Source organism: Haliotis cracherodii, unplaced genomic scaffold, assembly GCF_022045235.1.
Source record: "Haliotis cracherodii isolate W230 unplaced genomic scaffold, xgHalCrac1.p SCAF_18, whole genome shotgun sequence".
Taxonomy (NCBI): Eukaryota; Metazoa; Mollusca; class Gastropoda; order Lepetellida; family Haliotidae; genus Haliotis; species Haliotis cracherodii.
In genome coordinates this window covers 5837422-5981600 of record NW_027266273.1, presented here as the reverse complement: position 1 = coordinate 5981600, position 144179 = coordinate 5837422, and the positions used below count along the sequence as shown (strand labels likewise).

Sequence of the window (144179 nt, the reverse complement as noted above, 5' to 3'; positions counted from 1 at the left end):
CTCTTATTTGCCATGTGTCAGGAACGGCACGAGTGTTGTTATGAGGGGATGGATCATACGAAGATCACATAGACTACACAAAAAAACTGTCAGAAGAGTTTCATATGGATTATGGAACTTCATGAGACAAAACATTTATCTGAGTCAAGTATGTGATACAGTCATGTGTGTGAGACACGGCCTGTGCATGGCTGGGACATCTGATCATGTAAGAAGCTGACTAGCTGATCATCAGATTTCATATACAAGGAAAAGGGTTCCTAAGGATCTGTCTCAATATGCAAGGTCTTTTCCGTGTGTGATACTGGCAATACACTGCTCTCAGCTATATTCCAAAAACTTCATGGCAGGGGACACAAGAAATGGACTTCACAAATTGTACCCATGTGGTGATTCAAATTCTGGCCTTTTACTACCTAGCTATGCCAAAGCCTCTTCAGACCATTCCAAGCCATTTTCCTGAGCTGCATGGCTAAAGTCATGTCACACTTGAAACAAGAAGGCGCCCTGCTGACAATGAACTTGCTAATGCTGACAAGAATCTTGTGTCAATTTCCAGGATCACAACTCAAGGTCACTGTATGTTCTCCAAGATGAAGTACCACACAGTTCGTAGTCCCGGCATGCCCAACATTGTATCAGCATCAGATGGTAACCATGGTTACAGGTACATGTCCGGTGTGGGCGTTCCCGTGACGTCGCACATGTTGACATAAACAATGACGGAGTAGCAATAGAGACTGACACTTTTGTGTCTCATCTCGGAGATGACATCCTGTAGATCCATGAGGCAATCAGTCATCACGTGGTGACCCTTCCGCCTGGGGCAGTAGATTCCCTCTGAAACACAAGGAGATGGATTACAGCTATGAGGGTCAGTGCTTGAGTGAGCTGGGTTTAACGTCGCTTTCAACAGCTTTCAAGTTTTATCATGGCATGTCAGCTTAATGTGGGAGAAAGGCCAGGGTGATGCGGGTATGGTGCTTACAAACCTAGAAACATAATCGGGTCAAAGCCACAATCATAGGTTTCTGGCGTGCCTAAGGGAAGCAACTCTGCACAGCACCCTTGATAACCGGGTCACTGGTGCCCCTCCAGATAAAAGCAGCATTTTATGTAGTACATATTTCGTTTCATGTAAATATTGTCCGGTAGGAAATGTTTCCCAGTGTTTCTGCAGTCGAGAGGTTTTCCACTGTACACATCAAGCATACTCATCATCATTAATTTGTAACAAATAACATGTCTTTAATCATGTGAATTAAGGTACATGCTAAAGGAATATCATTTTGGAGTGAGTGAGTGAGTTGGGTTTAACGCCGCTTTTAACAGTATTCCAGTTATAACACGTCGTGTCGGTTTAATGTGGGATGAAAGCCCGAAGTGATGCAGGTCTTAGATGTTTACCACTTCGGTGAAGCCCACGAGCACGGGTATGGTGCTGACAAACCTAGAAACATAATCGGGGCGAACTGGAATTCGAACCCACAATCATAGGTTTCTGGCGTGCCCAAGGGACGCAACTCTGCACAGCGATTCACGGCGCCTTAGACGACTGGGCCATTTTGGAAATGTTATTCAGATGTGTGATATCTGGAAAATACACAAGCTATTTCTAACTGCATAAAATTGTTGACTGATGATGCAATCCATAATTGTCATCTTACAGGATCCTAGCGTTGAATGCAACATTAAGAGACACCTACCTTTATAATCGTCAGGATGTAGGTCGGGGCTGTCTATGTCCGGACACTGACTGAGGTGGTCAAGCCAGGGGATGTCTGTCGACAGCGTCCACTTGCTGCCATTGTCATTGTAGCCTGAAACAGGGTTGTGTGTGTTAGTGTCTGTCTGCAGACATCACAGCTAGTGGCATGTAAGTCTGGGCCGCGTAAACCAGTGATTGATACTATGAGCAACGACCAACTCCTTCAGGGCACGATCCTACATAGCAGGCCACCAGTGTAACCACTGGATCTTCATTTTAGTCAGCTTGAGTGAGTGAGTGAGTGAGTTTGGTTTTACGCCGCTTTTAGCATTATTCCAGCCAATATCACGAGGATGAGGACACCAGAAATGGGCTTTACACATTGTACCCTTGTGGGCAGTCAAACCTGGGTCTTCAGCGTGACTATTTACATCAGAAATACTTCTACTATATATTGTTGGGATCCAGGATCATCATGCTCATATTTCACCTGATGAAGGAGTAAGCATATACTATGGAACATTGTGTTCCTCGTAATAAAGAAGTTGACATGCATAAATTCTCTTGCTTATAATATTTACACATTTTCCAGCAATAGTTACACATTTTCCAGCTGGGTAATGCTTTCAGATCACATCAACATGTTTTGTTCACCTGATCTTTATTGAAACACATAAACTTCTGTGGTCTGTCCTTCAGATAATGACAGTAAATATCTATCTCTACATAAAGAATGAATATGAATGGTTTATGGTTTTCAGAAAATAAAAATAATCCTTAAATATTCCGCATCTCAAACACATGACCCCAGCAGTGAAATGCTACAATACTTAAAAACAATGTGATCCAATATAGCACACAGTTACTTCCCTTTACATGCGCACTGCTTTACTGGCATCTCATGTGTTATGGTCATGGTGACAATAGGAGTTGGTGTGCTTGTTTTGCCGTTTGCAAATTTGGTCAATGAAAACATGACATTTACTATAAAATATCACTAGACATGATGATTTACAAACTCAATGGTATTTGTGTACAGTATTTTTTATGCCGGTAAGTGTTTCGGACGCAGAGATTAAGATTACCTGTGAACATGTATTAGTCTTGTAAAAGAAATTTCATAGGAATTGATAGGAAGACGTTAGAATTTGTATCTCCAATAACTAATTTTTTAAGTTCATCGTGAGTTCATGTGATTTGCTGATCAGATCATACTCAATTTTGCCAAAATAAATATAAACAAAATTGAATGAAATCTTGGAGAAAAGTAATATAACTGATTACCAATGTAACTCCAGACACACAATGAACACTTTTTTAGCCAGATAGTGTAATAATAAAACTAACTTGCGTACTTCAGTATGGATTTGTTACTTCTGCCGGCGTTGTATGCTCAGGACAACATCCTCGCATTGTGAAACAACTCCTCAAGGAATACATTAGGAAAGTAGGCCCTTTCCAAGGTTGATTGTACATAACTGCATATTTGGTTTGAACACACACACCCCACCCCCGCAAAAAACAACAACTACCAGCCCACACTTTATTTTCAAAAGCCATTGCCTGAGAAACAGTTCTTTTATCTTTTTAAGCCCATGGGACCCACCATGCAAGATGTACGCATTTCTGTAGCATTTCTTCTCTTCATCATCGTCCTCATCCACTGGGAAGTTCTTGGCTTGTTCAAAATCCATGAACCGCAACAGCTCCCTGAAGAAACAATTAAATATGCTAAGTCTAAAAAATTGAAACTTCTAAAACAATGTGCTTTAAAAGGTATTATCAGCAATTACTATTCATAAGGTCAAACTAAATTACTCCTTGTTTCATGGAAAGGATATTATTAAATTTGCAAAAAATGAAAAATAAAAACTGCTGAAAAACACATTGAAAATACACTTTCATATCTTCACATTATATGTTTGTTGAACAAATTTCTAGAGATGTTCTTGTGAAATTGACCTCAAATGAATGTTTTCTATTTATTTGATTTTACCCACTGCAGCGATGTAACTTAACCTCAACCAGTTACTAGCCTGACTAGTGACAACATATTAGGACACCGTGGGAACAGAATTTGCACTAGCCAGTTGTCTAAGGCGCCGCGATTCGCTGTGCAGAGTTGCGTCCCTTTGGCCCGCCAGAAACCTATGATTGTGGGTTTGAATGAGACCTGCATCACTTTGGGCTTTCCTCCCACATTAAGCTGACACGCCATGATATAACTGGAATACTGTTAAAAGCGGCGATAAACCCAACTCACTCACTGATAGAAATCACTATTCAGGCTAGGAGACTTGGAAGGTTAATTTCTATCCCTGTACCTAACAAAAACTCTGCACTTCTACTAGCCCTTAGGACATTAGACAAGCTGATATGGGTTAGTGCCAAGTTGCATCCCTACCCTATTGGCCAAGAAAATTGTTAAAAAACAATGAATGTTATTCGTCTGCCATTTTAACTAAATAATGAACATATATAAACATAATCCATTATTTTCAAGAGTCCACCCTGGAGTTTTAACTGGTAGCATCTCTCCTGTTCAACATTACTCACTGAAAGTGTCTGTTGATCCTGGATGTTACCATGGTTACCTACTCACTGATTGAAGGTGACCTTCATATGTCAACTTACATATTGGTGCCACTAAACAGGTCAAGCCATGTGGCCACGCGGGCGCGGTTGTACATGGTGTGGGTGGGGTCGGGGCTGTAGTCGTAGATGACACACAGATGGTAGTCGATGTCAGGTTGGCAGAATAACATGTTCTCAAAGGCAAACATGTCGAACTGCAATGACAAATAAAAAGGTAATTGATCATTTTAGGACAGCTAATGTTACCATGGTTACGCTGGCAAGAACAAAATTTAAGTATTTTCATATAAGCATAATATGATGAAACTCTTAATGTCCACCTCATCTGTGAGACGTGTACATTCTTGTTTATCTCATCTGTGTGGATGCCAGTTCTTGCCATGAGATCATGTTGAAAACTAATACTTTGATCTATAAAAAGTATTTTTCATCTACCATAGTGGATCCCCTGTTCAATGGAAATGGTTTCTTCCATTGCACGTGGAATGCCAACCATCCCAAAAGGCAGTATTGACACCAACTTTTGATAGTGAGAGTGAGTTTGGTTTTATGCCGCTTTTAGCAATATTCCAGCAATATCCCGGCGAGGAAAACCAGAAATGGGCTTCACACATTGTACTCATGTCGGAAATCAAATCCAGGTCTTCGGCTAAACTTTTGTTAAGCTTGATTATCGGTAGTATGTTCCTACCTGTCTCAGAGGACAAAGGTAGATAACTCTGTTTATCAGTAGCATCTTCCTACCTGTCTCATGGGACAAAGGCCGGCAAAAAGCTGGAATAATACAGTGTTAAACAAGAAACAAACAAACATGGGGGACAAAGGTAGATAACTCTGTTTATCAGTAGCATATTCATACCTGTCTCATGGGCCGAAGGTAGATAACTCTGTTGGTCATGCTGATCTGATCACAGACTTCATTGACGAGGTGCATCTCATCGATCTTCCGACACTGTGCAAATGACACCTTAGATAACTTAGGAGCACCGCCTACTGTCACTTTCTTCAGCACGCGACAAGCACTTCCTGCAGATGATGGAATCAAGTTAATAAAAACTAACAATGAAGTATTGTGACAATGAAACATTGAGTGAGTGAGTTGGGTTTAACGCCTCTTTTAACAGTATTCCAGTTATATCACGGCGTGTCAGCGTAATGTTGGAGGAAAGCCTGAAGTGATGCAGGTCTCCGACGTTTATCACTTCGGTGAAACCCACGAGCATGGGTATGGTGCTGACAGACCTAGAAACATAATTGGGGTGAACCGGGTTTCGAACCCACAATCATATGTTTCTGGCGTGCCCAAGGGACGCAACTCTGCACAGCGAATCGCGACAATGAAACAGTGAATGGGTGAGAGGATATGGTAACAGCAGCTACACCTGTGTTTGCTCATGGCGATTGTTTTTGCAGTTATGTAGATACTGATAGTTCATGTTTGGAGTATGTATGATGCAGGGCAATGGACAATACATTCATACTGGTGAAACAAGAAACACAGTGTAAATGAAGGTGTGATTCAAGGTTCACTGAGTGAGTGAGAGAATGAGTGAGTGAGTGAGTGAGTGAGTGAGTGAGGTGAGGTGAGGTGAGGTGAGGTGAGGTGAGGTGAAATGGGGTTTAACATCGCGTCCAAGATTATTGCACTTATATAGCGACGTGCATGTACATGTGTGTGTGCCTGCTTGTACAAGTCCGGAATGATGCCGATTTATAGTGCTAGCTCACTGAGATACCATGCCATGTGAGTGAGTGAGTGAGTGAGTGAGTGAGTGGGGTTTAACATTGCTTTGAACAGTATTCCAGTTATATCAGCTTGATGTGGGAGGAAAGCGTGAGTGATGCATGTGTCAGATGTTTACCACTTTGGTGTATAGTGTATACCCACGACCATGGGTATAGCGGTGAGACAAATCAAGAAACATAATCGGGCTAATCGGTATTCTAACCCACAATGATAGGGACACAACCATTAGACGACTAGGTACCTGTTCCCTTTTGTACCCAGGTGTAACTGGTGACATTAATATGCTCTGTGTGTGTGTGTGTGTGTGTGTGTGTGTGTGTGTGTGTGTGTGTGTGTGTGTGTGTGTGTGTGTGTGTGTGTGTGTGTGTGTGTGCACACACTTCTTTCAGCAATATTACAGCCATATCAGGGAAGGAGACACCAGAAATAAGACATTGCACTCATGTGAGGAATCTAGCCTGTGCTGAAAGCTTTTGAGTCTACTCGCCTGAACAGGGCTCTCAACACCAGTTTCATTAGATTTTCGTGTTGTCATATGGACATATGGAGCTCACAAGACCAAACACAATTTTACTAGACACAGGCTTTGGACAAGTGGCTAAAGTTGCAGTCTTGGAATCAAACCCTGGTAACAAACAAGAGCAATGCAAATTCAATAACTCACCTCGGAGTAGCTTGAGGTTTGGACACTCATCAACGATGACGTCTGTCACCCCGACCATGTGCAGCGTGACACACAGCAGACTCTTGGACCTCAGAGACAGCACCTGAGTGAAAGTGATACATGTTTAAGTATAAAATAGAGGTATACAGCATGTACCAAATGCACTTCTATCACAAACTTACTGCACATTAATGTAACTTGATGTGGTTTATTTTTTAATGAAGAAGATTACACAATTAGAAGAAAGTTTATGGCGATGTGAAAAATCTGCAATATGCACTGCATAGCAACAGCAGGGATAACTCTAGGGTGAGGCCTTGTGCTTGTAGCCCCTAAATTTGGAAAAAAAGGCCCATATTTTTGTGCTGTATGGGCAAGTGTGGGTGTACCTCTGGAATATTTGAATTTGAAGGGCCCCTGTCATAACATTCCTAGAGTGAACCCTGATACAGCAACACCACCAATGTATAAATACAAAACACTGTGTCCAATACCATGTATATGGGTTGGTATTTTTAATATGCTGAAATAATGCTGATGCAATGGTAAATTTTAACTCACTCACTCACTCAAGACAAATGTAGGATAAAATGGTTATCATATGAGAGAGCCCTAGAACTGTAATTTGGGTCATTTGGTTCTATATTTCCGATGCCAGGCCCATGATTTCTTGGGTAATTGGGAACTTGCCCCACAAGCATGATAAGTATCGTTATCAAGTAGTGTCAATCTCTGTTGTAAATCAGTCCATCTGTTACTAGTATCTACAGCTCTGCCATAAGATACATATAAATGCAATAGTTTCCCATAGAGGCATAGTTATGTTTATCTATATATATATATATGACCCCCTCAGGAGCCCTCAGGGGATGTTTAAGCTGGTTGTTCGATGAAACTAAATGAAACAAGTGGTTGGTTTTAAAGACTTGGTTGATTGTGTGTCATTGTACTCTGACAGTGAGGGACATTGCTCATAATATCAACCATTGGTTTGTCTGGTCCATACACGATTATTTACAGGCGGTCATTATATAGTTAGAAAACTGCTGAGTGTGGCGTAAAAAAAAAATAAACATAAAAACATGATAAATGAAGAATTGCTGAAGCTCACCTGAATATGGTCATCCTCTATGACTGGGTCACTTGTGCTAGTAGCTTTATCACACATGTTGGCTTTCCTCCGCGGTCCCAGTTTCAACCTCAGCACCTCTACCCTGGAACCAGATCCACCCTCGTGCACAACAGATGACTGAGACCTCATTTTTGTTGTCCTTTTCCCACAGCAGTTGCCTCCCTTTGACTTAGGAGGAGCTGCAGCAGCTCCTTGTCGTGCCTCTTCCTGCTCCTTTGCACGCTTTGTCGTCTCACGTATTTCATCGCTGACTGCCTGACAGCACTTGTCATGCATGTTTGGATTTGTCTTCACAACATTGTCAAGCTTCCTTCTCTTTTTCACAAGACCTTTCTTTTTGCCAGTCAGACTCTTCCCACGTTTCCTTGGCCTCATGTTGTAACCCTTTGTGTCTTCATCCTTGTCCTCTTCACCAGCGTTCTCCTTCCCAAAGCCCATCGCCTCCACCTCCTCAGGAGTAAACAAATACATGTTGTCATCACCTGCTATTCTGGAGGCAGACAAGTCATTGTGATAGTCTTTAGCAATGTCATCTAGAAATTCATCTACTGTACGATTGTCGGGTTCACTTTCAACAGAAGCTTTATCCCCGGAGTTTTTGGATGTACTGGGTTCCGGGGAACTAGTTTGTGAGTTTGTCTTCCTGTTATCAGATGGCTGTTTTTTCTTTCGAACTATTTTAGCATTGTCCACATTTCCTTTGACTGAACCTTCATCACTGGAACTCTCTGTTGTATCCCCCGTAGGTTCACGCTGACTGGAGGGACTTGATTTAACGAGATCTTTACGTGTCAAATGTGGCACTGAACACTTTTTCCTACTTGTTGCAGGGTCAGATACTGCACAAGAGGTAGTCCTCGGATTCACTGATTTTGGTACGTTTGAAACAGGTTTCTTTCTAATGAGATCAACATTTGAATTTGCTGACGATGATTTCACTGTGCCAGACGAAGAAGCTACGGTTGAAGGTTGAGATGATTCAAGATGTCTACAAGTGCTCCCATGCTGACTGCCAGCAGTTCCTGAGGGTGAAGCACGAGGTGGAGCAATAGGTGACTCTCCATGGAGGTCCTTTGAACAGTGCTGGTCAGTTGTTTTATCACTATCTCCCTGTGCAGGGCTCACCAACTCTGAGCCACGAGAAGCACGATCTGCACATTCACGTTTTTCCCTGCAGTTTGAATGTGACTTGGCACTACTTTTATCAATATGTTCATCCTTGTTCCTTGAACAAGTTTTCTTCTTCTTTTTAGCTGGGCTACAGATGTGTTCTTCAGTTTCTTTTTCTTCAGCTGTCTGTCGGTCACTAACATGAACTCTCCCTGCAGAGTTGCAGGGAAGACTACTACACTGCTGTTCATTTTTCACACATGGAATTTGTTTTTCCTTCTTGTCCTTGACGACTTGAACACTAGCAGAAGAGGTACTGGAGGTTGCCTTGACGACTTGCACACTAGCAGATGAGGCGCTGGTGGTTGCATTGACGTCCTGACCAGTAACAGATGAGTTTCTTGAAGTTGCCTTGATTCCTTGCACACATGCAGAATTGGTACTGGAACATGGTTTGATTCCCTGTGAAGAAGCAGACATGGTGCCTGACGCTCGTGATGTACTGGGACATGCCTCATCTAGTTCTCTCTGGGCTACAGACAATGAAGATGAGGACACAAACTTTGGTTCAGTAACCACAGCCTCATCCTTGGGTCGAAGTTCAATGGCACTGTTACATTCAACCTTCACCTTGATCTTGCCGTCTGCTGGGCTTTCTGTATCTGTATCACTGCCATTACCAATGTCAATATCAACGAGCTGACAGGTGGACCTCGAATCAACAGATGGGACAATATTAACTTCTCTTTTCATACAGCTTCCTGAAGGCATTCCCCCACAATAGACTCGACTTGTGCTTGGCTGTGGGTTGTTCAAATCGTCTTTGCTTGATCCTGGCTTGCTGTCATCCTTTTCAGGCTGCTTGGATTTGGGCTGACTAACTTTCTTACTGACTTCTGCGTGCTCCTCTTCCTCATGGGATTTGTTACCTGCTCCCTCATTGGCTACCACTGCCAACATTCGAATGTCATCTCCAATGTGATTGGCCATATCAATGTTTTCTTCATCCCCACTCAATCCATCAAAATCTAAGTCATCTCCATTATCGGAAAAATCATCAAATTCATCATCCTCATCCAATGGATCATCGTCGGGTTCAATGTGGGGATCAATGTTATCTGGATTTTGATTGGGTGGTTCATTGTTGTTAATGTCCCCTCCGTTAGCAGCCCTGGCCCCTGCATCTGGATTGTTATTGTTATCATCCTGATTCAGATCCCCGTCGTCGTTGTTGTGATTCCCACCATCAAGGTTACCGGCGTCGTTGCCGTTGTTCTGGACAAGAGCTGAGGATACACCCAACCCGGTGCCAGCACTCAGGCCAACTCTGCAACAAGGATTCAATGTGGATAAATGTAATATTTATACTGAATAATACTGCCTACAGACAAAATGATCAATACATGTGCTCACCACTGTTTCTGCATCTTCTCATGGGTCTTAATACTGGAATATTCATAACCATGATTACTTTCATTTGCAACAAATTCTGGTTCATGTTTCAGTTGCATGGGACCCATCCTATTCATGCCATGTAAGTAATATCGGGACAAAATAAAAGTAATTTTTAGTGATTGTACTCATTTTTCAGTAATGACTCCAGCAACCTGGCAAAGTTTGTTGATTTGTTTTTCATTCAAATTTCTATCGCTGTCTGCTATTGTGAGCGCCAGCACTGCTGTTATTAGTAGTGCCCAGTGCACATGTCATTTACATCTTGAGAGAGTGAGTGAGTGAGTAAGTATGGTTTTACGCAGCTTTTAGCAATATTCCAGCAATATCACGGCGGGGGACACTAGAAATGGGCTTCACACATGGTACCCATGTCGGGAATCGAACCCGGGTCTTCGGCGTGACGAGGTAACGCTTTAACCACTAGGCTACCCGACCGCCCCCATTTACATCTTGAATACTGTTCATGTATTTTCACATATTCGCTCAGCCATACTGAACATTTTATGATATAAATTACGAGCTCCCTACAGTGTACTTCCAGACAGGATGTCATGTGAATCTTCAAGCAAGTTACATGCAATGGGATGAGTAACTCAAAAAGATATACTGTATTTTTAACAAATTGATATACAATTATTTTTAAAAGTTAACTTTATCATCATAATACCTTTAATTTTAGATGAAAACTGTAATGATTACAGAGAAATCGTAATGGTAGGCATCTGTTGTAACCATCTGTCAACACAGATCTGTCAAGAGAAAGGTAAGTGCACTGACTATAGAAAGAACTTTATATTACAATGTGCCCCAGTGTGAGTGAGTGAGGACAGGGTAAGCCCAAGAACTGTCCCTGTGTCCTGCAGAAATATGCAACACCACTTGCCTTCTAACCTTCTAATTTTTATCATGTCAATTGATAACTCGTATAATGATCAATAACTGTACTTAATTTCGTTTTATTATTTTCACAAATAACACTTGTAGAGACATTTTAGTGCAACATGAAGAAATCCGTGGTCCACTGACAGACCGTCACGCATACGAGTGACCCCTCTCAGGTGGTCACTTGTACGCGAGACGGGAGAGCCGTCTTGCGTACACGTTACGTCCTCTAGTCTCGCGTACACGTTACGTCCTCTACTACTAACCATGGTAATCATTATATGACCCCCATCTGATCACAGGATTATGTGCCAAGTGTTCTAACTGAACCCATACGAAGCCAACCAATGGCCAGTTGTATGAGCACCTACTTACTTATATCTTGCACTGAACAGCTTGAATGCTTTTCTTATTGTACAATATCACAACAAAAGTTTACCCCCAAACGGAGTCCTTCAACAATTACCTGAACTCATGATAGTTATATAGGTTTGTTTTCATGCAGAATTGCACTCTGTACTTAATACTTTCATATGATTATCACTTTTCCATTAGCATGATTACACTGGTGTCTCGTAAGTGTTGTAGTACTAGATATTATAACAGTTTCATACATTGTTGTATGTTTTGTCTCTTCTGTAGCATTCAAATGGAAACTGCACGACAGTTTTGTTTGTAGGTTGTTTCATGCTGCACTCAGCAGTATTCCAGCTAAATGACTGAGATCATAAACAATCAATCAAGGACCACACAATCGAGTGATTGACATCATGGGCATCGATCTACGCAATTGAGATACAATTACATGCATCAACCAGGTCAGTGGGCCTGACCCATCTAGCGTTCATGTTACGTCCTCTACTGCTTACGAAAAGCATAGGTACACAAGACCAAATCTAACCCAGATCTTCGTGGGCGACATATGATAGGTACCTGACTGGATTTCAAAATCTAAACTGTAAAAATGGTAAATTTGATTTCTGACAACAGAAATGATTCCCCACCTAGCACATCCTTTTGGTGGCTCCCTGAACATGTATTCTAAGTGCAGCAGCTCAAGCTGGGGTAGGTGTTCAACGAAGCGGCAGAAGTCTTGGAGTCGTAGAGCGTGACAGCGACGGAGATGAAGGTGTCGCAGGTGACTCAGCGTCTCCACACCTGCAGAACAGTTACCATGGTTACAGATCTCAATACACAGTTGAAAGTAAATTGTCCTTAGCCTGTTCAGCTATCAGAGAAAGTCAGAGAAAGTTTCAGTCTTCAATATTCCAGTCGCTGATTGGGTACATGGCTGACAAATCTAGAATTACAGCGTGGACAAATTTGGACAATAACATGCGTTCAATGTTACAGCATATTGTTTCTCTGGAGGCTGTTTTCTCTGAATCAACTCACCTGATGTGAACCATGACATGGGGAAATGGAGGTGCGGACAGTTGTAGATCTCCAGGTTGCGGAGGAAGGAGAAGCACTGACCAATGGCCTTCATCCCGATGTCGGTGATCATTGCAGGGTTCTCAGACACCTCTGCCAGGCCGTGGATCATCACCAGGTCCTCCTGGTTCCACTTGCCTGCAAAACACAGTAGCATCAAACAGACACGATAAGACACAGACTGACAAAACACAGTAACATCAAACAGACATGATTAGACACAGACTGACAAAACACAGTAACATCAAACAGACACGATAAGACACAGACTGACAAAACACAGTAACATCAAACAGACACGATTAGACACAGACTGACAAAACACAGTAGCATCAAACAGACACGATGAGACACAGACTGACAAAACACAGTAGCATCAAACAGACACGATAAGACAGACTGCCAAAACACAGTAGCATCAAACAGACACGATTAGACAGACTGACAAAATACAGTAGCATCAAACAGACATAAGACACAGACTGCCAAAACACAGTAACATCAAACAGACACGATAAGACACAGACTGCCAAAACACAGTAGCATCAAACAGACACGATTAGACACAGACTGCCAAAACACAGTAGCATCAAACAGACACGATAAGATACAGACTGCCAAAACACAGTAACATCAAACAGACACGATAAGACACAGACTGCCAAAACACAGTAGCATCAAACAGACATGATAAGACACAGACTGACAAAACACAGTAGCATCAAACAGACACGATTAGACACAGACTGACAAAACACAGTAGCATCAAACAGACACGATAAGACACAGACTGACAAAACACAGTAGCATCAAACAGACACGATTAGACACAGACTGACAAAACACAGTAGCATCAAACAGACATGATAAGACACAGACTGACAAAACACAGTAGCATCAAACAGACACGATAAGACACAGACTGACAAAACACAGTAACATCAAACAGACACGATAAGACACAGACTGACAAAATACAGTAGCATCAAACAGACACGATAAGACACAGACTGACAAAATACAGTAACATCAAACAGACATGATAAGACACAGACTGACAAAATACAGTAGCATCAAACAGACACGATAAGACACAGACTGACAAAACACAGTAGCATCAAACAGACACGATAAGACACAGACTGACAAAACACAGTAACATCAAACAGACACGATAAGACACAGACTGACAAAATACAGTAGCATCAAACAGACACGATAAGACACAGACTGACAAAACACAGTAGCATCAAACAGACATGATAAGACACAGACTGACAAAATACAGTAGCATCAAACAGACACGATAAGACACAGACTGACAAAACACAGTAGCATCAAACAGACACGATAAGACACAGACTGACAAAACACAGTATCATCATACAGACACGATAAGACACAGACTGACAAAACACAGTAACATCAAACAGACACGATAAGACACAGACTGACAAAACACAGTAGCATCAAACAGACACGATTAGACACAGACTGACAAAACACAGTAGCATCAAACAGACATGATAAGACACAGACTGACAAAACACAGTAGCATCAAACAGACACGATAAGACACAGACTGACAAAACACAGTAACATCAAACAGACATGATAAGACACAGACTGCCAAAACACAGTAGCATCAAACAGACACGATAAGACACAGACTGACAAAACACAGTAGCATCAAACAGACACGATAAGACACAGACTGACAAAACACAGTAACATCAAACAGACATGATAAGACACAGACTGACAAAACACAGTAACATCAAACAGACACGATAAGACACAGACTGACAAAACACAGTAGCATCAAACAGACACGATAAGACACAGACTGACAAAACACAGTAGCATCAAACAGACACGATAAGACACAGACTGACAAAACACAGTAGCATCAAACAGACACGATAAGACACACACTGACAAAACACAGTAACATCAAACAGACACGATAAGACACACACTGACAAAACACAGTAGCATCAAACAGACACGATAAGACACACACTGACAAAACACAGTAACATCAAACAGACACGATAAGACACAGACTGACAAAACACAGTAGCATCAAACAGACACGATAAGACACAGACTGACAAAACACAGTAACATCAAACAGACACGATAAGACACAGACTGCCAAAACACAGTAGCATCAAACAGACACGATAAGACACAGACTGACAAAAGACAGTAGCATCAAACAGACACGATTAGACACAGACTGACAAAACACAGTAACATCAAACAGACATGATAAGACACAGACTGACAAAACACAGTAGCATCAAACAGACACGATAAGACACAGACTGACAAAACACAGTAGCATCAAACAGACACGATAAGACACAGACTGACAAAACACAGTAGCATCAAACAGACACGATAAGACAGACTGCCAAAACACAGTAGCATCAAACAGACACGATAAGACACAGACTGACAAAACACAGTAGCATCAAACAGACACGATAAGACAGACTGCCAAAACACAGTAGCATCAAACAGACACGATAAGACACAGACTGACAAAACACAGTAGCATCAAACAGACACGATAAGACAGACTGCCAAAACACAGTAGCATCAAACAGACACGATAAGACACAGACTGACAAAACACAGTAACATCAAACAGACACGATAAGACAGACTGCCAAAACACAGTAGCATCAAACAGACACGATAAGACAGACTGCCAAAACACAGTAGCATCAAACAGACACGATAAGACACAGACTGACAAAACACAGTAGCATCAAACAGACACGATAAGACAGACTGACAAAACACAGTAGCATCAAACAGACACGATAAGACACAGACTGCCAAAACACAGTATCATCATACAGACACGATTAGACACAGACCGACAAAACACAGTAGCATCAAACAGACAAGATAAGACACAGACTGACAAAACACAGTAACATCAAACAGACATGATAAGACACAGACTGACAAAACACAGTAGCATCAAACAGACACGATAAGACACAGACTGACAAAACACAGTAGCATCAAACAGACACGATAAGACACAGACTGACAAAACACAGTAGCATCAAACAGACACGATAAGACACAGACTGACAAAACACAGTAGCATCAAACAGACACGATAAGACACAGACTGACAAAACACAGTAGCATCAAACAGACACGATAAGACAGACTGCCAAAACACAGTAGCATCAAACAGACACGATAAGACACAGACTGACAAAACACAGTAGCATCAAACAGACACGATAAGACAGACTGCCAAAACACAGTAGCATCAAACAGACACGATAAGACACAGACTGACAAAACACAGTAGCATCAAACAGACACGATAAGACAGACTGCCAAAACACAGTAGCATCAAACAGACACGATAAGACACAGACTGACAAAACACAGTAACATCAAACAGACACGATAAGACAGACTGCCAAAACACAGTAGCATCAAACAGACACGATAAGACAGACTGCCAAAACACAGTAGCATCAAACAGACACGATAAGACACAGACTGACAAAACACAGTAGCATCAAACAGACACGATAAGACAGACTGCCAAAACACAGTAGCATCAAACAGACATGATAAGACAGACTGCCAAAACACAGTAACATCAAACAGACACGATAAGACAGACTGCCAAAACACAGTAGCATCAAACAGACACGATAAGACAGACTGACAAAACACAGTAGCATCAAACAGACATGATAAGACACAGACTGACAAAATACAGTAACATCAAACAGACACGATAAGACACAGACTGACAAAACACAGTAGCATCAAACAGACATGATAAGACAGACTGACAAAACACAGTAGCATCAAACAGACATGATAAGACAGACTGCCAAAACACAGTAACATCAAACAGACACGATAAGACAGACTGCCAAAACACAGTAGCATCAAACAGACATGATAAGACAGACTGCCAAAACACAGTAGCATCAAACAGACACGATAAGACACAGACTGCCAAAACACAGTAGCATCAAACAGACATGATAAGACACAGACTGACAAAACACAGTAGCATCAAACAGACATGATAAGACACAGACTGACAAAACACAGCAGCATCAAACAGACATGATAAGACACAGACTGACAAAACACAGTAACATCAAACAGACATGATTAGACACAGACTGACAAAATACAGTAGCATCAAACAGACACGATAAGACACAGACTGACAAAACACAGTAGCATCAAACAGACATGATAAGACACAGACTGACAAAACACAGTAGCATCAAACAGACACGATAAGACACAGACTGACAAAACACAGTAGCATCAAACAGACATGATAAGACAGACTGCCAAAACACAGTAACATCAAACAGACACGATAAGACAGACTGCCAAAACACAGTAGCATCAAACAGACATGATAAGACAGACTGCCAAAACACAGTAGCATCAAACAGACACGATAAGACACAGACTGCCAAAACACAGTAGCATCAAACAGACATGATAAGACAGACTGCCAAAACACAGTAACATCAAACAGACACGATAAGACAGACTGCCAAAACACAGTAGCATCAAACAGACATGATAAGACAGACTGCCAAAACACAGTAACATCAAACAGACACGATAAGACAGACTGCCAAAACACAGTAGCATCAAACAGACATGATAAGACAGACTGCCAAAACACAGTAGCATCAAACAGACACGATAAGACACAGACTGCCAAAACACAGTAGCATCAAACAGACATGATAAGACACAGACTGACAAAACACAGTAGCATCAAACAGACATGATAAGACACAGACTGACAAAACACAGCAGCATCAAACAGACATGATAAGACACAGACTGACAAAACACAGTAACATCAAACAGACATGATTAGACACAGACTGACAAAATACAGTAGCATCAAACAGACACGATAAGACACAGACTGACAAAACACAGTAGCATCAAACAGACATGATAAGACACAGACTGACAAAACACAGTAACATCAAACAGACACGATGAGACACAGACTGACAAAATACAGTAACATCAAACAGACACGATTAGACACAGACTGACAAAACACAGCAACATCAAACAGACATGATAAGACACAGACTGACAAAACACAGTAGCATCAAACAGACACGATAAGACACAGACTGACAAAATACAGTAGCATCAAACAGACACGATAAGACACAGACTGACAAAACACAGTAACATCAAACAGACACGATAAGACACAGACTGACAAAACACAGTAACATCAAACAGACACGATAAGACACAGACTGACAAAACACAGTAACATCAAACAGACACGATGAAACACAGACTGACAAAATACAGTAACATCAAACAGACACGATAAGACACAGACTGACAAAACACAGTAGCATCAAACAGACACGATAAGACACAGACTGACAAAATACAGTAGCATCAAACAGACACGATAAGACACAGACTGACAAAACACAGTAGCATCAAACAGACACGATAAGCAGTGATAAGACACAGACTGACAAAACACAGTAACATCAAACAGACACGATAAGACACAGACTGACAAAATACAGTAACATCAAACAGACATGATTAGACACAGACTGACAAAACACAGTAGCATCAAACAGACACGATAAGACACAGACTGACAAAACACAGCAGCATCAAACAGACATGATTAGACACAGACTGACAAAACACAGTAGCATCAAACAGACACGATAAGACACAGACTGACAAAACACAGTAACATCAAACAGACATGATAAGACACAGACTGACAAAATACAGTAACATCAAACAGACATGATTAGACACAGACTGACAAAACACAGTAGCATCAAACAGACACGATAAGACACAGACTGACAAAACACAGCAGCATCAAACAGACATGATTAGACACAGACTGACAAAACACAGTAGCATCAAACAGACACGATAAGACACAGACTGACAAAACACAGTAACATCAAACAGACATGATAAGACACAGACTGACAAAACACAGTAACATCAAACAGACACGATAAGACACAGACTGACAAAATACAGTAACATCAAACAGACATGATTAGACACAGACTGACAAAACACAGTAGCATCAAACAGACACGATAAGACACAGACTGACAAAACACAGTAGCATCAAACAGACACGATAAGACACAGACTGACAAAACACAGTAACATCAAACAGACACGATAAGACACAGACTGACAAAATACAGTAACATCAAACAGACATGATTAGACACAGACTGACAAAACACAGTAGCATCAAACAGACACGATAAGACACAGACTGACAAAACACAGCAGCATCAAACAGACACGATAAGACACAGACTGACAAAACACAGTAACATCAAACAGACACGATAAGACACAGACTGACAAAACACAGTAACATCAAACAGACACGATAAGACACAGACTGACAAAACACAGTAACATCAAACAGACACGATAAGACACAGACTGACAAAACACAGTAACATCAAACAGACACGATTAGACACAGACTGACAAAACACAGTAGCATCAAACAGACACGATGAGACACAGACTGACAAAACACAGTAACATCAAACAGACATGATTAGACACAGACTGACAAAACACAGTAGCATCAAACAGACACGATAAGACACAGACTGACAAAACACAGTAACATCAAACAGACACGATTAGACACAGACTGACAAAACACAGTAACATCAAACAGACACGATAAGACACAGACTGACAAAACACAGTAGCATCAAACAGACACGATAAGACACAGACTGACAAAACACAGTAACATCAAACAGACACGATTAGACACAGACTGACAAAACACAGTAACATCAAACAGACACGATTAGACACAGACTGACAAAACACAGTAACATCAAACAGACACGATTAGACACAGACTGACAAAACACAGTAGCATCAAACAGACACGATAAGACAGACTGCCAAAACACAGTAACATCAAACAGACATGATAAGACACAGACTGCCAAAACACAGTAGCATCAAACAGACACGATAAGACACAGACTGACAAAACACAGTAGCATCAAACAGACACGATTAGACACAGACTGACAAAACACAGTAACATCAAACAGACACGATTAGACACAGACTGACAAAACACAGTAGCATCAAACAGACACGATTAGACACAGACTGACAAAACACAGTAGCATCAAACAGACACGATTAGACAGACTGACAAAACACAGTAACATCAAACAGACATGATTAGACACAGACTGACAAAATACAGTAACATCAAACAGACACGATAAGACACAGACTGACAAAACACAGTAACATCAAACAGACATGATTAGACAAAGACTGACAAAATACAGTAACATCAAACAGACACGATAAGACACAGACTGACAAAACACAGTAACATCAAAGAGACACGATAAGACACAGACTGACAAAACACAGTAACATCAAACAGACACGATAAGACACAGACTGACAAAACACAGTAACATCAAACAGACACGATGAGACACAGACTGACAAAACACAGTAACATCAAACAGACACGATAAGACACAGACTGACAAAACACAGTAGCATCAAACAGACACGATAAGACACAGACTGACAAAACACAGTAACATCAAACAGACACGATTAGACACAGACTGACAAAACACAGTAGCATCAAACAGACACGATTAGACACAGACTGACAAAATACAGGAACATCAAACAGACACGATTAGACACAGACTGACAAAACACAGTAACATCAAACAGACATGATTAGACACAGACTGACAAAATACAGTAACATCAAACAGACACGATTAGACACAGACTGACAAAACACAGTAACATCAAACAGACACGATAAGACACAGACTGACAAAACACAGTATCATCAAACAGACATGATAAGACACAGACTGACAAAACACAGTAACATCAAACAGACACGATAAGACACAGACTGACAAAACACAGTAACATCAAACAGACACGATAAGACACACACCAGACATTAGTTCTGTGACAACAAACAGCAAGGTGTTTATGTTGTTATAATGCTACCCATGGGGATTCTGGGTAAGCATTGGTCCGCAGCAAATTTACCCAGTTGATCGGATGTTCATGCTCAGTGACTTAGTTGATTGCGTCTCATCATATCGCAAATGCGTGGATAGATGTTCATTTTTGCTGAATATGGAGTTAGCAATCAAACAATCAAACAAACACAAATGTTAGGAACCAACGACCAACATTTCACCATTTTAATTTTTTCTTTCCACTGTCTACTAAACACATTCTGTAATAGTTGCTTACCCGACTCTGGAAAGGGGTCGACATAACCCAGATGGAGTGTCTCGAACACAGGGAAGGTGACGTCAGCCATCTTGATGGCAGCAAACAAACTGTCCTTGGTGAGAGAGGGCTGGATACTCAACTCCTCTAAGCTGGAGATGGAATGTGTAACAGTGTCACAGTCAACAGATGGAATACAGTCAAACGTTCTATCAAAATTAATGAAAATTTCGTAGTTAAGTGAGAGCTGTTTTGTGTCACACTCAGCCCTGTCAGAAATGGTCAACATAATGTCACACTATCAGTGCATGTACATGATGCTGTTGAGAGTTGGGACCAGACAAACCCTAACTAACTGTTGCCTAGCGTGGGCAAAGATACCAGCCACCCAGGCATGAAAGACATATATTCAATCCAGGACAAAACTTTTTTTTGAAATAGTTCAGAAAACTGAAGAGCAAAAGTATTCCTTACCAGTGAGCAGCTGTGATCATGAGGTAGCCGAGGTCAACTTCCTGTGCGTGTTTGCAGGCTCCGAACATGACAGTCTGCAGCTGGGAGAAGCCACTGACTCGCCAGCTGTCCTCCACGATGTGCTGTATCAGGCCCCCTGTGTACCACATGTAATGGCCATGTTAATATGGTCTGTAGTGATTTTAAGTCATAATTATCATCCCATGCATATGAAGATTTATTCCAGGAAAATGCACACCAAAAAAATCTTTCCATCATCAAAACATACATACTGGCCATACATTTAACAAGAGATCTTGGACCCTTATCATACTTATCAAGCATATTGTGCCTTATGTTACACCTTGTCCTTTGAATTCAAATAATAAATCCGTGGCCCATTTCCAAACTACTTCCTGGTAATTTGTCCTCATGCTGATAGCCCTGAAAAAAAATGTCATGGTTCTCTAAAAAAACCCTTCTTAGCTCCTTTGAAAGAAACAATCCATATGTGTTACAGCAGTGACAGAAAATATATTCTGTCTCAAACAAAAAATCCCCCCACGGCAAATTGAATGGTCAGTCTGTAAGGTCTTACCAAGAAATGGAACTCTGACAAGCTCTAGCCGAGTGAGAGACCTTGCCGCAGCCAGGCCTGTTATCAGGGGCACATACTTCAGTGTGCTGGCGGGACCTGCACAGTTAGACATGACAAAGCTCTGCAGGCTTGGAACTGCAAAATCACGGAATGGATGCGAGTGTGTGATTTTTACCCAACGGAGATAAATATGTTTCACATGACTCATACGAGGTAGTTCTGAAATCACAACTCCAGACAAATGAAGGGACGTGATTCTTGGGTTAGATGTCAGAGTGAGTTTATTTGATGGATTGATTGGAAATGCACCATTTCTGTTTTTGAATATTCCAAGAATTTCCAAGCGTGGAAGATAATTCAAGATGGCTTCCATGAGGTTGATATCCGACACTTCCACTACTTTAAGTCTTGGTGCTGATGACAAAGCTGCAACAATTCCTGGAATAGTCAACATGTCAGCACCACGTTGTCTTCTCTTAAGGATCAGCTGAGAGTGAAAACCATATATTGATGCAAGTTCCACACATCTTGATATAAGCTTTGCCAGCATGGAATCATTCAAGCTTGCAGGAATCCACCCATATATTTCCCCTTCAGTAAAATCAATTGACTTCCTAACTTTAAGATGCATTGAAACAGCCTTCTGAATCTTCTTACACTGTTGTTCCATTTTCAGCACATCTCGCAAAGGGAGGTAATTCAGGACATGACATATGATCTCGAGTGACAGATGACTAAAGAAATCTGAACTATTGAGAAAAGCTTGACTTTTTTCTCTTTCCATTTCAGCTGCTATTTCATCTCTTTGCCTCATTTCACTAAAACAATTTAATAAATCTGACAAAGTCATTTTTTGATGTTTCTCTATAAGGTTACTACTGTTACATGTGCACTCTGTCGCCATCTTGAATGATGTCATCTCAACCGGTTGCTGCTACATATACTGATGTTGACTAATTTTCTTTCTTCGTTTCATTTTTCTCGAGGCTGACTGCAAAAGATAATGGAAACTTCATTTCAATTATGTATTTTTTGAGTAAGCATCGTAGGTGTACTTGGCAAGTACATTTTTACATATTAAAATTACATTAATTGGACAGTTGGGCCATTTCATTGTAAATAAATAAATAAAATGTAGGGTTGATCCTCTGAATTGGTAATATTTGAAACATTCATGAACGACCAAAAGAATATCAGAAGCATCATCATCAAAATATAACCATCAAAGTGACATTGTTAAAAATTCAATTTCCTTGAGGATGTCATTGTGTAATTATTGCAGGAAATGAGAGAAACAAAGTCTTAGTAATGCATCACAGCTACTTGATAGTGGGTTTCCATAATGTTTACACAAGTAAATATATTCTATAATAGAATAATCTATGATCCATGAATTTTTACTTATGACATATTTATCAATTTGACTGTTCTATTTTCATTTTATTATTATTATCATGACTATACTATTGATAATTCCAACCTTTCTATAAAGTTTCTACAAATAAATACGGGTTTATATTTTCAGTAACACTGATTAAGGCCAATTCTATAAAATAAATGAAATATAGAATGATATCACACACATACACTGACAAATAAATGAATTGCATATATGTTACTACAAATATTTTTCTCCCCATAGAAATTAAAGTCAGTGAACATGGTGAAAGTTCTTTTGACCTGTATTTTGGAGAAAAAAGGAAAACCTATAAAAACCTATAAATGTTGCGCTTTAAGCATGCTTTTGGGCATGGATTTGGTGCATGATAAATACGTACATTATTATTACAACCAGTGATAATTAAAACCATACATTTAAAACTTGTTTACAGTGAGTAAAAGTTACCACCAATTTTTTTTTTCATTATCAAGCACATGATTCATGATCAGTTCAAATTCAAGGATATTTATTGGACCATGTCGAGTTTCACTTTCTTCACTATCAAACAGAAACTAAAGGGGAAAATGTCACTTGAGCTTGTTATCTGTATACAGGCGGTGACAAACACAAGAACAAAATATCGTTCGGAAATAAAATCATAACTTGCAATTGCATAGCGACATAAAAACCTAAAACTACGTATGTCAATGTAATTCTAGTAACATGTTTGCTCCGACAAGCATACGATTCATCAACATTGACAATATGCAATATAAATACACGTAGAAAATATGGGTGTGGGTGTATTGGAACTTAAAAAAACAGGGGTGCCAACAATTCTATCAGGTAGGAGCAATTTCGGTTTTAACGCATATGAACTTGGCGTATTTATGACACATACATTCTCTGGGTGCTCCGAGAAAGGGGTAGAGCGCTGGCCTTGGAATGGTTCTCTTTTCAGGGACATCCTCCCGCAGTCCGTATTTTATCATGAGAGGTTTGATTATACCGAGGTCGAGAGCCGGGGAAAAGTAATAGCCCAAACTACAAGTGATTACAGCGTACACAAATATTTTCCTATTCCTCTGCGATCGAACTGGGATACGCATCCTGGATCAGTTAAGTGAAAGGTCGTTCGATCAGAATGTCACCAAGTAAGCCGACATGTTGCAATTCAGCATGTGAAGACCATGCGTCGTTGCCATTGGTCAATATTCACGCACCTGCTGTTATACTGGTATTTGGTGGCAGAAACGCTCGTTTATATAGATGGACCCCAGTCTTTAAAACATTTTACAGTACCACACATTTAAGGTGGTTAACAGAAAGAAAAAAACCCACTAAAAAGACTATGAGTGAATGATCAACGAGCTCCTTATTCGTGGCAATTTGGTGCATTAGCTTTTTGAAAACGTTCGCTCAGAGTTAAAATTAGTAAAAAATTAACGTTGCATCGGCATTATTTCAGCCACATGGCGACGATGTTCGCACAGAGAAGACCATCATCAATTCAATTAATTTCGTTAGTGTATGTCATAGGCCCATGGTTACACGCTTATTAGAACTGACCTCCTCAAAGTACTAATAATAAATAGACTACGATGTGTCATGGCTTAATACATACACATAGCGAAATGAATAATTAATTTACATTTATTTGTAAACAAAAGGATGCTAAATTTATGTTTGGTCGGATGCACACAATACATCTTTGGTAAGTTATCTATCCTTAACTTGTTTTTACGTGAGCAGAGTAAAACAAATGATAACTGTACTCAACATACCCAGCCTTACAAATGCAGCATAATCTTCTGTTTCGTGAGATGTTTGTGTATTTCTCAGTTTCAATACACGGCAGATGCGAACAACATAAACACTGAGCAAGTGCATGCAGCTCTACATTGTGTCGCTGTCACACAGCTAAGATACAACTCCTTACCAAACGATTCCTTGAATAGAGAATAATATAAAGATGTACTACCATATTCATGAAGACTATGCCAATCCTGATCATGAATATTTCAGAAGACACATAATTTCTGACAATAAAGATTGAAGATAACTTATGCACAATAAAGATTTACATTTTGAGACCCCCAAAATACCGTAACCTATTGCCAGAAGCATCATATAAGCATAATATTTGTCAGTATAGCGAGATTTGGACATACTCCAAAACTTTATGGACAAACCAACAATTCTGCTGGCACTATATATCGGCATCAGTCCGGACTATTACAAGCAGCCATACACACACAAACGTACATGTCGCCATATATAAGTGCAATAAGTGTTACACCCCCCCCCCCCCCCCCCCCCTTTCTCTCTCTATGGCATGACTCAGCGTGACATCTGCACATCTATCACCTCCACCCAGCCGCTGTGAAGTGTTAAATCCTCGATAGTGTTTGGCCAAATACACTATCACCTATACTACTAATAACTTCACAGCTTTTAGAATTGAATGTATATACTATCAATTGATCTCATGGTATTGATATATCACCGTTGATAGAGATGTGTGATTGCCGCATCTGTTGCTTGTTCCATCTGTTCAGCTCACCAGCGCAGAACAATAACCGACTGCCCATTCATTTAGACTTTTTCAATATATTTGCATTTACTTTATGATGTATAAACATATTTAGGTCAGACTATTTGAATTTTTCCGGTGGCTGGGACGTAGGACGGAGACAAAACACATTTCTGTTACAAGTCTTGTCCCTGAAAGGAGGGGGAAAACATTCTGTTTGAGAACCACACCATTTAGTACACCTTCACTTTATACTATCCAATGAACATTATCAATATGCACAGCAGCTGCACTAGGAAAGGACCACTTGATATTCGGGTTTTGTGGGAGGGGTGTGTGTTGGTGGTATTTTTACTATTAAACCATGAGCCTAAATACTTTTCTTAAAACATATCTTGCAAAAATCTGCAACAGTCTGAAGCATCATCAGTATGTTCAAGTTTTTGTCTGGCACAACTTTTTTTGACGGGTGGGGGTGGGTGGGGTGGGTGGGGTGGGGTAGGTGGACTACACAAACAATCCGGTATATAAATTGGATACATGTGAGAGTAGTTGTGTACAGCGGTCCAGTACCGCTCCTGGCTTCTGATTGGTCGAGAGGATCACGTGACCTCTGTGACGTCACATCCGGTCACGTGACCTGCACATGCGCGCAGGGCATGCTGGGAGTTGATGGCGTCGCATCCGTTTCCGGTGGCGTGCGCCTCCAAGATGGCGTCTCATCCGTTTCCGGTGGCGTGCTCACCTCCAAGATGGCGTCGCCTCCGTTTCCGATGTCGTGCGCCTCCAAGATGGCGTCGCCTCCGTTTTCCGGTGGTGCGCGCACCTCCAAGAGGGCGTCGCTTCCGTGTCCGGTGGTGCGCGCACCTTCAAGAGGGCGTCGCCTCCGTTTTCCGGGGGAGGAGCAGGAGGAGGAGGAGGGATGGGGTAAAAAAAACAAACCCCAAAAACCAGAGAAGCGGTCGTAAAAGGTGAACAAGATCGCCATGGTTGGTGTGGGTGTGGTGGTTCTAAACATAGACGTGGTGGTGGTGGTGAAGGGAGGATGGAGGGTGGTGGTGAAGGGAGGGAGGGAGGAAAGGAGGAGGAGGCGGGTTCATGGTTTGGGTTAGAGGGTCGTCAAAGCAAAGGATGATAATTGTCTTTTGGGTGAGATGGGTGGCCCTGAAAAGGGCCGTTTTGAAGAATATTACTTCTTCACCCACAAAGGGGGTGTGCTGCAAAGGCACGGGTGGGCTTTCATCTTTCGTCTTTCAGAACACCTACTTGTGTGCGTTAACCGCCGCACGTAGGTGTCCTTGAGAATGGTCTTACAATATAGACATTGAAATGTCCCATCCCGTGCCCTTGTGCCAAGGGCGTACACAGGCAGGCACCCTTGGCATCTATCACATTGCCATGGTGGAGACAATGGTGGTGCTGATGTTTCTTTCCACAGGGGCAAAGGTTGTGTCACTGTGGCGATTTCTAAATCCCAGTTTTCAGACATGTTGTTGCTGCTGCTGCTGCTCATGATGATGATGATTTCTTTTATAAATAAATTTTTACAAGTGACACTGATCCACTCGAATCCACTCTTGTTCTATAGGAGAGCCACTGACACCCTGCTTCCTGGCTGGTTCCCCAGGCCGCAGCTCCGATTGGTTCGTTCCGGTGCCTGGCCTGCACCTCGGTTTTCCAAAACGACCCGACCCTTGTGTTTCTTTTCCATAGGAAATGGATTTTGTCGTGGGAGAGAAAGCACAACTCAGCTCGGGTGCTGTCCTCTGATTGGTCGGTGCTGTCTTCTGATTGGCCGACAATCCAGGCTTCGGATTGGTCAGATGTCGCTCCTGTTTTGAGGAAGGGTTGTCCGTAAATCAGACGTTCAGTCCATCTTAGAGTACAGACGTTCATCAGACACGCACTGCTATCATGATGAGCAACCAAAGTATGCCCTATCGTTTGGAGAGGAAAGACACCACCCGTTCCAGGCGGTTAAGAACTGCTAACCATACCTATCATTTGACTTTCAACCCAGACTACTTGGACACCGTACCACCGGACCGCGTTCCCATGGAACTGCCAGCTTTATTTGACAGAGTGATCGATGACTTTTATCAACAGATGTCAGGCCAGAAGAGAGATCGTATTGGTCTAGGTATCGATCATCCCGCTTTGAACACCCCCATACGGATTCCCTTTCGTCGCTTTGAAAATCTCCATGGGTTAGATACTTTGCATGCCGTGGAAAAAGTCCAACAGTCCAACAAAGCCCTGAACATCGATGCCACCATGGTTGTGACTTTAGTACACGTCGCAGATCCCGACAGGCTAGGATCGGGCAGTGGTGCTCCCCGGCTGAAAAACGTGATTGGGCTCGAAGCCTTTTTAACACGCAAACAGTGCATTGTACGGATCAAGAACGAAGATCAATCCTGTTTGGCACGGGCCCTGGTGGTGGCACAGCATTATGCCCAGAAGCCCCACCCTCTGACCCAAGAATGGTCCACCCAGCGAGTGAGACTGATGAGAACGGATCACGCCGACGTTCAAGACATACGGGCACGGGACTTGCGACTCCTTGGCCTGCCTGAAGGTCCCTGTCAGGGCCTGGACGACCTCGCACGCATGGGACTCGCCTTGGCCCACCTGAATTATCAACTGAAAGTCTACAGTCAAGAGGTGGACGAGAGACTGTTGTACAAGTGTGATGAGGCTCCACCCCACGCCACCGTGTTGCATTTATATCATCATGATCAGCACTACGATGTCATCACTTCCATGCCCGCTCTTTATAGGTCTATCCATTACTGCGAACGCTGCGACCAACGTTACGATCATCCCGAAAAACATCCCTGCACCAAGCAATACCGCTGCCAACGCTGCCTCCACTCTAGCTATTGCGGACCCAAGGAAGAGCACGGGATCCCTTGTTTGACATGTCAACGTTGGTTCCCAATCAACAGTGTTACACTCAACATCTCCAGTCCCCGTCAGAGGGAAAACCCAGCGCCTGTCAATCGATTCACAGGTGTCTGGCCTGTTTTCAGCTGGTCCGCGTCTTGGACACCCCCATGGCTCACCACGAGTGCTCCGATGAAGAACATCCCTGCTTGGTGTGCCGAGAACCCATGACCCCAGACGATCGCTGTTACATGACGCCTCTCCGTTAAGAAAACGAGGAGGAGGAGGAGGAACAGGAGGAAGAGGGGGAAGAGGAACAACATCACCTACGAGACGACGTCCAATACGTGTTCTACGATTTTGAATGTATGCAAGACACGGGGGAACACATTCCAAATTTGTGCGTGGTGCAACTGGGATGTGGACGGTGCATCAGTGAAGTAAGCAAGGACTTGTGCGAACACTGTCCATGGAGAGAAGAAGGGTATGGTCCCAGCCATGAGATCGTGTTTCGAGGTCCCACCACGCGACATGATGTGTGTGTGTGGTTGACCACGCTGGCTGAAAAACCCAAGAAGAACAAGGACCAAGAGGAAGAGGAGGGCAGGACACGTAAGTGGACAACAGCACACCTGGGGGAAAAAAAAGAAAACGGGATGGCTCCCCCTCAAGAAACCACTCTCCAAAACGTCAACGACATGCATCACCCCAGCAGGAGGAGGAAGCGTTGGTGGAAGAGGTGGAGGTGGAGGGGGAAGAGGTGAAAACAAAGAAGCCAAAGAACACCACCACCACCACGTCAGTCCAGAAGGAGGATCGCATTTATGTGATTGCCCACAATGCACGATCATATGATTTACACTTAATCCTGAAGGGTCTGTCCCCCCTCCTGGTGACACTCCCCACCAAGATTCGAAATGGCCAACAAATTTTGCAGGTGACCCTGGGACGACTGTGTTTCGAAGACAGCTTAAATTTCATCCCTTACCCCCTGAAAGCCTTTCCAAAGAGCTTTGGGCTGAAAGAACTGAAGAAAGGGTACTTTCCGCACTTTTTCAATACTGGAGCCAACCAGACCTACAGAGGTCCCTATCCACCAGCCGTCATGTACGATCCCGATGGCATGTCTCCCGCGGAACGCACAGCCTTCCTCCAGTGGCATACCCAAAAAGTGCAAGAAGGAGCCTTGTTTGACTTACAAGGAGAACTTTTAGTCTACTGTCAGAGCGATGTGGACATTTTAAGATGGGGATGTGCTGACTTCCGACAGAACGCCATCAACTCGGTTGTCATGGATCCCTTTGTAGAAGTGATGACAGCTGCTGCGTTCACCATGAAATCCATCCGAAAACACGACCTGAAACCCAATACCATCGCCATTCTTCCACCTCAAGGCTACCAACCCAAGAGAAACTATTCCCAAGCCTGTATGCACTGGCTCCATTATCTGATGGAGACAGACCCCCATCTGCACCTCCAGCACCACAGGAATGGAGGTGAAAAAGAGTTCACGTGTGGAGAGGGTCAACATCGGTACAATGTGGATGGCTACGATCTAGCGACAGGCACCATCTACGAATTCCTGGGCTGTTTCTGGCATGGGTGCCAGGCCTGTCACAAGACCCAATGTGGAGAACTACATCCCGTCCTGGGCACATCGTTGGGAGCCCGTTACACTGACACCCACTACCGCTTGAGTCTCTTGAGTCAACACCCTGAGGTGAAACGGATCGTCACCCTGTGGGAGCACGAGTTTACAAAAATGCAACGGGTGGACTCTGCTCTGCGTGCTTTCTTGCAGGGACCCCACTGTATTCACGTCCCCGGGCCGCTCAACCCTCACGACGCCTTCTATTGAGGGCGCACCAATGCCACGCGATTGTGCTACGAAGCCCAAGAAGGTGAAACCATCAAGTACATTGATATTTGTTCCCTTTATCCATACATTTGTAAGACCGGAGCGTTTCCCACGGGACACCCGACCCTTCTCCATCAACCCCCTGTGGACGCGTTGTTTGAACTGAAAGGACTGATCCAATGCCGTGTCTTACCCCCGAAACGACTCTACCATCCGCTACTGCCTTACAGATCGGGTGGCAAACAGCTCTGTCCTTTGTGCCGCACGTGTGCCGACACCCGGACAGACTCCCCCTGCGAGCACACGGACGAAGAGAGGTCATGGGTGGGGACGTACGCCACTGTAGAACTCCAGGAAGCCGTGAAGAAGTATGACTACCAGGTGCTTCAGATCTACGACGTTTGGCATTTTGACACCTTTGCACAGCATGACCCCGACACCCAGCAAGTGGGACTCTTTGACACTTACATCGATAGGCATTTCAAGGAGAAGCTCGAAGCCAGCCGATACCCCGAGGGATGTACGGATCACGACGCTTACATCCAGGAGATCTATGACAAAGAAGGCATTGGGTTGGACAAGGATCGCATCGAAAAAAATCCAGGATGTCGCACGATTGCCAAGATGCAACTGAATTCGCTCTGGGGCAAGTTTGGACAACAGTTAGACTACAGTCAGAACATCTATATGAACGATCCTGTACAGTACTTTGCCTTGTGGAGGGATGAACGCAATACCATCGAGGATGTTACCGTTGTCAACGAACACATGGTGGAAGTGACCTATACCCAGAAGAAAGAATTCCAAACCCCTCATTCTCATTTCAATGTCGCCATCGCTGCTTGGGTCACGGCCCAAGCACGTCTCAAGCTGTATGAGACCCTTGCCCTGGTGGGTCGCAGGGTCTTGTACTTTGACACAGACAGCGTCATTTACATTCATTGACCCCACGACGCGAATCCAGAGCTTGGCCATTCGTTGGGTGAGTTTACAGATGAACTGGACGGAAACACCATCAAGACGTTTGTGTCAGGAGGCCCCAAAAACTATGGCTATGAGTTAATGAACCCCAGACCCGATGGAACGCGCACGACCTGCAAAGTGCGAGGGTTCACTTTGAATTACCGAAACCAACAACATCTCAACTTTGACACCATGAAAGGACTGATACTGGGACAACGGCCTGGGAAAGAGGGGGAGAAAATCAGTTTGGATTACCCTCATCAGATCATTTGAAAAGGACCTCGGCACGAAAACGCTCTTGTGACCCGACCCACCCGGAAAGACTATCGTACCGTGTACGACAAGCGACGTCTCGTCTTTCTTCTATGACTTTCTATAAAAATGATATACCATTGGGGTATGACAACGGATTGAAACTGAATCGACATGGACCCCTACAGAAAAAAACGGATCGAAATCTGGCCAATCAGAAGCCTGGGTTGTCGACCAATCAGAGGCCGCTCTCGGGCCATGGTGGGCTCTGATCGGTCGAACCGAGGATGTGCTTTCTCTCTCACGCTACAAGCCTAACCCTATGGAAAAGAAACACAAGGGTCGGTCTAGTTTGGAAAAATTGAAGCTCAGACCAGACACCGGAACGGACCAATCAGAAAGCAGGACCTCAGTGTCTTTTAATACGCCTAACGCTCTCCGGTCATCTTTCTCTGAACGGATCAAGCAACAACATCGTCCCTCTGATTGATGTTCCTCACGTTGTGTTGGTTGTTGGCGTTTTATCTGGAAGAAACACGTGTTTGGAGAGAGTACCATCAAGTGTTGACACACATCCGTGAAGACTTGGAAAGAAACAACGACCAGAAAATCCGGACAACATCATGTCAACACGTTTGAATGCCAAGACACGGAGCGACATGGGTGGTAAAAGAAGCAGGGGAGATGAGAACTGTGACATGACTGCTGACCTGTGGGGTGATGTGTACGACATGTTGTGTGCAAAGATAAAGGCTGACGACGAGTACGCCAAGTTACGTTCAAAGATGCGGAAACTGACTGAACCCAAGAAAGTAGCACCGAAGAAGACGATAAAGAAGACCCAGAAGAAAAAAACAAGCAAACCAACAGCAGCAGCAGCATCAACCACCACCACCACGGCAGCTGTTGTCACCACGGCAGCAGCAACACCCACCACCACCACCACCACCACCACCACCACCACCACCCCAGCAACAACAGCAGCAGCAGCGGCAGGCACCGAAACGAAAGGGACATCCTTTTTGAAACCTGCAACACCTGCAACACCTGCAAAAAGACGATCCTGGAAGAAATTATCTCTGAAGATCTCTCATCAAGAACAACTGTAAGTACCATTCAGTACTTCTTTGTCTCAGTCATTCTTGATGTGATGTTGATCTTCATGATGATGTCTATGTTGGTGATGAATATGACTATTCATAGGATTGACTCTGTCCTATGATTGACAGGACCCCTGATGTCAGTTCAGCCCAGTCCGTGCTAGAACAGTGGTGGGAACAAAACCCTCGGGAGCCAACCTATTCACCGAATGCACCTGTGACGATGACGGGTGACAGTGATGATCATGAAGCGCTCAAGCTGGCCACCCTCCCTTCCATGGATCTGGATACGCTCCCCCTGCTTGATGCTTCTTGGTCACCAGCATCACCGGAAGATGTCTTCTCCTCAGGTATGCCCATGGTTTGCGACGATGACAACGTTGACCAGGATCCTTATGGAGAAGCTCAACTCACTCCCCTACAACGTGAATGTAGTGTTTGCCGACACAACAACATGTTAAGATACATCAGCTGCAACAGCGGGCAAGTGATGTGTCATGTCTGTTGTCTGGAGGCCATAGACTGTACTTGTTTTACTGATGGGCCTCTCACATGTTCGGGACCTGTTTGGGACAGTATGATGGAGGGTCACATCTCATGGTCATCCTCATCTTCACTCGAAGAGCTTTACAACACATATACTGCAACAGTGATCAAGTGATGTGCCATGTCTGTTTCAGGGAGGCCATATACTGTACTTGTTTAACTGATGGGCCTCTCACATGTTTGATGGAGGACCACATCTTATGGGGTTGAAGATAGAGCTTGAAGATGGAAGAGCTTGAAGAGGAAGGAAGAAAACGTTGCCGGGTTGTTGTTGTTGTTGTAGGGACATGCAAAGCACTCCCTCCTCCATTGTCTTTTCGTATTTCCAATGTATCTGGTTGTGATTGGTTTTTTTTCATTATTAAACAGTGATTGATTGAACTGACTCTTTGTGTCTTGATTGATCTCAAATCCAATAGAGTTGAGATGTCGTCTACGTTGTCTGTCTGTGTGTCTGTCATGTCAGTGCACACCAAAGTGTAAAATTAAAATAAACGACAAAGGCCATGCTTGAAAGATCAGCTGCCTGGTGTCAGTCATTCCAGTACACATCACCACACCCACCATGTGTCATGTCATGTGTCATGTATCATGCCGTGTGTCAGTCAACCCAAACACAGGATGACGTCACGTGATGAGGTGAAGGAGGAGGAGGTGGAGGTCATGACCTTCCGTTGAAGGGAAGTAGGGAGGAGAGTTTCATAAAATCAGGTGAACCCTCAGACCTTCTTTCAGTGAAGTCACAGTCATCATGGAGCAAAGACGGTCTATGATTGCCATGTCATCCTCCCGAGATGTTGTCCCCGATTCCGAGTGGGTGTCTGAAAAGGTGGGAGAACAAGAAGCGAGAAAACGTCCACTTTTTATGGATGACACCCTCTTGATGGACGACTCATGGTGACTCAGTGACATTCTGGAGGGACCTTTTCCTTCTTATACCTTGTGTCATCCTTCTCATCCTCACTATGATTCATTTCAAGAACGTTTGAGGTCTTTTAAAACGTGGCCTAAACAGATGACCCAGACTCCTTATGACATGGCCATGGCTGGCTATTTCTATCCAGGACGAGGTGACTGAGTTACCTGTTATTGCTGTGGTGTGGCACTCCGCCAATGGGAAGCCACAGACCAACCCTGGAAAGAACATCTGAAGCACGCCAAAGTCCCCTGCGAATACTTGTGTGTGTTTTGTCCTGATGGAGAAGTGAATGAAAAATACAGACGTTTGGTGTCCCAAGAAGCACGGAAGAGAAGAGTCGAGTGTCTTGTTCACCCCAAGTGACAAAGTTTCTTTTTTTCAAAGTGTACAGACGTTCATACCCTCGTGGTCACCCCCGTGGTCACCCCCTCGTGTTCACAAAAATCACAGGGACGCCCCTAATCCTGTGACTTTTTGTTTTGTTGTGTTGTTCATGTGAGCGGGGGATTAAAAAAAACCCAGTTGAACCCATAGTTGTGTTATGTTGTCTGTAGGATGAAGAAAAAAACAACACAGGATCGAAATGCACACACCGATAAAAAAACGGATCGAAATCTGACCAATCAGAGGCTTGGGTTGTCGACCAATCAGAGACCGCGCTCGGGTCATGCTGGACTCTGAAGGGTCGAACCGGGGTTGTGCTTTCTCTCCCATGGTAAAATCCATTTCCTATGGAAAAGAAACACAGGGGTTGGTCCGTTTTGGAAAACCGAGGTGCAGGCCAGGCATTGAAACGGACCAATCGCGGGTGCGGCCTGGGGAACCAATCAGCAAGCAGGGTGTCAGTGGCTCTCCTATAACAAAAAAGAGAGCGAAGTCACTCACACACTGCATTCTATGAAACCAACCATGTCACCTCGATACAGTTGTATGAAGTGCCAGACCGACAGTCACAGTTACCTGTACTGCCCTGAAGTGACATGTCTCGAGTGTCACACTCAAGGCCACCGTCACTATGTCTGTTCGAAGATAAGCAGTCAAGAGGAGCAGAACCAGGGCCCATGTTACAACTGTAAAGTTGTGGGTCATTTCGCTGCAGATTGCCCAGAACCAAGTCGAAAGAAGACACCCCAGCGTCCCTGTTACAACTGCCAAGTCGTGGGTCATTTCGCTGCAGATTGCCCAGAACCCAGTCGAAAGAAAACGTCAGCAGTCCCGTCCACGTCGACATCCGTGACACCCGTGACACCCGTGACACAAGTGTTACATCTCATAGAAGTCATGCACGTCGATGTCCTCGACCTAAAAGAATGCATCACACAACTCCGTGCGGGCATCACACCTTGTGTAGAGAAAAGAAAACAGGACAGAAGCCTCTCAAGAAAACACGCTTCAAAGCGCCGACGACACCATCAGTCCGAGGATGAGATGGAGGTAGAGGATGCAGAAGATAGATCATCTGAGTGACTAATGCATGGGAGGACATGCTGCTCCATCGGAAACGGAGGCGACGCCATCAACTCCCAGCATGCCCTGCGCGCATGCACAGGTCACGTGACCGGATGTGACGCCACAGAGGTCACGTGATCCTCTCGACCAATCAGAAGCCAGGAGCGGTACTGGACCACTGTACACAACTACTTATGTGATTGGAAAATGTTGGTGGCCTGATATTCGACCATATCGACCATTGTCGATTTGCAATGTCTTTAACGGCATTGTTTTCACACTTGTTCAAAGATTTCATACAGGAAAACAGTAAAGCAAAATGCACGTGCAAGTTATGTCCTTCGTAACTCGTGGTAGTGGCTATATATAGGCAAGCATAAGCCAATAATTTGTTATTCAATTGTGAAATTTTTTTTCTAAGTTCGTAAATACCGAGACTCAGCGCTGCCGATCGGAACATCGCCATAGGACGTATCGAAATAGGGGAATCACAGTGTTCTGTTGCACGCCACTTCAACATCCACCACATCACCATTTGCCGCCTTTGTGACCGATACACACTGTTCAATTCCACTGCAGACCGTCCGAGAACCGGCCCACCAAGAGTTACCATCCCTGCACAGGATCGCTACATTCGACGGTTCCACAAACGTCATTGCAATGCCACAGCTATGGAGACTGCGGGACGCATCACTGGTTTGAGGAGGATACCAGACCAGACTGTCAGGAACCATCTTCTCGAGGCTGGACCAGTTATCGTCACTGTTTTGCCACAGATCCATCGACAGCGTTGGCGCCATATCATACAGCATTTCAATTCGAGAAACTGGAGACGAGTGTGGTTTAGCGATGAATCATGATTTCTTCCTCACCGGCGAGATGGAAAACAACGTGGAAATGAGCGTTTTGCCCCACATTGTTTACATGAATTCGACAAATTCGGTGGCAGAAGTGTCATGTTGTGGGGGGCCATATCCTACACCGCAGACACTCCCACAACTGGCCAACGCGTTACAGCCAGAATGGCGCAGAATTCCGCAGGACAGATTCAGTCAGTGCCGAGGAGATGCAGAGCCGTGATTGATGCCCGGGGGCGGTCACACCAGCTACTGGAGGCGCAGCCTTATGTGACATGACAATGAACAGTTTTCAATGCTTTTGTACAGCTCCAAAATTTTATATTTGTATCTACTAAATACCACCTTTATTAGGTACAATAAATTTACTAAAAATCTACCTATGCGTTTCTTTTTTTTGAAGAGTGTAAACTTCCGACTGGCACACTGATACTAGTATACCATGCGGCAGTGTAACTTGAATATCTTACTCAGACACAGTAGAGTGTATACTCCGACGCGACCAGTCCTTGTTTTAGCCCCTTAATGTCGCGCGCCAGGCAGGGTAACAACAAGTACAATCTTTTAACGACGTTTGGTATGACGCGGCCGGGCGCTGAACACCCGACCTTCCGCTTTCCGGGCAGTGCTCTATCTACGAGACCATGGAGGCGGTCAGTAGTGTCGGAGACCTCGGTGGTTCCTGATCTTCTTCAGCCTCTCCAAATCATCACGGATTTTGTTGTCAGGCATGTTGGCCAGCACCTGGATGAACTTGACACCCTTCACACCCTCTGTCTGTTGAGAAACAAATCTGAGATCTTGTACTGGCGGGGTTCGTCACCATTGTGATGAACCTGCCAACTTCTTAACCAGAAATATCTCCTGCACGTTTAGTAAGGTCAAAGTTTGCCTTCTTCAACAAAACGTTGCAGAGTCTACCACCCATACCCTTAACTGCTGTACATAAGGGTGAACATCATCTTTATTTGTCCATAAATGTGGGTGTTCATTACGATTTCATGAAGATACATTTAAAGATATCTTTTTGTGCCATGACCACAAGCTGTTGCAGTTTGATTTTAATCTTCACACCAACGAACCGTTTGGAAAAATTTCTTCATCTCATAAAGCAACGAGGACAGGTATCAAAAAATAAAATCAGATCATGGTTTCACTTAACGTTTGATATGAGTAATCCCTATGCTAACAACAGGGATGTTACAACACCGACCATAACATGATAAAACCAAATGGGTAAATATAAAACGCCAGAGAATAATCATTCAGAAAATCTGCCGAAACAGATTCCATTGGCCGTAAAGGGCAAATATTTTTCTTTGTTGAACGCGACATAGATTGGCTGCTTCTGCTCTATGTGCTTTTCCTGCAGCTGTCGGATTGAGAAGTTCATGTTGGACGTAGATCAGCCTGACCTGAATCCTCACTGCGATTCGGAATACACATTATCAGCAAATGTCTGTATGGACCAAACAAGCGAAGAGCTTTCTTGCAATGCTCAGCAAAGAAATCCAGAGACTGTTGTTACAAACTCGTCGATTACGCCTGTTCTTGTATAAGGTGACAATGTCTCATGTCCTGGAGCACCATTCCTCCTCCGAACACTGACACAGAAGTTTATACAGGTGGTTTAGCAGGAGCAACTCTCCGCAGTTGATGACCTCTGAACGGGTCCCATCCATTCCGAGCACTAAACCACAAAACAGCCCAGTTCCTCCATTACGGACAGGCGCTAATGGCTTCCAGTGTAGAGTTGGAAATGATGTTTTCCCTTGTAATAGTGTACCCATATTATTGATGTTTTCTGGAATTTGCTTCTTTTGGTTTGGATAACGTTTGTTTTCTGCACCTTCCCCCAATGACAGGGTTGAGCTCGCAGGAGTGAGCTTTGAGCCAACCTCTGCTTCTTCCCAAACGCTAAGAATGACACGGCGTGAACAGTGCCTGTCAGATGGTCCCATCTTTGTTTGGCATATGCCTGTGGAGGTTCTGTAACCAGATACTAGTAATCATCATGGGCACTAGCACAGGAGTCCAATTTCTGCGGGTGTGAAGTTTGCTGACATCAACAAGAGAATTTTTCCTCTAGCTTAGTGCAGTAGTCCTTTTTGGCTGGAATCTGATTCTGTGGCAGACCAAGTAATGGTCTGTCTCGCAATCAGCACTAAGGTACAAACGTGTGATAAGCACATTACTAAGGTGGCTCAATCTTGTGATGATCGAGTCCAGTTGGTCTCCAGGACACCTTGTGCTCAGTTTTGAAGAAGGAATCATTGCTGCACAGGTAATGGAGTGTGCACAGCTCTAGTATTGGAACTCGTCCTTCGCCCCCTGTGTGGAGCAGAGTGTAGAACGTACTCACTGATGTGGTTGACAGGCCCGTCGGAGTCAGAGAGTCAGAAGTCTTTCCGTTTCAATCTTGCCAGGTTCTAACGTTCAGCGAGTTCTTGACAGCAAAGCCAGCGCCATGCTTTCTGGTTTGATCAGCTCGCTTTCCCTGCTAGATGAACGTTTAGGCTCTCTCACACAGAGTTCCTGTTACAAAGCTTTGTCGACTCTTGCTTCCCGGGTTGTACCGTCACTGAGTTGACGCATGCAACAGACGACCCTGCTGAGACTACAGTCTTGAGCAGGTCGCAGTTTAATCAAAGAAGTTATAAATTGAAATTTGACTCAATATTAAAATACACAGAGTCTGCAAGAACAGGGTACATTATTTTTTAACTGCAATGCGGGCATATGTATATTTTTCAGTAAACACACACACACACACACACACACACACACACACACACACACACACACACACACACACTCCCAAATGAATGGGTTGCTCCATGACATTTTATTGATAATGCAAATGCACATCACACCAAATACAGCTATAGGCGTTTCTGGATAGCTCGTGATTCTTTTTTTTTTATACAGTCTGTGTCGCGCACAGCTGATACCACCAGTTCTGCACGATTTCTAACCTATTTAAGCACCATCTAAGTGTTATCGTCATCTAGTCACTGACGATCGAGCAGGTACATTGACAACATGAATTTTCATGCTGGAGCTGTGTTGATGTGTATAGCTGTTGTGGCTGCGGCGAGTCTGGTTGAAATAAACCAGCCGAAAGAACTTCGCATGCACAACTCTGGTCCCCGACCCTTACACCAGAGAGAAACGGGAAAGGCGACAAGAAGTAAGTAAACAATTCATTTATTGGAGACCCTAAAAATGGTAGTTTTCTGAAAAATAATCTTGTATTGCTCCTGTAGCTTAAGAAGGAAAGTGTGGGTCTTGAGGCAGTGACAAAAAACAACACATAATTATCTTCATAACATAGACATTACTCTGTAGTATTAACTTTAAATTTTTGTTTCAATTTACTTTATTGAAGTTTTCGCTCTTCAAGCCTCATTATTATGAATAAAGGGGCGGGAGACGTTCACAATGAGCAAAGTACGAATGCGTAGTTTCTTCCAGCACAAATCCGCCATAACGTGCACCAGTAGATACAACAAAAGTTAACATATAAATGGATTTAGTATTTGTGATAGGACCATCTTCCAAAACCAACATTAGAAAGCCAAATGACGAGACACTGTATGTAAAGAAGCCCGGGGTAGATTTTTTTCTCTCGGTAGTTGCAGGTTAGTCGTTCATTCAAAATCTTTATGTAATAAGTCGTCAAATTTCGACCAATAACGTCCCTGTAGTTGCCAACGCGCGGACCATGGACATATAATCGTAATGGACTTGCATCGCCCAAGCCTCTGTTATTTGATGTCCCACGCCATCATATATAGGAAAAAGATGGCATATGTAAGAAACATAACTGCTTCTTTTAAATTGTATAGATACAGATGGACTCTGAACACACTGATACTGAGATGAGCACATTACACTGAACTGTTAAACCTCTTTAATATATACTTACTGTACTTGTCGCACCTTATACACAAGACTTATGAATACTATTTTTGAAAAAGAATTCGTAAGGAAACATGTTCAATAAGCGTTAAATAACACTGAACTAGAAAATAAGTGTTTGATGTCTTGAATTATAATGGTGAGGTAGCCTAGTGATTAAAGCGTAAGCTCGTCACGCCGGACCCGGGTTCGATTCCCACTTGGGTGTGTGGGACCACCACATGTTTACCATAAAACTTTCTGAAGGCTTTGATGAGGCCATGCAAGTTGTGACCTTGATCAAACAACCTTTGACAAAGAGCCGTATGATGCTCTTTAAGATCTTCGTAGAAAAGCATGCTCGATTGTTCAGCCAATTTGCAAAATGACTTAAATATTTTAGCGTTTTGTAAATTGCCGAAGTGAAAATTTTAGTTATTTTACACATCGACTCTAACATGTACACACAATATGACAAGCAAAGCTTATTGGAAATCATTAGTTTGTGTTTCAAGTCAAAATAGTGTAAAAGAAAATCGTAGAATACCAAGAAGTGACTTATCAAAACTTTGTCTCCATTACCGATGCGACCCCCAAAGACGCCCACACTTCCTTATGAAGCCAAGACAAAACTGTATTTCATTTTTGTTGATCAAAGTGACGATATCAATAAAAGCGACTAATGTGGTTACTGTTGGCGCATCATAGGTCGCAAACTAGTCGAAATGTGTGGGATATCATCCTGGTATCCATGGGGAAAACACATTAAGAAAGACAACATCCCGTCCCCGAGAATTGTCAGAGATCAGAGGTTTTTTTAGCGAAAGTTGACAATTTAAAAGTTAAATAATCCCTGTTGTCATACATCTTCCCGAGGCTAGGGAAAGTCCAGTTTCCGCCCTTGCCGAACTAGGCTGTATTTATGGAGTTATATGTTGGCTGGACCAACGAGTCCAATCAAAATCGTGTAACGAAATCAATATCCGGTTCGTTAACTGCCGTGAAGGTTTCAGTCGATTGCAGGATTTGCAAAGCATGTTTACCGTCAACTGGTAGCGCTACGGTCGAGCCCAGAATTTCCAACTTAGTTCGGCAAGGTTAGAAACTGGACTTTTGCATTCAGTTAACTCCCATGCCTCGCGAATATGCTTTTCATACAGTTTTCTGGAGAGTCATCTGTCACACTGAATCGTTATGCATAGATCCAAATATGAAACAGATAAAGCCGTTGTATTGGTCTCTTCTATTTCTAGTGAAATTTCACTGTGTTGCGTTCAGATGCAATGCCACGGAATCGTATATGTACGATGATAGCTATATTCAAATGATGTGTTCTCGAAGTTTTTTGTTGTGAGTGAATATTGATTTACACCGCTTTTAGGAATATTCTAGCAATACCACGGCGTGGGTCACCAGAAATGGGCTTCACACATTGTACCAATGTGGGGAATCGAACCCGGGTGCATTAACAAAAGGGACACAGCACTATGGACGGTATTAAAGTGCAGGGTTTTTGATTGCCTGGCATCTGCTTCAATCGAACAGTGACAATTCAACAACATGCCAAGATTAACAGAAGTGCAAAGAAACAACGTCATAGGTCGCTTGCAGGCAGGGGATTCCCAATCAACTGTAGCCAGGGTTTTCAATGTAGCGCCCAGCACCATCACAAGGCCCTGGATCGGTTTCAACAGCATCGGTCAGCACGTGATCGGCAAAGGTCGGGAAGACCAAGAGTAACCAGCCCCGCCCAAGATCGCTACATCCGACTGTGCCACCTACTTGAAAGAACGACCACAGCCACCTCAACCACATCCCAAATACCCGGACTGAGCAGAATTTCCGACCAGACCGTACGAAACCGTTACAGAGCAGCAGGTCTACGAGCAAGACGCCCTGTTCGACGCGTCATATTGAGTCGACAACATCGTCAACAACGACTGCATTGGTGTCGTCAACACAGGGTATGGCCTCAATTGCGATAGAGAGATGCCTGGTTCAGCGACGAATCAAGATTTCTCCTCCGTCCAGGGAATGGAAGAGCACGGCTCTACAGACGTCGGAGATAACGTTACGCCGGAAACTGCGTACAGGAAGTGGGCAGGTTTGGTGGGGGTAGCGTCATGATGTGGGCAACTATCTGTCATCATGGCAGGACAGGTTTGGTCCATATCCAGGGCAATCTTACGGCTCAACGATACATCAACGAAATTCTGCTACCACACGTCCTCCCAATTGCAGCCAGCAGCAACGGTGTATTCCAGCTTTGCTTGAGGAATGGAACAGAATTCCTCAGAATCTAATCCAGAGATTGATCCAAAAAATGAAGAGGTGTCTTGAAGCCGTTGTTCAGGTTCATGGAGGTTCCACAAGATACTGATTAAAAGTCAATATTTGGACTTGCATGACATTATTCTTCAATTCCGTGAACCAGAAGTGTGCATGATACTGGCAGTTACGTCTGTGCAACAAAAGTGACATTCATAATTTTTGGGGATGAAATCAAGTCATTTTCCAAATCTGTAACATCTCCAAAATAAAGCACATTATTTCATGGTAATCTTGGCTATGTTTCTCCTCAACCCTTTATTTCACTAAAAAAATTATTTGGTATGGCAATCCTTTACACAGATTCTGCACCAGTTCATTAAAGTTGCTCGGTCTGAGAATATACGGGTGTTGCTTAGTTAATTTCCATGTGTACATGAAGGGGCGGTCGGGTAGCCTAGTGGTTAAAGTGTTCGCTCGTCACGCCGAAGACCCGGTTTGGATTCCCGACATGGGAACAATGTGTGAAGCCCATTTCTGGTGTCCCCCGCCGTAATATTGTTGGAATATTGCTAAAAGCGGCGTAAAACCATACTCACTCACTCACTCACTCATCATGTGTATATGAAATGTATATTCATACCTTTCAATATATTATCATGGTACAACATTTATGCTAAGTTATCTTATAATAATTAGATCTACATCAAGTGCTTTTATGAGTTATCATGGTGTAATATTTATACACCATTTCATATAATTATAGTTTAGCAAGTAATAATTATCATCAGGTAAAATGCATATATAAAATATCAGTAGTTTCAGTTATAGCTTTTTAGATGGTTGCTAGCCTAAGGTATCAAGATCCCATCTCCCAGACAAAGGATATTTATTTAAGTATATCTGTCATCACCTACCGGGGTATATTAGAATAACATTACTTCAATTAAGACTCATTAAGGATTAGCCCCCATACAAGCTCGTCTATAGTGCATTAAGGATTAGCCCCCATACAAGCTCGTCTATAGGGCATTAAGGATTAGCTCCCACACAAGCTCATCTATAGTGACACCCTAATCTCTTTCAAAGCATCCAGTAAATATGTCAACAAGATTAGTGCCAGTCCAACAGGATAAACAGGATTTAGTATTCCCCTCTGTCTAGCCATCCATTTAGCTTAGGACACAACCAATCGTGTATCAACCAATCACATTCCTTTCTATTGTTCAAACTTTCATTAAATACATACTGTAGCCAAGTTCAAGCAGAGAAGGGGTTTGACTCTCTTACCAAGCAGACCTCTCTCCCACAGCCCAGAGTGTGTACCGACTCTCTGTGGCACCCTCAGTTATTTCTAAGTATATTGTAAATTGTTAATTGTTCTTGTAAATAAAATTGTGATTAGTCTCCTGTGACTCTGGCTCTTTGCTGACTAATTCCCCAAGAAAACCAGCACGTCATTTGGAAGGTATTGTTCACCTAGAACAGTTCCATGATAATATTATGTTGCTTGTTTAGAGATTGCCAGTGATGAACACTGACCAATAACCCACCTTTTACATTGTCTGTATTTAAGCCCTGGTAAGCTCACAGCCAAGTAAAGGTTGATGTTATATAATTGTAGCTAGGCTATTTGTCTCTTAAAGCTAGATGAAGACAAAGTTGTGAGTGCCAAGGTCGCGATTGGGTGTGAACTGACGTGCCATGTGGGCGATATATGAAACTTTAATTGTATATGTCGGCAATATGTGAAACATTCAAATGATCTTGTTGGGATATGAATGAATATTTCAGCATAAAGTAAGACTTTTTTTATTGTGATTATTGATACTTGCTCTTGCTGTTTGTGTATTATACGATGTTTGCCAGAATTAAATTGTTTTTAAATTGGTGTGTGAGTCTCCTTGCTATGTATGGAGACTGTATAGTGGGTCCTCTCGTAACAAATGTATGTCTGTATACATTCGAATTGTTGTTTTGCAGGGGGTTTGCAACCCGATGTTACCTTTCAAGTCTCACTTCGTTCTGACACTTCTTTGGGTAACGGTGAAACCATGAAGTTCGATGACGTCAAGCTAAATAGAGGGGGAGCTTACAACCAACATTCTGGCATCTTCACAGCACCTTTCACAGGGACGTATCAGTTCTGGGCTAACGTCATGGTTAATGAAGATACATACATGGCCGTCGATATCCGTGGTCAATCGAAAATCCTAGGCAGAGGCTACTGCTATAACCTGCACCGCGTGGCCTCTATCACTACAGCTGCGCTTCTCAACAAAGGCGACCACGTCTGGGTGACGAAAACCGCAGGGACAGCTGTAACTTCTATTAGAGGGGACAGCCATTCGAGCTATGGAGGCACACTCCTGAAGCAACATTAGATGTTTCGTGAAAACATTGATCGTTGCCCATGTAATAAAACCACTGATTAACAGGCCATATACATTTATGTATTTCAAGTCGTGTGACATCTACCACTTTGGTGAAACCAACCAGTTCGGGTAAGGTGATGACATTCTTAGAAACAGTATCAGGGCGAAGCTGGGATTTGAATCCACGATCTTAGGTTTCTGTCACCTATAATGCAACACTCACATCGACAAGGCCTCGTATCGAATAAGAACCTTTGAAATCATATTTATTACTAGACAGCCTCTTTGCATAGTATAAAAATAAACTTACAAGATTTATGAACGCAGCTTAAAAAAGTACCTACAACTTTACAACCACACTGTAATTTTGTTAAACATGCGGCATGTGCTCATGTCCTGTCGGAAAAAGAAAAGTAATGATTTGTCGATAAAGAAATACGTTTGTTTGTTGTTTAATGCAGCAATATTCAAGCTGTATGCCAGATGTCTGTAAGTAATCGAGCCTGAACCAGACAATCCAGTGATTGACATCATATGAGCATCGATCTACGCAATTGGAATACCATGACATGTGTCAACCAAGTCAGCGACCCGACCACTCTGTCCCGTTGGTCGTCTTACGAAAAGCAGAGTCGCCTTTTACAAGCATGGGTTGCTGAAGACCTATCCGAACCCGGATCTTCACGGGTGCATGAAATACGTGCAATAAACATATATAGTATTAACGATGATTAACAAACTAACTACAAGGCGAACGTTAATTGAGCTCAGTATGTAGTATAGGTTGTGCAAAGCAGAATATCTGCAATAATTAATAATAATGATAGTAACCTAAATCATGCGGATTTCATCGTTTTAGTCGAGAACATGTAGGACTACTTTCGATGTTTACATTGCAGATTGTTATTTGTAAGGGGCATCTACTTCGGATCGGGTGGTCAGGATTTATGATTTAGTTGATGCATATCAGAGTGTCTCAATTGCGTAGATTGATTCTCATGATGTCACTGGGATCTCTGTTCAAGACAAATACAACAACGAACAAACAAACATGTTGCCTGGATGGCGAAAGTTGGTCATGGCTTTTGTCAATAATTGTATTGTCCAAACTGATTTGTCTCTTCTAGACTTGATTATATACAGACACCCGTTAAAAGGCTTGGTGTCCGGCGTAAAACAACATGCCATTGCTTTTTCTTAAATATTCAAAGGGACATGTCAGGGTCAGTCGGACAGCATTATAACAAATCTCATTAAAATCAGATCTTAGTTCTCGTTACCGCTAAACAAAGATCGGAGGACACCCCATTACGGGTCACATCAGACCGACCTTGAGCGAACTTTGACGGACCAATGGAGAGACTGACAAGAAGTCGATTTTAGCCAGAAGGCAGCTTTCTCGTGCTTAGTACCGAACACTAATTTCAAATTGGCGACTACGCTTCGAAACATATTTTGACAAATTGAAACCTGAACAAAAGAACATTCTGGAATGGCTAATAGATGGTCTAGATTATGTAGATTCAGTCGTTAAGACGGTAACTATCGTTCGGAATACCCCGTGTTAAAGTTTTCGAGGTTGCATGATTAGAAATCACATTCTGACTGTCACTTTCATGATCCGTTAAGCGACGCTCTGATTGGTCGAATGAAAGGTCGTTCTGACATGACCACTAATGTGATGTCCTCAGATCTTTGTTTTGCGGATACAGAGATACAGGGTTTTCACCCCGCTCCCCCAGGCGGACTGGTGAACAGATCTGTGCCAGGCGGACTGGTGTGCCACTGCGCAGCCTTCGGGAGAAGCATGCTTATCCCTGTTTTGGTGGAAAAGGGAACGTTGACTGAGATACAGGGATACAGAGATACAGAGATACAGAGATACAGAGATACAGGGATACAGGGATACAGAGATACAGAGATACAGAGAACAGAGATACAGAGATACAGAGATACAGAGATACAGGGATACAGGGATACAGAGATACAGAGATACAGAGATACAGAGATACAGAGATACAGGGATACAGAGATACAGAGATACAGAGATACAGAGATACAGGGATACAGGGATACAGGGATACAGAGATACAGAGATACAGGGATACAGAGATACAGAGATACAGAGATACAGGGATACAGAGATACAGAGATACAGGGATACAGAGATACAGAGATACAGAGATACAGGGATACAGAGATACAGGGATACAGAGATACAGAGATACAGGGATACAGAGATACAGAGATACAGAGATACAGAGATACAGGGATACAGAGATACAGGGATACAGAGATACAGAGATACAGAGATACAGGGATACAGGGATACAGGGATACAGAGATACAGAGATACAGAGATACAGAGATACGGGGATACAGAGATACAGAGATACAGGGATACAGAGATACAGAGATACAGAGATACAGGGATACAGGGATACAGGGATACAGAGATACAGGGATACAGAGATACAGAGATACAGAGATACAGGGATACAGAGATACAGGGATACAGGGATACAGGGATACAGAGATACAGAGATACGGGGATACGGGGATACAGAGATACAGGGATACAGGGATACAGAGATACAGAGATACAGAGATACAGGGATACAGGGATACAGGGATACAGAGATACAGGGATACAGAGATACAGGGATACAGAGATACAGGGATACAGAGATACAGATATACAGAGATACAGGGATACAGAGATACAGGGATACAGGGATACAGAGATACAGAGATACGGGGATACAGAGATACAGAGATACAGGGATACAGAGATACAGAGATACAGAGATACAGAGATACAGGGATACAGGGATACAGAGATACAGGGATACAGAGATACAGAGATACAGGGATACAGAGATACAGGGATACAGGGATACAGAGATACAGAGATACGGGGATACGGGGATACAGAGATACAGGGATACAGGGATACAGAGATACAGAGATACAGAGATACAGGGATACAGGGATACAGGGATACAGAGATACAGGGATACAGAGATACAGGGATACAGAGATACAGGGATACAGAGATACAGATATACAGAGATACAGGGATACAGAGATACAGGGATACAGGGATACAGGGATACAGAGATACAGAGATACAGAGATACGGGGATACAGAGATACAGGGATACAGGGATACAGGGATACAGAGATACAGAGATACAGAGATACAGGGATACAGGGATACAGGGATACAGAGATACAGAGATACAGGGATACAGGGATACAGAGATACAGAGATACAGGGATACAGAGATACAGGGATACAGAGATACAGGGATACAGAGATACAGGGATACAGAGATACAGGGATACAGGGATACAGAGATACAGAGATACAGGGATACAGAGATACAGAGATACAGGGATACAGAGATACAGAGATACAGGGATACAGAGATACAGGGATACAGAGATACAGAGATACAGGGATACAGGGATACAGAGATACAGGGATACAGAGATACGGGGATACAGGGATACAGAGATACAGGGATACAGGGATACAGAGATACAGGGATACAGAGATACAGGGATACAGGGATACAGAGATACAGAGATACAGGGATACAGGGATACAGGGATACAGAGATACAGAGATACAGGGATACAGAGATACAGAGATACAGGGATACAGAGATACAGGGATACAGAGATACAGGGATACAGAGATACAGGGATACAGGGATACAGAGATACAGGGATACAGAGATACAGGGATACAGAGATACAGAGATACAGGGATACAGAGATACAGGGATACAGAGATACAGAGATACAGGGATACAGAGATACAGGGATACAGGGATACAGAGATACAGGGATACAGGGATACAGAGATACAGAGATACAGGGATACAGGGATACAGAGATACAGGGATACAGAGATACAGGGATACAGGGATACAGAGATACAGAGATACAGAGATACAGGGATACAGAGATACAGGGATACAGGGATACAGAGATACAGGGATACAGGGATACAGAGATACAGAGATACAGGGATACAGGGATACAGAGATACAGGGATACAGAGATACAGGGATACAGAGATACAGGGATACAGAGATACAGGGATACAGGGATACAGAGATACAGAGATACAGGGATACAGGGATACAGAGATACAGGGATACAGAGATACAGGGATACAGGGATACAGAGATACAGAGATACAGAGATACAGGGATACAGAGATACAGGGATACAGAGATACAGGGATACAGAGATTCAGGGATACAGAGATACAGGGATACAGGGATACAGAGATACAGGGATATAGAGATACAGGGATACAGAGATACAGGGATACAGAGATTCAGGGATACAGGGATACAGGGATACAGAGATACAGGGATACAGAGATACAGGGATACAGAGATACAGGGATACAGGGATACAGGGATACAGAAATACAGGGATACAGGGATACAGAGATACGGGGATACAGGGATACAGAGATACAGGGATACAGGGATACAGAGATATAGGGATACAGAGATACAAGGGATACAGAGATACAGGGATACAGGGATACAGAGATACAGAGATACAGGGATACAGAGATAAAGGGATACAGGGATACAGAGGTACAGGGATACAGAGATACAGTGATACAGGGATACAGGGATACAGAGATACAGGGATACAGAGATACAGAGATACAGGGATACAGAGATACAGAGAGAAACCATTACTGGATATGCTGTAAAATTTTTTTAACAGTTTAGGATCCCTTTGTCTGTTTCTGAGAGCCAATACCTTAGACCGATTTACAAAGTCGTGAGATGTAATATCTAATAGGGTTGGATTCCAAGTCGATCGTCCTAAACACAATGCCAAACGGAACCGCTGATGGTGGTCCGCCAGAAAGGGGCATTTGATGACTCTCCTGAAGCTGGGCGCCATCCCTGCTACTCCTAAGTGAGTGAGTGAGTCAGTATGGTTTTACGCCGCTTTTAGCAATATTCCAGCAATATCACGACGGGGGACACCAGAAATTGGCTTCACACATCGTACCCATATCGGGAATCGAACCCGGATCTTCGGCGTGACGATCGAACGCTTTAACCACAAGGCTACCCAACCGCCCCGCTGCTCCTAAGAGGTTCCTCAAGGTTCCGGTGGACAGACGTACGTTGAATGGGAAGTCATTGTCGCTTCAGGGCTGGACTCATTGTAAATTCCCGTCGTACAAAGTGCATGCATGTCTGCCTGCTATGACCTCACAGGAGGTCATCCTGACTGTAGTAGGTACTTCACAACATTGCTTTTCTCACCAATTGGGAATTGCTGTGTAACGGTAGCCCATTTGATGCTCGATAGCAGTATAACCCCGTGGAATGCGCCTCTTTCGTTCCATGTTCACAGGGAAAGATTAAACACTGCAAGACAACCGATGTTAATACCCAAATGTAATGCCTGAACATATGCATCATAGAGAATGCATGTTGTTTAACGCCGCACTCAGCAATATTCCAGCTATATTACGGCGGTCTGTAAATAATCGAGACCAGACAATCCAGTGATTGACATCATGAGCATCGACCCACGCAATTGGGATACGATGACATGCATCAACCGAGTCGACATCGTACAAGATGTTGGCTGATTGAAACTTGAGTGAATGAAGTCGGCTGAACATGCTGAAGCTGGATGAGGTTCTCCTTGACCTCTGTGGTGTTTTGGATGTGCTGTTGCATAGAGATCTTGAGCTTCTACACCTGATCCACCTTTGCGAAGGAGGTTGCCCTGGTGGCGGACTAAGGAGATCGAACAGATCAGAAGACTTTCATTTTGAAGACAACTTGTTTGAATGAAACGTTCATCGTCGAATGAGTGAGTAAGTAAGCGGCGTATGGTTTTACGCCACCTTGAGAAACATTGCAGCAATAGCACGACAGGGACACCAGAAATGGGCTTCACATATTGTACCCTCTTGTGGAATCGAACCCGGCCTATGAAATAAAATAAAAATTAAACTCTGGTGCCGTTATCGTCAATTTTGAGCGTTTTTGCATGAGGCCGTGTTGCTCATATCAATTGTATTTATTTGTGTTCTTCCTGCGTAAATCAGAAGCTTTAGTTAAGCTATTTTATGTTCAAATAATATTGTATACCGTAATCGACGTAATAAGCGCCCAAGGCGTTCTAAAAATTAGAAATAAAAGGGGCTCTTATTAGAATATTATTTTGGTAAAAAACCACAGAGTTGAAAGATGCATTTCGTGGTTTATGCTGACAGCCTGAAATGTTTATGTACGACAGATATATTTTTCTGAAATTGAATTGCCCATAATTAAGGGTGCATATAACACACGAGTGTGTATTGTACGCGAATTAATAAGTGTTGTGAACATTGATCAATCGGAAGGGGTGCTAATTGGGATTGTTCACTAGCCAATATATTAGCAAATACCGCCGTGGGCGCTTATTAGAGCGGGGCGCTTATTACGTCGAATACGGTACTCCTATATAAGCATGTGTTGGTATCTCAACATTAAACATATGCAGTATGTACGCGAATCGCGGATCTTTATAGGCCTAAATACACCCATGTGCTAATATCAAGTATAGATCAAATAAGAAATATGGTGTTAATGGCTTTATGTTTCTTTTGTGTAGATATGCTGTTGACATGCATTGTTTACAGCGAATAATCATTTGCCACAATACTGTGTCATCTTGCTATTCATAATTTCCCGCCATATACACCAAGGGCGGGTAACTCTAAACTATTTTCAACGTGACGAGGTAAACATCAACATTGGCCATCAGTAAGATGAGTAGGGCGTTATTTTTAGAAAGTGTCAATTGGAAATAAAACCGTCAATCTGGCATTACTGTCATCCGACCAACGAACATCTCTCCCGCCAATCAGACAGTGATTTTCTACACAACAGCAGCGTTTTGTGGTAAGGAAATAAAGTAAAAGAACGACAGTATAGTAAACTGATGTTTATTTAAGAAATAGAGGAGTGGGAGTTGTTTATCGTACAATAAAACATTGCAGTGGGAATAAACCATGAGGGACGCAGCCTTGGGTACATTTATGTAGTACCTGTGCCATAAACGACTCCAACAACACTTTTGATACCAGAGGGTTTTATCCCCTTAAATAACCCGTGACCAAACAATGTCACAATGTAATTCCCTTTTGGCACATGACACCAGTGTTTTATAAACCTACTGGCTGTTTGTATAACTCGTTATGGAGTTTTTGAAATTGTGGTAACACCTCGTAGAAGGTATTACAATGATTGTAACACCTCGCAGGAGGACTAAAAATCATTGTAAACCCTTGATAGAACAAAAACTACGAAAAGCCTACAAGACGCACGTGCAGATTTCATGCCATTTCAACGCACGTGCAGATTTCACGACGTTGCAAAAACCACGTGCTGAGGTCACTGGTTTCATTGAACCGAGTTCACGACTGCAGGTGATATTTCATCACCGATACAGGTTATACATTTGAGAGTTTTTATTACAGTTATTTAATTAAAAACGTTGTCTATGCGATGAGTCAGTTTACATGTTGGACAAACCATGTCTCCTCGGGATTACTAGAGATTGTAAACCCTCACATTCGGGAACGTTCCTCATGTGAGTGTTTACAATCTCTAGTAATCCCTCGGAGACATGGTTTCTCCTACACATAGCTACCAGGACAGCATCTTGTCACGGCCAGAAAGGGGCAAAGGGGTAACCTGGCTTCTGCTTGTTTTGCCAAAGGCGCTGGTTCAATTCACCATATGGGTGCAATGTATAAAGCCCATTTCTGGTGTCCCCTTTAGTCTGTCAGACAGACCCTGAAACACATATATCCAATACAGCCTACATAATAGTGAGCGAGTCTAGATTGCTGTGGTATTGCTGAAAAATTGTTAAGAGCAGTGTAAAGACATATTCACTCACTCTCTCATGGCATATATGCATGAGAATATACTGTCCTGTGTTAAATATCACTTAAGAATAAAATGCACTTACCATTTTACGGTGCAGTTTTTAAAATAATATCTATGCTTTGAACAGCTGTATCATGGCATGCCAGTTTATTAGTAGGAAAGTCAAAAGCGAGGCAGGCCATAGACTGGTGAAACCGATTGCAGTGATCCAAACTTAGCATGAAGGTCAATGGTTTGTCATATCCCTTATGCTATTGAAAATTCCTATATTCAGATAGATCTAGAGCAATCCTCAAGGACCCAGGTCCCCGCTTAATCTCGAACGCTGCTCACCCATAATGAAGTTCAGGCTAGCTGTTTTACCAGCCCATTGAAAGCTTACCTGTAGTATGTATATGACACCAGTGAAGATCTGGTTGGAGAATAGGTCTTCAGCAACCCATGCTTGCTGTAAAAGGCGACTCTGCTTTATGTAAGAGGAGACTAATGGGATCGGATGGTCAGGCTGGCTGACTTGGTTGATGCATGTCATTGTATCTCAGTTGTGTTGAGGGTCGGTTGGGTAGCCTAGTTAAAGCGTTCGCTCGTCACGCCGAAGACCAGCGGTTTCGATTCCGAATATGGGTACAATATGTGAAGCCTATTTCTGGTGTCCCCGCTGTGATATTGCTTGAATATTGCTAAAAGCGGCGTAAAACTATACTGACTGACTGACTCAGTCTCTCAATTACGTAGATCAATGCTCATGATGTCAATCACTGGATTGTCTGGTCCAGACTCCATTATTTACAGACCGCCATCATATAGCTGAAATATTGCTGAGTGCGGCATTAAACAACAAGCAAACGAACATACAAAATGTACATGAAGTTTTATATCTAAATGTGGAAGTTTCTTTGTGATTAATGACCCATAATGCTCTCATTATTCCAGTTCAACTTCCGAGATAACAAATTGTGAATAAAATGATGAAGACATGTACAGTTATACACCCCTGCTTATAAAATCCATATTGTAGTTATTACCTATAAAGAACAATGTTTTCTCAATGTTTGAGTTTAAATTTAATGTCACATCTGCAATATTTCAGCCATATAGCGATTTCTCACTGATATATTGGGGTATTATTTCTGTTACTTTGATCATGATTTTTAGAATTGTTTTATGGATCTTTACAGGTGAGTCATCATGACTACACAGAGAGTTATCCCCCTTACTGTGACATCGAGATATGCCAGGTCCTGGGGAACATGGGAAGGAATACGGGAACTTGTCCAAAATTGGCATGATGGTCTTCATTCCATGGCAGCTATGTTGGATGATCTCCCTTTAGATACCAGTGTCAAGGTTGAATTCAGGTGTGAGAAGAATGTTACCCAACAGAAGTATGAAGCATTTATCAAGAACCCAGTTTCCAAGAAAGAAAAAATTCTAGGACATCTCATATACAATGTATTAGAAAATAGGCTGATGCTTACTAATGAATGCACAGCTCTTCAAAAGAAGATCTTGTTGCTAGGGTACAGTGCTAAGGCTGATACAAAAGAGGTGATTGGCCAGTTTGGTGAAGGACTAAAAATAGGCGCTTTGGCTCTGGTAAGACAAGGTCATTTGGTTACCATGGAAACTGGAAGTGATATTTGGGGGTTTCAACTGTTGCATAATGAAGAATTTGGTGAAAAGGTTTTGTCAGTTGTTATTTCAGGTAAGTTTTGATTTCAGCATTTTACTATCACGTAAACTGTTATGGAGCAATTTCATATATGTGGAGTAAGATTCTAAAGTTACTTTGTTCCAAATTGGAATTTTTACAGTTTTCATTTTCTTAAATCCAAAAGTATTGTAATGTTGCATTTAATGCATTTATGTAAATCTAAGGATTTAAGCTTTTTCCATTTTATTAACCACATTATCAGTGAAATATTCTCCTCTGCAAAGCCATAACATTACTTCTAACTATATTAACATAATAGGGGATGGTCTTATTTCAGGTGGGAAATGTTTCTGACATTTGTTGCATGTTGCAGGACCCGTGAAGATCCGGGGTAGAATAGGTCTTCAGCAACCCATGCTTGCCGTAAAAGGGAACTATGCTTGTTGTAAGAGACGACTAACACGCTGACTTGGTTGATGCATGCCATCGTCTCCCAATTGCGTGGATCGATGCTCATGATGTCAATCACTGGATTGTCTGGTCCAGACTTGATTATTTACAGACCAATGTCATATAGCTGGAATATTGCTGAGTGCGGCGTTAAACAACAAACAAAGTATGCTGCAGACTTGGGTCAGAATATTGGTCTTTTGGCAGGTCTAGATACATAGATTCTATAATGTATATCTTACCATATTGGCATTCAAGGGGTCCCACCAGTCAAGGTAGTTAACAATAATGGGAAACCTAAACTTGTACATACTCGAAGAAAGAAGAAAAAACACACGAATAAAATCATACATTTATATTTTCCTCACAAACACCGTCATTTTTTCTGCTGTAACCATGCACATTTATGCACATACGTCCTTAAGTGTGCATTCGCATACAGTACATGTATTCGTGTCCTCGTTAGTTGAACTATCACCCAACCTACATTCCATAATTGCAATAACACGGGTGTCTGATAACGCGGGGGGTCGTCCATGGACCCCGAGATCCGCGTTATCGTGGGGGTTGACTGTATATGCCTGACAACTACACAATATCTGAAAGTAGAACTTTTGAACATATTCACATAAAGCAGTGTACATATATTATGTTAAAGGTGAACTGGCCTCTACAGTTGGATGTCTAACTTCTTGAATGGCATTCAAGTTGTTTGAAAGAAAAGATGCAACTTTATGGACAACTTCTGGTTCTGGTTCATTAAGCTTGATAACGGTGTAAGAATCTACATCGAAACATCACCAAATGCAATAAACCAGAAGTTGTTATTCATAAAGTTGTACATTTTCTTAGTTAAATGTCTGTACGTAGTCAAGCTGGATAGGCCTGTACAGAATGGATGTGGATTGTCACAAGTTTGGCTGGTCCAGACTTGATTATTTACAGGAATCCATGTTATACCTGGAATGTGGTTCACTGGATCGATCATTCAATATCGTTCATTCCAATTTCTAGGAACATTAATATTTTCTTTTATTTACAGAAAGACTTGAGGATCTAGATAACTTCAATCAAGGTGAAAGGTACTTAAATTATCAATCAATCACTTGATTCCAAAAATTACCACCCACAAAATGTGTCTGTTTTCTGTGCAGTTCAGATCTGAATATATCAACATATTACTACATCACTATATCTGCCCAAAACTTTTGAGTTCACAAGCCTGAACTTGTTAATTGGAATATTTCCTGTAGATTTTTGTGTTCATGTGATGTCTCATATCAGCTGAGCTAACAACACCAAAACAAACTTGACTAGACCTTGGCTTGGACAACTGTCTGAAGTCACAAACTGCACCTGTTGAGACCGCCTCCATGGTCTTGTGGTAGAGCGTCCACCCGGCCAGCGGAAGGTTCAGAGTTTGATCATTTGTTGATTGCGGGCCGCGTCATACCAAAAGACGTTAAAAGAGGGTACTTGTTGTTACCCTGTCTGGCTCGGCATTTAGGGGATAAAACAAGGACTGGTCGCCTTAGAGTCAGTGAACTGTGTCTGAGTGTGGTATTCATGTTAAACTCCGGCATGGTATCTCAGTGGTCTAGCACTATAAATCGGCATCAGTCCGGACAAGTACAAGCAGCCCCCCCCACACACACACACGCGCATGCACGTTGCTATATAAGTGCAATAATCTTGGACGCGACGTTAAACCCCGTTTAACCTCACCTCACCTCCTTCTCCTGGTGGTCATACCTTGCTGTGCTGAGCAGACAGGACTCCGGCAGGATCATAGTCATGGCTGGATATCCTAGACTCGCCGTGATTATATTCCTCCATGATCATATTCCTCCGTTTATGAGCACCATACCAGCGCCCAGAGATTTCCCTTGCTTCTGGCATTAACTTGGGGATCCCACTGTATAAATATATGGTATGTATACTGATAGAAATGAATACGGGAACACTTAGTTTTAGAGACAGTAAAATGATACGCTAAAATGGGTTCCCAGCCTTGGCAGTTGACCCCAAGATATGCTGAAAGAACTGTGCAATGTCAGGAATGAAACCAGACATAAAGTATGATTACCTCAGTCATGTAAGTGGATCATTGTTTTCCAACAGTGACACAGAACTGGGCAGGAGTGAGAAGTCCTATACTTGCACGAAGATCAGTGGAGTTGAAAACCAACACTGGAAGAAATTTGTAAGCATTGACTAGGATATGTATGTGATATACAGCATTTAAATAAATCAGTCCAGACAAGTACAAGGGCACGTACCCCTTCTTCAGGGCCAGCGCATTTACGAATCTCCAGAAATGACGCAATAATGTTTTATTATGAAATAATCTATGCTTTGTTCTTCATTGTTTGCGATTTATCGCATAGATACCTCATATATCTGCCATGCAAAGACGTGACATGTATAAGAATTTGAATCCATTTTTAAAGTTTTATGAGTGAATAGCTTTAGTCCATGTATGCAATTCATTTTTTCAACCCCAGTTCAATTGTGTCGCTTTCATAGAACTTTAACCATGCTGGTGTATTAATATTTTAATATTAATATTTTCCAGCTGCCAAGATTCCTGTTTTTAAGACCTCCAGCAGACTTTGTTAAAACTGAGCTAGGTATGTATGTTTATGACATCATTTTCGTGCCAGTATTTTTGCTGTTTTTATTGCTGTAGAAATCTAATGTTCCTACATTTGCTTTTGAACATGAAAAGGTTTCAACCAAGTTCCCTAGGTTATCAGAGCCTGACCAAAATCTCACCGTGAATCTGTTGACCATCCTCTATTGTCAAGGGTATTATGGCTTCTTTCTGTCATCTGATATACACTTGGCCCATTCTGGACCATAGCTTTGTTTGAATCATTTGCAAGAGACAGTGTCAGTCCAATCTGGTTAGATAGCGAGAGACATGTGCAAGGAAGTGATAACAGAAAAAGACATAGTGACATGGTGACATCATGTCTGAAACAAAGCTAAGGTGTCGATTGAGTCAGGATACAATAAACTGGGTAACATGGGATGCCAGTTGACGTAGTAAGCTGTGGGGGACTACCTGTTAAATATTCTGGGTGGGAGGGGTGTTGGGTGTGGGGTTGGGTGTGATGAGGGGTAGGAGGGGTGTTGGGTGTGATGAGGGGTGGTAGGGGTGTTGGGTGTGATGACGGGTGGGAGGGTGTTGGGTGAAGGGCTGGTTGGGATAAGGTGTTGGGTGTGATGAGGGGTGGGAGGATGAGGGGTGGGATGATGTTGGGTGTGGGGCTGGGTGGGATGAGGGGTGGTAGGGGTGTTGGGTGTGATGACGGGTGGGAGGGTGTTGGGTGAAGGGCTGGTTGGGATAAGGTGTTGGGTGTGATGAGGGGTGGGAGGATGAGGGGTGGGATGATGTTGGGTGTGGGGCTGGGTGGGATGAGGGGTGGTAGGGGTGTTGGGTGTGATGAGGGGTGGGAGGGTGTTGGGTGAAGGGCTGGTTGGGATAAGGTGTTGGGTATGGTGTTGGGTGTGGGGATGGGAGGGTGTTGGGTGTAAGAGGAGTGCTAAGCATTTGAGGGGGGTCTGTGTGTTGGGAGGGATTGGAAGGGGGCTGGGTGAGGTGGGTTGGGTATGGGAGAGGTGGGAGGAGGTGTTGGGTGTGTTTTTGTTTGAGACAGGATATTTTTGTGGTTAATGCATCTTTCACTTTTCCTCTCTAAGATGAGCAGCCAACACCCTGCATTCACAGTGAATAAGTTCGTTATATTTTGTAAACCTTTGGGAAAAAGATTCCAGCATTTTCAGGAACAGATAATGTTTTGGTTTTTTTTAAAAGTTCTGGGCTCTATCAAAATATCTAAAATGATTAAGCTTTGACCAGCCCTGACCTGGACCCTGACTTGACCTTTTTATTCCCAATCTTTCAATGCAGTGTGAATTTCATTGATACTGTCAATGGTTCATGTCAGCAAGATGTTTGTTTCACAGGAACATTGCTGCTGGACTCCCATCATAATGGCCAGCTGTACATGAAGGGCATTTGGGTGTCAGACCTGTCACAGGAGGACCTGGCTGCCGGGGTGGACTTTGTCCATCTGCAGTTGGACAGAGACAGGAATGCTGTGCCCAAGCCTAGTGAGATAGACCACCAGGTGTGTAGACCAGTGAGATAGACCACCAGGTGTGTAGACCAGTGAGATAGACCACCAGGTGTGTAGACCAGTTAGATAGACCATCAAGTGTGTAGACCAGTGAGATAGACCACCAGGTGTGTAGACCAGTGAGATAGACCACCAGGTGTGTAGACCAGTGAGATAGACCACCAGGTGTGTAGACCAGTGAGATAGACCACCAGGTGTGTAGACCAGTGAGATAGACCACCAGGTGTGTAGACCAGTGAGATAGACCACCAGGTGTGTAGGCCAGTGAGATAGACCATCAAGTGTGTAGATCAGTGAGATAGACCACCAAGTGTGTAGACCAGTGAGATAGACCACCAGGTGTGTAGACCAGTGAGATAGACCACCAGGTGTGTAGACCAGTGAGATAGACCACCAGGTGTGTAGACCAGTTAGATAGACCATCAAGTGTGTAGACCAGTGAGATAGACCACCAGGTGTGTAGACCAGTGAGATAGACCACCAGGTGTGTAGACCAGTGAGATAGACCACCAGGTGTGTAGGCCAGTGAGATAGACCACCAGGTGTGTAGACCAGTGAGATAGACCACCAGGTGTGTAGACCAGTGAGATAGACCACCCAGTGTGTAGACCAGTGAGATAGACCACCAGGTGTGTAGACCAGTGAGATAGACCACCAAGTGTGTAGACCAGTGAGATAGACCACCAGGTGTGTAGACCAGTGAGATAGACCACCAAGTGTGTAGACCAGTGAGATAGACCACCAAGTGTGTAGACCAGTGAGATAGACCACCAAGTGTGTAGACCAGTGAGATAGACCACCAGGTGTGTAGACCAGTGAGATAGACCACCAAGTGTGTAGACCAGTGAGATAGACCACCAAGTGTGTAGACCAGTGAAATAGACCGCCAGGGGTGTAGACCAGTGAGATAGACCACCAAGTGTGTAGACCAGTCAGATAGACCACCAAGTGTGTAGACCAGTGAGATAGACCACCAAGTGTGTAGACCAGTGAGATAGACCACCAAGTGTGTAGACCAGTGAGATAGACCGCCAGGGGTGTAGACCAGTGAGATAGACCACAAAGTGTGTAGACCAGTGAGATAGACCACCAGGTGTGTAGACCAGTGAGATAGACCACCAGGTGTGTAGGCCAGTGAGATAGACCACCAGGTGTGTAGGCCAGTGAGATAGACCACCAGGTGTGTAGACCAGTGAGATAGACCACCAGGTGTGTAGACCAGTGAGATAGACCACCAAGTGTGTAGACCAGTGAGATAGACCACCAAGTGTGTAGACCAGTGAGATAGACCGCCAGGGGTGTAGACCAGTCAGATAGACCACCAAGTGTGTAGACCAGTCAGATAGACCACCAGGTGTGTAGACCAGTGAGATAGACCACCAAGTGTGTAGACCAGTGAGATAGACCGCCAGGGGTGTAGACCAGTGAGATAGACCACCAAGTGTGTAGACCAGTGAGATAGACCACCAAGTGTGTAGACCAGTGAGATAGACCACCAAGTGTGTAGACCAGTGAGATAGACCACCAAGTGTGTAGACCAGTCAGATAGACCACCAAGTGTGTAGACCAGTGAGATAGACCGCCAGGGGTGTAGACCAGTGAGATAGACCACCAAGTGTGTAGACCAGTGAGATAGACCACCAAGTGTGTAGACCAGTGAGATAGACCACCAAGTGTGTAGACCAGTGAGATAGACCACCAAGTGTGTAGACCAGTCAGATAGACCACCAAGTGTGTAGACCAGTGAGATAGACCACCAAGTGTGTAGACCAGTGAGATAGACCACCAGGTGTGTAGACCAGTGAGATAGACCACCAGGTGTGTAGACCAGTGAGATAGACCACCAGGTGTGTAGACCAGTGAGATAGACCACCAGGTGTGTAGACCAGTGAGATAGACCACCAGGTGTGTAGACCAGTGAGATAGACCACCAGGTGTGTAGACCAGTGAGATAGACCACCAGGTGTGTAGACCAGTGAGATAGACCACCAAGTGTGTAGACCAGTGAGATAGACCACCAAGTGTGTAGACCAGTGAGATAGACCGCCAGGTGTGTAGACCAGTGAGATAGACCACCAAGTGTGTAGACCAGTGAAATAGACCACCAAGTGTGTAGACCAGTGAGATAGACCACCAGGTGTGTAGACCAGTGAGATAGACCACCAGGTGTGTAGACCAGTCAGATAGACCACCAAGTGTGTAGACCAGTGAGATAGACCACCAGGTGTGTAGACCAGTGAGATAGACCACCAGGTGTGTAGACCAGTCAGATAGACCACCAAGTGTGTAGACCAGTGAGATAGACCACCAGGTGTGTAGACCAGTGAGATAGACCACCAAGTGTGTAGACCAGTCAGATAGACCACCAGGTGTGTAGACCAGTCAGATAGACCACCAAGTGTGTAGACCAGTGAGATAGACCACCAAGTGTGTAGACCAGTGAGATAGACCACCAGGTGTGTAGACGAGTGAGATAGACCACCAGGTGTGTAGGCCAGTGAGATAGACCACCAGGTGTGTAGACCAGTGAGATAGACCACCAAGTGTGTAGACCAGTGAGATAGACCACCAGGTGTGTAGACCAGTGAGATAGACCACCAGGTGTGTAGACCAGTCAGATAGACCACCAAGTGTGTAGACCAGTGAGATAGACCACCAGGTGTGTAGACCAGTGAGATAGACCACCAGGTGTGTAGACCAGTGAGATAGACCACCAAGTGTGTAGACCAGTGAGATAGACCACCAGGTGTGTAGACCAGTGAGATAGACCACCAAGTGTGTAGACCAGTCAGATAGACCACCAGGTGTGTAGACCAGTCAGATAGACCACCAAGTGTGTAGACCAGTGAGATAGACCACCAGGGGTGTAGACCAGTGAGATAGACCACCAGGGGTGTAGACCAGTGAGATAGACCACCAGGGGTGTAGACCAGTGAGATAGACCACCAGGGGTGTAGACCAGTTAGATAGACCACCAGGGGTGTAGACCAGTTAGATAGACCACCAGGGGTGTAGACCAGTTAGATAGACCACCAGGGGTGTAGACCAGTTAGATAGACCACCAGGGGTGTAGACCAGTTAGATAGACCACCAGGTGTGTAGACCAGTTAGATAGACCACCAGGGGTGTAGACCAGTTAGATAGACCACCAGGGGTGTAGACCAGTTAGATAGACCACCAGGGGTGTAGACCAGTTAGATAGACCACCAGGGGTGTAGACCAGTTAGATAGACCACCAGGGGTGTAGACCAGTGAGATAGACCACCAGGGGTGTAGACCAGTGAGATAGACCACCAGGTGTGTAGACCAGTCAGATAGACCACCAGGTGTGTAGACCAGTGAGATAGACCACCAGGGGTGTAGACCAGTTAGATAGACCACCAGGGGTGTAGACCAGTTAGATAGACCACCAGGGGTGTAGACCAGTTAGATAGACCACCAGGGGTGTAGACCAGTTAGATAGACCACCAGGGGTGTAGACCAGTGAGATAGACCACCAGGGGTGTAGACCAGTTAGATAGACCACCAGGGGTGTAGACCAGTTAGATAGACCACCAGGGGTGTAGACCAGTTAGATAGACCACCAGGGGTGTAGACCAGTTAGATAGACCACCAGGGGTGTAGACCAGTGAGATAGACCACCAAGTGTGTAGACCAGTGAGATAGACCACCAGGTGTGTAGACCAGTCAGATAGACCGCCAGGGGTGTAGACCAGTGAGATAGACCACCAGGTGTGTAGACCAGTGAGATAGACCACCAAGTGTGTAGACCAGTGAGATAGACCACCAGGTGTGTAGACCAGTCAGATAGACCGCCAGGGGTGTAGACCAGTGAGATAGACCACCAGGTGTGTAGACCAGTGAGATAGACCACCAGGTGTGTAGACCAGTGAGATAGACCACCAAGTGTGTAGACCAGTCAGATAGACCACCAGGTGTGTAGGCCAGTCAGATAGACCACCAAGTGTGTAGACCAGTCAGATAGACCACCAGGTGTGTAGACCAGTCAGATAGACCACCAGGTGTGTAGACCAGTCAGATAGACCACCAGGTGTGTAGACCAGTCAGATAGACCACCAGGTGTGTAGACCAGTGAGATAGACCGCCAGGGGTGTAGACCAGTGAGATAGACCACCAGGTGTGTAGGCCAGTCAGATAGACCACCAAGTGTGTAGACCAGTCAGATAGACCACCAGGTGTGTAGACCAGTCAGATAGACCGCCAGGGGTGTAGACCAGTGAGATAGACCGCCAGGGGTGTAGACCAGAATACATGTTGTGGCCTATATCTACTTATGATATCATATTGAACATTGATTAATATCCAAAGTGAAATTAAATGTGTGAAAAAATGTACACAAGACATGCATGATCTACATCATAATTGAAACTGTAAATAGCCTGCTAGGACACAATGATTGTGTGTACTTTCATTCAAGGACCTTCACCTCAAAGAAATTACCTAATATGTACAACATCTGTTGACGTAAGACATCACTACCGGTGACAGACTTTTACAAAATGGCGTGTTGACTGTCAACAGTACGCGGGATTTTACAAGGGGACTTTCTTTGATTCAGGGTCCGTATATACGTAAATGTGACATGTAAGTAATCAGACCCACACTGTTATTTGTTGTTATATTTTTCATTGAAACCAACGGAAATTCCGATAAATACTGATAAATACCGTTGTCGTTGTGCGTGATTTTGTGTCAGTCATGGCGTCACACTGGACTGGAACTTCGACAAGTTCTGTTGAAAATATCAAATCATTGCAATGTATATATTCCCTAATTCTCCCTACGATTCTCTTCCCGTGTTTATTCTGAAAATGCTGAGCCAATGTACTCAACGAATAGACGAATGGCTTTGTTTACATTTCCGCGTTCGTTTTCACGACTCATTTATTTTGCTTCGTTACATCTAGACAATTTGTATTGGTGACAAAGACCATTTGGCATTTGATTCTAAAATGTATGTAGGTATCGCAGCTGATTTTGAAATATTATGTGATGGTATTTGCGTCTCTGAATATCTTCATAAGTGCCCTGGGGAACACTTGAGGGAAAATACATATCTTTCCCTGAACCCAGTCAGCGACTTCACCACCAGTCCTACTTTGTTAGGTGCAATACATGTGACAAGGACAATTACATCTGAGACACTCAGCAGATGTACTGCTATGTTAACACGTGTAATTCTTCAGAATATGACGCCAAGAGACACTTTCGTACCGAGACTGCTGATGTTGGTCATCAGTTGTTCATGTCTCTGTAGGGGTGGTCGGGTAGCCTAGTGGTTTAAGTGTTAGCTCGTCACGCCGAAGACCCGGGTTCGATTCCCGACATGGGTACAATGTGTGAAGACCATTTCTGGTGTCCCCCGCTGTGATATTGCTGGAATATTGCTAAAAGCGGCGTAAAACCATACTCACTCACTCACTCATGTCTCTGTATCTATTTGTCTTACTTCAGGTGAGTGGAATGTGGATCCGGGCACTGCAGAAGAAACCCAGCCTTGCGGAGAAGTACTATCACCTGTTGTTTAATGAGTGAGAGACACTTCACGTTACAACTCTGACAGGTTCAACAATCATTTTACTGGAATGCCAAAAGAGAATGTGCAAAACTTGTAAAGGCATAGTTAAACAAGTTCCTGGTACCTGGAGGGCAAACCATGTCTTTTATAAAAATAAAAATGCCTTGCTGTAATTGATGTACAAAGCCAGTGATAAATGTTCTTTGGCAAAATGTAATCTGGACAAACATAAAGATTTACACGTTGTGCACAGTATGACTAATAAGATAAACCTGGAGATTCAGAAATTGACCATGATGTTAATATATCAGTAATGCCCCCCAATGAAGGGGGCAAGCTACCTACATTACAACTGCTTGTCATCTGGCTCATGGTGAATTGACATTCACAGTGTTGAGACAGATCAACAGAGTCCTTGTTGGCACACTTAAAGTCTTTGTGAGTGCCCTGTGGCGTACATGTTACAACATCCATTTCTGTCCCAGTCTTTTCTTGGATAGTTTATTTGGTGCTGTGTTCATCTAAACTTGCTGTTATACTATGCTATTGTAACAGAGTTGAATACAGAAAAGGAAATGTATATCTATATGCTATATTTGTACATTTCAGCAAATACAGAGATGTGCGGCATGCTGCTGATTATGCGACTCCAGAAATGGCTCTTATAATTGCAGATCAGTTTCTAAAGTAGGTGAACAGAAGTCTTGAGATCAGTTACTGAGGCTAGAAAAAATAATAGTCTGGGTTCTCAGGCACCTCCCTCATCATCATAAAGTTCGCCGCACGTTTCGTTTATATTTTTTAGAAAATACCACCAAATCCTTAAATATTCCAAGTCCATTGGTAGTCAAACACTGTATTCCAGTATTTTAATCATCAAAATATATTTATGTAGGGAGACCCTTTCCCATGGTGATTGTACACAATTGTTTATTGATTACACAACTGTTTTTTGGTTACATACTAGTTTGAACAAAAAGAAAAGACACCGCCCGCCAGCACTATATTTTTGAAAAGCATTGCCTGAGAACCAATTCTTCTATTTTTTTTAGCCTAAAATGTTATGTCATTCACTTTATGGAGTGTAGAAATAATGAACATTGATAAACTTCATTTCCCAATGCGCAAAGAACTACATGATTGAAAGTCAGTTTTCTGACATTTGGAAAAATACATCCATAAAAATATCTGCAATGAATTTATCCTAAGGTTGCTTTCTTACGTGTTCAAATGAAAAATAAAATGTGCTGTAACCCAAATAGCAGCCAGTCCTATTTAGAAAAATCATATTCTTGCTTGTACAAATGTGGCAATGTATACTACACAAAAAGGTGAAGGACCACCCAATTTTTTCATACCGTATTCGACGCAATAAACGCCCCATTTTAATAAGAGTCCATGGCGATATTTGCTAATATATTGGTTAGTGAATGATCCCAGTTAGCACCTCTTCCAATTTATCAGTGTACAAAAGGCTTATTTATGCGTGTATAATACACACTCGTGTGTTATATGCACTATTAATTATTGGCAATTAAATTCTGGAAAATATATCTGTCATGTATAATACGCACAGACTTTTCTTTTATATCATTTCAGGCTGTCAGCATAAACCACGAAATTTACGATCTTTCAACTCTCAAAATTTTATTCTAATAATATCCCCCCATTTCTAATTTTGAGGGTGCCATGGGCGCTTATTACGTCGAAGACGGTATTACTGTAGTCATACTGTCATGGCATGACTGGATGTGAACACTTGTATCTTTTTTGGAGAAAAGGTTTATACAAACACATTGTTGCTGCCTCTGTAGATATGTGTACATTTTGCTGCAACTATTTTTCTGTGCAGACAGTATGGCGACTCTGCCTTCCCCGTCCTCAACAACACGGAGGCGGCAGACATTCAGGCTGTGAGGGATGAGTTGCACAGGACGGTCAGTGTACAACCAGCAGATACAACACTTGTAGCATTACAATAAATGGGGAGATGTGTTAGCCTTGCGGTCAAGCTGTTTGCTCATCACACCGAAGGCTTGATTCCCCACCTGGATACATTGTGTTAAACCAAATTCTGGGGTCACCCGTCTTGATATTGCTGGAATATTGCTAAAAGCAGTATAAAACCATACTCACTCATTGCAATGAACTCATTGGCCTTGACATGGCAGATTCATTCACAATTTATTCTGGTTGAAGCTTCATCTGTGAGGATTCCAGGTTTGAATAGATTGCCAGTATCCTATGCTTCATGGAGGAGGTGACCTGGTGGTCAGGTTTTAGGGCTGGGACTCCAAATTCACTATCCGGTTACCCCCCCCCCCCCCCCCCCCGACCTTACCCTGGTACCCGCTGTAGGTCTCATGAGATAGGTAAAAAATGTCCGATTTGGAAAAGTCTGCCCTGGCAAAATGTATTTAGACACACGTACAAAACTCTCTGGTTATGCAAACACTGAAGTTTACTACATGCAGTTTTATCTTTATTCAAACATATTAAAGAGTGGGTGCAGAGTCAGAAAGAAATGGGAACATTAGTTACTTGTAGTGTAACCATAGTGTTTTAGATAATTTTTGTCATTAAACAATATATCATGTGACTAACCACGGGCCCGTGGGTACCTGGGTCCTACTCATTACCCACCTGACCCGAGAACCCGCGTTACCCGTACCAGCCCCGTCAGGTTGACTGCATGTCACTGTACAGGGTGGGACATTGCTCATAGTTCCAATCACTGGTTTGTCCAGCCCAGTCTTGATTACTTGCAGGCTGCAGTCCTTCTCCTGGAATATTGACTGGAAACAACCATCTTCCCAAGACAAGGGAGTTAACACACTGTAAAAGTCCAGTTTCCACCCTTGCTGAACTGGGCTGGAATTCCTGGGCTTGATCGTAGCGCCAACAGTAGCTATTACAAGTTATGTCCCTTCTATGTCCCACCTATTGACCAATCAGATTCCACCACTCATATCACTTGCATTTGCTTCAAACTAAATTGTTGCGCCCAATCAAGATGATCTGAGCGATAATCACAATATATGTTGTGATAAAACGGCTCTTACTTTGTGAAGTGCATCAAATCATGTGAGCAACTTGATTAAAAACATGAAAAGATTTGGAAAATATCTGCTGACGATGTGTTGGTGGTACACATGTTTTGCAAATCCTGCACCCGGGAGTCGATTTTTTAATACGATTTTGATTGGATTATGCATAGACTCGTTAGCCCAGCCCTAATATCACTCCACAATTCCAGCCAAGTTCTGCAAGGTTGGAAACTCGACTTTTATAGTCTGTTAACTCCCCTGCCTCAGGGAGATGACAAACAGCAAACAAATGTTAAAACTTAATGATAAAATGTGAAAACAGACATGTGAATGTCATTACAAGTGAATTGAATTATATTGGAAAAAGCAACACAGTACTAAATAAGGATGAAGGTTTCTTCCAAGGTCCCTTTATTTGTTGTATGAAGATTCATAGATATATGAATGTGTCATCAGGACAATTTCACTGGCATCTGTACCATTAGGATCAGTGGAGTTTCACAGTATTGTTATTACTACTATTTGATCATTTATGGTACCAAATATTGGAAAGTGTGTATCTATGTCAATGTTTCAGGCTGTGCTTTGTAATGACACCATGATCAAGCTCTTGATAAAATCTGGTCGTTATGGCAACCTCAACACAGCATTAACCCAGCAGCGAATGAAGGAATCGGTGACTGTCCCGTATTCATCACTGTCGTCAGAGCAGAGGCGCGTCCTACAGGAGGCGGTGTCCCTTACCAACATTGCCGACCCGTCCTTCAGTCTGGCTGTTGTAGACGTTATCGATGCCCCACGCAGAGAGGTTAGCGACTCCAAATATGTAATTAATCCAGTCACATACCTGAAAGTATTAATATTAATTATGTGTGTGCAATGTGTTATAAGTTAACAAGAAACAAGAGCAATGCCCAGTTCGCATTTTAACAATTTGTTCTTTTTTTGTTTTAAATGCTGGCATCTTTTTCGAGAGGACAGCCAGACCATGATTAAACTGACAAAGTTTTCGAATACATCTTTTGCCAATTTATATTTTATGTACTGTCGTCCATGTTTTCATGGTCAAGTTGACGTTTAAAGGGTTGCAAAAACGAAAGCTACAATTCTGATTTGGCCATGGAAAGGCTATGACAATTTCAAAGCAAAGTTATCTCCCCTGACTCATCATGAGATCTTGAGTGTGCAAGGTAGCAAACTTCCCATTACGGGTCACGTCAGAACAACCAATGAAATGGCTGACAAGAAATCGACATTAGCCAATCAGAAGGCAGCTTTACAACACTAGTTTCAAACTGGCGACTATGCTTCGAAACATATTTTGAGGTATTCTCGATTATAAAAATTAAAACTGACAAGAAAAACATTCTGGAATGGCTTATAGATGGCCTAGATTGTATGGATATAATCATTAAACCCGTAACTGTCATTCGGAATACCCTGTCGTAAATATTTCGTGGTTGCATGATTAGAAATCACATTCCGACAGTCACTTTCATGATCTGGTAAGCGACACTCTGACTGGTTGGATGAAAGGTTGTTCTGACGTGACCCCTAATGGGATGTCCTCAGATCTTTGTTTAGTATAGCGATAACTAAGATCATTTTAATGAGATTGTGGCACCACCAGTTAATGTGCAAGGTAGGACGGCTTGGTGATTCATTGACCATCTCAAATTGTTTCTTCATTCAAATGACTACCGGTATAACCCTGTGGCGATGCTAGATTAGAATTTGCCCCAGCAACCTATGCTGGTCGTAAGAGGCGACTTAATGGAACAGGTGGTCAGGCTTTGTGACTTATCTGATTGCGTGTCATCTTATGCCGACAATGTGGATTACAGTATCAATCACTGGATTGTCAGGTCCAGAGTCAATTGTTTACAGGTCACCATCATATAGCTGGAACATTGCTTAGTGTGGCATGTAGGCACACATGCATGCACTCACAAGCACAGAGACACAGACACATAGAGAGAGACAGAGACACAGACAGAGAGAGAGAGAGAGAGACAGACACAGACAGAGAGAGAGAGACAGAGAGAGAGAGAGACACAGAGACACAGACAGAGAGAGAGAGAGAGAGACAGACAGAGAGAGAGAGAACCACAGACAGAGAGAGAGACACACAGACACAGACAGAGAGAGAGAGACACACACAGACACAGAGAGAGAGACACATAGACACAGACAGAGAGAGAGAGAGAGACACACACACAGACAGAGACACAGACACAGAGAGACAGAGACACAGACACAGAGAGAGAGACACACAGACAGAGACAGAGAGAGACACACAGACAGAGAGAGACAGACACAGAGACACAGAGAGAGAGACACAGAGAGAGAGAGACACAGACAGAGAGAGAGAGACACAGAGACACAGACAGAGAGAGAGAGACACACACAGGGGGACACACAAATACACATGCTTACAAACACAAAGACAGAGGGACACACAGACACATGCACACACAGAGAGACACACACAGAGACACACAAACACACATGCACACATACACACACACAAACACGCACAATCAGAAACAGACACACATACACATACACACACATACAGATAGACACACATACACACACAGAGACAGACAGACAAACCATTTGATATTACACATCACAATAGCAGTCCAAGAAATGCAAAATGTTTGAGAAAGGATGGAACAATTTCTATTTTCTTTATACATTTATTTCAGGACATCCAGCATCGCCATTATTGTTTTTATTGTCAAACCTGCAGCAGATCTATAGTTTTCCACTAATCAGGACAACCCCATCATTGATGCCATGTTGACGCCTCTCCACAGTCTACTATGTAGACGACACCCCTTCATCACACACGATCCAAAGAGTGGATAATAAAGCAATTATTATATTCATAAGTATATCAGACAAGTTGGACAAAACAAGTTTAATGTATTTCCGTTGTATGATGCGTCTCCCTCCAGACCTGCAGTGAGAGAGACGGCAGAGTGTGTATCCCCACATGGATGATGGACTTGGAAGCGGTCCACATGGAGATGAACTTTAACCCTTCCCAGCTGGAGAAACATGTGAAGGTAGGTCAGTATTTTTGGCTTTGAAAGATCTCTTGTAAAACAAAGATGTGGAAAGAGGCAAAGATGATCAATTCAAGTTCCATATCCTGACAAAAGACGTTGAAAGATCGTACTTGTTGTAACCCTTCCTGGTGTTCGGCATTAGTGGGATAAAACAACAACAGGTTGGCTCTGTCAGTACAACCCACTTGTTGATTGGTTGGGACATAGTCAGTGTTTTTATCCATGCTTCCTTCACAGATTCACGACAACCGTCAGTCAATATGTGTTGGACTGAACCATGTACAACAACTAAGGCATTTGAAACTAAGAAATGCTTTAAAATAAGGTCACATGATGTTGAATATTTTGTTTGTATGAATACCAATATCATTTTGTATGTTAAAAATGTATTTTTGATTGGTGAGTTTTTGATATGGCTCAAATGATTATATTTAGCTTTAATGTTGTCTTATAGTGTAAGGAGGTTGTTTGGTAGTCGAGTGGTTAAAGCGTTCGCTCGTCATGCCGCAGACCTTGGTTTGATTTCCGTATGGGTACAATGTGTGAAGCCCATTGCTGGAATATTGCTAAAAGTGGCGTAAAACCTCTCTCACTCACTCATACTGTAAGGAATGGCTCATTGAGCTGTAAAGGGAGACGACTCTGGCCAATTGGCAGTCACAACAAGTTGGATTTAAGTTATTCAGGACCCATTTTGCAACAGTGTCTAAGTTTCACAAACAACTTACAAGAAGACGAAGTTGCCCGTTTAAATATATGTTAATGAAATGACAATGTGAGAGTAAATGTTCAATGGCTCAAACAATTTTTTGGAGCTCTGGTAAAGGTTTCCTCAGTGTTCATTGATATACCTGGGTCTTACAGTGCAAATGTCGTGAGTCTGTCATGTGTCATGCTGTGTTGGAAACAAGAAAGCACCTGATGACGCTCAACCCCCTCCCCACGACAGAGGCTGGAGGCCACGCCCTGTCTCACTACCCCCTGGTGTTTGTGGTGTCAGCCCTTGCTGCACAGGTGAGATTCAACAGGGGTATATTATCTTCAAGGCCAACTGGCCTGAAATGATCCTCAGTGCACAGTAGTATAAGACTAAAAGACAGCATACATTATGCACCTTACTCTGAATTCAGATTGGGGGAGAACAGGTGGCCCAGTCGTCTAAGGCTCTTAGTATTCCAGTTATATTGCGGCGTGTCAGCTTTAATGTGGCAGGAAAGCCTGAAGTGATGCAAGTCTCAGAGGTTTACCACTTCGGTGAAACCCACAAGCACAGGTATGGTGCTGACAAACCTAGAAACATAATCGGGGCGAACCGGGATTCGAACCCACAATCATAGGTTCCTGGCATGTCCAAGAGACGCAACTCTACACAGCGAAATGCGGTGCCTTAGACGACTGGGCCACCCGTGCCCCCCATAATTTATAGGAATTGGCTAAGTCCTGGGGAGATTTTTGAAGATGTTAACAGATATTGGTCGTCCTGTGCCACATTTATTCCTCAAGTAATGACATAATAGATTCAGAGGTCAGTCTTGTAAAATTGATTGTGTTTCATCCGTTTTTGTCGAGCTGTTGTTGTTTAGTACTAATTTACATACTGGTAATCCTCCGACACAAATACTAAAATTAGGACTTAAAGATTAGAACTTTTTCTCCCTCTGAATTTAAGTCATCTCCGAAGTAGCCCAGTATATTTGTGATGTAACATTAAGATATAACATTCAAAGGAATACCCCCAAGAGGTATGTTGTGTCCATCTTTTGCTGAACTTATGAAGTGATGTGTGCATTGTCCATCTGTCCGTCTCTTCATCCATTTTAAACATGTACATTTTTCGTACCTTACTTGAACAACCCATGCTTACCATAGGCAAGTAACATGATCAGGTGGTAAGGCTCGCTGACTTGGCTGATGCATGTCATTGTAACCCAATTGCATGGATCGATGCTCATGATATGAATCACTTGATTGTCTGGTCCAGACATGATGATTTACAGACCGCCGTCATATAGCTTGAATATTGGAGTGTGACGTTAAACAACAAACAAAACAGACACAAAAAAACATTTAATCTGAAACCACAAAGAAGTATGTGGTATGAGGAATAACATTTTATACTTCTTTTGACATGATTGTATTTTGACCCTGCTACATGGCTTTACATATCACACACCCCACTACACCTTAGTTGACTGCATTCTGAAGATCTTCTCTGTAATTCCCATTCTATGATGCAGAAACTCTATGAAATGATATCCAATGGTGTGTCTAATGTTTGCGCACAGAATCCTGATTTGATTTTGAAAGAAACCATGGTAGCCACATTAAACATGGCATTATTACACATTAATGACCCATATCTGAATGGCTGTTTTTATTGAACTGAACTTCAGCATATTGTTAGTGAAGGGATGATTAGATTGGTTTGGTTGGTTTGTTGTTTTACGTCGCACTCAGCAATATTCCAGCTATATGAGGGCGTTCTGTAAATAATCAAATCTTGACCAGACAATCAAGTTATTGGTATCATGAGCATCGACCCACGCGATTGGAATCGATGACATGCATCAACCAAATCAGCGAGCCTGACCATGTGATCCATTTAGTCACCTCTTACGACAAGGATAGTTGCCTTTCATGGCAAGCATGGGTTGCTGAAGACCTGTTCTACCCTGGCTGATTAGAACAAATGTTGAGGGTTGATTACGGATGTGGTATATCAATGACATGATCTTATTGAGGGGGGAGGTGTTAATGTCACATTTATATTTTCAACAATGGGGGTGGGGTGGGACATCGAACCCCAATGTTTCATGTCAAAAACAGATATAAGAATGACAATTTCTCAAGTGAGGTGATGTGTTGTAGGTGTGTGGGAAGGCTAGTGATGCCTACTGTGCCAGCATCCATCAGCAGGACTCGGGGTCCACCCGAGCAGACGACACTGTCAGTGCTGACCTCCAACAGCGGGAGCAAGGCTACTTGGACACAATCAAAGCTCTCCAGGTGGGACACTCGTTCATATGTTGGGTTAGCATTGGGCTGTTTCTGAGGGTGTGTTCCAGCATACCAGTGTGTATATATATATATCTGTTTTACCTCTACCGTGCACTACCACTTTTTCAATATGTAAAACCCAACATCATTACTTTTATGATTATTTAGCACAAAGCTCTAAAGAAATTAATCTGCAACTATTATTGTCCCACGAATAAAACTCTCAGACTTATTATTGTTTCTCTTTATTTGTCTGTATCAACAACGGAAATACATCTCTAGTTTATTAATTATCATTTGCAATCGCAAGGTTGTTTTCCGGAATCTTCATGGGTTGTAAAGTTAATGCAATTTAGGTAGTTTATTCTCTGACAACTAAGGTTTATTACATGGCACCAATACCATTAGTCTGGTCAGCCTTGCTGCATATAACAGTAAGTTGGTGTCATCTGCAGATCAGTTCCCACACTATTTTGCCGAAAATAAAGTTAACTGCAGTTATGAAATAGATCATAATTAATAAAACATATATACACTGTTCACAATTTTACTACAGGACTGTAATTACAGGCCTAAATGGCTTAACTGGAGACAGATTTGCTGACATATTTTGGGTATTGACATGCCTGCAGTTATGTTTTCACTGTGGGTTTCACCCCGTTCGACACAGCTGTATTTTCTGTAAAAAATATATATTTTACACACAAAAATACGAACTGTCATGTATACATTCAGGGTGAGTACTGGTGCTTATAAGGATTATCTAAGATTGATCTAACAGTTGGTGAGGGGGCGATTATGGGAGCAGGGCACTTATCCAGGTGAATACGGTAATGCTATTCATCAATGTTTGACTGTTGTAGTCTTGTTCCCAGCTACAGATTTGACTGTTGACTATTGCAGGCCCATCTTGAGTTGATGGAGTCTGATAGCATCAAGTCACTTTCAACAATGGAGAGAAAATTGAAGTCAGCTGAGACACAGCTGATGCAGAAGGAGGTGGACCTTGTCAATGAGGAGGCACTTGTACAGACCAAGTTTGAAAAACAACTCAAGCAGCTCAAGGCTTCAGCTGAGGTACGTCTCATCTTGTTGTCATAGGCCAGCCAAGGAGAGACTTGTTACATTTTACACCAGCCAAGTAGAGACTTGTTACACATTACACCAAGGAGAGACTTGTTACACATAACACCAAGTAGAGACTTGTTACATATACCACCAAGTAGAGACTTGTTACACATTACACCAAAGTGAGACTTGTTACACATAACACCAAAGTGAGACTTGTTACACATAACACCAAGTAGAGACTTGTTACACATTACACCAAAGTGAGACTTGTTACACATAACACCAAGTAGAGACTTGTTACACATTACACCAAAGTGAGACTTGTTACACATAACACCAAGTAGAGACTTGTTACACATTACACCAAAGTGAGACTTGTTACACATAACACCAAAGTGAGACTTGTTACACATAACACCAAGTAGAGACTTGTTACACATAACACCAAGTAGAGACTTGTTACACATTACACCAAAGTGAGACTTGTTACACATAACACCAAGTAGAGACTTGTTAAGCATAACACCAAAGAGAGACTTGTTACATATACCACCAAGTAGAGACTTGTTACACATTACACCAAGTAGAGACTTGTTACACATACCACCAAGTAGAGACTTGTTACACATTACACCAAGGAAAGACGTGTTACACATACCACCAAGTAGAGACTTGTTACACATTACGCCAAGTAGAGACTTGTTACACATTACGCCAAGTAGAGACTTGTTTCACATTACACCAAGTAGAGACTTGTTACACATTACACCAAGTAGAGACGTGTTACACATACCACCAAGTAGAGACTTGTTACACATTACACCAAGTAGAGACGTGTTACACATACCACCAAGTAGAGACTTGTTACACATAACGCCAAGTAGAGACTTGTTACACATTACACCAAGTAGAGACTTGTTACACATTACACCAAGGAAAGACTTGTTACACATTACACCAAGTAGAAACGTGTTACACATACCACCAAGTAGAGACTTGTTACACATTACACCAAGTAGAGACTTGTTACACATAACACCAAGTAGAGACTTGTTACACATTACACCAAGTAGAGACGTGTTACACATACCACCAAGTAGAGACTTGTTACACATTACACCAAGTAGAGACTTGTTACACATAACACCAAGTAGAGACGTGTTACACATACCACCAAGTAGAGACTTGTTACACATTACACCAAGTAGAGACTTGTTACACATTACACCAAGGAAAGACTTGTTACACATTACACCAAGTAGAGACGTGTTACACATACCACCAAGTAGAGACTTGTTACACATTACGCCAAGTAGAGACTTGTTACACATTACACCAAGTAGAGACTTGTTACACATTACACCAAGTAGAGACATGTTACACATACCACCAAGTAGAGACTTGTTACACATTACGCCAAGTAGAGACTTGTTACACATTACACCAAGTAGAGACTTGTTACACATAACACCAAGTAGAGACTTGTTACACATTACACTAAGTAGAGACGTGTTACACATACCACCAAGTAGAGACTTGTTACACATTACACCAAGTAGAGACTTGTTACACATTACACCAAGGAGAGACTTGTTACACATTACACCAAGTAGAGACTTGTTACACATACCACCAAGTAGAGACTTGTTACACATTACACCAAGGAGAGACTTGTTACACATTACACCAAGGAGAGACTTGTTACACATTACACCAAGTATTTTCACACATTTGTTTGCAGCTGACGGTGAAAGACTTGAAGACTCGGCTCCAATCTCAAGACAGGGAGATGACCAACATGAGCCAGAGACTTCACCACAAGGAGCACCAGTTGCAGCAAGTCAGGGAGGAGGTGGGTGTAGATATAACTGTGGGTGTTGTGTAGGGGTATCTGGTGAGTAGATGTAGGGGGACTATGGGAGTTTGTGTAGAGGGACTATTGGTAGTGAGTGTGGGGGACTTTGGGTGTAGGGGGACTATTGGAGTTTGTGTAGAGGGACTGTTGGGAGTGAGTGTGGGGGACTTTTGCTGCAGGGGGACTAGTGGAGTTTGTGTAGAGGGACTATTGGTGTAGGTGTAGAGGGACTGTTGGGAGTGGGTGTTGGGGACTTTGGGTGTAGGGGGACTATTGGAGTTTGTGTAGAGGGACTGTTGGGAGTGAGTGTGGGGGACTTTGGCTGCAGGGGGACTAGTGGAGTTTGTGTAGAGGGACTATTGGTGTAGGTGTAGAGGGACTGTTGGGAATGGGTGTGGGGGACTTTTTGGGTAGGGGGACTATGGGTGTGGGTGTAGAGGGACTGTTGAAAGTTGGTGTGGGGGGGAATATGGGGAGTGGGTGTAGGGGGACTATGGGGAGTGGGTGTAGGGGGACTATGGGGAGTGGGTGTAGGAGGACTATGGGTGTGGATGTAGGGGGGACTATGGGGTGTGGGTGTGGGGGGGACTATGGGGTGTGGGTGTAGGGGGACTATGGGGAGTGGGTGTGGGGGACTATGGGGAGTGGGTGTAGGGGGACTATGGGGAGTGGGTGTAGGGGGACTATGGGGAATGGGTGTAGGGGGACTATGGGGAGTGGGTGTAGGAGGACTATGGGGAGTGGGTGTAGGAGGACTATGGGGAGTGGGTGTAGGAGTACTATGGGGAGTGGGTGTAGGGGGACTATGGGGAGTGGGTATAGGAGGACTATGGGGAGTGGGTGTAGGAGGACTATGGGGAGTGGGTGTAGGGGGACTATGGGGAGTGGGTGTAGGGGGACTATGGGGAGTGGGTGTACGGGGGACTATGGGGAGTGGGTGTAGGGGGACTATGGGGAGTGGGTGTAGGGGGACTATGGGGAGTGGGTGTAGGGGGACTATGGGGAGTGGGTGTAGGGGGACTATGGGGAGTGGGTATAGGAGGACTATGGGGAGTGGGTGAAGGAGGACTATGGGGAGTGGGTGTAGGAGGACTATGGGGAGTGGGTGTAGGAGGACTATGGGGAGTGGGTGTAGGAGGACTATAGGTAGTGGGTGTAGGGGGACTATGGGGAGTGGGTGTAGGGGGACTATGGGGAGTGGGTATAGGAGGACTATGGGGAGTGGGTGTAGGGGGACTATGGGGAGTGGGTGTAGGGGGACTATGGGGTGTGGGTGTAGGGGGACTATGGGGAGTGGGTGTACAAGGGACTATGGGAAGTGGGTGTAGGGGGACTATGGGGATTGGGTGTAGGGGGACTATGGGGAGTGGGTATAGGAGGACTATGGGGAGTGGGTGTAGGGGGACTATGGGGAGTGGGTATAGGAGGACTATGGGGAGTGGGTGTAGGGGGACTATGGGGAGTGGGTGTAGGGGTCTATGGGGAGTGGGTGTAGGGGGACTATGGGGAGTGGGTGTAGGGGGACTATGGGGAGTGGGTGTAGGGGGACTATGGGTAGTGGGTGTAGGGGGACTATGGGGAGTGGGTGTAGGGGGACTATGGGGAGTGGGTGTACGGGGGACTATGGGGAGTGGATGTACGGGGGACTATGGGGTGTGGGTGTAGGGGGACTATGGGGAGTGGGTGTAGGGGGACTATGGGGTGTGGGTGTAGGGGGGACTCTGGGGAGTGTTTGTAGGGGGACTCTGGGGAGTGGGTGTAGGGAAACTATGGGTCGGTCAAAGTTTGTGAAAGGTCGTTCTGACGTGACCTCTAATGTGATGTCCTCAGCGGTAGCGATTTAATAATATTGAAATAATTTAAGCATGTGATTAATCCTGTTTTATTTATTTAAAGCATTAATTGTTTATTGTTAAGGAAGTTTATCTCTGCAGCCGTTGTAATATGTATTTACCAGCCGACTCGTCTTGCATCAAAACACAGGGCTGTGTACTCGCGGGCAGATGACCACAGAGTACTCTGATCACTGTGACGGATTAACATGACTGATTAATGAGTGATTTCAGCAATTCGTTGCAAATCAGGTGTGTCGGAGTCGGAGTACGAGACTGTCGGATTATCAGGTCTAAATAGCACTGATTTAATCGGTTCCCATCATTAGTGTCTGATAAAGCTGATTGTCGGATTAAAAAATCACAAGACTTGACTGTATAAAAATATTTTCATGATTCCAAACTTTCTTTGGACAGTATATATGTATCAATGTGTATTTTAATGAGATTCAAAAAACACTGCTGTGTAAAAGATGGTGCCCATTATTCTTTCAGACAATAAGTTTTGATTTTCTTTTTCCAATTCAAAAACATTACCGCAAGCAGGTACACGGAAAATAGCATGTCGACAACATAGCATATTAGAAAACATTCACATTAATGTATAACAACTTCGGGTATATTGCATATAGCAACATTTCGTACAATGGTAAAAACCTCCCGCCCAGTAGATATCCGCATCAAAGAACATAAGACTTCCACAGCCAAAGCAGACAGCAAATCAGCCTCTCAGATCACTAGCCATCAAATTCAGTTTGACAAAATTCAAGTCCTCTCAACCAAACATCAGGATTTCACCAAAAGAAAACTCTTAGAAGCTATATTAATCAGCCGTCACAAACCTTTGATCAACAGAGATCAAGGGTATTACATCTCGTCTGCCTATGAAGAAGAAATCAAGCAATAGACTCTTTTTAATTAGGATCCAATCAGCTTGTCACAACTGTTTAATCCTTTTAATCGGCCCGTGAAGATCCGGGGTTGAATAGATCTTCAGCAACCCATACTTGCCGTAAAAGGCAACTATATGCTTGTCGTAAGACGTAACTAACGGGATCGAGTGGTCAGGCTCACTGAATTAGTTGATGCATGTCATCGGTCATCATATCCCAACTGCATGGATCGAATCTCATGATGTCAATCACTGGATTGTCTGGTCCAGACTCGATTATTTACAGACTGCCATCATACAGCTGGAATATTACTGAGTGCGGCATTAAACAACAAATAAACAAATAAAGTATTCCTTTTAATCCTTATCCATACTGTACATCTGGCTTCATAACCCATGTGCTTCATTACCTGTGTACAACTTGTTATCCTTACTGTACATTTGGCTTCAACCAATTATCTGTATGCTACTTGTTATCTATTCCCTGCTGTCATCAATGTCAATCTGCTGCTTGCCGAAACATCATGCATATCTACCTTATACCTCTCATCACTTGGTTGTTTTCACTCCAGCTTGATAACGGCATAAGAATCTACATCGAAATGTCGCCATAAACCAGAAGTTGTTATCCATGAAGTTGTATATTTTCTTACTTCCTTACCCACTTCTAGAATGCCAAGCAAACAACATATTATTACATATTTGGTTATAAAAAATGTTCACTGTATTTCTGGATTTATGTTTTTGGTATGTTTCAATAATTTTATTCAAAATTTCTTTCAATATTATTCTCAATAATTTTGGCCAAACTCACTGTTATATACAGCAATCACAATCTGAGTACCACTGTTGACGCCTTGAAACAAACCTTGGTTGTTAGAGAATGGATGCATTTTGTAAGAAGTCATGAATGTTGTTTTCTGACTCTAAGGGCTGTGTATTGACAAAACAATTTACAGGTATCTGTATTGTGATATATTGGGAGCAAGTGTTTGACAGTGATTGGCGCTAATCGTACATGCAGATCCTATTTTCTACTAACTAATGTAAATATTACTTATCGTGGTCAGTCATCGCCATTTTGTTGTCATGGATACAGGGGAGATACTAATGTGAGTGAAAAATCACCTTCACGTTTTCGCTGTGTTCTCAATCAATTTCAAAAGGAAGCATCATTTGTGAATGAATTTCTTTGTAGATTTCAGGTTAAATGATACAAATAATAACCAACCAAAACAAAATGTGATTGCTGATTGGCTGATCTCAAATGATGGCCTGTCAAACTGTTCCATACATGAAAATTATCTGACAATGTTCCAAAGTGCCACACTCACTAAAATAACAAGATGTTAGAATATGTTATGACATGTTACGTAGGTATTTTGTAACTGAATCACTGGTAGATCATGAGAAAATATGTGTACAGCTGATCTTAATCTCTGCATATAAAAAATGGTCTTGGATAACAGTAATTACGATTGTAGTTGCAAATCATCATTTTCATTTATCACAAAATTCATATTATTAACGACCAAATTTGTCATCTCCTGTTCGTTCACCTACATTGTTACGATGTAGTTTTTTTGTTTTTTTGTAATACTTTTTTTATTCAGGGTTCAGGATACATTGTACATGATATAGTGCATATTGATACATTGACTGTTTGCACATCATTTGTAATGTGAGATTGATATTACTAGTGATAATAAATGATTTAATACATAATATATATGTATCACATGATGGAATCCCCCTTTTTTTTATGATAAAAACAACAGCCATTCACACTTCTCATACAAACACCATTTACACGCTTTCACACAAGGACGCCACAAGCACTCTCATACACACACACACATGCATTATATTCTCAAAGAGAGATCTCAAATCTCAAGTCAGTGGTTCCATTTGAATGATACGAAAATGTAGACACTAACACATGGGCATACCATAATATAGGCATGAACACATACATATATATACACACACATACATACACATGAACACATACATATACATATCCTAAAATTCAAAAAGGTTATGGTACATCATCCAGTCTTTGTTAAATTCCAAACCTCTGTTTGTGGACAAAACGATGTAGTTTTTTAGCAACTTTTCCAATACTTGTACCCAACAAGGGGGTGTACACAAGAAAATACAGTATTTAATATGTTACATCATATCAGCAATATATTGCCAATAGAACAATGAAGTAATTTAATGATGCATGGAAACATTATGCTTTGTCCTTATTCTTCTTTACCCTTTTCTCATCTATCTTAATATTCTTGCAAGATTAAATGAAAATCTAATGATTACTGTAAATTTGGAAAGTTTTGCGTACAGGAAAGTTCTGCAAAAAAGAAGAAGAAAAAAGCGTAACATACACCCATTTATATAAATTCACTACATTTTTTAGCAACTCCTCTGATACCAATGGAGTTGAAACCAATGGAGAATGAAGCTGAAACCTGAAAAACTTATTCATTTCAATCTTATGACTGCCATATTTACTTTTGTCACTTTTGACCAATACTCAGTAACTTTGGCGTGTATTATTATGAAATTTGATTGGAGCAGGCATGTGACATGCATAAATAACAATAAGTTATATGGCATATTTTGATTTTGACCCTGCTAAGGACTGATGTTATTGATACATTGTTTTATTGTATTAAAAGGTTCTTTTACTAATGTTTACATGTTCTCTTTACCAGTTTATGATCCATATTTTATTCTACTGTTGCAAATATTCCTGAAAATTTCAGGTGAGCTACAGAGCCTTCCGACTCCTTTAAATTTTGTTGACAAAATTAGGGACAGAAGTGGTTCCTTTGTGTTCATTTTAGTGCTGTGATCAGGGCACCTGAATTCAGTGAATTGTGTGCCACACTACAGGATATTATCCAGGCTTCCAACATGCAGCATGGCTGTAGAAAATGACAAAGTCCTCAATGTTTAGGGTGCAGAGCCATTGCCAGGTCAATTTTAAGAGAGGGTTTTGTGTCTGGGCCAGTAGCAGAACATTTACAGGGGTAGTGTTTTGGTTTTGTTGATGAGTTCCATCAAAGGACATTTCAGTATACGAATGCCTCAATGTCTCACAAGTCATGGTGATCTTGTGACAGGTCTTCCAACATTTTATCACGGGAAGTAATTGGATTGAGAAACTGTATGACTAGACTTAATGCTGCTGCCTACACCGTGCAACCCTCTCAATCACACACCCTGGCAGGGGTTTGGCCAATATATTCTTTCTGGTGTCAGTCCTTGGAAAGAACACTTTGGTTCATGCAGAACCCTGGAGAATAATACTTACCATTTGGGCTGTTTGAGCAAATCATGTTTTGAACATGCTACACGTCCCTTTCATCCCTGTTCCTGTAGGGGATGTTGGGTAGCCGAGTGGTTAATGTACTGGCTCATCTTGCCTTAGTTCCAGGTTTGATTCCCCTCATTTTTACAATGTATGAAACTGAACTTGGCATACATGCTCATGATATGTCTGGAATATAGCCAAAGAACAAAAAAACACAAACACTTTCTGCATTTTTTATATTCACTAAGAATTCCTGGTCAATTTGAGTTTGGTCATAAACCATTTATTCCCTTAAACATGTTGAGCAAGGTGAAACTGCAGCTGTGAGAGGCCCAATATTGACCCTACTGTTTCAGAAAAATTACACAGATTTTTTTATGTCACGATAAAGAATATCAAGTAACAGTTGTTATCCCATAACATTATTGAGAGGGTAACAAAATTGAATTATATTTCTATTTGAAAAACGAAAATAATATATTTAAAGAAATTTAAAATCATCTGTAACGATATATAAAATCAAGAAAGTTGAATTCTTACACTTACGGGAATCAGTGTTTGAACTGAATGACTGAAATCAATTCTTGCCATCCTTTGAGAAACTTGAACTTTTATCTCACAACTTATCGTGTCTTTTATCACGTGCAATTTCCCACATTTGTGAAATGTGTGAAGCCAATGTTTGCTTTCCTGTGATATAAATTAAATAATAAAAGAAACACACAACCCTACTTTCTACTTAACTTTTGCGTTATACATTTCCAAAAGAAAACTGAAAGAGGACATGGGTTCCTGTTGTTTTGTGGAAGGATATCTAACGTGATTGTGTTGTTTCAGTTGGAGGACACACATCGGTCATTGGAAAAGAAGAACATTGTTCTGCTGGAGGAGTTGTCACACTATATCACTCAAAACAGAAACAGGTGAGAATCAGAAGAAGAGTGTTCTCTTGGAGGAGTTGTCAAACTCTATCACTCAAAACAGAAACAGGTGAGAATCAGAACAATGTTCCTTTAATTGGAACAGGTGAAAATCAGAAGAGTGATGTTCTCTTGGAGGAGTTGTCACACTATATCACTCAAAACAGAAACAGGTGAGAATCAGAAGAAGAGTGTTCTCATGCAGTGTTAGATCTTGGCATAAGTCCTATAGTCCTTGCTAAACTGGCCAAAGTTAAGTTATCCTAAGAACTAGTAGAAACAGCAATTTTAAGGGGTTTTGCTTTGTGTTATCATTATAAGGACTAGTGCACTAAAAATGTTAGTGTCATTAAGTTGTCGTCTCCCTATATCAGGTGAGAATCAGAATCCAATATGTCTGACTTGCACTTCCTGTGTACCTTCTTGTCTGGGAACTCTGGAGCTTTTCTGCTTAACATTTTTGCACTTGAATATCAAAGGAGTGTGTAACCTTTTCTAAGTGATCAATATTATCTGTTGTTATGGTCACAAGGTCTTTCTTCCTTTATCAATATCATTAGACAATAACCCTTTTGATCTCAAGATGCTGATGTATTGTACATACCTTCAGGTGATACTCCTAGTATTATTTCATGAAGTGAGTCCAACATGTTTCCCAGGCCTTGAAAGCCAAATTGAGATCACCAAGTGCCAGCTTTTAAGGAAAAATAAGTTTTGATAACACTGACACCGTGATATCTGCCTTATCTGAAAGGGTTAAGATCTGTCTCCCAGCATCCGTTTATTACACTCTGAGATAGCAACTTAATGAAAGAATCAAATTCAATCAAATCTGGCTCACTTCCATTGATCTGACCAGAGACAGACAGAAATGGTTACAAACTGTTTGATCACAGGTTCTTAAGTGTTGCGTGTACTCATTACTTAAACCAAGTTGCCCACCACAAATCAAACTCGTCTTTACAAAATTCGCTTTTCTTTGTCCACTATTTAAACCTAAGATGAAGATTTAAGCAGCCTGATCGAAAGACACATTGATTTTGGTATGGGGAGATTGGAGCCTGTTTGTGGCTTAATGCACACTGCATGCAAACTATCTTTTTTACTGACAGGACTTTGACGTCTCGTCTTGAAGGGCTGTTTGGTGCTTTCAGAAACACTGTATGAAAATCTGGTTTCTAAACTGAGAAAAAGTGGCCTCCATGTCACCTTTCAGGGTCAAAGAGGTCCTTGGTTGTCCCCATGGACTTCAGGGCATACCACTGAATCCATTTCTGTTGCTGTTGCCATTCACAGATGTTATGAACATTTTTGATGAATTGCCCAACTATTGTATAAGCATCTAGTGGAGCGTTGTAAACTGTCTGATATATATTGGCCTGAGCACATCCAGCGCCAGAAGGAAGATGGTATCTTATATCAATAAAAGGTAGCTGGTCTACATGTTCAATTAATAAAACTTTATTTTGGATCTGTTGCTTTTGTTTAGTGGTGTACACACTGAAACCTCTTTAATCCAGAAAACCCACATTTCACACAGCCTATTCTATGTATTTATTTAAGCCACACTTTTTTGTTAACTTGCTTTTCCGATCTGCCGACTGCCGATTGTTGAAATGGAAGAAAAAAAAATTCAGAATTTGCTTTTATTTTTCTCACCAATAGGCTGATAGCATATTGTGCTCAAAAAGTATTTTCTAAACAAAGACCCACTGAAGTTGATTTATTAAACATGGGAATCAAAATAAAGTTTGTTGCTGTTCCTGAAATTGCTAGGATGCAGAGATGCACAACAGTGTTCCCGCTTGATTCATCAGGTTTGCATTGCTTAAGGCAACAGCTGTGTTGCAGGCTCTCCTCCCACATTAAACCATTTATATTTCTTATACCAGCAGACCTGTAGTGGAACAGTAAAAGAAATTGAATTGTATTTTTGTTGTTTTCTCCCCACCTATCAACAGGTATCTTCCTGTTAAAAATGCCTAAAGCAAGTAAAGAAAGTGTGGTCTAAAGGAACATCACGGTGTTAATCAGGACAATTTCTTAAGAATGATATCAGAGTATTGAAGTTTCATGGCATATGTGATGGCATAAATTCCTTTTATTCTTTTTTACAATTTTTTTTATAACAATCAATTACTCTGTGATCCCACCTTCATGTAGATGTTCATTTGCACATGCATTTACATGTAACATTTCTTCTCCTGACCCTGTGAATTACAATTCTGGCACAACTCCATTTAATTCCATTACAATTTTGTGCCAATCTCCATTAAATTGCTTTACAATTCTGGAACAATTTCACTGAATTCCATACAAATTCTTCGCCAAGGACATCAAATGGGCGATCTTTTTCAATTTATCTTCCCTTCACTAACTCGTTAGGTGCTCTGTCCAACCTCAAACTGACGGCGCATGAGTTACGTGTGATACAAGGGGTGCCTGTTACTATCACATCTATGGATAGTTATCCAGTATAAGCTTCACCTCTATCGGCCACGTTCAGGCTATGTGGACAGTATATCGTGTCACCTAAACAACGATCTATCTATTGTCATGTCCTGAAATAGATGTTCCGAGATTCAATGATACCTCAGGGATGACTGCTTATATTGTGATACTAAATCACTTGTTAGCTGTTCAACACAAGGGGGTGGGATCAGCTGATTGTTCATTCAAATGTGCTTTGTAGATGTTTTGCAGTCAGTACTAATAGTGTTGCCCTTGATGAATGAAGTATATTTTCATTGTATACTTACTCATGTCCGTGTTGTATTATCACTGACCCATCTTCCCGAGGCAAGAGAGTTCACTGACTTTAAAAGTCCAGTTTCCACCATTGCCGAACATGGCTGAAATTTCTGGGCTCGATCGTAGCGCCAACAGTGACTATTACGAGTTATGTCCCTTCTCAGCCTCTCCCATGGACCAATGAGATTCCACTTCTCGTATCACTTGCATTTGCTTCAAACAAAATGGCGGCGTCCAGTCAGGACGATCTGATCGATAATAAAGATCTATATTGTGATAAAACGGGTCTTACATCGCGAAGTGCATCAAATCACGTGAGCACCTACATTAAAAACATGAAAACATTCGGAAAATATCTGTTGACAACGAGTTGGCGGTGCACATGCTTTGCAAATCCTGCAATCGACCGAACTCTGCACGACAGTTTACGAACCGGATTTCGATTTCGTTGCGCGATTTTGATTGGACTATGCATAGACTCGTTAGTCCAGCAAAAATGTAACTCCATAATGCCAGCCTAGTTCGGCAAGGGTGGTAACTGGACTTTTATAGTCAGTTAACTCCCTTGCTTCGGGAAGATGCACTGACCAGGCTACATGCATGCATTCCAGTACAGCAGTTAGGCAATGCAGTATGTCAAAATGTGAAGGTCTTATCCAACATAAAGTTTGTCAGTAAATGTTGTGAATTTTCCCAGCAACACAAGTATTTATCAGGTGTTCGGGTATATATAAATGAGATTGGTGAGAAAACTGTTTAAAAAATTGCAAAAGAAACAGGCACTAAAATTATGTCATCAACTCCATATCATAACACAATATTCAAAACAAAAGAATTGGAAATCACTGAAATCCATTTTAATATTTGTGAGGGTTAATTGGTGCATGGTGTATAAAAATATTGTATGGATGAATGCTGGCTGTTTGTTGCCAAAAATTACCATGATTACATTTCAATTTTGATCAATAAAAGAGAGGTATTATTTTTGATGTTATTTTCTCTCTCTTTATGTCAACAAATATCTGTAATTTACTACTATTTTAAAAACATGTTTATCAGAACTTTGTAAGAGATGGATCAATCAATGAACACCTGTGATGACTCAAAGCACAATGCGTATGGTTTTACGCCGCTTTTACCAATATTCCAGCAATATCACAGCAGGGGACACCAGGAATGGGCTTCACACATTGTACCCATGTCGGGAATCGAACCCGGGTCTTCGGCGTGACGAGCGAACGCTGTAACCACTAGGCTACCCGACCGCCCTCTCAAAGCACAAAATGATGGGACATATTCTATAAGGGGCAGAATAATGTGTGTTTTTTTTAAATTTTAAACTATGATGACTGGTATGTCTATTGCAACTGGGAAACTGAGTGGTTGTTGGATGAATGGTAGATTTTCAAAAATATAGAATTAAAAAACATGAAATCAGATGTAAGGGGAATGTTGATATTTAAAAACGTTTTGAAATCATTTGTTTTATTCCGAACGTTATTTCTTCTTCAATTATTAGTAAAGGCATGGATGTAAATATAATTATAGATCTTTGGTTAAGGCCTGTCAAAGTTGTCTTAACTTTAAAAAATTATGTTACTAATTTATGTTCATTCTACCGACTTGCCCATTGGTCTGCCTTCACATTCCATCTGCAAGCTCATTTACATAACACTGCATTCATGTTCCATGAGCAAATATCATTCACCTTACCACTGTCACCTTTGTTGACCATCGGTTCCTGTAACTTCAGAACGGTCAGCCTGTCCAGGTTGAGCAAGGAAGGCTGCCAGAATGACGACACAGTGACGCGTGAGAAGTGGACGTTGATCAGCAACATCTGTGACATGGTGTTGGAAGAGTTGCAGGTGAGCAGTGTTGCCAGGGGTTACTCTGTGTTGCCAGGGGTTACTCTATGAGATTCCAAGTCAGCAATCCGTGCTGGTCATGAGAGGTGATCAAGCTCTGTGACGTGGTTGATTGCGTGTCATCGTACCCCGATAGTATGGATCGATGATCATAATATCAATTACTAGATTGTCTGGTCCAGACTTTTATATTTACAGGCTACCATCATGTATTGATGGAATACTGCTGAGTGTGGCATCAAACAACAAACAAATGCCAGGGGTGAGTCAGGGGCACCTTTTCTCTGAGACAGACACGTTTGTTTTTGTCATATAATCGATAGTGTTATCAATGTGATAAACCACACTGATAAACTTGGTATCATGATCCAATAAGTATGCAAATGAGATCACCAAGCAGGAACTACTTTTCATAAGGTCCATATGTCGAAACAATGCATAGCTGCTTGATACTTTATCGCATAATGTTCCCTGCAAGCTTATAACAGATGAGATTCCTTATGTTGCTTCTGTAAACAAACATGTCTGCACTGTAATACAGGGAGCAGTTCACTCATTGTATTAATACATGGCTCCTAAAGTTACTTTTGCGAAAGAAAATATGTCTTAAACTTGGATAATTTTTTTAATGAAATTATATGATAAGTACAGTATTACCCTTGTGTCTTTCCATATCATAAATATATAATGGAGGTCAGGTGAAATGGTTTTTTTTAACATCGCGTTTTTATATTGGATTAGAAAAATATGTATTATGCTGACCAAAGCTGTCAGCAGGAAATCATATTATAGCTGCTTCTATCTAGTTTTGTGAGTTTCTGTACGGAGTTCCTCTGATGCCTAATGAAAGAAATATTCAAAAATGAAGGATTTCAAACATTTATTTAAATCATTTTCGCATATTTAGAGCAGTCCTTCAGACTAGAAACAAAGCTGTATGTCTCCACCACTTCCAAGGGATGTTGTTCAGGATTAAGGTCTGGTTGTAAACTACAAGAAGTTAACGATGTCCTTGAGAAGCTTTGGCCTTCCAGACTGGCTAGGTTTCCTTGGAGTTCAATATGGTGAATGCCATGGTATTATCTCTTGTGCATCCATTGGCAGTCTTTTCTTGTCTCCTCTGTCTTTGGACATGCAGTGATAACTCCATGATCTTCAGGATCTGATGGAATCCTGGACATGGATCATTGAAATTGTGAAAAATGAGCTACAACTTGAATTATAACTCTGAAGTGGGATGATCTCAACAAGGGACTATCGGTTCAGTGAGTCTTGGATGGATTCCTTCCAAAAGAGAGCACTATTTACCTTCTGAAACATACTCAGTTGTTGCTGGATGAGTGGAGATGCTGTCTGGGTCACCCATGGTAGTTCCAGCCCAGAGGGAACTGACCTTTACTGTCCTGGAATTGTCACGGTAAGCTTGGAGTCCAAGGCCTTCATGCTAAATCTGTACAGCTCACCTACAAATGTACCTGTATGTTTTAGTACAGTTGCCCCACAGTCACACAGGAGGTGCAGCTGCTGCAGATAGAGGTCCTTCATTCAGTGGTGAAAGTCTTGAGGAATTTTCTGCTTGAGATCACTGGAACACCATCATTCAGCTTTTTGGTAGAACAGTGGTCCTAACATCTCTGAGAACCAAAGTTCCGGAGGAGCTGGTGACATCCTTTTTAAAGTTTCCAGGCCAATGAAAGACTTAGACTGCAGTACCTGATTGTTAAGGTCGTATACCTCCTGGCATTTGCTATACATAAGTACTGATAGGAGAACTGTCCAATGATCTTGTCTTCAAGGGGATTGACCTTACATTTCCTTGTTCCATCACTGTTATATGCTCTTCAATACGTGACCCAGGCTGTGCTTGGTCCTGTCAAGTACTAGTGTTACCATGGTCTTAGCATTAAAGATGCTTTGTGGAACTGGGCCCTGCCTCTTCATTTCATTTTCTGAACTTCGATGGGAAATGTGAGGCTGCTGCGTTGATCTCCAGATGACTGATGATGTTATGGTTCTGTTTTCTCTTATGTTCTGAGGACTGCCTCCATGGTCTAGAGGTTAAGCGTCTGCCCGGAGAGCAGAAGGTCTGGGGTTCGATCCCCGGCTGCGTCATACCAAAAGACGTTCAAAGATGGTACCTGTTGTTACCCTGTCTGGCGATTGGCATTAAGGGGCTAAAACAAGGACTGGTCTGCTTGGAGTCAGTATACTGTGGGTGGGGTATTCATGTTAAACCTGCGGCATGGTATCTCAGTGTGCTAGCACTATAAATTGGCATCAGTCTGGACTAGTACAAGCAGCCCCACACACACGTGCATGTACGTCGCTATATAAGTGCAATAATCTTTGATGCGACATTAAACCCAGTTTCACCTCAACTCATCTTATGTTCTGAATTCTGGAGGTTCAGGTACAGAATAGGTCCATAGTACCACATTTTTATCACAACACGACTGAAAATGAGTGGGGTTGTGAGTATGGTTTTATGTCACTTCTAGCAATATTCAAGCAATATCACTATGAGGGACACCAGAAATGGGCTTCACACATTGTACCCATGTGGGGAATCGAACGTGGGTCTCTAGCCTGACAAGCGAATGCCTTAACCACTGGACTACCCCACCGCCGCTGACTGAAAATGGAATGAGGTGGTAACGATGTGTGACCAAGTTGATGTGCGTTATCATACCCTGATTGCGTGGAGCATTGCTCATGCCATCAACCACTTGTTTGCCTCACCCAGTCTCCCATGTATTGCTTTGCAGGCAGCTTGTGTGGCTGTAATATTGCATATCACAGTGTAAATAACATTCCCTCACAAGTAAACAAGAAAATCATACTTCCCCACAGTTATTGCAGGAAGACAGAACAAAAATGTTGGATGTGAAATAAGCAGTTTGTTATTTTCTTGACAATGTGCATATTTTAGGTAAATAATGAACAAGGTATATGGCCTTTATCATTTGATATGAAAGAGATAATGATGAAAAATATGTATTGACAGATAGCAGTAATGTTTCAGAGGTATTAGGTTTATAATACTAGTTTTTAGGATATGCCTATTTTGTACATGTGAGGAAGTTTTGTATCTGCTTCGTATATTTTCCCTCTTGCATTGATGTGATAGGTAAGTGAATCATTGGGAATCAAGTTTCCATATGGAAGAAAAACAAATAAATCATCATGTGTAATATTTATTCCCAGTGGACGTGAAAAAGTAAATCTGCCTGAAAAGTTGTAGTAATTCACACAAGATCCTGAAGAACAAACAGAATAGTTCTCTGAATTATTGATAACATACATCTGCTTCCATTCCATAAATATAATTTTCCATCAAAGCTGTTGTAGCAGGACTGAATCTGTGAATCATTTTGTCACTTCTCTCATCAGGGAATACAGCTTTCACCAAGAAGTTTTAAAACTGACAGTCTGAAAAACTATAATGTTCTGCTCATTGTCATTGTTCAGTGTTGTGTTATCACATATTACCGAAGGGGGTGTACAATGTGCCCTCCAGATAAATCATCACAACAACAGGAAGTGGTTTGGCTTTCCTTCAGAATGTCTGCTGTCACTCCAACTGTTGTGTATGGGAGTGTTTTAATGACACCATGTCAATAAAAAATGTCAACGCTAGAGAATAACAAGTCCGATTTCATTGGATGTAAAAGGCTTAACAGGAAAATTATATGAATGGATCACTGAAAATCAGTGACGACTCCAGGGCCCACTTGCGCAAAACGATCTTAGCGCTAAGACTATTGTAAGCCTATGCTAAAGTATGGGAGTTACGATCATCTTAGCGCTAAGATCGCTTTGTGCAAGTGGGCCCTGGTGTTGACGAAAAGGATAAGTATGTCCTGCCCCACTGGTAGCACCTGCCATCTGTCAATCTATTGCCCTACTAAGCTGAAGTGGTGATGACAAGATTCATATATTAATCATTGTCAAATTATCAAAGATACTTAGTTGTATACTAAGTATCAAACAAAAGGAAATAAATAAGGCCATGTGATGGAAGTACATACATGTGATACCTCCCGATCTGTCCGGCCCCTGGATAAGCGACCCTCATCATGGTCACCCGCCAGAGAGGCCCATTTGACCGGATGAGCCTTTGTCTAGTAATCAACTGGTAAATTAATCCATCTGGTAAAAGATTTAACAATGTAAACTGTGAATGAGTGAGTTGGGTTAAACGCCGCTTTTAACAGTATTCCAGTTATGTCACGGCGTATCAGGTTAATGTGGGAGGAAAGCCTAAAGTGATGCAGGTCTCAGACGTTTACCACTTCGGTGAAACCCACAAGCACAGGTGTGGTGCTGACAACCTAGAAACATAATAGGGATGAATCAGAATTTGAACCCGCAATCATAGGTTTCTGGTGTGCCCAGGGGCACAACTCTCCACAGCGAATCGTGGCGTCTTAGATGACTGGGCCACCCGTGCCCCAATGTAAACTGTAAAGAGAACTCGGATAGTCAGACAGGTGCCTGAACTTGAAATGAATAATCAGCCGAATACTTGTCACTTCCTGTTCTTAGCGTGTATATTCCCGCATATTTTAATACAAGGGCTGATATACATGACCCGCCCAGTTATACATGATTTTATTGGTTATCAGATTTATCAGAAACTCTGTTAAAACGCCATTATACCTTGAAATTGCACCATTGAAATGAAACTAAATATGACCAGCAGGCGCCGTCTGAACACACAATTACAATGCATGATTTGTTATTTCAGTAGTTGAAATAATGTTGAGTTACATGATCAGGGTTCCTCATGTGGTTTCATTGTCTTAAGTTAAAGTAAAACTCATGTTAATATGCTTGTTAGCTGACATTGTGACTCGTCTGCATGGAAATACCAACGCATCAAACTTTGTCAAATTTCGCGGGAATGTATCATGTAATTATTTTACGCAAATTGATTGACTAATAGTTTTCCAGTGTCCCAAATTATTAGTCTACTTTGCATACAAAAGTATTAATCAACCAATGAGAGTAATACACCTCGAGGGTCAGAAAGGTCAACAACATCAACAAGGCACATTTCATTCATAAATAGTAGTCAAACGTATTAGCACTTCCAAATATGGCATACATTTCTTGGAAATGGAACTTTTCTAGGGAATTTATTAAGTAAAGTAGTCAGACTATTAACAGACTACCACAGACAGAAAAACAGTATATTTTAATGAATTAGGGGTGATTATGTTGCATCACAATAAACACCATTGATATTTCTTTGTTAATTTTTACCAAAATCTCGTCAAACCTCGGTCATGAGAAACCCTGACGATTGGTTGGATTGAACATGTCGTCAAACGGTCTGTCTACCGATCATTTGTTTTTAATATCTGTTTGCGTTTATCTGATATGATCTATGACTAAAGTGATATGGGTAGGTGTGAATCTTATTATTGTTATTGGTCCATGTATCCTTAAAGGCCGAAGTATACTTGGGTCAATATGAAATCTACTTTGTGTGTGTACAGCTGCCTATTTCCATGGTTTTACGAAGTTTTATGATCAACCGACCATGACTTTGAATCTAAAGATGTAAATAGATATGAGTCTCATGCTACATTTAGACTCTGTCATTATTTTGTCCTTTTTAGAAAAAGAAATTTAATGGGGACCTGTGAAGATCCTGGGTAGAATAGGTATTCGGCAACCCATGCTTGCTGTAAAAGGCGATTATGCTTGTCGAAAGAGGTAACAAACGGGATTGGGTGGTCAGGCTTGCTAACTTGGTTGATGCATGTCATCGTATCCCGATTGGATCGATGCTCATGATATCAATCACTGGATTGTCTGGTGCAGACTCGATTATTTACAGACCGCCGTCATATAGTTGTAATATTGCTGAGTGCTGCGTAAAACAACAAACCAAACCAAAACTAAATTGGGACAAATTTAAATTATTATTACTCTCTCAAATTGTTTGTTTGTTGCATAAGTGAAGGCCTAGAAAGCATGTTCAATGATTATTGATAAGGAAAACTTACCAGTACCTTTGTGATGCTGCCATTGTAAATTGATAAAGTGTGATGACATTTCATGGGTGCTATATTCTCCCTCATAGATGCAAACATCTCTCTGAAAGTAAAGGCTTAATATCCCTGACACCCTCTGGCAATTTATCACATGTATGGAAGTCCAATGAACTCAACTCTGTGATTGAAGTTTGAACCCTACCATTGCCTGACATTGAAGTAATGTAGAGTAGATGGCCGTAAGGTTGTAGCACGTGCTGCATGAGAATATTGCTCTTGGATATGGAACCAGCCTACAGACTCGTGGCCTTTGACATTCCTCCAGTCCTTAATAACTAGTGTAGCTGGAAATGACGGTGTGCAGTGTTTCAAATAAATTGTAGGTTGGATATATATAATATTGATGCTGGTATTTGCCATTTTAGCTTCATTGTGTTCTGAAATACCAAGTTCAGCGTGAACTGAATTCTTTAATCATGTTTATGAAGTCATGAGAATCGTATTGGATGATAAATAAGATTTTAACTTTTTGTGTCTCTTCGTGTTAAGTCTATCAAAACAAATGAAACTATGTGATGGTTTCACATTTTAGCAATTCTCAGAGTGGTTCTATTAAATGAAGTTATAAATCAAGAACATTCCGTTATCATAACAATAGGTTGACTTTGATGTATGGTTTCTGTGTTGCTTTGACATTTGAAAAACAAGAACAATAATTAGGTGGCTATGAATATTATATGTATAACAACCTTCTCATAACATGGAATTACCTATTATCTGTCCTGAGAGTGATTGCTGAAAGACCCCTCCTTGGGCTCAGGACATTCACCATTCATTTGCTGAATCCAGATATATTCAAGAATTCCTTGTAACTTGTAGCTGAACCATTTAGCAGTGGAAATCAAATGTCTTAGAAGATACAAGAACCAATAGAGAATAATCTCATGCAGCTTGCAACCCGAAAAGCACTGAAAGGTTAGTCCCGCTGTGATATTGCTGGAATATTGCTGGAATATTGCTAAAAGCGGCGTAAAACCATACTCACTCACTGAAAGATTAGAACCTTGTGTCTGGAGCAATGGCTTTTTATAGGTGAGGTGAAATGGGGTTTAACGTCGCGTCCAAGATTATTGCATGTATATAGCGATGTACATATGCGTGTGTGTGTTTGTGTGGCTGCTTGTACTTGTCCGGACTGATGCCGATTTATAGTGCTAGCTCACTGAGATACCATGCCACAGTTTAACATGAATACCCCACTCAGACACAGTATACTGACTCCAAGCGACTAGTTCTTGTTTTAGCCCCTTAATGCTCCAGACAGGGTAACGACAAGTACCATCTTTTAACGTCTTTTGGTATGACGCGTCCGGTGATCGGACCCCGAACTTCCTCTCTCCGGGCGGACGCTCCACCACTAGACCACGGAGGCGGTCAGCTTTCTATACATTAATCAATTGAGTCTATTTTATTTCTGAGGCCACATCAGTTTTGCTAAGTGTTTTATGGGTTTTCTAGGCCATGAGGCCAAGATTGAGATATTATAAAGTACTCACTGCAGGCCTGGGGTGGAAAGCATTAAGTGGTTAAAACATTCACTTTTCACACGGAAGGCCTAGGTTCGATTTCCAACATAGTTGATATTGCTGTCAATTTGCTAAAAGCTCATCCACTCATTGCTGTTCAATGTGTTTATAGTGAAGATAATGGCTGGTACCAGCTCCTCACAAATTCCAAGGATCTACAGTAATTTAGTCAGGCAAATTCTCTGGGGGCTTTGGCAGATGTGTCTCTAAATTATATTTCTCAGCCTGAAAGGCACTTTTGATGATCATATTAGTTTATGTTACCCTTTCCTATGTGGTGTAGTCTTTAACACTTTTTGATTTTTTATTCTCTTTTCAGAGTGAAAAGTTTATTTGTGCAGTTTGCAAAATAAAGCGGAAATCCCGTATGCTGTACCCATGCGGCCATTATTCACTATGTGAGGACTGCGCTGATCAGATGTTGCAGGGGAAGAGGGAATGTCCGATATGTAAACAGCATGTGACGTCACACACTCGGGTGTATGAGTGAGGCAGTGTCCGATATGTAAACAGCATGTGAAGTCATACACCCTTTGGTGTATTTATGAGGCAGTGTCCGATATGTAAACAGCATGTCACACACTATATGAATGAGGGAATGTTGTTTGACAGCACAGTCAGCAATAGTCCAGCTATGTGACCTCGGACCCCATTGAAGCAATATAACATGCAATAAGCCAGGTCGAAGAACTTTCTGTAGTCAGCTGTTAGGACAAGCATTTTAGCAAAAATACCTCACTGTTTTTTGCATTCAGTACCAAGGGGCAGTTTTTTAGTTTGATGGGTCACCGTATGATATTGACCAATGAGTGATCACGTAATAGGTACCACGGTGAGATAACAGATTTCAAATGACAAATGACAGCTCAGTTTATGTCAAATTATGGCAATTTGGGTATTTCATTCTCTGACAACTATGAACAGAATCAGATGATATGAATATGATACTTACACACAAATACTACACTACACGTGACACAAAAATAAAATAAGGATTAAAAAAATGAAAGAATTGGTCCTCAGGTAATGACTTTTCAAAATATGGTGTGGGCGGGCGGTGTTATTGTTTTTGATTGTTGAAACTATTATGCAACCAAAATAAAAAGTTGTATACCATCAACCTGGGAAAGGGCTCCCTAGAATAAACAAGCATACAAACTCCTATTGCCACCATGACCATAACACAAGATGCTCAGTAAAGCAGTGCACATGTAAAGGGAAGCAACTGTGTGCTATATTGGATAAGATTGTTTTTAAGTGTTAGAATTATATAAAAAAAATGAAAATGGAAACAAAAACGAAATGTGCTGCGGACTTAATGATGATGTGGGCGGTGCCTGAGAACTAAGACTGTTATTTCTTTTTGCCTAAATGACATTGTTAACTGAGTAAGGGGCAGTGATGCATGGTTTCAAAGACATGGTTAAAATGATGCACAGAAATCAGGGTATGATATGTATCAAGGTATCAGGACATAAAATTTTAGAGTTATCAGCAAAAAGAAAAGTAGAAAAGTTTAACTTTAACAACAAAACTTCATTAACTTATGCAACAGCTAATGAAGATGTGTGGAACAGAAAAATGACTATTCGGGTACTTATCTGCAGTTGACAAACACACACTGCATCTTCTAAGTTTCAAAGTTAATACCACCGATTTTGATACTTGCCCAAGGGCAATATAAGTTATATATTCCTACTTGCCCAGTACTTCACTTTCATTGGTTGGGCAAGTCAGGCATACTAATTGAACACCCTGGTCTAACTTAATTATTCCCCTTGCAGGTGAGTAACTATTCATTTACCATTTTTAAAGTGATGTTTTCTACACACAGCTGAAAAACGTAAGTGATAAAATATTCACCAAGCTATTCCTTAAAAAAACTATGTAGTTACCGATGCTGGTGGCTTCACTCAGTCCAGGTGGCTTCACTCAGTCCAGGTGGCAGAGCTGTAAAGTCAGCTACCTGTTAACAAGAATGTAGCTTGTTGTTACAGTAGGTAGAAAGGTTCACACATCCTCTTGACTTTGATCTTAGTTTATATCAGGACTTGTAAGATGGAATTGACATCAGTAATCCTAACCGGACAGGGGGCGGTCGGGTAGCCTAGTGGTTAAAGCGTTTGCTCGTCGTGCCAAAGACCCGGGTTTGATTCCCGACATGGGTACAATGTGTGAAGCCCATTTCTGGTGTCCCCCACCGTGATATTGCTGGAATATTGCTAAAAGCGGCGTAAAAAGTCACTCACTCACTCACTCACTCACTCGCCTGACAGAAAAGTGTAGGTGTAGGGTGAGCCCTGCACTTGCAGGTAACAAGGAAAGGTCTGTCAGTCAGTGCACCTGCAGGTAAATCATGCTATTCAGGGTAATATTGTGTGATGTTTATGTAACAAAAGCTGATCATGAGTTCCAAAGTCACATTTGGATGGCAGATGTGTAATTATGAGACACCACCAACACATGATCAGACTGACACGTGGTGATTAAGCTAAAATGTTGATCAGTACCACTGTGTAGACATTGGAGGTGCAGAGGAGGGGCATGGTGCCCAGTGACTCAAGGCCCCACAATTCACTGCCATTTTGATGTAGCAGAAATCTTGGGTTTGCTGTTTATTTTCCTAAGTTTGTCAGCACCATACCCTGCATCCCTTTGGGCTTTCCTCCCACATTCAGCTGACACGCTGTGATATTACTGAAATTTTGTTCAAAGTGGCATTAAACCCAACTCACTCACTCACTCACTCACTCACTCACTCACTCTCACTCACTGATGACTGTTTTGCTGTTAGATTCATAATACACTACTGAATCATTGTCTTCTTGTCAACATAAGTTTATGTATGTACTTTGTGGAAGGTACTGTTTATCATATGATATTTTTCAAAGTATTCTTGGTTTTTCTCTCATACTTTTGATGGTTTGAGATGATGCTTGGAAGTGAAATAACATTCCATGTATGTGTTAGATTTGAAAAATATTTTATTATGAGTCATAAGGATTTGCAAGAATATAATGCACACACATACATAAAACACTAAGTCGTGTCCCATACATGCTCCCTGCTCAGATGTATTACGATATTTACACTTACAAATATTTTATATTTGATATACCTTCCTTTATTGTTGAATTAAATTATTGTCATTTATGAAATGTCTTTTGTCATTTCTTCAACATATTATGTCTTCACATATGGTTTATAGTTAATGTGATCAATTTATGTTAATATCAACTTTTATGGTGTAGCTATGATTTCATGACATGCTTATGTAGAAACAGATTTAATCTGTCTTATCTGTGCTATATCAACGACAATATTTTGAAATATTTTCTGGAAACTGAATTTGCACATCCTTCAGCAAAGTGATGATGTGCCATTTACAATAAAGAATTTTTCAAGTCTATTACTTGTAACATACTTGTAACATGTCAGACATTATGCAAGAGTGGTTCCTGTCTGGATCGGGGTGGTCGGGTAGCCTAGAGGTTTAAGCGTTTGCTTGTCACGCCGAAGACCCGAGTTTGATAACCGACATGGGTACAATGTGTGAAGCCCATTTCTGGTGTCCACCACCGTGATATTGCTGGAATATTGCTAAAAGCGGCGTAAAACCATACTCACTCAGTCATCATGTCTGGAGCAGTACCTGAATCTCATACCCATCAGAAGCCATTGGGTGTAGGTTAGTAGCCAATATTTACTCACAGAGGCTCTGGGTGGCCAAGTGGCAGAGGTGTGTAGCAGGATGAAATGTTTGTGCGTTCAAATGACAGATTGCTTCAATAGTTCTTGTGTGAAAACCTTCCTGATGTTGTGGACAGAGCACCTTCTTGGTGGTTCAAACCCTGGCCGCATCATACCAAAGATATTAAAAGATGATCCATTTTGTCACTCCCCGACATGCCAACTGCCTCTGTGGTGTAGTGGATAGGCCTCAGTCCTGGAAGGTCGGTGGTTCAAATCCTGGCCGCATCATACCAAAGATATTAAAAGATGATCCCTTTTGTCACTCCCTACATGCCAGCTGCCTCTGTGGTGGAGTGGATAGGCCTCAGCCCTGGAAGGTCTGTGGTTCAATCCATGGCCGTATCATTCAAGAGGGGATAGCCTAGTGCTTAAAAGCGTTTACTGAAGACCCAGTTTTGATTCCCCACATGAGTACAATGTATGAAGCCCATTTCTCGGGCCCCCGCAGTGATATTGATGGAATATTGCTTAAAACGGTGTAAAGCACACACACGCACACACACGCACACATACACACTCCCCACCAACTCATTGAAAATATCCCTAAAACCATGTGGCAAAAGGTTATTGTTTAATTGTGAGCCCTCCTTGTTTTTAGAGATGTCAATTCCCCAAATTGTTACCCAATATGACCTATGACATTAGAACTGGATGCCATTTTTCATTCCCAGTTTGTGGCCCAATGAAAGCCAGAGTCCCTACCAGCAGAATCAGTCTCCCTTTTGTAGCCTTGCCTCAAACACAGACAAGTCCTGCCAATAATGCCGATTGTGCCAAGCAGTTACAGATCCTCGTATCTATTTTTGGGTGCACGTTGACAAAGTGATTACCGCATCTTGAGTGAATGGCGGTTTATTAATGCATGAGGTTCAGGGCTTATGTTTGCAGATCAATAGAACAATGTGACGCCTCCGGCTCCCAAACCAAGAAAGTGGACAAGTTGCCAACTGAGTTGTGTATACATAATAGCACTTTTCCCTTTTTCCCTGGTTGTTTTCTCAAGAGAGACAAGAATGCTTAGATAAACAGCTTGATGATAGACATGATAGTAGCAAGAGGATGCCAACGCTGTTCATATATTTAATAGTTTTCATCAGAATCAAACATGATGTCTATACTTTCATGTGAAAAATCCAGTTTTTTTTGTAAAAACATTAGAATTGTTAGCTCACCTGAACTGAGGATGAGCTTATTCCCTAGCATGTTATCCATCGGTCAGTTTTTCCCTTAGCACCACATTTCTTCACCCAACTACTGGTCAAACCTGCATCATATTCAGACAATATGTCCTATGCCTTAACAAAATAGGATAGAATTGGTCTTCAACAACCCTTGCTTTTGACTCAAAAGAGGCGACTAATGGGAACAGGTGGTCATTCTCGCTGACTTGGACATCATATTCCAGTTGGGTTGTCAGTCACAGGATTGTCTGGTCCAGACTTGATTATTATCATACAGCCATCATTTTGCTGGACTATTGTTGAGTGTGGCATTAAACAACAAACAAACAAAATCAAACAGAATAGGACTTAATTACAAACACTACAAGGAGACATTGTTCATACATACTGTTACCATCCCCATTATTATTTTCTTCAACCATTGAATACATTGTTATGAACATTTGGAGTATAGGTTTCTGGTTGAAAACTTCAAAATGGACACCAACAGTGTCAATCTAAAATTGAGACTGGGAAGTGGGCTAAATATTAAATGAAGCACTCATAATATGTTGAACTATCTACATGGTGTATGGCTCATCACATGAACAGCTGATGGACAGCTGTGACAAATGGGTGAGTGAGTATGGTTTTACACCGCTTTTAGCAATATTCCAGCAATATCACGGTGGGGGACACCAGAAATTGGCTTCACACATTGTACCCATGTCGGGAATCGAACCCGGGTCTTCGGCGTGACGAGCGAAAGCTTTAACCACTAGGCTACCCGACCGCCCCTGCTGTGACAAGAACACTTCAACTGGATATACAGATATGAAAACATCCCTTGTTCCTCATGCTCCTGGTGTGCACCAACCAACATGGGGATCAGGTGGCCAGGTAGCTGATTGTATGTCATCATACCCTGATCCCCTGAGACCACCTCCAATCTTCAGTTGCCTGAAGGTTTCATGCAGGTAGGTTTAGTCTCGACACTGGACCGAATGCTTTGAATCTTGCATACTCTATGTACTCTATGTGAGAGATCCTTGGTATACCTACAGGATTCATGCAGGTACTTAGCAGCCCAAACTCTCATGATCATTCATTGTGGGACTTCAACCCTATAGTAGCCTGACCCACCGACAACCTTGGTTCAGTGAAGGGTCAACCTGCCGACATAAGTATCAGAAGAATTCCAGCAGACTTCACCTTCCCCCACTGCTCAGACTCCACCTTCCCCCACTGTTCAGACCTCACCTTCTCCCACTGTTCAGACCTCACCTTCTCCCACTGTTCAGACCTCACCTTCCCCCACTGTTCAGACCTCACCTTCTCCCACTGTTCAGACCTCACCTTCTCCCACTGTTCAGACCTCACCTTCTCCCACTGTTCAGACCTCACCTTCTCCCACTATTCAGACCTCACCTTCCATCACTGCTCAGACTCCACCTTCTCCCACTGCTCAGACTCCACCTTCCCCTGCTGTTCAGTCTCCACCTTCCCCCACTGTTCAGACTCCACCTTCTCCCAAGGTTCAGACTCCACCTTCCCCCACTGTTCAGACTCCACCTTCCATCACTACTCAGACTCCACCTTCTCCCACTGTTCAGACTCCACCTTCCCCTGCTGTTCAGTCTCCACCTTCTCCCACTGCTCAGACTCCACCTTCTCCCACTGTTCAGACTCCACCTTCCCCTGCTGTTCAGACTCCACCTTCCATCACTGTTCAGACTCCACCTTCTCCCACTGTTCAGACTCCACCTTCCATCACTGTTCAGACCTCACCTTCCATCACTGCTCAGACTCCACCTTCCCCCACTGCTCAGACTCCACCTTCCCCCACTGCTCAGACTCCACCTTCTCCCACTGTTCAGACTCCACCTTCCATCACTGCTCAGACTCCACCTTCTCCCACTGTTCAGACTCCACCTTCCCCTGCTGTTCAGACTCCACCTTCTCCCACTGCTCAGACTCCACCTTCCCCCACTGTTCAGACTCCACCTTCTCCCACTGTTCAGACTCCACCTTCCCCCACTGCTCAGACTCCACCTTCCATCACTGCTCAGACTCCACCTTCCATCACTGCTCAGACTCCACCTTCTCCCACTGTTCAGACTCCACCTTCCATCACTACTCAGACTCCACCTTCCCCCACTGCTCAGACTCCACCTTCCCCCACTGCTCAGACTCCACCTTCCATCACTGCTCAGACTCCACCTTCCCCCACTGTTAAGACTCCACCTTCCATCACTACTCAGACTCCACCTTCTCCCACTACTCAGACTCCACCTTCCCCCACTGCTCAGACTCCACCTTCCATCACTGCTCAGACTCCACCTTCTCCCACTGTTCAGACTCCACCTTCCCCCACTGCTCAGACTCCACCTTCCCCCACTGCTCAGACTCCACCTTCCATCACTGCTCAGACTCCACCTTCCCCTGCTGTTCAGACTCCACCTTCTCCCACTGCTCAGACTCCACCTTCCCCCACTGTTCAGACTCCACCTTCTCCCACTGTTCAGACTCCACCTTCCCCCACTGCTCAGACTCCACCTTCCATCACTGCTCAGACTCCACCTTCCATCACTGCTCAGACTCCACCTTCTCCCACTGTTCAGACTCCACCTTCCATCACTACTCAGACTCCACCTTCCCCCACTGCTCAGACTCCACCTTCCCCCACTGCTCAGACTCCACCTTCCATCACTGCTCAGACTCCACCTTCCCCCACTGTTAAGACTCCACCTTCCATCACTACTCAGACTCCACCTTCTCCCACTACTCAGACTCCACCTTCCGCCACTGCTCAGACTCCACCTTCCATCACTGCTCAGACTCCACCTTCTCCCACTGTTCAGACTCCACCTTCCCCCACTGCTCAGACTCCACCTTCTCCCACTGTTCAGACTCCACCTTCCCCCACTGTTCAGACTCCACCTTCCCCCACTGTTCAGACCCCACCTTCTCCCACTGCTCAGACTCCACCTTCCCCCACTGTTCAGACTCCACCTTCCCCCACTGCTCAGACTCCACCTTCCCCCACTGCTCAGACTCCACCTTCCCCCACTGCTCAGACTCCACCTTCCCCCACTGCTCAGACTCCACCTTCCCCCACTGTTCAGACTCCACCTTCCCCCACTGTTCAGACTCCACCTTCCCCCACTGTTCAGACCCCACCTTCCCCCACTGTTCAGACTCCACCTTCTCCCACTGTTCAGACTCCACCTTCCCCCACTGCTCAGACTCCACCTTCCATCACTGCTCAGACTCCACCTTCCATCACTGCTCAGACTCCACCTTCTCCCACTGTTCAGACTCCACCTTCCATCACTACTCAGACTCCACCTTCCCCCACTGCTCAGACTCCACCTTCCCCCACTGCTCAGACTCCACCTTCCATCACTGCTCAGACTCCACCTTCCCCCACTGTTAAGACTCCACCTTCCATCACTACTCAGACTCCACCTTCTCCCACTACTCAGACTCCACCTTCCGCCACTGCTCAGACTCCACCTTCCATCACTGCTCAGACTCCACCTTCTCCCACTGTTCAGACTCCACCTTCCCCCACTGCTCAGACTCCACCTTCTCCCACTGTTCAGACTCCACCTTCCCCCACTGTTCAGACTCCACCTTCCCCCACTGTTCAGACCCCACCTTCTCCCACTGCTCAGACTCCACCTTCCCCCACTGTTCAGACTCCACCTTCCCCCACTGTTCAGACTCCACCTTCCCCCACTGCTCAGACTCCACCTTCCCCCACTGCTCAGACTCCACCTTCCCCCACTGTTCAGACTCCACCTTCCCCCACTGTTCAGACTCCACCTTCCCCCACTGTTCAGACTCCACCTTCCCCCACTGTTCAGACCCCACCTTCTCCCACTGCTCAGACTCCACCTTCTCCCACTGCTCAGACTCCACCTTCCATCACTGCTCAGACTCCACCTTCCATCACTACTCAGACTCCACCTTCCATCACTGCTCAGACTCCACCTTCCATCACTACTCAGACTCCACCTTCCATCACTGCTCAGACTCCACCTTCCATCACTGCTCAGACTCCACCTTCCATCACTGCTCAGACTCCACCTTCCATCACTGCTCAGACTCCACCTTCCATCACTACTCAGACTCCACCTTCCCCCACTGCTCAGACTCCACCTTCCCCCACTGTTCAGACTCCACCTTCCATCACTACTCAGACTCCACCTTCTCCCACTACTCAGACTCCACCTTCCCCCACTGCTCAGACTCCACCTTCCATCACTGCTCAGACTCCACCTTCCATCACTACTCAGACTCCACCTTCCATCACTGCTCAGACTCCACCTTCCATCACTACTCAGACTCCACCTTCCATCACTGCTCAGACTCCACCTTCCATCACTGCTCAGACTCCACCTTCCATCACTACTCAGACTCCACCTTCCATCACTGCTCAGACTCCACCTTCCATCACTACTCAGACTCCACCTTCCATCACTGCTCAGACTCCACCTTCCCCCACTGCTCAGACTCCACCTTCCATCACTGCTCAGACTCCACCTTCCCCCACTGTTAAGACTCCACCTTCCATCACTGCTCAGACTCCACCTTCCATCACTGCTCAGACTCCACCTTCCATCACTACTCAGACTCCACCTTCCATCACTGCTCAGACTCCACCTTCCATCACTACTCAGACTCCACCTTCCATCACTGCTCAGACTCCACCTTCCCCCACTGCTCAGACTCCACCTTCCATCACTGCTCAGACTCCACCTTCCCCCACTGTTAAGACTCCACCTTCCATCACTACTCAGACTCCACCTTCTCCCACTACTCAGACTCCACCTTCCGCCACTGCTCAGACTCCACCTTCCATCACTGCTCAGACTCCACCTTCTCCCACTGTTCAGACTCCACCTTCCCCCACTGCTCAGACTCCACCTTCTCCCACTGTTCAGACTCCACCTTCCCCCACTGTTCAGACTCCACCTTCCCCCACTGTTCAGACCCCACCTTCTCCCACTGCTCAGACTCCACCTTCCCCCACTGTTCAGACTCCACCTTCCCCCACTGTTCAGACTCCACCTTCCCCCACTGCTCAGACTCCACCTTCCCCCACTGCTCAGACTCCACCTTCCCCCACTGCTCAGACTCCACCTTCCCCCACTGTTCAGACTCCACCTTCCCCCACTGTTCAGACTCCACCTTCCCCCACTGTTCAGACCCCACCTTCTCCCACTGCTCAGACTCCACCTTCTCCCACTGCTCAGACTCCACCTTCCATCACTGCTCAGACTCCACCTTCCATCACTACTCAGACTCCACCTTCCATCACTGCTCAGACTCCACCTTCCATCACTACTCAGACTCCACCTTCCATCACTGCTCAGACTCCACCTTCCATCACTGCTCAGACTCCACCTTCCATCACTGCTCAGACTCCACCTTCCATCACTACTCAGACTCCACCTTCCATCACTACTCAGACTCCACCTTCCCCCACTGCTCAGACTCCACCTTCCCCCACTGTTCAGACTCCACCTTCCATCACTACTCAGACTCCACCTTCTCCCACTACTCAGACTCCACCTTCCCCCACTGCTCAGACTCCACCTTCCATCACTGCTCAGACTCCACCTTCCATCACTACTCAGACTCCACCTTCCATCACTGCTCAGACTCCACCTTCCATCACTACTCAGACTCCACCTTCCATCACTGCTCAGACTCCACCTTCCATCACTACTCAGACTCCACCTTCCATCACTACTCAGACTCCACCTTCCATCACTGCTCAGACTCCACCTTCCATCACTACTCAGACTCCACCTTCCATCACTGCTCAGACTCCACCTTCCATCACTACTCAGACTCCACCTTCCATCACTACTCAGACCCCACCTTCCCCCACTGTTCAGACTCCACCTTCCCCCACTGTTCATAGGTTATGTAGAACAGCTAGGGAATGGACACCTGCAAGAAAGTTAAAACAGGAACAAATGGAGAACATTAGTCATCATTTGAATGCTAAAGTTAAATCAAGACTTTTAATCAATAACTGTTCTAGAATTACACACCACAAGAATATCCTTGACGAAACTGTTTCACTGATACGGCATGATGGATACCTATTGGTAGACAAACCAAGGAAAATCCAGATATGTTTCTTTTGATCACCATTGTAGCTTTTTCCAAGAATTGCCATGGGTATAAACCCATGTCCTTAATATCAGGTGATAAACAGTGGAGGTATACACCAGTCCTCAGGGGTTTCAGCTGAATGTTCTAAGCAGCTGAAAACATTTCTTTCAGAAACAAGTAATTGCAGTAAGTGTACAAGAGTGTTTTCTCACAGATCTGAAGAACATAAAACAAGTTTAAAACACAAAAATAAGTCAAGAAGTTTTAGTTTGACAGGGTGCATAGCTCTTATGGAACAGCTTTGGCATTTAAATGGACAGTTCAGTGACTGGTGCTGCATGACTCGATGGCATTACGGTCTAAGCAGGCAGTTACGTCCTCCCAAGTCCCCCCATTGGAGACAACATAATGTCTTCTAAATAGGGGGTAGCACAGTTTGTCTTGACCTGAGTTGAAGAAAAGCTTTCAGTTCATGAATTGTCTATTCCAAAATTCAGACTATTTTTCTTTTAAAAGGTAAGATCATATTTTATCAGTTTGTCACTGATGCACTCACATGTGACATTTATCTTTTAGGAAATTGATCAAATTGGGTACAAATGTTTTGGAAATAGAATTCTTGGTCGGTCAATGGCAGAGATGCAGTGTCAGTCAGCTACAAGGAAGTGCAACTGCTAAAGTAATATGGGTGAGTGTGGCTTTACGCCGCTTTTAGCAATATTCCAGCAATATCACAGTGGGGGACACCAGAAATGGACATGAACCCATGTCGGGAATCGAACCCGGGTGTTGGGTGTGACGAGTGAACGCTTTAACCACTAGACTACCCGACCGCCCCCCAACTGCTAAAGAGGGGCATGGGGGGTGCAGTGATCAGATGCACTCTACTTCATCTTGTGTGCCTTAAATTAGCTCCAGGATCTTTGGCAATTGTTTCAAATCCATGACCCACCTTGATTATTGTCTATCAGGCTCATGCTCCTGGTTTCACTGAAGGGGGTTGAATGGTGTGACCACTGAAACATTTGACTGCTGTGATGTGACTGAAATGCTGTTTTGTGCTGAATCTCTCACTGATTCATGTGCTGTAGTTATCATGGTATATCAGGAACTAGATATGTATAGAAGAGTGGTCAGGTGATGCTTGATCAAAGACACCAGTTCCGGGGACAAGGCACCCTGAAGAGAGAGACTGTTCTAGGTTTTTTCTGGAATCTGCCCACTGCTCTGAGCTAGTATCGACATGTGTGAACAGCAGGGATATCATATTATAGAACCTTTTTGTAGACCCATGGGATTTCGGGGACAGGCTCAAAACTGTCAGGAATCAAATGTCTTTTTCAAGGTCATATACTCGCTGTCATTTACCCACATAATAAATATTTAATATTTTTGTCATGTTATATGTAGATGATTCAAACTTTGTGAACATGAAATCCTCGAGTGTCCTTTCCATATTGTCAAGGTCACTGAGATTTTCAGTCAGAAGGTAGATGTGCCAGAAACCTATGATCATGGGTTCGAATCACAGATTCTCCCTGTTTATGCTGCTTGGTTTGTCTGCAACCTGTGCTCATGGGTTTCTCCAAAGTGGTAAGAATGTAAGACCTTCATCACATAAGGATTTCCTCCCACATAAAACAGACACACCGCTATATTACTGACCTACAGTACAGAGCAGCTTTTAATGCAACTTACTCATGCTGTGTGTTCAGTTCCCAATTCAATTTAGTGAAATAAAATCTACAGGTAACCTAGCTCTACATTGGAAACACAGTATGTCTATATCCTAAATAGACAGAGCTTGTAACAGGCAATTTGTTTTTGAAGAAATTAGGATTTGAATGACCTCTGGGTCAAGGTCACTTTAAAGGTGAAAGTAGATGTGCCTGTTATTGTTCTTTCTTCTTTTTCTCATTATTTTTTAAATTCAATATTTTTTGTTGTTGTTTAACACTACTCGGAGGTGTGTAAATAAGCCAGTCCGGGGCAATACAGTGATTGATATTGTGAACAAAGTCTTTGAACCTGACCACCCAATCCATTACCTCAACTCATTTCATTTCTAGGCAATTCAGAATGGTTATGTAAACAGTATCAAATTTATTCAGTCAATGAAGGATTTTTTTATCTTGTCGGGAGATTTTTGGCTATAAAGTCCTGCCAAGTTTGATACACGTCATTCAAAATGCAAATTGTCAAGTAGGTTATTGGCAACCTATTTATTACTCAATCTGATGTTAATGACTTTTTACATGCATGTTATGAGGACCAGTAGACATTAACATCCGATTATTGGTTAGTTTGTTCACCACATTACACAGTCAGCAATATTCCAACCGTGTCATGGCAACCTGTAAATAACCAAGTCGTTGAAAGCAATTCAGTGGTCGGAATGTTATATGCACACAGAAAGTCCGACCACACAATCCCCACTTCAGTTGGCTCACATTGAGCTGATAGAGCCACCATTGAGTGGTCGGAGTGTTATATGCACACAGAAAGTTCGACCACACAATCCCCACTTCAGTTGGCTCACATTGAGCTGATAGAGCCACCATCGAGTGGTCGGAATGTTATATGCACACAGAAAGTCAACCACACAATCCCCACTTCATTTGGCTCACATTGAGCTGATAGAGCCACCATTGAGTGGTCGGAATGTTATATGCACACAGAAAGTCTGACCACACAATCCCCACTTCATTTGGCTCACATTGAGCTGATGGAACCACCACTGAGTGGTCTGAATGTTATATGCACACAGAAAGTCCGACCACACAATCCCCACTTCATTTGGCTCACATTGAGCTGATGGAACCACCACTGAGTGGTCGGAATGTTATATGCACACAGAAAGTCAACCACACAATCCCCACTTCATTTGGCTCACATTGAGCTGATGGAGCCACCATCGAGTGGTCGGAATGTTATATGCACACAGAAAGTCTGACCACACAATCCCCACTTCAGTTAGCTCACATTGAGCTGATGGAATCACCATTGAATATTCCCTGTGAAACACAATGTCATTCAGAAAGTTGGCAAATGTAGCAAATGTTATGCTTGGGGTTACACTAATTTTGTAAAGTACAAATTCTAGTACCAGTACTGGTACTTTACTTTACAAAGAGAGTGCAATCCCCAGCGTGACATTTGCTGCAAGATATTCACTGCTTCCAAACATGCAATTTCTTTGGGGAAAAGAGTTGCCTATCAATTTAAAAAAAATCACAGAACATTTTTTTCAGGACATTTTGTATGTCCAGTGAACAATTTATCTTTGTTGTAAAACCTGAGAGACGTTATTTTTTTAGATATCCCAGACCATCTCTAGAATATCAAGTGATCCCTAACCGAATACATTATGTCAGATGTTTGTTTAGTATTTTTTTTAAACCTACTTTAAAAAGATTGGTTGACAGTATCATTGACGTACAGTTGTTAGGATGAAACATATTGAACAAAATGTCTATATTTAGAAAGAAACATACATCACCCAATTCCTTAGACTTTTTGTACAAATCTTACCTCTCGTGGAAACATGCCAAGGTACAAACTATTTTGACTTTGAAAACTATAAAGTAATCTATAACTGGAAGATACAAAACACACAAACAACCAAAGCCCCTTACAGGAACAACACTGAAGCTCTTTTCGTGATCACAAGCACAAACAGGTTCACCGAGTCCATGAACACGCTTGTCCCTTGCTGTTTGAAAAGTGAAGTTTTATTTGTAGTGAAAGTCTTTTGTAGTGTGTACAGCACCATTAGCCTAAGCTGTAATATATCTGGGACTGGCTGTGTGGTAAATCAAACAATAACCTTAAAAACTAGACGTGGCTCTTCCCAGTGTGTTGTGGCATCTGTTTTTGAACGTGTCTTGAGACATAACTGGTCAGGGGAGGAACTCGGTTATGTCTGGCATCATGGAAGCTCCACGTAAGCCTTAGCCCAGCTTGTTACGTAATACTGACGTTTTTGCACTAACAAATTTGGCAGCATATGCAGGTTGTGAGAGTGTTTGTAGCAGATCGTCAAATATTGCCTGTTTTAAATAGCTGAGCTGTTGGAAGGTATTGGAGGGGCACAGAGGGGGGTGGGGCGGATATGGAAACATTCTAACTGGATGTGAAGGACACACAGAGGGGTTTGGTGGGTGAATGTTTTATCTGGATGTGAATGACACACAGAGGGGTTGGGTGGGTGAATGTTTTATCTGGATGTGAAGGACACACAGAGGGCCGGTTGGGTGGGTGAATGTTTTATCTGGATGTGAATGACACACAGAGGGGTTTCGTGTGTGAATGTTTTATCTGAATGTGAATGACACACAGGGGTTTGGTGGGTGAATGTTTTATCTGGATGTGAATGACACACAGAGGGGTTGGGTGGGTGAATGTTTTATCTGGATGTGAAGGACACACAGAGGGGTTGGGTGGGTGAATGTTTTATCTGAATGTGAATGACACCCAGAGGGGTTGGGTGGGTGAATGTTTTATCTGAATGTGAAGGACACAGAGAGGGCCGGTTGGGTGGGTGAATGTTTTATCTGGATGTGAATGACACACAGAGGGGTTTCGTGTGTGAATGTTTTATCTGGATGTGAAGGCCACACAGAGGGGTTTGGTGGGTGAATGTTTTATCTGAATGTGAATGACACACAGGGGTTTGGTGGGTGAATGTTTTTTTCTGGATGTGAAGGACACAGAGGGGTTTGGTGGGTGAATGTTTTATCTGGATGTGAATGACACACAGAGGGGTTGGGTGGGTGAATGTTTTATCTGAATGTAAATGACACACAGGGGTTTGGTGGATGAATGTTTTATCTGGATGTGAATGACACACAGAGGGGTTGGGTGGGTGAATGTTTTATCTGAATGTGAAGGACACACAGAGGGGTTGGGTGGGTGAATGTTTTATCTGAATGTGAAGGACACACAGAGGGGTTGGGTGGGTGAATGTTATATCTGGATGTGAAGGACACACAGAGGGGTTGGGTGGGTGAATGTTTTATCTGAATGTGAAGGACACACAGAGGGGTTGGGTGGGTGAATGTTTTATCTGGATGTGAAGGACACACAGAGGGGTTGGGTGGGTGAATGTTTTATCTGAATGTGAAGGACACACAGAGGGGTTGGGTGGGTGAATGTTATATCTGGATGTGAAGGCCACACAGAGGGGTTGGTGGGTGAATGTTTTATCTGAATGTGAAGGACACACAGAGGGGTTGGGTGGGTGAATGATTTATCTGAATGTGAAGGACACACAGAGGGGTTGGGTGGGTAAAATTTAAACTGGATTTGAATGACACACAGAGGGGTTTGGTGGGTGAATGTTTTATCTGGATGTGAAGGACACACAGAGGGGTTGGGTGGGTGAATGTTTTATCTGGATGTGAAGGACACACAGAGGGGTTTGGTGGGTGAATGTTATATCTGGATGTGAATGACACACAGAGGGGTTGGGTGGGTGAATGATTTATCTGGATGTGAATGACACACAGAGGGGTTAGGTGGGTGAATGTTATATCTGGATGTGAATGACACACAGAGGGGTTAGGTGGGTGAATGTTATATCTGGATGTGAAGGACACACAGAGGGGTTTGGTGGGTGAATGTTTTATCTGAATGTGAAGGACACACAGAGGGGTTTGGTGGGTGAATGTTTTATCTGGATGTGAATGACACACAGAGGGGTTTGGTGGGTGAATGTTTTATCTGGATGTTGAAGGGGGGTTGGGTGGGGGAACTTTGTGACTGGATGTGCAAGGGCACCCAGAGGGGTTGGGGGCAGTAAACATTGTTACTGGATGTGGTGTTGAGCATGAGGAACATAATAACTGTATGCCCATCATGGACAGCTGCCTCTCTTTATGCTTACCTAGGCTAATGTGGCTCCTGTATTTTGTCCACTGGTTGTCATCAGCCAACACCATCTGTCAGCATGTCTGAATGCACTGAGTTGATGTTGAAAACTGGCATACATTTGTTCAAGGGAATAAGACAGTGATTTATCAGCGATTTTTGGTAACAGTTGCTATATTTTCTTGTGTAATGTGGTTCCTGACTAGTACCAATGTATGGGCTCAAACTATAGTTTATCAAACTGTTCATGCAATTTTGGCTTTGTTCTTTGACATAGCATTCAAAGTCTTTCCAAATGGACCAGCTCCATGATCTAATGATAGAGCGCCTGCCTGGCGAGCGGAAGGTCTGGGGGAAGGTCTGGGGTTAGATCCCAGGCCACGTCAAACCAAAAGATGTTAGAAGATGATACAGTAAACTACAGTTATAACGAACACTCTTATAACGAACTGACTGATATAACAAACTTACTTGTTAGCCCCGGCCATGTGTTGCATTATGTTGTATATATGCTTATAACGAACTACGGTTATTGCGAACTAAAACGGGTAGTCCCTTTGAGTTCATTATAACCGTAGTTTACTGTACTTTGTTGTTACCCTGCCTGCTGCTCTGCATTAAGTGGCTAAAACAAGGACTGGTCAGCTTTGAGTCAGTATACTGTGTCTAAGAGGCGTATTCATGTTAAACTATGGCATGTGTATCACACTATAAAATCGTCATTACTCTAGCAGTACAGTATGGACTAGTACAAGCAGCCACGCACATTTGCATGCACGTCACTATATAAGTGCAATAATCTTGAATGCGACGTTAAACCCGATTTCACCTGACCTCATCTCTTTCCAAATGCAGTCTGGACAGTAAATGTCTTCTCATCTGAAACTAATGAAAATATAATCTGGACTAATGAAAATATAACTTGGCAGGTTTGTACGTTTTTACCACAGATGAAACCAAGTTGTTCTCACCTGATTTTCAGTCATATTGAAACAGCTAAGTCAGCATTGATGACTCTCAACAAAAAGAACCAAAAGTTTGTGAAAGGAATTTAGTGCATGCATGAAGCTCATCATGAAAGTTTTTGTTTTTTTGTTGAGCCTTGAATGTTGAACTCAATTTGACTACCATATTTTGACCTTATGTTTTCAGATTTCCTCCAGATTCATGCAATGCACACCTTTCACAGCTATGAATCCGACATTTTATGAAAACTATGAAAAAATAATTAAATTTCAGTTGTGTTCATTGTAATCCTTGCATTCTGATTGGCTGAATTGGTCACATGTTATTGCATTCATTCCCCAATAAATGTAAAGTAACAAATTAAGCCACGCCCATAGAAGTGGATTACTTTTATTACCACGTAATGTCAAGGAATCCAAATATTTCAGTCAAGGGAATTATCTTTCTGCTTACCTGCATCGTTATGCACAGGACCATTTAGCACCATTCATACATATTCATGGCCAAACCACCCTTTGAGGCTGAAGGCCAAGAAGGAATGAAACAGGAGGCTCACTCGCCTATTGTTTTTCGCTCACCTCGGTTCCACAAATTTCTTGGGTTTAATTTCTAACCTGCATTTTTCCAACTGTGTCTTCCTGTTCTCAAGGAACTAATGTTTGAATCTGGCGGTAACTGACCATGTCATTTGAAACAGCCGCCTTCTCCCGTACATATTTGTTCCTGTTCGTGACTTTTGCAGTTCTTTTCGCCTCTTGCCTTGATTGACAGGCCCTATGAACTTTGCCATGATCCTTCTCTCATTTGATTGGCTGCTGATTTGTAGGTGTGTCAAGTTATGTACATAAATTAAACAATCACCTGATGCATGTCACGCCATGGTATGTATTCCTACACCTAGAATTTTTATCAATCTCGTAATTTTTGTCAGCTTTGATTTATACAAAGATTTTTTATTAAACTATTGAAGATAACACATGTTTTCATTGTCCAATCTAATTATAAGGATTGACTGTGGATGTTTTTCAGTTCAATGACATATGAATCGAAAAACCAATGTGCAAACTGTAAGAATATGTGTGAATTGAGATTTATCCAGAATTATGCTGTGAATGTTCAAATGTCTGCCATGGAAATCATGCATTTTGAACATTTTGAATTTTGTCAGCCTTTCTTGCAAATAATACCTGTAAATTGTGTGTATACAGATCAAATATACTGGTAGTGTAGTTGATGGCAATGTCATTGTTAACCTTCTTGAGTCTAGCAGGCAGATTGGGTTGTATACTCCCCAGGGAGCTGAGAATGATTCTTAAGTGCACACTGATCAAGTGACTGGGGTAATGATAGCGCTTTGAGCATGCCCCTGAATGGTGTGGAAATATTAGCAATATTAATGGCCTATTATTGTTGTTGTTTGTTGTTGTTAGTTCACGTTCTCAGATATGTTACATTGTTTGCTTCATTTTGAATTTTTCTGTTTATGTGCTGTGAATCAAATTTCAGCCATGTTGTACCTTTTCTTGGAAGTTTCATTGGTCAAATGATGTCTCCCCTGGAATCACATGGTCCACGAAGCTCAATTGTTACATGGATGATACAAATCACATGACTGTCTCTTCTAGGTTGCCATGATATGGCTTAAAAATTTGGGTGTTAAACAACACACACAAACAAAATCATACATATCACAGGTTTTTGTTTCCATAACAAACGCAATCATAACTCTGCCTCAGTGTATCCACTGAACCCAAGCTGGAGTCTTCAGTGCATAAGCCGTTCAGTCATCACAGTTGTCATTCAACTCTTCATTGCAGTCGTCAGGGATGTCAGGTATCATGGAGTTAAAGGGAAAGTGTACACGCAAAAATCACTTTCTTTCTTTTTCTAAACAAAACGCAATTTTAGAATTAGTTAGTATCTGTGTTTGAAAATATACACTCATTTTTTTTCACAGTGAAAGTAGGAAGCTCACAATAGTGTGAAAGTGATATGCCGTTATGAGGCCTTCGTTTTACGAGGGAAATAGGCCTGAGTTATCCCCCTTAGATTATGACGTAATTGGTGCCAATTCAACTGGGTCCCTGTCTATTCTCAACGCAAAAGATATCAAGGACCAGTTTGCGGTAAAACAACATGGTCTACGACACACTCCGGCGCAGTGGTGACTCAGCATAACACAATTCTGGCTGGCATCTGAGATGCTAGAATCACAAAACTATACCTACACCACGTGAAGCGGCTCTAACAAAGCATGATGACGTCATAATGTTTATCAATTGGCACCAATGACGTCATATTGCAAGGGACATAAGCCATGGTGTTTTTGTTATGGAAATAGAACACTTGGTAAATGTGAAAAATATAAATCGTTTTAGTGCAAAAAATATGTTAATTAAATATGATGTTTTTATATTTTTGTCTATGACACTTCTATGTTAACACTTTTAATGTGGAAAAAGTACAAGAAAAAAAGGTTCATTTCCGTGTGAACTTGCCCTTTAAAGTGAGTTGGTGTTATACAGTTTTGAGATAGCTTTATTTGACAGCACAAATGATGGCGATCTGGAACACAGAACAGGAAACTAACTCCCATATTTTCTTGAGTATAGTGCGCACCCGAGTACAATGCGCAACCCCCCCCTCTAGTGGGTTCAATATTTTGGAAAAAGAAAATTTGAATATCATGCGCAGAAAAAAATTAAATCATACCCCTTCAGCGAATTCCGATAAACGAATGGGTAATGAGAAACTTGGTCAGTACAAATTTGAAATTAGAGATAAAACCTCACCTGACATGTTGATTTACCGTTTAAATTGTATTTTTTGTTCTGCTAGGCCTTGTTTTACATCCAGGGATTAAGATCACCTTGTGTATTTTCTCGTAAACTAAGCCGGACACAGCAATCAGCTTCCGGTGTTACGTGCTCACGGTAATGTCTTTCTGTTTGGGGAAAAAACATCAAAACTTATTATTGCGCATCCCCTTCTACACAGCTGTGTTTTTTGGAAAAAAAGTGAGCACTATACTATAAATATGGTATTACACATTGCATAATGTAAATTAACATAATCCTCTTCTTCGATGTAATCAGTGATGTTGGCTGCTTAGTTGGTGCCCTCAGAACCCTCACCTTGAGACAACTTCACTGGACTTCAAACAGGCAATCGTCCAGTCCGTCGCATGGCAAACCTGCCCTTTAGGTTCTACTACACCAAATCAGAACCAGTTTGGACAGTGCGGTTTTCGTAGGGAGCCTTCAGTGCAGATCGAGAGATATCTGCAGGCTATGATTGGAGGATATTCTGTAAGATTTTTATGTCTTTCAAATGTACATCCATCCAGTTATTAAAACTGACCATGTTTTTCTATATTTAGTACTGTCTTTTTCAACATGATGACTTATGCTGAATGTGACCACAGCTATTTTCAAGTAGGTGACATTTGGTGCGAAACTGGGGGTGGTGTGTTTAGCTTCCGGTACTCGGAAAAGGAGCTGGCTAAGCTAGTCATTTTTATTTTTTTTATTGCTGCTCTAAGGCCAAACTGTGCACACACGTACAGGTAATAGCTGTTGAATGCTTAGTTATTTTAAAAAAAATCATAACGTTACTATAGAAGTCTATGGGAAAACATTTGGTTGTGTGTAACCTTTAGAAGCTTTGCTTCAACATTTCACTTGGTTTGTATTTCCAGGGTGCCTTCACCCATTCTGCAACAACTGGTAATCACTGATAGTACGGCCTTTATTTGCATGTTGCTCTTTGTGTTTGTGTGGTCGCCATTCACCATGCAATTGTTCCATTCAGTCCTCACTTTGGCCTTTAACAGTTTGTTTAAACAGACATCTAATGGCTGCAGCAAGGATGTGCAGCCACCAGGGATCACTGCCTCCCCAATCTTGCCGTCCTCATTCAAGGTATGAAAAACTCACCTTATAGATGGCGATATACGGTAAATATGGACCATATTGAACATTCCTTTTTTGATCATTAATAACAATGCAATCATCCATGTGCAAGATGGTATACCTGTATCCATTCTGTATAATAAATTTTACCCCATTTTGACCATTGAAATTGATTACTTCTTAAATCTAGTGATAAAACATAACATACATTGTATCGCATATCTCTGTGTGTGTGCATGTGTGCGTGGGTGCCTGTATCAAATTTGTTGTTTAACGCTTCACTCAGCATTATTCCAGCTATCTGACAGTGGCCTGTAAATGATCAAGATAACCCAGTGATTTATATTATGGACAAGAATCCATGCCTTCAGGGTACGTTGACATGCCATCAACCAATTACCCGAGCCGGACCAACCAATCCATTATGTTGTCTATTTGGACTAGGGGGGTTCGGGTAGCCTAGTGGTTAAAGCGTTCGCTCGTCAGGCTGAAAAGCCGGGTTCGATTCCCGACATGGATACAGTGTGAAGCCCATTTCTGGTGTCCCTCATCGTGATATTGCTGGAATATTGCTAAAAGCGGCATAAAACCATACTCACTCACTCACTCTTTAGACCAGCATAGGTTGCAAGGGACCAATTCGAACCCAGACTCCCCAGGTTCCCAATTTAGAATGGCAATGGGGTACTGGGGTATTCCAGTGTTAATTGGAGAAATTGATGAATAACAGTTTGAGGTGTTGTTCTAATTAGGTAACATTCTCAATGTTGAAATCTTAGTATCCCAGCAATAACGAGGGTAGAATATGTCTGCTATATGTCTGTGCCATAAAATACCTTTGACAGGATGGCCGCCATACAACAGCAAGTCTTCTACAGTAACTGACAAGTGATGCTTGTATGAATGTGGATTCTGAGCCTAACATATGTATACATATTCATAAACTGGGATGGGGGCACAGGTGGCTCAGGCGCCACGATTCCCTGTGCAGAGTTGCATCCCTTGGGCACACCAGAAACCTATGATTGTGGGTTCGAATCCCGATTTGCCCCAATTATGTTTCTTGGTTTGTCAGCACCATACTCGTGTTCGTGTGTTTCACCGAAGTGTTTAACATCCAAGACCTGCATCACTTTAGGCTTTCCTCCCACATTCAGCTGACACCCCGTGATATAACGGGTATACTGTTAAAAGTGGCGTTAAACCCAACTCACTCACTCACTCACTCATAAACTGGGATACTTGGCAAGAAATTCTGGTTGAAGATTCACCTATCTCTGTTGCTTGGTTCACAATTTCAAAGACTTTGGCATTTTATTTGGTTTACCTTTTCAGTAATACATGACTTGCCAATATAACCAACACGCTGAGGTTGAAAACGTCCACACCCAGTCTGTGTGTACATTTCACAACACTGATCGTGCATAATTTAATGTTGTCCTTTTTCTTACATGCAACATTAAAAGCACTCTAGTTTAAAAACCACAAAAGATAGATGCATTAAGTAAAATGTATTGAAAAGATCAAAATCGCAATAAAATCAAAATTTACAGCATACAGCATCCGATATTGGCATGAAAGTTGCCCTGATTGAGGCGGGGTAGCAAAAATAAACTTTCAATGTAATGGACAAAGGGCACACATATCTAAAATCCCTCAAGTTCAATCACAAGTCACATTGATAGCGTGTAAGACCACCCCCTGCCACAAGACACGCAAATATTCTCCAGCGCACAGAAAAAGTCTCATGACATCAGGTGGGATATGTCACAATTTTTTTTAGGTGGCCTGGATCAATTCATGCTGTATGGCTGGAGTTTGCAGTCTCTGTCAAAGGAGTTCTATAGGGAACATGTTTGGAGAGCGTGCAGGCTACAGAAACAAGTTGAAGTATTTGGGCTGTATGGGTCTTGCATAGTCATGCTGATAAAGAAGACCATGTGGCAGCTGTTGTAGAAATAATAGGACAATTGGATGAAGAAAGTAATCCATGTAACATTGAGCTGTCAAATTTCTTTTAATGATGACCATTGGTGTCCTCTCCAGCCCACAAAAACCTCCCCATACCATGACACCCCATCCACCATACGGCACGACCTCCCACATGACGCAACATGCCACAGTTCATTCTCCCCTTCGTTGGTAAACACGCTGTCTTCCATCAGTTCTAAACAGACAGAACTGGCTTTCTTCAGTAAAGACTACCCTCTGCAAGTCATGTCGCTGCCCACGATGTACAATCCAGGCCCATCTCAATTTCTGACGGTGATGTTGCGCTGTCCATAGCTGTTCTCTGTAAGGTCTGTAAGCCCTAATTCCTTTAGCCCTGAAATGCCTGGCCACTGTCTTTTTACTAGCCATATGACCTAAGGCATTTGTTGCTGATGACGTCACCCTCATGAATTGATTCCAGAGATGCAAAGTACGCAAATACCGGTCTTCATTGGGCATAGTTACCCTGGATATGCCTGTTCTTGGTGTGTCTGATGTCTGCCCAGGCTGTGTGTAACATCTGTATCATACCCAGGGCCCGCTCATGTTGTTCGGGTGTCAGTTGGGCTGTTCTGATGGGCTGTTTATAGTGAGTGAGTGAGTGAGTGAGTATGGATTTACGTCGCTTTTAGCAATATTCCAGCAATATCACGGCGGGGGACACCATAAATGGGCTTCACACATTGTACCCATGTCTGGAATCGAACCCGGGTCTTCGGCGTGACGAGCTAACGCTTTAACCACTAGGCTACCTGACCACCCTGGCTGTTAATAGAGTAGGTGGGGCTTGGGCTGAATTACTGCACTGAACTATGTCACAGATTGTTATCTGAAGTGTTTTGTGTTAATGATTAAATAAGCAATCTGTGAAGTTATTATTACAGACTAATTTATTTATAGGAATATTTGTCGATGTTTTTGCTTAATGGATGTAAAAACATAAAATCTGCGACACATCGCATGTCAGGTGTGCACACCTGTTTTTACATGCATACTACATGGATTTTAAACAGTCTGCATACTCAAGCCGCTGCAGGGCTATGGTGATTTTTTTTAGCTTAACTGGACTGAGTGTGTCAGACGTTTGTATTTTGATTGAGAGGACAGGAGATTTACATCCCTTTGTTATGCCAGGATCTTCTGATCAATGGTTCAAACCCCATACCATGCCTCAGTTTCGTGAAGTGGTAACCAACTATGGCTTGTGTTACAGTGTGCTTTCCTCCCTTTAAGATATTGCAGACAAGGCTTCCTTTAAATGCAGCCCACTCAACTCTACCTCCCTATCAGCTAAACGATCGAGTCATGTCAGCCACTTTCGTTTCACTTAAACCTAAGGGATTCAGGTTTTAAAGAACAAGATGAAATTTAATTTACAATAGCTATCAAATATCATTGAATTATCATACTTTTCCAGGACACAAACCATTAAGTGAAATGTTTTCTATATTCATGAAAGTTTTATTCCATTTGCAACTTAACTCGATCTGTTTGACCTGAGATTTAAGAATCTGATATCCATTTACACAAGAATATTTATATCAATAAAAATCATTTATTTTAAATCATTTATTCTTGCAAGCCCAAGAAGAAAATCTTGAATAAGCCACAGATTGAATAAATTCATTTTTCAATTACACCAGAATGTTGATGTAAATTTATTTTCCCTTAAAAAATTAGATGTTATTCCTGACAACAAATCCATTTAAGCTGTGAGATTTAGGATATTTTCAAATTGCTGATCCCAAACTGTTACAGGTCATGAATTTGAAAATATCTCAATATTTTATCACTGGTGTTTGAGCCCCATACTCTACAGCCTCACTTCGACATAACTTGTGTGGCGCTGTTGTTACACAGACGTTTGTATTTTTACAACTTGTGTACACAAAGTCCATCATTATTTACATGGTCCAACACAAATTGAAATACCAACTTCATAACATCAACAACAACATATTACACACAGACATGCATGTTTTAAGATCTCATTAGTGTTAATTAATAGTTCAGCACTTGACAGAAGGAGAAAGCCCCTGACTGGCTGTAGACGTAAACGACCTTTCGTCATGTTGGAGACATAGGGTTGAGTGAAGATAGAGAATTCTCTGATGATAGGTGTGTTGGACTAAGTGGTACGGGACGATTCTCAAAAAGGATCTTTGGTAAGATAATATGCGCTTATTTTTATATGGTTTTTAGTTGGTGAGTTTCAACGCATATTTTTAATGTCACTTTAGCTATTTTAAACAGTTTTGTTTTGAAGTGGGGCCAAAATGGATTGTGCAATAAAATTGTAAGAATGTAGCATGCTAGAACTTGCCAAATAATGGTCTCTTATCAAAGCTCTTGTGTGAAACTTGACAAAATGCACAAGTCAATTAAGAGAAAAAGTTATCAAGAGATAATATAGCAAAAATTCCAAATATCTACCTGCATACCCAGAGAAACTTGTTTGGAAAACTGCATCCATTTATACAACAGTGGGCATAATTTATGAACATAAAGCAATTTGTATATTTATATTACTGTATGAGTAGAGCTTACAGTTACAGAAACATGAAATTAATTGCAGGAATTTTGTACAATAGCATAAGAAATGACAATTTCAAAAATTGAAATACAGCCAAATTCAAAGATTTGTGTCCCTGCCTGCCTTGCTACCACACATCCTGCCTCACGTCATTTTAATGTCAACATGACCTTCAGAACAACCCAGTGGGGACTCCTGGTGAAAACTGCCTCATGACAACCTATGATGGCCGTATGGACTTAATGGATCTGGTGGTCAGTGAGTGAGTGAGGTTTTACGCCGCTTTTAGCAATATTCCAGCAATATCACGGCGGGGGACACCAGAAATGGGCTTCACACATTGTACCCATGTCTGGAATCAAACCCGGGTCTTCGGCGTGACGAGCTAACGCTTTAACCACTAGGCTAAAGACTGCCCCTCTGGTGGTTAGGCTTGGTGACCTGGTCGTTGTACGCCGATGGCATGAATCATTGCTCGCAATATAAATTACTGGATTGTCTGGTCCAGACTCGATTATTTATAGTCGGCTTCATTTAGCTGCAATGTTAATGAGTGTGGTGTTAAACAACAAACAAACAAACAAACAAACAAACAAACAAACAAACAAACAAACAAACAAACAAACCTACAGAAGAAAATCACTGTGTGTGTGTTTCTGTGAACAATTTAGAAAAAAAATAGAAAAGAAATACCTCCAGCCTCATGTTTTGAAAATATCTGAGTGAAATCAAAGATTCAGTTCCAGTGACCCAAACCTCCATGGAAGAATACTATCATGCAGCATGTCCACTAGGGCTGGGACGGGTAACTCGGGTACTTTGTTAGGGTGGGTACTGAGCAGGACCCGGGTACCCACAGGACTACCCATACCCATAGTTAGTCACGTGATATATTGTTTCATGACAAAAGTTCACAATAACTAGGGGCGGTCGGGTAGCCTAGTGGTTTAAGCGCTCACTCGTCACGCCGAAGACCCGGGTTCGATTCCTGACATGGGTACAATGTGTGAAGCCCATACTCACACCATACTAAAACCATACTCACTCACTCACTCACAATAACTACATGGTTACACAGCAGTTTTAAGCCTCTCATGTTTCGGAAATGTTATGGCCGCTACAATATAATGAATGCCATGATGTCTATGATACAATGCACACTGTCACTTCCGTGATGATTGGACATGCCTATTCCGCAGAATGTGGAGAGGAAACAACTAAATTGAAGTTGTTCTGATAAATATTGATGAAACTCAATATATATATACAATACAGTGTCCTTTTTATTCACCCAAATTGTCACATTTAAAAAAAAAAATTATTGAGTGAAAAATATATTTTTTAAAACATGTTTAAATAGAGTAAAATTCCAGAAGATTTGCAGGATCCAATTCCATCTAAGAAGGTAAATCAACCAATCAGACAACAGCACATAATCCCATTCATGTCACGCATCACGCCATGGGAGCAATGTATCTATTCTTTGCATCTTTGCCCTGATGTGGCTAGATAAATGCTGAAAGCATTATTAAACCACCCACTATTCAGTGGAACAAGAAATATATTGGGAATTATAATGCCCAGACATAAATACCTAAAAAATTAAAAGGAACTGAAAATTGAATATTTGAATCCTAATTGCATTGCGTAATTGTCTTTTTCATAGGCATTTTACTGACATGTTTACATGGTGGTTGAAGTGATTTAATACCTCGAGACAAATATTGATCATTGCTGATCAAAGATGCTAATGTCTGGTCCAAGCTTTGAATTGCTGTGTTATGAAAGGGGTAGGCTTGCCACACATGCCCTACAGGCCACTTTCCAACTTCACCTGCTGTAGTGGAAAATTGGAATTTATTAAAGAGCTGTTGGGAGAAGTAATTCCTGAAGTTGTTTTTAAATATGCTTCATTTTATTATCCAAATACTGAAATTATTACATAAGAGAGGATTTTTTAGTGATAAAAGACCGATGACTAGTGGTGGTGTAGGCAGTAAGTAGGTGGCATGTCTTTGATGTTAATGTCTGATATGGTTTAAATATTTATTGTACTGGATTTGAAAACACTGGAAGGAATTAATGTGTTGCTGTATTCATTGATGCTTTTCTTCACAACTCCTGGGCAGAATGAAATACATTTGCAAGTACAATTACCATGGACGAGATGATGGTGAGTGTTTATGCCCTTGATTTATATGATCCTGCAGGGTGGCTGAATAAAGGGGAAGAGGTGGCATTGTTGTGAACTGTAGATGTGTGGGTTGTCTGGTTGTAGGGCCTATATGAAATAGTGGTGTTTCCAGTCACCCGCAGACGGGGATGAATGGAAGCCTGTGGGACAAACGAGACAAAGGCGCCAATGGACGAATTACCCAAATGAAATAGTCAAAACCATATGACAGTAAGTAGTTGTTGGGTGCAGCCCACCAGAATCTTCTTATAGTATCACTTTTTTAACTCACATGTCCTCATAAGGTACCAGCCATTTGGTCTTGGTCTTTTGGGAAGCAAATGAATTTGTTTTAACAAACAGGAAAATAGCATAATTCTTACGAAATTTCTACCTCCCTGCCATTGATTACATCCCTGCCATAAATCCTGTATATTGACTTCAATCACACAAACAAAAAATTTCGGATTTTCAACAGATGTCCACTTTACTGTCAATTTCACACACAACTATGTCACCAAGTAGTCTCATAACTACCCAAGCCATGATGTGTGTGCTAGAGTCAACACCTATTATAATAGAAGTAATGATCTAGCACTTGGTAGTAAGTCACATTAATCTCAGATTATTCTCATAATTTTCTATAATAGCAGACATATAAGTATTCATTAAGTTTGCTGATGAAGTAAGAGCACGCATGGAAGTATAGCTGGTGTTTGGTGCTCTTTGTGAGGTCAGCATGCAGTTTCACCCTGGGTGCATGAAGTGTGACTGTTTCATGGTCATGGGAGGTCCTCATGAAAGCTGCACAAAGTGCAGAGGCACTGCTTGTAACAAGGAGAAAAGATGTGAGAAGTGTGTCAAACACGTAAGATAAGATCTTCTCCAAGATGGCTGAGGCTACAACCAAGGCCAAGAGACTTGAGGCCGCTAAGAAGAAGGTAGAAAATATCACAGCTGAGAAATGGGCTTCCACAAATCTCCAGATATCCCATCATCTCCTGTACTCTCTATGAGTCTTATTCATCAACTGTTCCAGCAACAACAGGAGATGATGAACAGCATGTTTGTGTGGAAGCTCTCAGTGCTGGACAAAGAAATGGTGAAGATCGAGGAGATAGCTCTGGCAAAGAAGATTTCCCCGGTCACGAGAGCACACAGCTACCCAGCTGACTGACCAATCATCCAGCCAGCCGACCGTTCCAGTCACTCGGAGGCAGAAGTGGAGTGTGAAGATCAGGCTGATGACTCACCCCTCTGGGACTACACCGAAGGTTACACCTTCATAGAGTTGATAGAAGAACTCTACCATCTTATGCCTGTACTCCAACCTCCTGTGACACAGATGCCGGAATATGGGGGATGTCATGCTCCTACATTGTCTCAACACATCTATCAGACATTACCTTGGCTCAGTTACACTGGCAAGGTAGTAGACCAGATGTCTGACAGTTTACTCAAGCTCAAGCATGGTGAACGACTACCTCTACCTCCATTAAAGCGGAAGTTATATAGGACGCTCAAGGCTCCACTTCCGGAATTCCCAAATATGGATGAAGATTTCTACAAGTTGGTACACAACCCCAACACTAGCATCACACTACCTGCTATGAGGATTAAGGATCTGACATCGGTTTCCAGATACACTATGGATATTGGCGCTTACTAGGGCTGGGATGAGTCCAAATTTACTACCTGGGTACCCAGCCCCCTATTACCCGACCCTACCTGGGTACCCACTGTAGGTCTCAAGAGATAGGTACCAAATGTCCGATTGGGAAATGTTTGACCGTACTCCTGTCAAAATACACTGAAGTTGACTGAAGTTTTATCTTTATGCAAACATATAAAGGAAAGGAAAATATATATAAGGAATGTGTGCATAGTCGGAAAGAAATGTGAACATTTGTCACTTATAGATAATTTTTGCGATTAAACAATATAATCACATGACTAACCACGGGTCCGGGTAGTCCTGTGGGTACCCCGGTCCTACTCAGTACCCACTCAACCCAAGTACCCAAGTTACCCCGTCCCAGCCCTAGGGCTTACATTAATTGGTTTGTTGCCGGAATCCGACTCATCATTCCACATTACAGCTATCCTATGAAGAAATAACCAGAGAAACACCCATGACAATTAGGACTGATCAAGTCAAACTCATCCATAGCCTTATAGATACTATTGTCAGGATGCAAGAAGACTTACTCTCCTCCCAAGTCTGGATGTCTTCACAACTTCTAAGGCTACAGCGTCAACAACTTATAGCTGTTTCTAGCCAGACCAAGAGGATGATAACAACACAATCTATATCAGCTACCACAACATTCAACAGAAAATTGGGACATATCATAGACGAAGTGAGACAAGACCCTGCAGAATGTTTCCAAACTTCAACTATCAACTTAGCTGCTAAAGCTCATGGATCATCCCATCCTTAGAAGCGTCCCTGGGACTACAAATCTTCGTCTTCCAAACAGCCTCCTAAGAAGAAGTTTGTCCCCTTCGGGGAGGATTCATTCCAACCAAGGTGTGGGGTATGACAAGTGACAATCTTCTCAGGATTCTTTTCACCAGCCAGACTACAAAAAACGAGAATACAATCACCATGGAAGATCTGGAGGCAGAGATGAACGTAGGTTCTGACTCCCATACCACCCCCTCTGACATCATAGACCCTTTCGACCTGGTCATGTCTGTGGACTGCGATTTACGCCTCCTGTCTTTCAACCTAATGCCGACTCTGGGACCAGTGTAGGGCGCCTTCTGTCGTACGCCGATAATTGGAAGCAAATTACGAAAAACCCACTGGATTCCAGAAGTCGTGACTCATGGGTACAAGCTACATTTCAGGAAACATCCTATCCTGAAGACACACACCATCGGATGCAGATTTCATCTAGGCGGAGCCAGGAAGCTACTAAAGAGCCATTTGGAGACTTATGGAGACCAACAACACCAAGGGATTTTATTCTCTGGTCTTCTTAGTCCCAAAGAAGAATACAACCTAAATGAGAACCATTATTGACCTAAAGACCGACGACAAAAGATATCTGGTACCGCTGCCGCAGGGGCGGTCAGGTAGCCTAGTTGTAAAGCATTCGCTCGTCAAGCTGAAGACCCAGGTTCGATTCCCGACATGAGTACAATGTGTGAAGCCCATTTCTGGTGTCCCCCGCCATGATATTGCTGGAATATTGCTAAAAGTGGCGTAAAACCATACTCACTCACTCACTGGTACTGCCACCAAAGTTCCAGATGGAATCCGCGCGGAAGTTGCGGTCGATGTTGAAGACAGGAGATTGGCTCATCAGCCTCGACCTACAAGATGCCTATCTTCACATCCCAATACACCCATCCTCCCCTGTGTATGGAGACAAGATTGTTTGCCTTGGCAGACTCCTTCAATTGCCAGATGGAAGCAAGACATATACCCGGGTGAGTGAACATACTGACTGACAGCCTTTCTTGCCGGGGAGAATAGTGTCAACAGAATGGACCTTACATCTACAGATCTTCGCGTGGATAACCAAGTTACGGGACACACCATACCTGGATCTATTTGCCACCTGGCAGAACAACCAATTTCTGATTTATGTCAGCCCAGTTCCCAACCAAAGAGCTCACTAGATCGACACACTATCGATAGAGATCAATCTATTGGCTTACATATTCCCACCATGGTCTCTCCTAGACAAGGTCATCCAGAAGGTGGAGGAGACGGATTGCCTAATAATACTGATAGCTCCAATATGGCCCAGCAGGGCATGGTTCCCCAGACTACTAAAGCTACTTATGGAGGAACCTATTCAGTTACCTCTTTGTCAAGATCTGCTATGACAACCCTAGTCCAGCATTTTCCACGACAATCTACCAGCCTACATCTAACCGCTTGGAAGTTATCACGTAGAAGATGCAGACATCTGGATACTCTGATGCTGTGGCAAGATCGTGGAGACCTTCATTATCACTCATATATGACAACAGATGGGACAAGTTCATCCACTGGAGAAGACAACAAGGGATTATAACAAATACAATCTTCATCCCTATGGTAGCAGATTTTCTACTACATTTACGTAAAAACAACAAATTCTGACACAGGACGATAGGAGGTTATAGATCAGCCCTTCATTCTGTACTTCAAGGATACGACACCAGCAGCATCAGAGGGTGATTACACGCTTGATTATTGTGTCTATTAGGTGAAGGATGGATTAGAAGCACCTTGAATATTAACTGTCTACATTAGACCGGAAATGACGTCAGCACCGGACATACCAGAACAGGGTCCATCTAATCAGGGAATGACGTCTTTGGGTAGAAATAGATCAAGAGAGATGTCATTACCTAGAAAAAGGGAAGTGACATACTGGAAGTGACGTCATTAAGCAGAAATAGTTTGGAATTGACATCATTATTACTATCAAGATCAGCAAATATAAAGGTAAATCTATCAAGTGAAAATATCACATATTTGACTGATTCTTGACACATTTATGATTTTCAAGTCTTCAGGGGGAGTTTTAGAGGAAAATTATCTCAAGTAGGATTAGAATCAGTAATAATGGTTTCCAGAAGAGGATTGCTGTCAATTACACTGGGAGTTACCAGAGGCAGATCCCACCGGGTCCCTCTGGTATATTCTGGCAGATATGTAATAGAGGTGGAGATTTCGTAAGAATTATCGAACAATAGTTATCATTGTTAATAATTCTAAGAATACTTCCTCTATTACATCCGAAGTACTCCCTCCCACCTCAATTCATCTACCTCTAGTAGTAGATAAGGGGAAAAAATGATGTTGCCGCCATTATGACGGCAGTTATGAGACTACTTGGCGACAACTAGTTGTGTGTGTAATTGACAGTGAAGAGGACGTCTGTTGAAAATATGAACATTTTAGTAAGTGTGATTGAACCCCAAAAATAGGATTTATGGCAGAGATGTAATAGAGGTAGTATTCTTAGAATTATTAGGAATAATAACTATTGTTTGATATTTGCCTGAGCTGTGTGAGTTAGATTTTGAGACAATATGCTGAAATGACCAACCCAAATTTCAAAGTTTACAACAGGTATTATTGTTAAAGAAACAAGTTTTGATTCCTGTAAATGTTATTAAACCCTCTAAACTTTAGAGGCCCCCTCCCAAAATTAACAAGAGTTTGCCAGTAACGTGGCTATATCCCCCGCCCCTGTTGCAGAATTTATGACATAATTAAATCTAAACAAACCCTAACCTTTTTTAACCGAGGTGGAACTTGTCATGGAAATTGTAAAAAAAAGAAGAGTTTGGAACCTATGTCTATCTTGCTGCCATGGAAATGTAAAAAAAATAATTTTCTGACAAACCTGCAAAGTTTGATGAAAAAAAATTGAACGGTTTATGAGTTATGCTCCAGAAACGAACCCTACCCTCACAGAACCAAAGTCCATCTTGTTGCCATGGAAACGTAAAAAATAAAAATTTCTAAAATTTCTAAATAGCAAAAGTCACCAGTTCAGCATGTACCTGACAGACCTGCAAAGTTTGATGAAAAAATATTGAACGGTGTATGAGTTATGCTCCGGAAACGAAACGGGACGGACGGACAGATGGAGCCCGTTTCTATATCCCCGCCAACTTTGTTGGGCGGGGGATAAAAAAAGTCCTGGGGGGGGCGGTGGGGTAGCCTAGTGGTTAAAGCTTTCGCTCGCCATGTGATTGCCTGGATTCGATTCCCCACATTGGCACAATGTGTGAAGACCATTTCTTGTTTTCCCAGCCGTGATATTGCTGGAATATTGCTGAAAGCAGCATTAAACTATACTCACTGACTCCAAACAGTCCTAACCTCTGTCTGTGAATTATGACTTGTCCTCGTAGCGTTCATCCCAACACACTCTCCCACTTCCAGAAGAGCAAGGTGTTCATTGTTGTTGCAACATGCCTCAAGCTTGGATGGTTATTTTGAGGTGCTCCTGGGAGCATGGAGCTAAATATGTCAATACAGGTAGTGATATTTCTGATGTGAGGACTGCGAAAATATGTATTTCTGTCATCCATATAATGTACTGTTTTCTTTTTCTTCATGGGATCCTCTTGACTATGTTTGCTACAGGATGAGCAGGTGCACAGCAGATGTTTAGATAGATTGCCACAGATGCTGCTGTATCAGCAGGCAACAGGACTGTTGTTGAGACAGGCTGCATGTAAGGGTTCAACACCAGCACTCAAAACTGGCTAGGCAATATTTGGGTTATCATGTTGAAAATTGGGTTCAACATCAAACAACGGTTCAGTATATGAACTCTTGAACTGAGTATATGGTATCTTTTAAATAACCAGTAGCCAGGAAAACCAGTAGTTGATAGCAGAACCAAAAATTCATCCCGCAAAATAACACAATAAGCCAGGTCCTTGATTTTTAACCACCCAGTCCTCTTATGAGTCAACTCTTAATTAAGCATAGGTGCAAAGTTTGCCCTGGGATCCTATTGGGAGACTAACATAGGGTGCTTGGGACCTATTCTGTCCTAGAATTCTATGGTAAGATAAGCATGGGGTGCTGGAGAGACAATCTACCCTGGAATCGGGGAGACAAGCATATGCTGCTGGAAATATATTCTGCCCTGGAATCGGGGAGACAAGCATGGGGTGCTTGAGAGACAATCTACCCTGGAATCTTGGGGATACAAGCATGGGATGCTGGAGAGACAATCTGCCCTGGAATCTTGGGTAGACAAGCATGGGGTGCTAGAGAGACAATCTGCCCTGGAATCTTGGGGAGACAAGCATGGGGTGCTGGAGAGACAATCTGCCCTGGAATCTTTGGGATACAAGCATGGGGTGCTGGAGAGACAATCTGCCCTGGAATCTTTGGGATACAAGCATGGGGTGCTGGAGAGACAATCTGCCCTGGAATCTTGGGGATACAAGAATGGGGTGCTGGAGAGACAATCTGCCCTGGAATCTTTGGGATAGTAGCATGAGGTGCTGGAGAGACAATCTGCCCTGGAATCTTTGGGATAGTAGCATGAGGTGCTGGAGAGACAATCTGCCCTGGAATCTTTGGGACAGAAGAATGGGGTGCTGGAGAGACAATCTGCCCTGGAATCTTGGGGAGACAAGCATGGGGTGCTGGAGAGCTATATTCTGCCCTGGAATCTTTGGGATACAAGCATGGGGTGCCGGAGAGACAATCTGCCCTGGAATCGGGAGACAAGCATGGGGTGCTGGAGAGCTAATCTACCTGGAATCTTGGGGATAGAAGCATGGGGTGCTGGAGAGACAATCTGCCCTGGAGTCTTTGGGATACAAGAATGGGGTGCTGGAGAGACAATCTGAACTGGAATCTTGTGGAGAAAAGCATGGGGTGCTGGAGAGCTAGTCTGGCCTGGGACCTTTTGGACAAAAGCATGGGGTGCTGGAGGGCTAGTCTGGACTGGGACCTTGGGGAGAAAAGCATGGGGTGCTGGAGAGACAATCTGCCCTGGAATCTTGGGGAGACAAGCATGAGGTGCTGGAGAGACAATCTGCCCCGGAATCTTTGGGATAGAAGCATGGGGTGCTGGAGAGACAATCTGCCCTGGAATCTTGGGGATACAAGAATGGGGTGCTGGAGAGACAATCTGCCCTTGAATCTTGGGGAGAAAAGCATGGGGTGCTGGAGAGACAATGTGCCCTGGAATCTTTGGGACAGAAGAATGGGAGGCTGGAGAGACAATCTGCCCCGGAATCTTTGGGATAGAAGCATGGGGTGCTGGAGAGACAATCTGCCCTGGAATCTTTGGGATAGAAGCATGAGGTGCTGGAGAGACAATCTGCCCTGGAATCTTTGGGATACAAGCATGGGGTGCTGGAGAGACAATCTGCCCTGGAATCTTTGGGATACAAGCATGGGGTGCTGGAGAGACAATCTGCCCTGGAATCTTGGGGATACAAGCATGGGGTGCTGGAGAGACAATGTGCCCTGGAATCTTAGGACGACAAGCATGGGGTGCTGGGGACCTATATTCTGCAATGGTAACCAGATGCAGAGGAGATATTCTGATTACAGTTGATACACAGATCCCCTTGCATACTAACCATGTTAATGTATCATGTACACATAATGAATCATTTAGGCAAGATAATGTAAGAAACAACAACAATTATTTGACTAATTATAGGCTTACAATTGCAAATTGTTCCCGCTTATGTTTTCTCTCATACTTTAATGAAATAATAATTTAAATAAATATCTTCTTGCCCATAATAGTAAGCAAACCTTTGATTGTTTCAAAACTATTTTACCTTTTGACAATATTTTATTCAATAATTGCAATAAACACCTAACATGTGCTGAAATATTCCTGAAAGAAATTCAGTACTAATATACCAAATAAACAATGTATATTTTTCTATACAGTCCTCGAATCTATGTGAAAAAAATATAACATAAATAAAAAAGATAGAAAGACTACAAAATTGCAAGAGAGCCTTAACACATGATTCAGTCTGTCATCTTCAGCATTAAGACTTGCTAGACTGGGCGTCTGTCTACAGTTTCTATCTGAAAGGGAACCAGTCAAATACTTGCCAACAAGAGTTATCCCCCACAGTTTCCCAGCTGTCTGTCTGCTCACAAGTCATGAGATATTTGAGAACATTTACCAGCACTATTTTTTATCTACCAGATATACATTGTGGAAACAGAAAGATTGAAGTTTCTGGGATGAAACTTCCAAGGTAACTGCTCTTATGTTACTTTTTGTGCTTTTTGTGTTGCTATAGCAGCCTCAGTCTGCTAAAATGTAGTTCTGGGCTTTTGTCACACACCCTGGTTGTTGCATTATAGTGTCCCACAGCCCCAAAATCTACAAAACAGGGAGGCCATAGAATATTTGGGGGGCTCAATAATAATTTGTTTGGTATTTGTTTAATTATAATATACTTAGTTTTTCAGAGTTTTCTAAATTAAGAGATTAAATTAATTTGGTAAATTTGGATTTTTTCTGAATTAGTGAGAATGGCCGAGTTGATAAAATATGTTTTTAACTGGGCTCACCCCTGATGGAAACAAAATATATTGTTGGGGGGTCATTGATACCAGCAGCTTACGCACAACATTTCTCTGGAACTTTGTTTTTCATTTTCAGCAGAGGAAGTTTCAGTCAAGTCATTTAGTCATATTAAGATATTGACTGGGACTAAGAACTAAAATATATTGTTTTGTGACAGTGGTTATTTCAAGAAAATGATTAATGCATAATAAAATATGATGTTAACATTATGAGACATGTACAACCTAGTACCATACACTGTGGGTACTCCATGCACAACCTAGTACCATACACTGTGGGTACTCCATGCACAACCTAGTACCATACACTGTGGGTACTCCATGCACAACCTAGTACCATACACTATGGGTAGTCCATGTACAACCTAGTACCATACACTGTGGGTACTCCTTGTACAACCTAGTACCATACACTGTGGGTACTCCATGTACAACCTAGTACCATACACTGTGGGTACTCCATGTACAACCTAGTACCATACACTGTGGGTACTCCATGCACAACCTAGTACCATACACCGTGGGTACTCCATGTACAACCTAGTACCATACACTGTGGGTCCATGTACAACCTAGTACCATACACCGTGGGTACTCCATGTACTACCTAGTACCATACACTGTGGGTACTCCTTGTACAACCTAGTACCATACACTGTGGGTACTCCATGTACAACCTAGTACCATACACTATGGGTAGTCCATGTACAACCTAGTACCATACACTGTGGGTACTCCTTGTACAACCTAGTACCATACACTGTGGGTACTCCATGTACAACCTAGTACCATACACTGTGGGTACTCCATGTACTACCTAGTACCATACACTGTGGGTACTCCATGCACAACCTAGTACCATACACCGTGGGTACTCCATGTACAACCTAGTACCATACACTGTGGGTACTCCATGCACAACCTAGTACCATACACCGTGGGTACTCCATGTACAACCTAGTACCATACACTGTGGGTAGTCCATGTACAATCCTGTACCATACACTGTGGGTAGTCCATGTACAACCTAGTACCATACACTGTGGGTACTCCATGTACAACCTAGTACCATACACTGTGGGTACTCCATGCACAACCTAGTACAATACACTGTGGGTACTCCATGTACAACCTAGTACCATACACTGTGGGTCCATGTACAACCTAGTACCATACACTTGGGTACTCCATGTACAACCTAGTACCATACACTGTGGGTCCATGTACAACCTAGTACCATACACTGTGGGTAGTCCATGTTCAACCTAGTACCATACACTGTGGGTACTCCAGTTAATAATACGAGGCTTGTTAGCCCACTCTGTTGATGACAGACCAATTAAGATGAGCTTACTTTCTTTGTTTTTCTTGATGTAGACAATATTTATTGATAACATGCAGCAAATAAACAGTGTTATTCTTTATCTTTCATCATCATGTATAAAAATTATTGTCAGTTTTACTGAACAAAATGCCAGACAATCCAGTCTGTCACACATTACCAAACTCTTACAATAAGGTGACTGCATATGTCCAGTCTGGCATCAGGACCCACAAACTTCAGAAGCTGCAGGCCTTGACTAAACTCTTCCAGCCCTCATTGAACAAACTGCAGCTTACTTTGACAAGGAAATCAATGCATAAATTTACTGCAGGTCGTAAGGACTCATTCAAATTTAAAACTACAGGCCCTGCCACGAGATCTACCTGCCACAGGACTACCTTATCAATTGCTCTAAATTTACTTACTCTGCACTTTGGCAATTGATCTAATGTTACACATCATCTTCCAAAACATTTCATGTTGTGAACAAGAACGGTATAGATATCTTTTGAACTAAAATATTATTACACTCATACTAAGAATTAATACATAATTCTTGATGGGGATTGTCTTTATTAAAATAAAAAGTGGTAGTTTTCAGTAACTTGTCTGTTCATATTTCTCTTATTAAAGTTGTTTGTAATAAAATAGTTTCAACATTTTTTAAATAAAAAAAACCATGATTTCTTTATGTCAATGTTTCGATTCTGATTTCTTCAAATGAAAAATAACTAAAATATAAAAATTGCTTTCAGTATTTTTTCCTTTAGTTTGGAACTTGATTGATAGATCTAAGATTTGTCATGCATAGTCCCACATGTGGGTGGCAAAGTGGCAGAAGTGTGTACCCAACTGAAATGGTTGCAAGCACAAGTCATAGATTTGCACTAATAATTTCTTGAATGCCTCCCTGGTGGGGGACAGAACGTCTGTGAAAGGCCAGTGGTTCAATCGCTGACAGCATCATACCAAAAGGGGCGGTCGGGTAGTCTAGTGGTTAAAGCGTTCGCTCGTCACGCCGAAGACCCGGGTTCGATTCCCGACATGGTTACAATGTGTGTAGCCCATTTCTGGTGTCCCCGGCCGTGATATTGCTGGAATATTGCTAAAAGCGGCAAAAAACCACACTCACTCACTCATACCAAAAGATGTTACTTGTTGTTACCCTACCTTCCTCTTAGCTTTAAGGGGTATAACAAGGACAGGTCAGCTTGTAATCTGTACACTGTGTCTCAGTAGGGTAACCACATGTCCAATTGCAGCGTTGTATCTCAGTGGGCTAGCACTATAACACAGGCATCAGTCTGGACTAGTACTTACAGCGACATGCTCGGACACACATGCTATTACCCACCCATGCATCCACCCACCCACACATCCACCCACCCACGCACATTGCTTAAATCTTGAACTCGAACAGCGTTAGAAACTAATATTTTTAGTCCACTAGTCCTTATGATGATAACATATAGCAAAACCCATGCAAATGACAAATTTCTACTTGTCCTTTAATGTGGCACTGGGGGCGGTCGGGTAGCCTAGTGGTTAAAGCGTTCGCTCGTCATGCCGAAGACCCGGGTTCGATTCCCGACATGGGTACAATGTGTGAAGCTCATTTGTGGTGTCATCCGCCGTGATATTGCTGGAATATTGCTAAAAGCGGCGTAAAACCATACTCACTCACTCACTCACTTGTCCTTATGATGCCTTAACTATTGGGCAGTTTGGCAAGAACTATGGGACAAGTGCCAATTTCTATTGCTGTCGACGTTAAACCCTGTTTCACCTCAACTTTGACTGCCACATTTCAGGCTGTAAGTTCTCCCATGGCTGACATGAAAACAATCGATCAGGAACTAAGGCCCAGAAACTTCATCCATTGAAGACAATATTGCAAAAATAGATTTTACCGTAAGTAATGTGGTTAGCGCCCTTGTACACAAATAGAAGCCAAAGCCTCTGTGACCTGCAGCATGTAAACAATGGACAAGACAGGACACGCCTCTCTCATCATTATGCTAGCAATTAGACATGACTTATGAAATACCTGTTTGGAATTTAATAAAACCATATTCCTTTTGACAACTTTGGGGCCAAACTTTTTACATGGATCTGTTCATGGATTTGTTACTAACACAGGTAAATACAATATGTTTCTTGCAGAAGTCTTTGATTCTGTCTTAAATCTCATTGACTTGTTGATTTCCTTTTCTAAAAAACAATACAGTGCCTTAGATAGGAATAGATACTTAGTAGGGCTGGGATGGGTTACTCGGGTACCCGGGTCGGGTGGGTACGGAGTAGTACCCGGGTACCCACAGGTCTACCCGGACCCGTGGTTAGTCAAGTGATTATATTGTTTAATGACAAAAACTAGAACTCTATGGTTACACTACAAGTCACAAATGTTCGCATTTCTTTCTGACTATGTACCCATTCCTTCTGACTTTTCAAATCTTTGACTAAAGATATAACTAGAGTCAACTTCATTGTATGCATGACCAGATTAATGCATGTATGTTAATACGTTTTGCCAGTGCTATGGTAATAAAATGCCCAATCAAACATTTTGTTGGCTACCTGGGTAGTAAATTCAGACTCGTCCCAGCCCTAATACCTAGATATTCTAATTTATTGTCAAAGTTATCATCCTTTGCAAACATCTGTGTTACAGTTGTACATGACAAGCTAGGTAATACCACGGACCTAAATAGTTTTCACTTTCCAACCATGTTCCTGCTGCTGTTTGTGTATAGAGCTGCTGAAGTAATGCACTGTTAAAGTAGGTAAAGACCAGGTAAAGTATAAGATCTTGCCTTCATAACGAAGTGGATGCTTTGCAACAGCCAGGGACGATATGTATGACTATTTCATTGTTGATGCTCATGATGTCAATCACTAGATTGTCTGGTCCAGACTCAATTATTTACAGACCGACATCATATAGCAGGAACATTGCTGAGTGTGGCGTTAAACAAAAAAACCAAAACAACTATTTTATTGATAGTCTAATACAGTAGAACATGGATATAACTAACTATAAGGGACCGGAGAAATCAATTCATTATATAAGTGTTCGTTATATATGTTTTCGCTCGTAAATTAGCTATGTTGGCTAAAACAAAACACAATACACATACACCTTTATGCACATTTCCTCCCGCATTTGTCAGTGAATCACTTCAAAATTACCAATAAAAACAACCGTGGTTGCTGTAAATAATGGTGAGTTAAGCTATCTACCAATCACTTCACACACTATTTCACCAAAATTAATGTAAACATTATAACATGAAATTTGTTTGTTTTACAGACAAGATTAGTCCAATTACATGGACAGGTAAGATTAACATAATGCAAGTTTAACAAGGTTGAATCGTCTCCTGTGATTGTTGATTTCCTGTGATTTTGTTGATTTTAACAGTTTGTTGTATTCGTTTGTTCACTCTATCAGTGTTTGTGCAGTAGTAGAGTAGTGCCAAGAGATGGTGGATAGGTCAACTTTGTTGCTTATTTGATGACAGACAAAATGTTGGCTGAATTTATTGACTGTATCATCTGTTAAAGTGAATGTAAAACCATGTAACAAGGTGGGCTGCGGTGTTTGTTTTTTAATGCCACACTCAGAAATAAATAAATAATCAAGTTTGGACCAGGCAAACCAGTGATCAACATTTTGACCAGAGTCCCATGACATCACTGTGCCTGACAACCTGATTCATTTACTTACCCTGTACAGCCAGCATGGGTTGCTGAGGACCTATTCTAACCCCAAGTCCCACTGGGTGATGTGAGCTACAATTCTGTAACACATATTTTTATATAAATTGAAGATATCAGATCTGAATCATGTTATCATGCTTATGAATGACAAGAAGTAAATTACCCATTGACATCCACTTGACATGCATTTTGCTAGAGCCTTGACTTCAGATCCTTGTGGAAATGCCACCCGGGTGCATTCTGGTAAAATAATACAATGTAGGGTCCCAGCAATCTCTGCTTGTTGTAAGAGAGATCTAAATGGATCAGGTTGTCTGGATTGGTGACTTGGTAGATGTATGTGATCATATCTCAGTTGCGTGGATCATTGGTCAAATATGTCAGTCACAAATTGTCTTCACTGGACTCTATAATATAAAGACTGCCTTCACATACCTGGACCCAGGAAGATCTGGGTTAGAATATTTCTTCAGCAATCCATGCTTGCTATGAGAGGCGACTATGCTTGTTGTTTGAGGTGTCTAACAGGATTGGGTGGTCAGGCTCACTGACTTGGTTGATGCATGTCATTGTATCCCAATTGTGTGGACTGATGCTCATGATTTCTGTCCCAGATTTGATTATTTACAGACCGCTGTCATATAGCTGGAATATTGCTGAGTGCGACATAAACAACAAACAAAAAACAACAACTTGTGGACATGCAAGAGGAAAGAACAATAAATAAAAATCAGGTGTGTGATGTGTTGACTGGTGAGTCTGACAATGTACACTAATCAGATAATCTACAGTAGAAGTAAATAAGTAATCTGTTTAGGCTTTGATCTTGCTAGGAGCAGTAGGTAAAAACCAATAATGTCAACTTGTCACAGTTATCTGAAACAGACAGAGATAACGTCTGTAATTTGCTCCTATTTTTTAAATGAAATTGGAACCTTTTGTTCCAATGATAAGGAAACTAGTAAACCACTATCTTGAAGCCCATCCATGCATATTTAAAGGCACAGGGCATCATGCATTTTATCTCCCGAGGTATAAAAAACAAATAAGGTGCCACCAAGTAAATAACAATTACTCAACTTTAAAACAAAATATGCCCCCACCGAAAACACCACATATTTTTTAAACAATGCAATTAGTCCCATGGGGGGGGGGGGGGGTTGCATGGGTGGCCCAGTCGTCTAAGGCGCCGCGATTCACTGTGCAGAGTTGCGTCCCTTGGGTACGCCAGAAACCTATGATCATGGGTTCGAATCCCGGTTCGCCCCGATTATGTTTCTAGGTTTGTCAGCACCATACCTGTGCTTGTGGGTTTCACCGAAGTGGTAAACGTCTGAGACCTGCATCACTTCAGGTTTTCCTCACACATTAAGCTGACACGCCGTGATATAACTGGCAAAGAGCCCAATTGCTAGCTACCATGGTTGCTCCTCTCCCTTTACGTTCCATGGAGGGTGTACAGGACTGTTCGAGCTCAATCACATATAAATCAGATATTATAGTTCCCAGTACTGCTAAACAAAGATCTGCGGAAATCCCACTACAGGTCCCATTAGAATGACCTTTTAACTGATCATTTAAAACATGCTTACCAGATCATGAAAGTAACACTCGGAATGTGTTTTCTATTCATGAAAAGGTTAACACTGATTATTATGAATGGCAGTTACGTGCTGTACAACTGTATCCGTCAAAACTATCATCTATGTCACTCTTCAGTGGGATATTGATGTTGACTTCTTGTTAGTCATTTCATTGGTCGTTAAAAGTTCGCGAAAGTTTGTAATGGGATGTCCTCAGATCTTTGTTTAGCAGTTGTGAGAACTTAGATCTGATTTAATGAGATTGGTTTGAGCTGTCTGGGCTTCTACAGCACCAGACACATGTAACAAACATATTATTACTCATTCACAAGTTACTCGGTTAAATATTTGATGTGACATTTAGATCTAGCTTGTGACCATCATCGGACTATCAGTGTTGTAACGCAAAGTGAGAACAGAGCTAGTTGTGACATGACAGACATCTGACATGACAGACATCTGACATTACATCAAACATTGTGACGTCATGATGTCCATTAACTTGAATGGCTTTTCACAAGATGGCGACTGTAATGATACATGCAACGACACTGCAATGTGGCCCATTTACACCTTATTGGATGAGCAGATTACAGAGAGAGGAAAGAGTCATCTTTTAATAGCAGTGACAAGGATAAGTCTCATCTCAGAGGTTTCACATGGACGAGCAGATTACAGAGAGAGGAAAGAGTCATCTTTTAATAGCAGTGACAAGGATAAGTCTGATCTCAGAGGTTTCACATAGATGAGCAGATTACAGAGAGAGGAAAGAGTCATCTTTTAATAGCAGTGACAAGGATAAGTCTCATCTCAGAGGTTTCACATAGATGAGCAGATTACAGAGAGAGGAAAGAGTCATCTTTTAATAGCAGTGACAAGGATAAGTCTCATCTCAGAGGTTTCACATGGACGAGCAGATTACAGAGAGAGGAAAGAGTCATCTTTTAATAGCAGTGACAAGGATAAGTCTGATCTCAGAGGTTTCACATAGATGAGCAGATTACAGAGAGAGGAAAGAGTCATCTTTTAATAGCAGTGACAAGGATAAGTCTCATCTCAGAGGTTTCACATAGATGAGCAGATTACAGAGAGAGAAAAGAGTCATCTTTTAATAGCAGTGACAAGGATAAGTCTCATCTCAGAGGTTTCACATGATGAGCAGATTACAGAGAGAGAAAAGAGTCATCTTTTAATAGCAGTGACAAGGATAAGTCTCATCTCAGAGGTTTCACATAGATGAGCAGATTACAGAGAGAGAAAAGAGTCATCTTTTAATAGCAGTGACAAGGATAAGTCTCATCTCAGAGGTTTCACATGGATGAGCAGATTACAGAGAGAGGAAAGAGTCATCTTTTAATAGCAGTGACAAGGATAAGTCTGATCTCAGAGGTTTCACATGATGAGCAGATTACAGAGAGAGAAAAGAGTCATCTTTTAATAGCAGTGACAAGGATAAGTCTCATCTCAGAGGTTTCACATAGATGAGCAGATTACAGAGAGAGAAAAGAGTCATCTTTTAATAGCAGTGACAAGGATAAGTCTCATCTCAGAGGTTTCACATGGATGAGCAGATTACAGAGAGAGAAAAGAGTCATCTTTTAATAGCAGTGACAAGGATAAGTCTCATCTCAGAGGTTTCACATGGACGAGCAAATTACACAGAGAGAAAAGAATCATCTTCAGAAGTGACAAGTATAATTCTGATCTTAGAGGATAATTCGTCCTGAACGCCAGAAGCTCAGATGCCATGGTGCTGCATCTGCTTCCCTGAGAGCTGTTGGAGGGTGGTGGGAGCATGAGCTGGGTCACGTCGTTCCCGTCGTACCTCTCCTTTGTATCTTCCTTGATAAACTAAATCATATGTAAAATGGACTTTCCCCTCATATTCATAATGATCTGTAAATGAGAGCCATGTTTTAGAACCTATATGTGTAAAAATGAACCTTTTCAGCAATACCTGTTGTGTCACCATTGCAGGTGATCTTCCAAGGTTTGGGCTTTAATTTAACAAGAAGTTTTGGCTTCATTTTCAAGCTGCAGGTGTTCAATCTTCACAGCTAAATGTAACACATGTTTTGAGAGCTGAGGTCTTATGTTTCAACGCATTAAATCTTTCAACTTTTTTCACAAGAGTATTTTCTGAGATTGACTGAATTGAACTTTGCATGTTTTCAACTTGTGGTTTTAATTCCTTTCCTCATCAGTATAAGAAATTCATTTAACAATTTATTTCAACAGCCAGCCATTTGTGAACGTGCCCATGAGATTTCAAGGTGACTCCAATTGTGCAAGGTATATAAGGTGTGGTGAGGTGAGGTGAGGTGAGGTGAGGTGAGGTGAGGTGAGGTGAGGTGAGGTGAGGTGAGGTGAGGTGAGGTGAGGTGAGGTGAGGTGAGGTGAGGTGAGGTGAGGTGAGGTGAGGTGAGGTGAAATGGGATGTAATGGTACATGTATTCAAGATTATTGCACTTGCAATAGAGATGTGCATGCATGTGTGTGTGCGGCTGCTTGTGCTAGTCCAGACATAGTATATAGTATAGTATATACTGATTCCAAGCCGACCAGTCCTTGTTTTGTTATCCTTAATGCCAGGAGACACCAGAATTAGGCTTCACTCATTGTGCCCATGTCGGGAATAGAACCAGGGTCGTCATGGTGACGAGCAAACACTGAAACTACCAGGCTACCTACCGACCCAGTGCCAGACAGGGTAACAACAAGCACAATATTTTATCTCTCTTGGTATGACGCGGATTGAAACCCTTTCCCGCAAGACTGTCTTTTCACAAGACCATGGAGTTGGTCAGGTATGGATGTGACCATGGCTTTTGGCTCATGGTTTGGTTACTTGTGATTCCCATACTTTTGGTGTTCAGTGCTTAAAAAAACACCAATCATTATGCCAGTATATCTTAATGGAAGGTCACAATGCCATACATGAAGACTTCATGAGGAAGTGTTTGCTTGTTGTTTGATGCCACTCTCAGCAAGCCATGTTCTAGGTATATAACAATGTAAATAACAGTGTCTGGATCAGACAATACTTTGATTGACATCAGTGAACACAATGACATGCAATCAACCAAGTCACCAAGTCTGACCACCTAGGCCATTTGGTCACCTCTTATGATGAGCATATGTTGCAGGGGACCTTGTGACCTAATAACCAAACTAAAACATGATCTTAGTGCTAAGAACTCCCATACTTCAACAAAGGCTGATGACAATTTTAGTGATAAGATTGCTATGTGGAGTGAGTGAGTGAGTGAGTGTGGTTTTACGCTGCTTTTAGCAATATTCCAGCAACATCACGGCGGAGGACACCAGAAATGGGCTTCACACATTGTACCCATGTCAGGACTTGAACCGGGTCTTCGGCAAGACGAGTGAATGCTTTAACCACTAGACTACTTGACCGCCCCTCGCTTCGTGGAAGCAAACCCTCAGTTCCATATATCCTAATTCTGGGGTTTTAAGTTTGTGGCATTGTGTCACAGGGTCACATTGTCACCAAATCTTTGTTCAGTGGCTGTCAAGGGGCAGAGTAGGCCCTAACTAGTGCATGCTTATCTTAGAAATGTCTAGAATGAGGATTGGGTGGTTACAATGTGTGACCTCGTTATGTGTCATCATATCCTGACTTGGAGTGGAATTAACAATGTACCGAA

At 42.4% G+C, this 144179-nt stretch overlaps 4 protein-coding genes and 1 pseudogene across 4 annotated transcripts in view; 4 read left to right on the top strand and 1 right to left on the bottom strand.

Moving 5' to 3' along the window:
* Window positions 1–24660, bottom strand: part of LOC139465700 (F-box only protein 38-like) — a 25343-nt gene extending 683 nt beyond the window's left edge. Inside the window, exons 1-13 of the mRNA XM_071247502.1 lie at window positions 24395–24660; window positions 22113–23103; window positions 21536–21671; window positions 21083–21213; window positions 12689–12865; window positions 12298–12451; window positions 7826–10283; window positions 6715–6817; window positions 5163–5329; window positions 4343–4497; window positions 3315–3418; window positions 1707–1820; window positions 1–840 (exon numbers count right to left, since the gene is read on the bottom strand). The exon at window positions 1–840 is cut by the window's left edge and continues 683 nt beyond it. Of these exons, the coding sequence (XP_071103603.1) occupies window positions 662–840; window positions 1707–1820; window positions 3315–3418; window positions 4343–4497; window positions 5163–5329; window positions 6715–6817; window positions 7826–10283; window positions 12298–12451; window positions 12689–12865; window positions 21083–21213; window positions 21536–21671; window positions 22113–23031 (4797 nt within the window). The 5' untranslated portion in view covers window positions 23032–23103; window positions 24395–24660 and the 3' untranslated portion in view covers window positions 1–661. The remainder of the gene's footprint in view (window positions 841–1706; window positions 1821–3314; window positions 3419–4342; window positions 4498–5162; window positions 5330–6714; window positions 6818–7825; window positions 10284–12297; window positions 12452–12688; window positions 12866–21082; window positions 21214–21535; window positions 21672–22112; window positions 23104–24394) is intronic.
* A 2118-nt stretch (window positions 24661–26778) lies between these two features.
* On the top strand, window positions 26779–30770 carry LOC139466014 (uncharacterized). The gene is made up of 4 exons (XM_071248029.1): window positions 26779–26953; window positions 28047–28838; window positions 29183–29352; window positions 29628–30770. Exons 1-4 carry the CDS (start codon window positions 26779–26781, stop codon window positions 30768–30770), a joined length of 2280 nt encoding a protein of 759 aa, XP_071104130.1.
* A 1838-nt stretch (window positions 30771–32608) lies between these two features.
* LOC139465518 (tRNA (guanine(37)-N(1))-methyltransferase-like) lies at window positions 32609–33011 on the top strand (annotated as a pseudogene).
* Window positions 33012–39861: 6850 nt separating this feature from the next.
* LOC139465205 (complement C1q-like protein 4) lies at window positions 39862–45751 on the top strand. The gene is made up of 2 exons (XM_071246870.1): window positions 39862–40046; window positions 45008–45751. Exons 1-2 carry the CDS (start codon window positions 39899–39901, stop codon window positions 45406–45408), a joined length of 549 nt encoding a protein of 182 aa, XP_071102971.1. The 5' UTR covers window positions 39862–39898; the 3' UTR covers window positions 45409–45751.
* Window positions 45752–52273: 6522 nt separating this feature from the next.
* LOC139465204 (uncharacterized) lies at window positions 52274–96910 on the top strand. Its single transcript, XM_071246869.1, has 18 exons — window positions 52274–52349; window positions 54521–55047; window positions 56489–56528; window positions 57568–57649; window positions 58022–58076; window positions 59419–59582; window positions 65067–65143; window positions 65740–65817; window positions 66983–67067; window positions 68755–68985; window positions 71141–71251; window positions 72119–72268; window positions 74123–74260; window positions 75155–75328; window positions 77064–77174; window positions 84058–84143; window positions 88645–88759; window positions 96667–96910. Exons 2-18 carry the CDS (start codon window positions 54531–54533, stop codon window positions 96835–96837), a joined length of 2385 nt encoding a protein of 794 aa, XP_071102970.1. The 5' UTR covers window positions 52274–52349; window positions 54521–54530; the 3' UTR covers window positions 96838–96910.
* The last annotated feature ends 47269 nt before the right edge of the window (window positions 96911–144179 follow it).

What these genes read in the sequence shown, in the direction of transcription:
- LOC139465205 (XM_071246870.1), top strand. Translation starts at nt 39,899, where the DNA reads ATGAATTTTCATGCTGGAGCTGTGTTGATGTGTATAGCTGTTGTGGCT. An exon ending in AACGGGAAAGGCGACAAGAA is followed by an intron (nt 40,047 to 45,007) that starts GTAAGTAAACAA and finishes GTTGTTTTGCAG; the next exon opens with GGGGTTTGCAACCCGATGTT.
- LOC139465204 (XM_071246869.1), top strand. Translation starts at nt 54,531, where the DNA reads ATGACTACACAGAGAGTTATCCCCCTTACTGTGACATCGAGATATGCC. An exon ending in AGCTGGAGAAACATGTGAAG is followed by an intron (nt 71,252 to 72,118) that starts GTAGGTCAGTAT and finishes TGGGTCTTACAG; the next exon opens with TGCAAATGTCGTGAGTCTGT. An exon ending in TGGTGTTGGAAGAGTTGCAG is followed by an intron (nt 88,760 to 96,666) that starts GTGAGCAGTGTT and finishes TTCTCTTTTCAG; the next exon opens with AGTGAAAAGTTTATTTGTGC.
- LOC139466014 (XM_071248029.1), top strand. Translation starts at nt 26,779, where the DNA reads ATGGCGTCGCCTCCGTTTCCGATGTCGTGCGCCTCCAAGATGGCGTCG. An exon ending in GGAGGAGGAGGAGGGATGGG is followed by an intron (nt 26,954 to 28,046) that starts GTAAAAAAAACA and finishes CTTTCAACCCAG; the next exon opens with ACTACTTGGACACCGTACCA. An exon ending in GTGGACGGTGCATCAGTGAA is followed by an intron (nt 29,353 to 29,627) that starts GTAAGCAAGGAC and finishes TCACCCCAGCAG; the next exon opens with GAGGAGGAAGCGTTGGTGGA.